The sequence below is a fragment of the Trichoplusia ni genome, chromosome 9 (assembly GCF_003590095.1).
Source record: "Trichoplusia ni isolate ovarian cell line Hi5 chromosome 9, tn1, whole genome shotgun sequence".
Lineage (NCBI taxonomy): Eukaryota > Metazoa > Arthropoda > Insecta > Lepidoptera > Noctuidae > Trichoplusia > Trichoplusia ni.
Window position 1 is genome coordinate 3,122,196 of NC_039486.1, and position 144,179 is coordinate 3,266,374.

The 144,179-nt window shown below is 33.9% G+C and overlaps 1 protein-coding gene across 1 annotated transcript; it reads left to right on the forward strand.

Moving 5' to 3' along the window:
• The first annotated feature begins 58,831 nt into the window (after positions 1–58,831).
• LOC113497338 (kin of IRRE-like protein 1) lies at positions 58,832–111,639 on the forward strand. Its single transcript, XM_026876859.1, has 7 exons — positions 58,832–59,161; positions 90,492–90,590; positions 97,776–97,975; positions 102,929–103,139; positions 104,672–104,799; positions 110,232–110,400; positions 110,632–111,639. Exons 1-7 carry the CDS (start codon positions 59,152–59,154, stop codon positions 110,763–110,765), a joined length of 951 nt encoding a protein of 316 aa, XP_026732660.1. The 5' UTR covers positions 58,832–59,151; the 3' UTR covers positions 110,766–111,639.
• The last annotated feature ends 32,540 nt before the right edge of the window (positions 111,640–144,179 follow it).

Sequence of the window (144,179 nt, forward strand, 5' to 3'; positions counted from 1 at the left end):
ATAATAGTTCAACAGCAATTTGTAGTTGCCACATAACTGTCGATAGTGGGTGCAGTACTGAATATTCCAAAAGTTTCGTTAAAAAACCATTCAAAACGTTTATCCAGGCGTAACTTTTGAATAGGCGAACGATTTGACTGAATTTTTGCATACTATTGGATTCTGCTATTTTTATTTATCAAATTCGACGAGCTATCAATAAAATCCTTTATAACTTCGGAATTTGAAATTTGAAAACCGTTTTAAACAACATTCGCACAAGCTAGCCGTTCAGATTAACTGTTTTTATTGATCTATTTTTGTTTGTGTCTTTAACGAAATAGACTTTTCAGATACTATAATAATATGATATGTAATTATGGTTAAAATATATAAATTGCTCGAATTAAGAATCACCTTCAACACACAATTCTGAACCGAAATAAAATTACATTGGCTCGACACAACCCAAAAGCATACTTCATAAAACAACTAAAAGCAAGACGAAGTAACTAAGAAACCACATAACGAACACAAAGCTACAAGTTGTTCAGTTCCCGAGGCTAAACAAAACACTAACTCGGAATAGCACCTGAGTCCCTAATCAAATATTATTTGATTCAATATTACCTCAGTACCAAAGGGTATGCGGTGAAGAAACAAGTGGCTTGAGCTCCTCACTGAACACTAACACATCTAACGAACCGCATTCAGCGGGAAACCTCTCAAACGCTGATCGATACTTTACGTGCTGCAAGTTTATCAGGTGAGGCTCACACGCGGAGCGGTTCGCGGAGCGGTTCGCGGATTTGACACGGATATCCGAGCGATATAGGACACCACGTGATCGGATTTAACAGTTTGAATAGTTGAGTGCTGTTGGTAATTTCTACTGGAGGCAACGTAAGTGAGGTATGAGTTTGTTAATAACGTGATGATTCATTAGTCAAACCTTAAAGGTTTTGATCAATATGTTGATTGTGCTTTAAATGCCTTCTCATTAATTCTTCTATAAGCTTTGAACTCGATTCTTAAGTAACACGGAATATACTTTTTTTTTGTGTTTCAAACTGAAACAAAATCTACAGTCAGTTAAGGTATTTAATTCGTAATTAGTTCAACGTCGACAGCAACTAAATAAAAATCTTTTCCACTCAGTCCTCTCCCTAATCTTTTGTTGTCGACGTCCTAACACGATTATGAATTATTACCGTCGGGTGAATGAGTAAAATTCGGCTGTTCACCTCCCAAGGTAATTTGCAAGCCGTACGGTAAAAATAAAGTTGCTGGAAAAAATATTTCCTTGGGAGACATTTTAAAATATTCGGTTATATTTTGACGTAAACTTATGAGACGATGATCGATTATTTTTCTTTTCTTTGAGAATTGACCCTCTGTAGTAGAAATAAAGGTTGGTTTTTTTTTTGTAGTGGCATTATGCAACGTGAAATGACATAAAGAAACCTCTTTTGATAAAGCAGCTGGCTGTACATTATTTTTCAGCTCCCGTTTAAATTCAAACCATCTGATGATTGTTTTATATTGAAAGACCATATTTTTTTTTCTGTACCCTGCTATTTTATAACAGTTTCATAATCTTTTTATCAGTACACATCGAATGAATGTTAGAACCTAAAGCGTTTCTTTGTAAGAAGCCTCATAAACGGTCTTACAATTTCGTATTTAGTACGCTTCAGTAATTTAATTAGACAGGTCAAACATTATTTAGATATTAAGTGTATTAGTACATTATATAAAAAAATGAGATTAAACTGATGTTGGAATTTATTACTTCCTGTGAGAAGTTCTTTCAGGTATTTGAATCATAACTATTATTTTACTTCATATAATAGAGTGTCACCACACAACATACCTACCCTGGTTCGATCCATGGGTGGTGACTGGGTGTCTTTGTGCATGTATTTTGAATGTTTGTGAAACCCCGCAACGGAAGGATTAAATTACTTGGAATGGAAGACGTATTGAAAAGATTATTTACGCGTACTCTGTAGAGACTATAAATTTATCAAAATATTTACTTACATGATGTATAAATACACATTTATAATAGTTATCAATGTACACCCCTAGTGCTTAAATAGAATGACATTACAACTTATATCTAGCAAACTATGCAATGACATTGATTTAACTTAGCACAGCTAAGTAAATATTAGCCGACAGAATAAACTCGGGAGCGATAAATCCATGTGACATTTTAGTGCTGTTGTGCACAATTTAATCTAGACATTGCAGGTAGAGCCGTTAAAAATTAATACACAGGGCGATAAAATTTTATACGTCTATCAAGTCCTGAATTTATGACATTATTTAGCGTCCTGCCTGTAATGTTTACGGTTGAATTTGTGAAATAAATACCGAACTGGTATTTGGCATTGACAAACTTCGTTGTATTTGACTATTAGAGGAATAAAATACCAACGATAGTTTTTGGTTTCGGAAAGCTACGAGTATGGGTAAAAATAAAACGATGTGCCGTCTGTCTATCTGCAACTCAGCCGTGTCTCATAAACTGTGATAGCTTACTATTTGCAATATTGACAGACGACTATAATAATACTAGCTGTTGAGCGCGACTTCGTCCCCGTGGGTAGAAGATATAAGTTTTGATTTATACCTGCCCTGTTTTTTCACATTTTCCATTGTATCTTCGCTCCTATTAGTTGCAGCGTGATGGTTTATAGTCTTAAGCCTTCCTCGAAGAATGGTCTATTCAACACAAATTTTTTTTTTCAATTTGGACCAGTAGTTCCTGACATTAGAGCGTTCAAACACACTAACAAAGTCTTCAGCTTTATATATTAGTATAGATTTCACTTGCCGCTATAACAGCAAATAATAAAAATTGAGGTTAGCAAAGGTGGTTAAAACGCTAACGTTAATTTGATAAAAACCTGTTTATTTTAAAATTCGTTTTTCATTAGCTCGCATAAAAGGAACCTTAACAGCTGTGAGTTCGTATCACACTTGACTGACAGTTTTTCGTATAACGCTCTCAAATTATGCTTTTATATTGCCTAAATAACTGAATACCATCTCTTGTGCATGCATTGATTTTAGTAACGTTACCTACATTCAAGCATGTTTTACTTCACTCATAACTTGCTTCAAACTAAATTTCGACGCTCATAAAGGTAAAATACAAGAAACTTTTAAATTAGGGCGCTACCGGAGCTTCCGACTGCATGCAACGTACTTAACTTGCGTGAAATACACTTTAAACTACCCATTGTGGGAGGGAGACGGCAAATGGTGCACTATATTTAGCGTTTTGGCATCTCGCTTCCACGGCTGTGACAGTTCTAGTTTAAAAAGTCGAGAGTACAGGCACTTAACTCGTGTAAAATACTCTTTCACCTGCCCGCTGTAGTTGCGGAAGATAGTTTCGCTTATTTTAACCCACCTCCGGCGGTACTGTCTCGAAAGATATTGTATTTGCAGTTGTGTATGGAAAAAGTTGTCCTGTCTTTTCTTTTATGAAGTGTATACGAGTGTTTTCTTTGAAACAAACATCATTGAAAAATCTGTATTGTGACTTTTTGTTTTTGGGTGAATACAATTTGTCAAAACAACTGTTCAGTCAAATTTTTTGTAAATTCAGTAATAACTTACTAAAAACTGTTTAAAATATCTGCAAACGTCTTTAATAAAATTTATTTTCGTTACATTCCCTACTATACTACCCCATGGTTTGAAAAACTATATTTTTAGAACAAGACCGAATATCTACTTCAAAACTCTCTAATAAAATAAAATTATCAATCGATATCATGCAAGTCTAAACTAAATATCCACACCCTATTAACGCCTCACTCGTTACTGTTATAATCTAAACAGCATCACACTGTAGATCACACAATTTCATGGTTACGTCACTCCGATGCGTACCACCCTATTAGTAGGGCCACCGGGCTGTGTCGCGACATCTGGGTAATTGTGATCCTGTACATGCACTGCAACGCTGTACACTAGACACTTGAACGCCGAGTGTCTGAGGAAAAGGTCGTGGAGATATAACCTCAACGTTCTTTGAAGCGAATTACAGTATTACGTAAGACGACAGTAAAATATGGCAATTAGGAGTCATGGTGTCTTTATCATTGTTAAGTCCAATAAGTATTATAGAATGGCATTTTTTAACACGTCTCCTTCTCCTAATACTATCACCCTTAGGAAAATGCTGTATATTTGTAAAGTCCAATACAAATAGCCTTTTTTACCGACTGAGGGAGTCGGTAAAGAAATTATAATCCTTGTGTCACCGGGGTTTCACAAAAATTCAAATCACATGCACAAAGACACCCAGACTCAGGACAAGCATTTGTGGATCACAAAAATGTTTGTCGCGTGGCACTTCCTGCTCAGTGGGCTTGGCGTAGTGATCTTAACGAGTCGGCTATCCTTGAAGTCAATTTGTCTAACTATAATAATAATAATTTGTGTGATAATAAGTGTCTCTGTGCTAACATAGTTAAGAAATTTCCGACGATTATTCTGTTTTGTAATTAGATTAGTTCGATGTTTATCGATGCTGAATAATTTGAAGTAATTTCAATTAGAATTGGTATTTGAAAAGGTACGCAATTTGGGATGATTTGTGTACAAAGGTTATATTTAAATCGTGGGACGATTTTTGTAATATTGCAGAAAATAATTTAATCAGAGGGAGTTATTTCGTTTCAAAATGTATCAAAATACGTCGAGTTTAGATACAATTATTTACGGTTCCGTGCTAGAAGGGCAAAACAGGAACTCTATTAATAAGGATCCACCGTCTGCTTGTCCGTCCATCTGTCACCAGATTGTACCTTTTGAACCGTGATGGCTATAAAGTCGAAATCTTTAATGATAATGTATTTAAATACATATCTTAAATAAATACTTTACAAATCACATGAAAGAATAAATACCTCTAACTGACGAAGTATATAAATATTCTATGCAATTAGATACAAGATAAAAAAATGTACGAAAACACTAAATTTTCATTCTCATAATCCCACCTTGTAATTTTTTGAGACATGCTCCGATTTTCATAATTCGAAATATAATGTTAAGAACAAGTTCTATTTACTCAGCCTACAACCTTTTCATATTATTTCTAGTCTAATGAAGACGTGTACTAGCTACGTGGCTCATTAAATGTAAAAATCATTTTAGTATTTCAAAATATTTCTACAAAATTTGAGTTTAGATTTCTCCTTTTCTGAAATTATGTAAAGGTAAAGTGAAACAAAGGGGGAAAGGTTTGTGATCGCTTGTTTATATTTTTTAGTTTTGCCATTACAGGTAGTCTTAATGCTAAAAGTAGTCTTATACGTACAACTATAGGATGGACTTTATACAGCAGCATTTTTAAACAGTGCTTATTCAGTTTATATGCTAAATTTACTTTCAAATACGAAACAATACGAACAATACGATGGGCGTGCAACTATGTCCCAACAATAGGTCTTCGTTTTTACCCTTTTGGCATGGAACCCTGAAACTACTGTACTCACCCAAAGTCAATGATTTGCTCTTGTTATATAAGATAATACACGTAAACAAATACTGACTTGGTTAAAATTAAAATAGTTTCGATTGAACAAAGTCTGTTGCTGAGTGTAGCTAAAAAAAAACTATGTCAACATATCCACAGATTAAAAACACTAGCACGTCATTTCATTGTACAAATACTAGGAAAATCTTCCAATTTAGTACACTGCACATTTTTTCGGAAATAAAAAAATGCTTGAATAAAATTCTATTATTATTTCCACACAACGACACGAGATTCAATTTAGGTTTAAAAATATTTCAGGACATATTTCGTTGAATGCTATTCTCCATTGTTCGCATCGCCTATGTACTTAATCCGAAGTGTTGAGCTGTTTCTGACAATTCCAAATGTGGGTAGAAAAGAAATACTTTAAAATATGTTGTTTATTGAGGGTGTACATTTAGCTTAATATTTCATTTAAAACAGTCGTCACTATTAGTTAAATGAACTTTTCTACAAAATCAAAATTATATCAGATATACATATATTTAATTGAAACACGGTATTCTAATTAATCAAAAGAATTTGCGTTAAAACAATGTCAAAACGCATTTCTCCCTATCCTTAACATCACCAAACTTCATCAAAAACTCTAGCTACAACTCCCTACAAACCGTGTACAGACAGGTAACTTGTACCAGACGATGCTTCAGCACCTCATTTCAAAGCTGCCGTAAATTCCTTCACTTCGGAATGTCGTGTCTATAAAGAGCTTTCAGTTTTCCTTTTACGTTGCATCGTGTTGGCCCAAACGGGTTTAGTTAGCGAGCGAAACTGTCTCCGTACTTGAATGTTTTGATGAATGAAGTTTGTGTCGTTTAGATATTTTGAGGTTTGGAGAGACGGAATAGTTTTACTTTTACTTAAATTATGTAAGTTGTGGTGAAGAAAAAAATAAAGTGGATTTTGTGAACTAATGTTTTGAATCATTTAATTCTTATCAAATAAATACCTATTATTTAGATTTAGGTACGTCTTATATAAATCGTGATTAAGTGGTTGGTGGAAATTTATCTTATGTAGGGAGCATAAAAAAGACGTCTAACAATCTTGATCGTATTATTTAGATCAATCTTTCGTTCAGTTCAACCCGCCAAATCAAACGAGCGCCTCCTGACTCTAGATGTCTTGGAATCTGCGACTGAATTTTTTAAAAACCCTCGCGGCACAACGATTTAACCCCTGAAAGGGCGTGTTAAAACAATACTTGATCAGTAATTCAGTATCATAATATTGCTCTTAATTCATTAACGTTTCACTGCCTGGATAAAGTCAACTTAATAATTTCAACTACGATCCACTTTGTCTACTTCTACATATCACAGACATGCATACTGAGGTACGAGTGGAACATTAATTAATCAATGCTCATCAGCAACTAGGAACCACCGTGCATACGTAATGTGTCTGCTTGGACAATGCAATTTATAACGCAGTTAGTTTAACAAGCCGTTAGGTAACGTCAAGCCACTTTCCCTGATTAGACACTGATTTTGAAGTATTAATTTTTTGCTAGCAGTGTATGAGACTGTATTACCTAGAAGAACGAGTTGTGGTCGGAGAGAGAGACTTACTAACCGGTTTCAGAAAACAATGTAAGAGGGAGAAGACAAAGGAATACTCGGCCTTGAATTATGGTGTAATAATTATATACCAAGAATAAAATTTTCTCCTTCACTGCAACATAATAACTGTTGCGGTACTTATTGTGAACGCCATTAGCCAGGATAGAGAATGATAAGACTTAGGAACAGAATTAGGAATACGTTTTGAATGAAGAAATAATTATTATGAGCATGTAAATTTTCCTCTTATTTTTCTTCTGTTATTATTTTTACCAGATCCGTGACAGTCAATCGGTTATTAGATCTGAACTGACCTTAAGGGCTAGGGGTCGTTCTTTTGTTATCATTGTAGATTCTGAATATAATAGGTTAAAAATTACTACCACAAAACTGACAATCCACATAGGCGTAGGCACATTTTTTATTATATTTTAGGATTTATTATAATCCTTTTGGTTTTTCGAAGCACCATGAGATATATTCGTAACACAGTTTTACTCGCGAGCGTACTTTAAAAGCTCGTCTAGTTTAAAACTCTATTCGAACTTTCAATTAGAGGCTTTTACGCAGCTAAGTCGAGACCTTAACTCATATTTTGCAGTTATAATAAAAACTACTCGTACGTTCATATGAAGTTTAATCTTTCCTTCTAAAAATTTCACTACTCTAAAGAATATTTAAATGAAATGAGAGTTTAATTTGCCTAATAAAAGTATACTTACATAGACTCTCGTGGATTTCTGCATCAATGATTTCATTGAAATTACGAGCAACGTTTGGTACGCCAATCAATTTGATAGAAGTATTTTTTTAGTTTATTTCTCAAAACCCTCAGGGTCCGAGTTCACTAGCACTTGACCGGTAGTTTATGACAATATCTGACATAAACTGAAATCCTAACAAAATGCATGAAACTCCTAAAAGTATAAAAATATCTTTTTATAAATCTATCTTACAACAGAAAACATTAGAAACTTTTCCTAATAACGAAATCTAGACGCACGACTCAATAACCAGCTTCAATTTTCAAATACGACAAAAAATAATAAGCCTTAATATGATTCCCGGAAATATGATCTGCCTTTAATGACAGCTTCAGTGCGTACGTAGGAGATTATATGGCAAGCAATATCATATTTTGTCAGATCAAAGGCTTTGGAATTCCAATTTTCAATAATCTTAACAACTTTTTCAGCGGGAACGGTTTCATTATGACGTAACAGTGTAATTTTGTAGAGTTTTCCATACGAATGAACTTAACACTCAGTCAGGTCTATGAATTGTCGAAACATACGGGAATGCAATTTGTACGTTTCCGCCGATAAAGGAACAAAAATAATTCGTCTTTGTTGTTCATTTGTCTACGTTGATTGATATAATTGTCTTGTTTGTCAATTTTTATTTCGCTTATTCATAAAGGCGTTAAGAGAAAGGCTGAAAATATTTTTGGAGTCGCATTCGACGTAATTGGAAATTTCGCAATAAATATAGATTAAATACTCTCACAATTTGTGTCAATTCGGATACAGTTATACTGGCAAAAAAAAAACTAAGAGTTTTATTTTCAGAGAAAAACCATTGTACAACACTTACGAACGAAATCAAGTTTTTTCAATAACAATATTACTATGATCATATAAAATATAATACACTGCATACCTCAATATTCTATTAGAAAAAATACTTAAAATAACTTTACCAAACTTATTCTTTATACGGCATTAGAAGCAGCCTTTTATGTCGAAACTTATTGGCAATAGTTTTATCTTTTGGTTTATCGCAGGGACTTGGTGAAAGTTTAACTAGATTTGGAAGTCAGAAACACGGCCTTTGAATCAAGTTCCAAGATTTACTGACTATCAAATAATCAATAAATTAATGTTTAAACTTGGATTTTAAATTCTCTCAATCTTTGAAAAAATATGCATTTATATTCATATTCGTAATGTGTACCCTCATATAACATAATGTAATATTAACTTATGTTTTGTAATTTAAATACTTCTGTGTACCTTGATCACAGATTTTTTTTCGAGAAGTTATTTTCTTCCTTTATAATTTGTTTTAATGCTGGTCACATGCATTTAAAAAGAATAAAAAATCAGTTTCAAAAATCGATCATTATTTGAATTAGTCATTGAAATCTCCATGCCATTCCATTTTCAGACATCTCCATTTTGCGTTCCCGCTCACATTACAACCACGTAAGGTACACGCCACGATTATCGGCGCAGTGTATTCAGGACGTCGCTCATTCGTTCAGTGGACGTTATCTCGGGCTCACGCGTCCCACGTCACAGGTCCGTTTGTCAGAATGATACTCAGACCGTGACAGTATAATACTGGGCCGTAGGTGCGATTAATCAGGGGAACTTTTGGACGAGATAACAGTTACTATGATTTAGCTATTGTATTTAATGTGGTTTGATTAATACTATGTAGGTGTGTTTATTGGTTAAGTTGGGAGTAGGTTAAACTTGAATCTCCAGTAGTTGATAGATAAATGTAATTGAAATTGAAACTGTTTTGCTTTTAGAACAATTTGAAAAATGAGAGGGAAAGTAATTTTGTCAACAATACTTTTAGGAGGAAGTATATTACTAGATTTTAAAATTCAATTAAGAAGTTTTCTCCTTAACTGAAATCGTATGTAGAATGTCTGGAATAACTCTATTGCTCTTCTAAATATCTAAATGTATAGTATAGTTGAGGATACAAACACATTGCTCCCTCGATTAAGGGTAAGTACCATTACTGGGTCTAATAAGCAAATTCTGTGAAACACGTTGATACAGATACTTGGCATATCAAGGTCTTTCTATCCGAGGTTATTAAAAATTCTACAATTTCTCTTCTAGAACTATTCATCTTTCCAAGAAAAATAAAGGAAAACAAGACGTGCTACTTTGAACTTAGCAATCAAGTTTTTACTTTTGAATTTGCTAAGTAAAGAGGTGCTATGGTCAGTAAGTGTTAAGGACGTAAGCAAGTCTATTAGACTAAATAATAAGGCAGGAATGGACGTAAAAGGCGAAAGGCCGAATACTGTTGAATTTATTGTGCTGGAAAGTATCTTTTTTTAGGACGCATAGAATTTAATTGTGTTTCACAGACATTCAAGTTACATGCAGAAATACACCCAGACTCAGGACAACCATTAGAAGATCACACAAATGCTTGACGGTCGAACCCCTAAGCACTCTGTGGGTTTGGTGTGGTGATCTCTACCATTCGGCCATCCGTACCGTCAGACGAATGATAATATAAGCTACCTTGACTGATTGATTGAATGAAAATTAAAGTCATAAATTATTCTCCGTTTTCAATTTTAATTGCACTTTCCACGTCAACGAATTCTAATTTATGAATGAGCAGCCAACTCGAATGTGAGCACGTATTTTTGGACAAATCATTTATCATTTAATTTCGTGAAATATTAATTACCTAATAATACTATTAGTGAACTAATCAATTAATGACGCCACTGTCAACACGGATAGGCACAACAAATTAACCTGATTGGATTTTAGTGAATTTTATGATGTGACGCTGAAATTGGAAACTCAAACACATTAATTTATTCATGTTGGTTAGTTATATCTATAGTTACGAGTATTATGTTGGATAATGCAATGACAAATTTTCATTGGGAAACCACTGTTTTATTTTTAGTATTGATTTTTATAGCGGCAGCAGAATCGGTGTCGTTTGTGAACATTTAAGCTATCTGATTATCACGGTTAACGAGATACAGCGTGGTGACAGATGGATAGAAATCGGAATATTATTAACACACTACCATTTTACCTTTTGGGTATAAGTATAACCATAAACATCCTATTTAGTATTGAATTCAAATCCAAGAAGAAGTATCCAAGAAAAAAAAACAATCGAATCTTGAAGAATATCTTAAATATTATAAGTCACTATTGAAAATAAGGCTTACCACAAATAAAAACTAAATACTTAGTCCCCAATGATAAGTTTTAGTATTGAAATAAACAATTTGTACCGAAATTGTCCCATTTTACAGACGTCAAGAGCAAAGCAATCGCTATCTGATATACCTACGTTTAGAGAAACATCCCTTCGACGAGTGGAAATACCGCCGAAGGCATTCAGAGACCTTTTCTGTTTTTAGCAACGACTCACAGATATAGTCAATACCTTAGTACGTAGGTGGTTCCGATTTATTTACGTTAAACCAATTTTCTTATTTATTGTTGTAGTAAATTAAATGACATAACGCTGAGCTTTCACAAGTTGATCGATCAGGTCAAGCTATTCGTTATATGGTGGGTCCGTGGTGGGTGACCATTTGCAGCATAACAGCCGTGATCCGGCAATGGAGGGGGAATAGTAATTCTGACTATTCCTCCTAACGGGTTCTGTAAAAATAGGTGAAAGCAATAGTATATCCAAAAAAATTGGCCTTCCCCAAATTAAGAAACAACTATTTTTGTTATTCTTATGTTACAGCGGCAACATCAATAAATCGTCTTTCATTTTCAACTCTCCAGCCAAATCAATTTATGAGTTAGTCTGGTGACAGACATTCAGCAAATAGGCGGAACCCTACTAGACCTTTTTTCTTTGGATATACATAGATCCTTGATTGATTCTTTGATTTGCTATATTACAATACAAGTTCTCCAGAAGTCGTATTTGAACCTACCCAATTTTATTAAAACTGATCCATAAAAACATTCCTAACTTCTCTAGTCAACGATCAATCATAAGTCAATTTGACACAGACTTAAACACTATTAGATAAATCATTTACAAGTTATTTACTTCTGGCGTACGTTATTAATTTTGTAAGTCTATGTTTGAGTTCATTGATAAGTCTACGAAGTTACTATCAAAATAATAAGTAATAAGTACCTACTAATAGTATTAGTATAAATCACTTAAACGTGTAAGTCTTGTCTATTTGATTTACAGTTCTTGATTTCAGTGTCAATTTTTTACGTACTTGTTTACGACTATCTAAAACTAGTATGATGCTTTATTTTGCATAAAACCTTATTTATTTCCGTTATGTTAAAAAAATAGCTGTTAACTAAAAGGGCTACCGCCATTATTCAAAGTTGGTTACTTTTACAGTTGTGGACGCATGTCATCTCAGTACACGTCTCCTTTTCACAACAAAAACAATCTTTATGATTAAGTAAAAACATAACTACGGGCCCTCTGGACTCCATAATAAATTTTAGACCAACATACAAGTATCATCGGAACCCAGTACACATTTCTACCAAAAAATCATTACAAACGAACTTTCTTTAACTGAACCATATTTCCAAATCGAGCTTACGTATATACATACACAGCCAAGTAATTCTACATATAACCGATTTCCACTGTACTACGTGCTCTTTCAACCATGAAAGGGATCATGTTTTGCTCAAATGGGTAACAATCCAACTGGGAACAAAAAAACCTGGCAGACGTTGCGTTTGTCATCTTTTTTCACATTTTATTAAATACTTTTATGCCTCGTACGATTTGGGACACATACTGTAGTTATACGGGTAGGGAATATTAAGTTATTCCATAATTTACGTATGTGTGTAAGTCTATAAGAGTGTATCTTGTAAGTCTATAAGACGACCTCCGTGGTCGAGTGGCGTACGCACCGGTTTCAAGGTGTCGCTAGCTCTGAGGTCCCGGGTTCGATCCCCGGTCGAGTCAATGTATTCACATTTCTACATTGATTCGGGTCTGGGTGTTTGTAGTACCTTCGTTGTATCTGAATTCCATAACACAAGTGCTTTAGCAACTTACTTTGGCTTCAGAACAATGTATGTGATGTTGTCCGAATTTCTTTTTTAAATACTTGTACATACCGATTTCTATAGTCAAATCACATAATTGCATATGAAAAAAAAAACTTTGAAAATAAAACAAAATTATCATAGAACCTCAATAGGTAAAAAAGTCACGTAATTATGCTTGTCGCATAGTATAAATCTTAAAAACATTTTTTGCCTTTTCATCATTTCCAACAATCCTAAAAAAGAAAAAATATAACAATCCATACTAAAACTAAGCCCTTTCACTTTGTCGTATTTGTCATGCATTACAACGCGAATCAAAGAGGTTTCTTTTGAAAACACTCAAAGTCAGCTTGGGGACTCTTTCCATGGAGTTTATGAATACATTTATGTATTAAGGGCCAACCCTCGGTCTCGCATAGATAAATCTTTCATTTTACACTACAGCCTGTTCGCCGTTATATTTTTATTGAAACAGCGGGTCTTTAATCTTATTTGACAAGCGTGAGTATTGAAGGGTTAAGGGCGGAAAGGTTGGGACTAATAAATATGTAGGAATCCGTTTTCTGACGTGAACTTGTATTTTAATTGTGTACCTACCTAACATATGGTTATATAGTTAGTTTGAGAGGGTTACTTTTTATTTAGTTTAGGTTTAGTTTAAGTCAGTAAGAGTGTACTCTTTGCTTCCACCGTTAAGCCTATCCAAAAAATGCATAATCACCTAATTATAATCACAGAACTAAAATCTCTTCTCTTCAACTAGAACAAACTATTGTATTACCAGAGCCAGTTCGACAAGCAACGTTTTCTGCAGATTACGCATATTTATTTTTGCAGTACTAGATTTATTTTATATATCATAAACATAAGTTTGTTGTCAATCGTAGATAAGCTTAATTCCATCTCATCACAAAACTGTCCTTATTGGTGAAAAAGTACTTCAACTATTCGTAACGGCAATAAGGAGACAACACAGTACCGTACAAGAAGCAAGATTTGTACAAGAATAAGAGCCGCCTATAGACAGGTTGTGAATATCACCATAACGCCGAGTTCATACGCAGAATCATAGATGGCGCTACTGTTATGATTTAACGCTTGTTGCTACCAAGTTATTCAAGAAGCATAATATTTAAATTTAGGTTCTTTTTTAAACAGGGAAATGGAATGAACGGTGTATTTTTTAATAATGATTGAAATAATGAATAAATATTTTATTATAGGTAGTATACATACAAATTTGTATTTTCTGAATACATACAAATTACAATAATAATTATTGGAAAATTACAGATAATCATACCCATCACAAGAAAATTTATCCTTCAAGAGAATTGTTATGAAGATAACTAATAACATTTTATTTACAAAATAACAATAACGGCAGCTAAAGTCAGACATTTTGAAATGGCATTCAACTAGAATAAAACTGATAAGTGCACGTTCTTTGAAAGCTTTTCCGGAACAACAATACCGATAAGCGAGCAAGGAATCGAAGAATGCTTCATGTGTCGTCATTTTTACAGTTCGTTTATTCGTAAATGTTTTAAAATAGGCGAATATATTTTATATTGATTACTTATTAAGTATTTAAATGTTTATAAAATTAGTTTTTGCTTTATTCGTCTTATACTGACAATTTTAGTTCCACAATGTTCGTTGCCATACTGTAGCTCCGAAACGGCTTGACATATTCAGTAGGTTTAGGAAACGGTTTATTTTTATTTAATATAATAATAAGGATTTTCCAACTCTAACATTTTTTTTTAATTGGAATGTAATGTTTTTCTCCACCAAAAATTCCCTAGATATAATTGGAATGGCAGAACAACGTCAACTAGTAAGTAACTACTTAATGAAATTGCTAAAAATTAACAGATATTAATTTTCACACGGTTTTTTTTTCTAAAAATCGTAAAAAATTAACAATTGACAATTTCACCGAAAATACGTTTACTCAAACTTACCAAACACAGTCAATATATTTTCAAAGAATTACTCACAAAATATTATAACATGTACTTGCGACGTCACATGCGATGCGAGGCACGACGAAGCACAAACAAAGCCGTATACCTGTACGCTGTCAATCAACTTGACAGCTCTGAAATTTTGCCACACTGTACTCACTTTGCTTTTTGCACCATTTTATTTTGACATATCGTGTCGTTTAACGGTACATAGTCAGTGAAAAGTCTCAGAGATGTGTCACTTTTTGATCGTGATCTCAGTTTGTCATTCGTAGCAGCTGCTTTGTTTTGTAGTTTTTTAGGGGTCCGTACCTAAAGGCTAAAAGGTTGAAACGGAACATTATTCCTAAGAATACTATCTACAGTCTAAAAGTAAGCGGCATTGGATTGTAATATGTTTTAGTATTATTAAGGTTATGTTCCCGAAATTGTTAATTGAATGTTGGACTATAAATAAATCTCAATAGTCTGTCAGGTAGATCACTGAAAAATATAACTTTTATTTATTTTGTTAAGTCTTTCGAATTGCGTACATAAATCACATCATACGTAAAGACCATGTGAAAGTGTTAGCGAAAGACTTGACTTTTTAGTAAAGATCGAACTGATAAGTGACGTCAAACCGGGTTTTAACTAAGTGGATAATCTTACTTTTTTTGATTTACTGGGTTGTATAAAAATAAGTTATCGATATTTTTGAAAATGTAGACAAACTAATTAGATTTTTTGTCAAATATCCAATCTAAAAAAACGTTTGGCTAACTACCGAAATCATTAAGAAGTTTCCTTAAGCACCTGCAGATTGCATGTTAACTAAGGAAGTTAAATGCTAATCAGTAATCAAAGGCATCCAAATTGAGTTCCTGGTTTTCGGTGTTGAGAGAGGTGTTACGAAGCCGTATACACGTGTATTTCATACATAACCTGCTTGGAAGCCAAGTAGGTACTTGCAATACAGTTCAAATTGGCATGATATATTTAATAGCTAAATGCTTCGATGCATCGGAGACATAGTCGATCAGTTATCTGATATTACTTCCTGATACCTTCTTTGGAGAAGGACTTATTTAGAATGTAAACAGCATAAGGGACTTTTATACTCTAAATTAGTGCATCAGTCAACATACTTGCGCTTAAACCGAGGAAATATGGTAAATACGCAAAAAAAAATTGGCATAAAAGTAAAATCAATCTTTTATATTTTTCATTGAAGTCGCACCATATACCATTTTGTTCTCACATAAAAAAAGAATACAAACATACCATTTTTTATTATAACTGTTCTGTAGCTGTCAATATAAAAAGAGAAGAGTTCTAAAATATGTCAATGAAACAAATGATGCTCGCAACTATACTTTAAATATTTATGGTGTACTGTACAGTAAAAAATATTTAGTATACCAGACTCACAATTTTTGGCCTGCGTAGAAATACATCGGCTTTTAAAAAAAAAAACTTTGAAATATTTTTACCTGTGGAGCAAAAAAATATATTTGGCAATGTTATCAATATTACCAGTAAAACTAACAAGCGTTGTCTGAAAATTGGTACTTAAAATAATTTTTAGTCTGACGTCATATTAGAGTGATATTTTAAAACAAGAGATTGTTACATCACTGGATGGCGAAACATTTATGTGGTGTCAGCATTTTCATGGTTGAAAGGTGGGTGTGAAATTTTACAGGTCAAACGTAGTTGGTTTTAAGTTATGGATCGCAAAAATAATTTTGATTTTAACATAAATCGCAATAAGGTTCTAAGGATAAAAATTGAAATTAAAAAAAAATTAGATGTAAAATAGTTTTAGCCAAATAGTTGTATGACTTTTGTGAACAATTGTTTTTAATGTTAATCTTATTTTTGGAGCCGCAATTAATGACAACGTAAGAGAGTACGCTAGAAATCTATTATCCGAACCCTTTCTTAAAATCAAAACGTTCCATTGAACTGAATTATGATTTTCTTGCGGAAACATCAATTATTTCAGCTACCAGCTACCAGGAGCCCATGAAAGGCTATAGCTAACACAGCGCTGTCGTCTCGTGCTGCGCGACAATTTGTCACCTTGCTACCATTTGCCAGTGACTGCAGTAACAATACCCGGAGTTTTGAAAGACTGCATTTTACTACACCAAGTTCCATTAATGTTGTTTTTTGTCCTGAGACGGACTTCTAAATGGTATTTCGGAAGAATTGTTGTTGAGTATTTGTTTGGTGCAGTCACAAGCATACAAAAGTTTTTCCTTTAAAGTGAGATATTAAAAATCAGGAATGTACGTACCATTTCATAAATAATATTCAAAATAATATGAATACAGCAAAAGTGCTTTTTTGGAAGTTATGTTAAATAAGCGGATATACAATATTAATTAATATTTTATTTAAGAAAATGTAAATTGCAAATACAACTATTACCTATTTCATAATCAATTAATTCGATATATTTATTTGTTCTTTAATTACCGTTATAGCAAAATATCGTGATCACATTCAAGTTCCGTCCGTCAACTGCTAAGCAGTTTGGTAACAAATGACTTCTCAATTCTTATCTGGAAATCTTAATAAAGACGTCCCCTATTTTAGGAGGATTGTACGAAAGAAGATATATTTGATTTCGGCAAAAATACATTAGGAATTTTTTCTACGAGGTTTTATAAGGCACTCTGATATTAGTGTATGTTGCTTTTAATTTGTAAGAAGTTGCTTTATTTAATATATCAAAAGTCTTAGAACGTTGAACATAGACTCCTAAACCTTCAAATTCCTTATGCACTAACTTGAATATTTGAGGGTTACAAAAACTGAAGACACACTAGTCACAAGCATAAACAACCAAAAAATCTTAACAAAACCAACGCTTATCTAAATAATAAATTAAATTCTAACGTTGCATTTTACTTCACCGCCTACCTGTTAAAAAATAACGTACAAGGAAAAAACGTGAAATTCCAAATAAATATCACGGAAAAGTAATTTAATTACGTTTAGGGACCTTCTGGGGAAAAAACAAAGAAATGTTGACAGATATGCCTCATTAATTTGAAACTAATTTGATATTTATGAAAGGGTAATTATTTGGAAGAGGTCTTCAAATTGTATTTTTCATGAGTAAAAGGTACAATGGTTGACTGTCATATTTTAACGTGTTCTACAGTTAAATGACGCAAATTAACTTTCTTTTACGTGTAAATTTGGTTTTCTCTATTCTTCAAACTTCATCAGCATCGGAATTTCAGTTACCTGATAGTAAATTATTTCATAAATGAAATTATATTGAGATTTTTAGAAAACAAACATTATAGTACATTAAGGCCAAAACAAGCCAAAAAAAAAACAAAAATATTTTCTCAATGATTTTCATTATTGTATGTTAATTCAAAATTTTGCTACACTTTAAAATAAATAATAACAGCGTGCCATTAAATCAGATGGCAGATTTTTTTTTACAATAAATGCCTACAAGGGTTGCTTGTGTAATGTTAACCACGTATTTAACATATTCCAAACATTATTCTATCAAGTTTGAACGTAGTTCACATATTTGAGTGAAATACGCGGTTGTTGGAAATAGGTGTGGCATTCAAACTATTGAGGACCAAACCGATTTAAAATTTTCGAAAAAAATATATTTTGTTTTCCTTTTCTTTACTAGAAAAGGACAACAAAATATATTTTTTTATTTTTTATTTATTTTATAACTTTTATAATTTATGATGTTCATAGATGGTGGTTGCCATCACCAATAGTATCTATTGGATATTTACGACATGGTCCATGTTGCTTTTAACTATGGCCTGAGCAAGAAATAGGAGTTTAGTCGTCAAAGTGCTACCGATAGAAAATAAAACTTTGTACATGTGACTTAGTAATATGTTTTTGTTTAAATTCAAGATTGAAGACAAAGGAAAATAACGAAGAATAAATAATTAATAAACATTTGTCATATTCATTCTCATGTAACTAAGGTTAGTCCTTAATGATCTTAACGTTTGGTAACCCTTATTGCATGTTACAAAATGTTTGCAAAAACGGTAATAAAATTTCAAAATTGCATAACACCATGTCATAAACTTGTTACCTGTATGAGAATGGCAATTTATTTTTAATGCACCTTAATCAGGCTGTTTTATTACTACAGCTTAAGTTTTTAGCGAAAATAAAGGCGGTTGTATACAGCATGTTACATTTTGTGACATCTAGTTTTCTTTACTGCAAAATGTTTAATTTAGTTTATTGTTCATTATTATATTTTGGAAAGCAATTCCCTTATTCGTTCAAGTAATTCCGTTCAGGGAATGCATGCAGAAATAATTATACAATTTATATATTTCATTATTTGAATGACAAAATGAAAAATACCATGTACCATCAAGCGGTATTGGACAGTTGGGGCTCTCATGTTTATATACTATTAACTCTAAAAAGTTAAAAAGAAAACTTAATTTCAAAACTTATAAAATTTTAAAGACAAAAGTGATTGCCTGGATTATAAAACTTTTCACTCAACTATAAAGGGAATTTGAGTGCTTTTAAACCATCTGCATACTAATAAAGCAACCAAAATGGCTAATTAATTTTCAGTTCATTACAAACAATCTACTGCAGCGTGGTCTTGGCATAAATTAAAATCCGTAAACTAAGTTTATTTAGGTTGTTTAAGAAGGATTTATAATTTACAGAACTTGGTAGCGTTGAACAAAATTTTTGTATAACGTAAAAATGACTCCTGTCTGTTAAACTACGATTTGGTAACATTTTCCGTTTCTTATTAGCTTAGGTATTTGCTGTTAAAGTGGAAGCAGAAATACGTGACATCATCTGTAAGAATTCAACCGTCTAGCTATCACGGTTTATTGAATACAGCGCGGTGACTGACGAACGGACAGATAGAGAGGACAGATGGACAGACAGCGGAGCCTCAGTAATGAGGTTCCGTTTTTACCCTTTGGGTATGGAACCGTAAAAATATACAGTAACCGTAATATTATATGTACCCTAGATAAAATAATTACAAATTAAATTTACCCCAAATAAATAATGAGTTCTATTAGTACATGTGAATAATAAAACCTCTATTTCAAAAAGAATAATACCTACATGAAACAAACCACCTAAATCTTGAAAAAACAAAACAAAATACATCTCGAGAACAATTGAACATCGTATCCAATCAACGGTATTTCCTTTTAAATCTCAAGTGTTTACTCGCAACATGCCTGCATTGAATAGACAAAAGAAACACGTATTCAACGAATAAGAAAAACGATCTTATTTTCTAGCATCATCCTGTTGAAGTAGCATGTGGAAGCGAGACAATGCTCTACACGACGCATAATGGCATCTCTTTTCCACAAATGCAAGTCTTACATTAAGAGGTGGTAGAACCCTTTGTTGTGTATTTTAAATCGTATTAGCTGAACCGCTTACAAGTCGCCCAAAGTAGGCTTATCAAAGTTTGAGGAGAAACATTTGTGTATGGGAATGTTATCAAATATTATCCTAACATAATATTGGTAAATATTTCCCTTATCATATATTTAACGGCGAGTCTGAGCCTTTATTAAAATTATCCATTTCACGTGGGTGATTGGGCAAGGTAATTTAAGAAATAAGCGTCACAGCTCACAATCAGATTATAATTAGTCTTCTACAATTCAAATCACTTAACAATCCGATCCGTCTTGACGTCCAATCGGGGCCGTTGTTCGTTCAAAAGTGACACGAACAATATGGCCGCCCAACGAACTGACGTTTCGTCAGAGTGACAGGTACCCTTCACTCACAAATTACATAATATGTCAGACTATTCTTTCATTTTAGTCAGTGGTTGAGCTGTCAATAACGTCTAAGTGACAGGTACCTCTCACTCTTGCCTATAAAGGTTTCTCTTTCTAAAACTAAGGCGCTACAGTTGCGCCGTCATATTACTCTAAATTAAGTTCTATAAAAAATATTTGCTTATAAACATTTTGAAGTAAGTTTGTGACGTAATTATTTGTGTTCTTTTGCTATTTAAACAGACTAAGGTCGTACTTTTTAACTAAACATTGCTTAATTATTTATCTATAAACAAATGAGTTTTCATTATAATAGCAGTTTGAGAAAATTTCAAAAAAGTGGTTGATCTATTGTAAAGACGTAGTGTGCAATAAATGATATTCTACATAATTTTTAGTTTTTTAGATTTTTATTGCATTTTTGTAGCATGATGTAGAAAAATATCCTTGCATGTCCCACCCCATTACTTTTTACTGAAGTAAAGGTGTGCTGAAGTATTCATAAAGTATGCTTATAATTTGAAGCAATAATTAAATGTGATTAAAATAAAATTGCCTTGCCCCCTTACTAAGAGCCCTAAGAGTTTTTAACAAAAATCATTTACCGTTGTTATAACGAGATGGCGAACTATAGTGTGTGTAGTGCCATCTCGCTTCTGCAATTCTCTCATTCTCTTTAATCCTTATACAGGGACTAATACATGGCTACTGCACTACATTATAAGTATTAACAATGTTTTATAAACGGCATTCAAGTAAATTGTTGCAGTGTTATGTTGGTTTAAGCATTGTTTGTTTTTAATTATATAATTGACTTTGATAAGTCAATTTGGGAGTACTTATTTTTGTTAACAACTTGTTTAAGGTTTGTTTGACACTTTAGATTAAGTTTGGTAAGATATTAATTAACTTAATCAATTTCTTTGCTAAGTCATGTCATATTTGTCTTGTACTGTTACTGTCAAATATTTGATCTCACAGTTGAGACTCACTTCTGAACCTAAATCATCCAGGACGCTACCGAAACGCATACAAAAACAAACATTAAAATCGATTCAGGCGTTTAAGAGGAGTATTGTGGCATACAGACGTATAGTCCAATTTTGTATATTAAAGAGCTAATCGCAACTGTCTTTTTCCAAAGCTACTTTTATAAACGTCAACATGAACAAAAAACTACACGGCAAAATGCCATTGATTAAGCTGTTTTAGTCATCGTCCAATGAAGTACACAGACAGACTTTAAAATATTACTTTGATATATATCGTTATTGCTTCCGCCAGGTCTCTACTTTTCACTTAAGAGAGGCAAAGACTATATACTACTAAAGGGTGATTTTAAATGAATGATGTTTGCGTATACGGCGATCCGATTACTATGATGGATGAAAGATGCAATGGAGCGGCTAACACGTAGTGAGGAAACGTGGTTATCAAGCACCGTTCCTTCCCCGTTAGATTGGATTATTCACCTAGATTAGGCACAAATATTAGCTTCGTAGGAGGACCTGCGAATGTAGAGCAGAGTTATTTGATTTTTAATCAACGTCATTTGCTTTCTGTCTCTGATTAATTTCACCTACATTTTTTTGTGTTATCTGACGTAGGTAGGTTGGTGAATGGATTTACGTAGAGTCTTATGACGACCACAATTTTATTATATACGAGAATAATAATCCTTTAAAAAAAAATTGCGGATTAAATATGGGAGATGCATGATATGTTTCTGTATTTTTTGAATTACTACTTTTCGTTCAGTTTTTAAGAAGCAGTATTTACAGAAAATATTTATGTTATATTTTTTTATACTGAGACTTCGGATTTAAACGTGTCACCGTTATCCGTCTATCAATATGGAAATTAATCGTGGTATCTCCTGACGTGACCTAAAAACATTTTGTAAAATTGCTCGTCATTGTTTTATCAGCCACAATTTATGCTAAATCGTGATGTGGATTTTTTTTCATGTAAAAATTAGTAAACAATGCTGCATATTTTTTCTAATGTATTCTGAAGGAGACTGAAGTCTAATTATTTTTTAATCAACGTAATATCTGTCTGAACGGTTGAAAGTTAATATTTTTTTCTTATTCAAAAGGATACATTCATTTGCAAAAGGACACATTGTTTTATTTAGTTAAAATAAATCACAAAATAACAAATTAATTATCACCACTACATTCCACTTAATCCAGGAACTGTAGAATTCAGCTGCATGCCAAAAGAACTTACATTTTATTTTGATAGGCTGGAGAGAGATCTGTTAAGTTCACAGACATAACTCGTGTGGCAGTGGAGAAATAGACCCATAGTTAAATGTAATAAAAAGAAGATTACCTTACATAAGGACACTAAGTTTGTCTCTTATATAAACAACCGGTTAATTTCGACTTAAGCTGCGTACGATCACGAAATCCTTTTCTCCTTAATAACTTGTATGAAGAAACTTATTACGTAGCGTATACATTTTCCTGTTTGATTAGGTGTCCCTGTTTGAGCAATTTCGTAGGAAAATACTCGGTTACTCATACATTTTATTGATAAACAGCGGTTGTGTCATCTTGTATGATGGGAATTATGAGCGGTGTTTATATTAGGTTTATGAAAAACATACGGCATAATTTGCCCTTTTAAGATGGAAAATAAGCCCAGAATAATATGTATATTAAGTACTCGTATCTACGTAATATTTATGATATGGGAAATGGCAAAATATAAAACCAGTCAATTGCAAGATGACCTCGCGACACTAAGAGTTCGTGGAAACAGGCTTGAGAAAACCCTTGTAAATAGGCAGACGTCCCTCATTAAATTCATAATCTGATGCAGCCTGGGGTCAAACAGACTGGCAGACAGTTAGCGGAGCTTAAATAATAGGGATAAGTCGTCGTTTTTAACCTTTGATTATTTAACTAAAGAAAAACTCACATAGACCTCGTTGAACCACTGAACATATTGTAATAGGAGTAGGATCTAATAGTGTATTTGTTCCTTGATCATATTGGTATCATGATGTACTTTGTACGAAAGCTTTAAAATCAACGTGTCATTGTTTCAACTAAAAGCACAATACCCATGCTTTTTTGCATATGAAGAAGTTTCCAAGAACCTCAGTTCATTTTGCATCAGTTTATGAAGCCAAATCAAATTTTCAAACAAACACACCATAAAATTAAATACGAAATTACATTACACTTGAATATAATGTAAGAAAACACTCCCTTTGTATATGATTAAAACCATAATAACGCTTTTAATGACCTCTCTACGCGTCTTATGAGGATGTATTTTAGGGTTTACCGGTTACGTTAAATCTTGGCGTCAATTTAACGATGTTTGGGAGTGTTTGCTGTCGGTGCAATATTTAAGGCATGGAAGATCTTTTTTTTGAATTCGTGAAAAATGAATGAAGATTGGAGGGATAAGTCTATGTTGAGCGTTTGTGTGTGGTCCACGAATGTTGAGCTTGAGTCTGAGTGTCTAATCCCCCGTAACACTACGTTTCAATTCATATTTTTCTTTCATATTATTCTTTGTGTGGTATTCATATTTTTCTAATTCAAAGTAAACAAAAACATTTATAGTATTTTTTCCAAAACGATTTATTAATTTTCATAAAGATAAGGGCTTAATACTAATTTATGATATTATGAAGATATCGAAAAGAATGAAATATAACTCTTATTTTATTTATTTGTTTTTATTCGTTAAATATACAATTACAATATGTAGTGCTCCACAAAACCGGTTTATCGGTTTGTCTGTGGACGAGTCGCAATAAGAAGTAAGTGTAAGAATGCCTTTTAAGAGAGACGCAGTTGAGTTACGTTTTCAAACCTTTATAAAAAAAAACTCTTTTTTCAAAAAACAATCAGGCGAAATCGAAAATATGCGTTCAAACGAAAAATTCTTTTGATTATGGCCCAAAAATGTTTCGTGAAGGAAATACCTTGAGGCTGTATACGGCCTGAGAGCCCGGGACAAAGGTGTAGTGATACTAACAAAGCCTCTGTTACTTGCGCGCCTACGCTTGCAGCTGAGATACCTACGACAGCGAAGATATTCTTTTTAAATAAGGATACTACTATATACATTGCTTATGGTACTGTGTAGATATTTGTTTCTATTATTATAAAGTTTAATATAGAATCTTTTTGACAGAATTGTTATTGTAGCAGGGTAGCGTGGGGAAACTTGATAGATTAAGATGTTCGCATTCAGTAAAAGACTGATAGTTTCACGTTAAGTATATTTAATCTCAACAAATTGAAGTGACTTTACTTTGACTTTCAAAAAACAACATTTACATTTCAAGGAAGGAAAGCAAAAATACAACTACTCCAATTCTCCAATTCTTAGTGTCACAACCAAAATACGTTGTACTTTAAATGTATAATGAAAGCAAATTGCAGACACCGACATTATTTAAAGCATCACATTTAAAACTAGGAAATCGCAGCAATGTATGGTACGCAAGTAAAGGAGGACATTATACGTCGTGTCCCACATAACTGGTATTCTGTACGTTCACATCAAATACTTCTTGAAACGGGACCGTTGCTGTTGTAAGAAAGAGACAGCCTTATGCGCAGTATAAAGCATTATCTCGCTTCCACAAAACCAAGAGTTTTAAATAAAGACTTTTTAGTACAAACACTGAGAGATAAAGGATTCTGTGATGCAACGTTACGTCTGGCTTGTTAAACGGGCTAACAACTCTGGTACGCTTCTAATTTATTTACTTTTTTTATGTCAGTACTAATTGTGTTGGAGATTTTCGTTTGTTTTGTTTTGCTCTTTGACTAAGCCTCTTATGTTATACGGATATATTATTTTTATGGAATTTATTGTTTTGATTCGTGACCGATCAAAGTGAACAGTTGATATAGTTTTGTATTTTGAAATACCTGCTGAATCGAAACGAAAATGTGTTTTGTGTTTCGATTTCCGGGATTAGCACTAGAAGGTATTTTAAGACAACGGCGTAGCATTTAAGGTAACCATACCTAAAAAAAGATCAATGGCGCGAGCCGCATCGGAAGCCTTCGGTGATTAAAAGACAATAGACTTCATTAGTCATTAGCAATTGAGCTCGGAAAACTGAAAAAATGTTGTTCATCAAACATACAAAAAGAAGATCAAGGTGATTACTTTTTCGTTAAAATTAATTAAAGGGAAGCGTGCGGCTCTACCCCTTTTTAGTTTACAATTGTCCGTTGGAGTTAAAAAAGGCTGTATTCAAATCCCGATACTGAGGGTCCCGTACAAATACACCTACTAATACCATATTAAAGGATGTTACGTATTTAAGGATCTCTAAAAACCAATAATGTCCAAAACGCCTTTCAATTAAACTTTTAACATCAAACACAAAACGAGGATCTCATTACATTACATAGTCCTTGATATCCAAAGATCACGAAAGAAAAACTGTAATTGACAAAATCATGCACAATTTCACATATACTGTAACATTGCACATAAATAACTAGCCATATCGTTTTCTCAGTACTCAATCCGTTTTTACCAGGAAAGGTCGGCTACGATTTGTAAATGATTAATGATTCTGCTCCGTTTTTGTTACACCCTGTGTATCGCAAATGGACTACTTCCCTAGTTATATAAGCGTTTTGGCTGTTGCTGTTGATCATCAACGCCATTATATGGGGTCATGAGGGATGGTGATATATTACTACTTATAGAGGATAAGATTTTCATTATTTGCATTGTTGAGGGATTTGGCTGTATCCGGTAAAAGGATGTGTGGTTTTACCATCGTGTTTATTTTGATAGAGCTGATTGTGGAAATAATGTTTTTATGTCATGTTAACTAAAATATTGGTAGAAGAAGAAGATGTACTAGCTACAGGGAGTATATTTTAAACACAAATATTATATTTTCATTTCCAAAAGTAGACAATATCTGCAATTTAAATATGATTATTTTGAGTAATTTCAAATACTGTGCATCTTGTTATATTTTCAATAGACAGACCTTGTCTGAGGTTTGTATTATTTCATTCTATGTTAATGTGTTTATATTTCATTCATTTCACCGTATAATGTAAATTATACAATGAAATATCTATATGCTAAATTTACAAATATCTACTTTATACATAAATAGATATAGATAATAACTAGCTGTTGCCCGCGATTTCGTCCGCGTGGTTAGAAGATATAAGTTATGATTTATATCTACCCTGTTTTTTTCCACATTTTCCATTGTATCTTCGCTCCTATTAGTCGCAGCGTAATGGTTTATAGCCTAAAACCTTCCTCGATGAATGATCTATTGAACACAAAAAAGAATTTTTCAATTTGAACCAGTAGTTCCTGAGATTAGCGCGTCCAAACAAACAAACAAACAAACTCTTCAGCTTTATATATTAGTATAAATAAATAACAATTCGAACGTAATCCAATTTAAACGTACTCACTAATAACATAAACGCAATCCAATAATCACGTTGTTCAATCACATGGATACTACAGTCAAGTGCAATGAGAACGCAAAACAATTGCGCATCAATTTGCAACCTCATTTAGCGGAGGCGGATCGTACTGAGGTAATTTAATTATATTTAACTTTCAATTAAACTGCTGTTTAAAACTTTAAACAAGTTCTTGTATGACGTGGTAATGGGATGGTGATTTTGTGTTTTGGTGTTGTAGTTTCCATTTTTGGGATCCCAACTGTTATAGAAAGACTGTTGAAATGTTCAGATTATGTATGTATGTTTGTGATTAAACAAAAAGTGCTAACAGCGTATCGCAACATACTTTTTTGTGCAATATAGAATTTACTGAAAATCACATTATTTCTCGAAGAGAGACTATAAATCCGCACTGTTGACAGTTAAAACTAAGAACCCGCCGATCGTTAACGTACTGAACTTTTATTGTCTAAACCACAAACACAAACTTTGAAGAATGTTAGCACTAGTTCACCTATAGCTTCTCTTGGAATACAAAAGAAAAACTTGCTGTTTTCTAGAAAGTTCATCTTTAAAATCTTTTGGGAAAACTGTGTACACTTATCCAGTTCAGAGGACTACCTAAGTTTTGTCTTCGAACCAAAGAGCTTTAAGTATTCTAAGTAGTTTGTGCAAGTTAAGTGTTTATATACTGCTGTGTATTTAAGTTTGCTGCATTGCTAGTTTAATTGTTAAGTTTTGAAGTTTATAAGCTGGGTTAAGTAACGGTTTGCTTCGTATGCTCGTTAAGCTGCAAAATGCCACAAAAAGTCATTACATGTTGTTCAGACTGAAAGAACAACAAAAACTATGAACCTAAATAATCTTGAATTTACTAAAGCTTGTATTGAACGTGAAATTGATTTGAGCATCTAACTTTTCAAGCGACATTGTCAAATGCACGTAAATCTTTTCATACCGACTTAAAATCGTATATTTCAGTTGCAGCAGCAAATTGAGTTCTCCTCCTTTATTTAAATGGCAGTAAAACAGATACGATCAAGCATTCCCGCAGTGATCCTGTTTAACACTAAAATCACGTAGCTTCCTCGAATATTCTATCCACTTACGAAGACGAAGCGAAGGTCATAAAGGCAGGACTTCAAGATTATTAATACGGTCTCATTTTGAACATTCAAATGCAAAGTGCAGTCGTGTTCACACATGTCACACGGCTCTGGTGCTAATGCGCTAAATAAATTCATGCTAGACACGTCACAAGTTCACAGGTGTGTTCCTAGCTTAAGATATTATGGAGATGAGGGGAATAAATTTTATGTAATTCTATGTAATCTTCTGGCTTCTGAAATAATACAAAGGATTAGTTTAGCTGTTGACTTTATAGTTTGTCCTGTTTGCTCCAGCATTCGGATGTAGCTACGCTTATTATTAAAACTAGATAGTAGGTATAGCGAACAGCAATTTGACGCCACACACTCATTCTAAACAGTTTTTACCCAAAGGAAAATAGATAAGATTAGAAATATTCATGAAACGTTACGTGAAAATTCCTGGCAGTGGGTGAATTAAATCTGCATATTTGCATGAATTGATGATTTTTAAAACGGTAATATTGGAAGCTATAAAGAGTTACAGTAAATCATATTCATCGTCATAAAATTTCAAAGCACCGAAAACTAATTGCAAAAAAAAATGTTTTCAAAAACCATCGACAGCGAAAGCCTAAAAAATCCGTATTTTTACAGAAGGCCTTGTAAATAGAAATATCGTGTTGCGGTTCAGATTCTACCGGCAACTCAATTACGCTGAAAAAATAAAAGTTTTAGCTGCGCGGAACGCGAGGTGCGAAATAGTGGTGTGCCCAATTAATACACCTGAAAAGTTTAGTGAGTCCATCTAACATTTGCGTACGTGTGTGTGTACATACCATTACGCCATTGCTGGGAAGGTAAATAGTGGTGCACGCATGTAAATACAGATTCGTATTTAAAGGATCAGCCTAGTGCTATGGTCGGGATGACTGTCCATAGGTATATTGGTTGTCATTTCCCATTTGTTTCATCATATCCTTCATTTGAGTGTAGCAGTGACAATAAAGTGCCTTAAAGAACAAGTACGAGTCGGACTTCAGACACTAAAGGTTCCGTACAAATAGGCCAAAAAAAAACACGATTGGTTGGCCACGATTTTTATTTTCATACATAGCAAGTGAAATAATAACGACACTATTGATGTCATTCTATCTATTCTGTTTTTTCATTTGCAGCAAATAAATTATTCATTTTGTCTCATAACCGGACTAGTAGTCTGTTTGGTCACAAGTCTAAAGAAAAATCATTTTTAACTTAGTCTTATACTAAGGCATTCTTCTCAATAAAACTCAGATGAACTCCTTATTATAATAGCCGCAAAATTCTTTTTCTCACAAAGGTACCTTCATACATATTAACTGCCCTTATGAAATATTGTTCCTGTAATGAACACCAACGTATGTGCATGTAATATGTAGATGTCTCTTGAACTCACTCGCAAAGTAAACATTAAACTGTGTCAAATTTACTTCCATTTGCTTTTCTCTGTTCACGGTCTTAGAATGTTTTAGACAGGAATAGAATTCATGTACTTGATAATTATGTAAACTTAAAAGTGCATTGACTAAATTGAAAAAATGTCAAAAACTAAAATAGGAATAATAACATTGTTTGTACGAATACTCGACGGGTCAAAAAACAAAACAGTCGCGAGTTCACACAATTTTTTGAGTTTTGTATGTCTTTGTGCATATCATATAACTGTTTATTAAACCCGGTGTGACAAATGTAAGTACTAGACGCAGAAATTATTTAAAAAAAACATAAGCAAAACTATTGAACCTAAAGCAAGTATTTTATAGTACATTCTTAATTACACAATTTTCTCCTAGTATTGAGTAATAGCCACTAGATTACGATAGTGCCAAAATAAAAAAAGGAAACTAACAAAAGTGAAGGACTTGTCATTTCTTTGAAACTTAAGACTTGTTTTCTATTCCGTATAACAATCATCTAGACTAAGAATATAGCATCAAAAAAGTACTTACTTAAAAAACGGTAGTTGCTGTAAAAAAATTGAGGTATACAGAAACGTTCTTATCCAAACCTTTAGAATCCAAAAACCTTTCTCAGAATACTATACATTCTGTTGCTTATTTCTCAAGCTATGAATACACAGGGAATTCGCAATTAATCTCCCGATGTTTGCTTTAGGTGTTTCGGGAGTTCCTCTAGTTTGTTCGACTGTTTAAATTCAACAAAAACATTTTAATATTTCTTATACGTTAGACTCTTAAGTTAACAATTACGTTGCTTACGTGTTCAAAGATTAAATAACTTTGGATACGCGTAACTTTGGTACCGCTTTGAGAATATCCGATCAAGTTTTTAGCCGTCACTAATAGAAGTTATAATTGCTCGTTTATCATGGCACGTGAAAGGAAAAGTTTTTTTTTAGTTTTTAATAGTCACGTAGACTCAGTGTCAATGTTGAAGTCGTGTTAAATTATTTTTATATTAAAATTTGTGTGTCGGGATTAATACACCGAAACAATACAACGTAATTAATTACAAATAATGTGATTTCTTTTCATTTTAGCATTTTATTTTCCTGGAAAAATCATTTTTATACATCTAAAAATTTATTCTATTAAATTATTACTAATAAATTTTCGTCAAACACTTGCAGTAAAGTAGTGTGTTCAATAATAAATTGAGAAACATGTTGTAAATAGACACAAAGGTTTAAAAATTTAGTTTTATTTCAGTTAATATTATTATCTTAGAAGCAACTAAATACCTAATCACCCATTCCTTTAGCACTGAAAACATTGTCACCTCAAAGATGATGCCATTGCAATTTTTCATCGGCGCACATCATTCACACACTAACGATATAAAAGGACCGCAGAAGCTGTAAGTGTCAGTGTGTTAGAAAGATGACTTGATACTGTAAGACGAATGCTGATAGGTAAGCTTGATAAACGACATCTGAGTAACCAGTACGTGCTCGCTTCAATGACAGTTTTTTAACTTCACCCCTATAGAATAATAAGTGTTGTGAGCAATGATGGAAAGGACCGTAATTTGACAACATAGGTGATCTTTTGGTACGGAATCGTCCGTAATAATTGCGTGATTTGATTGTGTGCATGGACTTATCCGGCCCTATTATTTTAATTCGTAGTGTAAATAAGTTTAAGATTAATTTTGATTATCACAATTTATTATTCCAATTGTTCATTTACAGTCACATCACGATACACTTTTGTGTCCTTTCTGCATAACAAAATGAGAAACAGAAATGATTTACGTATTTCAAAATAAAATCGCTCGAAGCCAGTGCAGTTGTAACCGCACCGCGAAAATCTCTCGGACAAAACTTTATCAATACAATTCAGTTTGAATTTTTCCGCATTCATTAATTCAGTTACTTTTCGAAAATAAATTGTCCTACGAACGTATTTATTCAATTGTTGAAGCTCAGTGATTGTTTAAACCGTGTCAACTGGTAATCAATTAATCTTTCAACGACTGGGGAAGGGATGGCAGGTGTACAATCAATTATTAAATATTTGCCATCAGGTAATACTGTATTTATTTCAGAGTCAAATTTTTTGTCCTTTCAATTGTAGTTTAATATTAATGAGTTCAAAATTAACAACGATACAAATTATATCAGGTTTAAACATTGCACAATGTTAGGCACTTTTTTTTTACTTAATATTTTATTTTAAGTGCAAAGGGACTTGAAATTATTGACAAGAGTTTTTTTTTTAATACACTACAATAGGGAGTATGCATGTATTTTTTTTTTATTTTTATAATATTTCTTACATTGTTACATAATTGTAAAAAAATATGCAGCGCCAAAAAAAATAAAATTAGAAGGGGAAAAAATCATTAAAATATTAAAAAAATAATGGCACTTTAAAACGCCCGCCACCTTGGTGTGACGTCAAAGTCTATAATAACAAAAAATCACGTGACAGACAGTCTGAGTCTGACACTGACAGTATCTTTCTACTACTATTAAACTGTGCTTTGCATGTGCTTCGTAACTTATATTTTGTTTTTCACGACTATTTTACAATGGATCAACAAAAGAAACCGACTTACAAATATTGTATTGTACCAAAATGTAAAAATACTACGAAGAATGCACCCGATAAAGTGTTTTTTGTTTGTGCCTTCACAAAACCGGTATCAGTCTTTTTCCTACGAGTTTATTCTTACAAAACAATGCAATATAACTCCAAATATGTATAGAAACCACAATAAACTTAATTCGATTACAAAAACACAGCAAATGCTATATCAGTTCACACTGTTATTATAGACTTTTACGTCACATTCGATATGACCAATAGCGTTGCGTTTCAATTACTTTGAATGTCCCGCTCGTTTTTTGTACTTTTAATAATTTATTTTTTTAATTAAAAAGATATTATGCGGATTTTTTTTGGTTGAAGCGTAATTCCAAAGCAATAAAGAATATATAAAAAAATAATTGACCCTTATTTAAATCATACGCATACTCCCTATTGTTTTATAAATTAACCTTATCCTTATTTACGAGTCGAGTACGAGTTATTCAAGTCCCTTGACAACCGATTATCTTAGAGAACGAATATTAATTGCCCCAACTCAATCAAAGAGCAGTAAATCAATCGGTGATCCGTACTCCGAAAGATTTAATGCATTATTTATCAAGAGATAAAGATTTAATAAGATGCCTGTTTATTTCTTTGTTTCATTTTTATTTGTTTGACCTGTTAGTCTTGTGGTTACTGGCCCTGTTTAATATACTGGAGGTTATAGGTTCGATTCGCGACCAGGACAAAAGTTTGTGTTATGAGCACGATCATATTTTCTGTATCTGGGTGTAATTTATCTATGTTATATATGTATTTAGAAATGTAGAATTGTTTAGTAATGATAATACAAGCTTTGCTGTGTTTGACAATAGACGGCGTTGAGTGAAAATTGTGGAATATACCTAATGTAGATACTATTATTAAAAGTGTTTGAATTTCCCGACTGCAAGCATATTATGTGAAATACTTTTAATATCTTTGCTTTCCATTTGAATTTAATAACTCACGGACTAACACCGGACTCTTTTGACGTAATATGTTTAATATCTAGATCTGTATGAAGTATTGTGCATGTGAATTTTAAGTTTCCCTTTGAGCTTTGAAATAGAAAAAGCACCTTGAAGATTTTAAAATCTTTGGCACCATTTTAGCAGAAACAGTTTTATTTTTTTCAGAATTAGTTTTCTCAAGATAGTTTTTTCACCAATTTGCTAATTGGTTAAATTACCGTTCACACTTGCTTGGATTGAAAGAACTAAGTACTCACATGAGAGTTTGGTCAGACAACTCCCGCTCTGAGGAACAATATCATAAATTCGCTCGGTTTCACAAAATATATTCAAGTGCTCAAAGATGCCCAGACTCTAAACAAGCATACGTGGATAACACAAAAGCTGGTCCTACACGGGGATTGAACCCGCGACATATCGCACAGTGTTGGTTTGGCGTGGTGACCTCATTCACTCGGCTATTCATGTCGATAGTTGATAGATACTGACTAAAATCCCTATCACATAACATAATTATATCACAAACTCATACATACTTATAATACAATGCTAACCAAAATCAGTTCAACAAATCACAATAAAATAAATGCATCAATATGATAATTTATGGTTCATATCAACCACTACATATTGACATTGGGATAACAGCCAGCCAATAATTGTATTGGGTAGCGTTTCCACATCCATAACTGTGTTTCATTGTGTGATAAATGTGTATATGTATTGTAGTGGCATATCAAACACAGTGGCCGACACACAGTCCTGTTGGAAAACGTGCCGTTGCAATTGTTTTGACAAGGTTCAGGATTAATTAGGAGATACGATTTGAATTTTACTGACGCAATGACAGTTATTTAAATTAATGTGAGTGTGAATATGTATATTACTATACTTTTAAGTTAAAAACATGCTGTATCTAGAACCACGTTATAAATTAATATTGGGCATAATATGTATTCAGAATAAATACTAACATGTGAATAGTATAAAATGCATTAGTCAACAAGTGATTAGTTAAAAATTTTAACAAAAATTAAGTCAACAGATTTTTTTACTATTTATTCACATTATGTTACACCATTTTTCACTTTATAATGTCTGCTTGTTTTTCATATTTAAAGGCCTGTTTTCTGCTAATGGATTTGGTATTTAAAATTGCGTAATTCATGTTAATTAGTGGTAACATGAATTATATTTAAGGGGACTTGTAAATTAAATAAGATGTCGGTCGTTTATTTTTACGCACCGAGTCTCTTGAGAAAAACCTTTTTGTAAGTTACTATTTTTAGATCTTTATTAGTCCATAAATAGTTGAAAAGATAACGTAATCACTGACAGCTATTTTATCTAATGAACCTAGATTTTTCATTTAAAAAAATTGATGATTATTACTTTGCAAATGAAGATAAATTTTATTCGTTTTCTTCCAAAGGGACTTTACATAAAACAATAAACTAAGAATGAACAATCTATTAAAAACCCGTCAATGGCGAGTCAGGTCCGTAAGAGTTCCGTATAAAAAGTCAAAATTAAAAGAAATTTGCTTGAACTTGATTTTGCTTTCTATTATCTGTTTATATAGCGGCAACAAAAATACACCACCCGTGACTATTTAACTGACTGATTTAGTTTATTGGGTTCAGCCTAGTGACAGACAGACATACCATCAGTGGAGCCTTAGAAACAAGCTTCCATTTTTACCCCTTCTGTACAGTGTTCCAAAAATCAAAACAATGCTTAAAAAATCATGCAATTAAGTAACATACATTAATTAAAGCTACAATTCCAATCCTACATCTGACATCCCGCTCCCTGCACTCGACATCCGTATGTCAGGTCATAAGTACATGTGAAATAGTCAACGGTCGTGCCGTCTGACAAATGACGTCCGAATATGAGGCCAGTGGCGGACAATGATAATGTCTGCAGTAACAAATGGGGGGCTGCAGCGAATAGCGGCGGCGACGTGATTCGAGGATTACGATATATTATTACCCAACGACACTATCGGGGTGGGCCTTGATGACACGCGATGTAGCATGTTCAGACGCCCGAATACCGAGTTTATTGCTGAGAATTGTGAGATTCTGTTTGGTGTTTTCGTATTTGTGTTGTGCTGTGTTTACACTGTGACACAAATTTCCAAGAGGCCTGTTAGCAAGCGTTCAATTCAAACTTGTATTGAATATGAACCTTTTCAGAATGCGTGCTGAATGCACGCATCCTGAGAAGGTTCATCGTGGACGCTGACGTTAATGTGAATTATAAGCTTTTTTCATTAGATCTTGGGCCTCTTGTTCCTCCTGGTTAGGTGTGAACCCTTCTTACACACCTTACTATCCTCCATGGACTGCTTTATTGAAGTCTAATATTATACCTAAACGAATACTGCATATTTTCAACCAACTTAGAAAAGAGGAGATTCTCAATTCGTCTGTACTTTTTTTTTGTTTGTCTAATTAGAACTTCGGACTGGATGAACGGAATTCGTTGATTCTTTTTTAATTTAACGAAAAAAATCGGTTGTAATCTGGTTCCATAAAAAAATTCAAGTTTGCTTTGATTTAAAGTCGGATATATGGTTTTGTTGTTAGAGAAAATAATATTGTTAAGGTTAAGCAGACAATCAAATACGCTAACAAAAAGCAATAATAACAAATAACATAGAAGTATTTTCACTGAACTTGTGAACTACATGCGAGGTCATTATTCGTTTGGTTAGGCAAAGCTCCAAACGTTATCAAGCCTAGATATATTACCCTTGAGGTCGTGTCACGGTGACGTATTGGCCTTTAGGTCCGCCTAGTAATCGTTTTGGACCTTAGAGATGAACAAATAGGGTCTACTGATCCGACTTAAAATTAGTAAATCACTTTAGCCATTATGGAAGGCGGTCATTTTCCTACATTTTAATAACTTGTAAATGATTAAATTATGAAAAACTATTTTGTAAATTATATCTCTAAAAACCAATGCAAAGTGGATAAACATTTTTTTGTATAATCATAACTATCACCAATATTTTGCATGCCACATTTAAATCCTTAGCTTATTTTAATAATTCACATTTCATTTATAAATTAATATTAATTTTCATATATTACACAAAACAGTGCAATCCTATAATATATTATCAGTATTAAATTATATAATAAAACCTAAAATAATAAAAGACCAATAATTTTACACAAAACCGAACAATGGTTTAAACAAACGTAATTTGTTTTGTGCCAAAACATTCGAGTTTTCAATCAACCAATAAAGCCTTTTATGCTCTTTACCCACGTTTCGTAAAGAAAATAATTGAAAGTAAATAAAATGGTTTAACATTTACAAAGAAAACAACTCTTTCGAAATGTTTGATTCAATCAAGATCAAAAGATCTACTCCGATCTGTAAAAGTAGAAAAAAAATGCATTTGTGTAAGAGAGTGAGATCTCAATTTCACAACTGCATAGGTTATTTTTCTAAAAGTTAGAGCAAGACTGTTAAATATCTTAGAAAAAATTAATAGCTTTATTCCTGGGTTGATTAACAACAAAAAGTCAAACAAAAGTCGAATTTAAATCCGGAAGATTTATTTTTTTTAACAATGTCTCCATATTTTCTGACCTCAGTATATAGCTCGTACACAAACATACATAAACTTATTCTCACCTAGTCAGTTATTCTAGTAACAGTCAAGAATACGAAAAAGAAAATTAAAATATACTGAAGTTCATTCAATGAAAAAAATATCAACAAAAACCTTACTACTGATACCACTTTATATGTTCAACAGTTAAAACAGTGAACTATTTGAGATATTTGTCGAAAAGTTTCGAAAGCTTTGGCATCAACCGAAAATAAACTTGTATTGGGCTTTCAAAGAGGCTGCAATGTTTGCTAGGACCGGGAAATGTATTTTAAATAACAGTCCGTTATTTAGTTTATTTTATTTCCAATTCCAGTTCTGCTGAAATAAATTTAATGCTTTTTTAGTAAATTTAAAAATAAAAGTAAATTTAGTGTGTGAATTCGTTATTTGTTTGGTAATATTTGGAATCGTATACAAAAACTTGGTGTGTTTTTTTATAGATCATTAAATATTTTAGTAACTGGTAAAATTAAATACAAATACGAGTTTTAACATATTTATATTGTTTATTTGAAATATATTTTTTTTTAACAAAATAATTCGTAGAAAAATGCAGAAACTAAATTGTTCATAGAACGTCGATCAAAATTTGTAGGTGAGAGCAAAATAGATATGTTATTTTAAAAATACATCAGTGCCTATGAATACAACAGCGTTTATTTTGTTACATCTTAGACTAGCTGACCCGCGGGCTCGTCCAATAAATATCGAAACATTTTACACGGGAACATAAAATCGTTGTTATTGCTAATCAATGTGCTGATCCTGGTTATAAACTATCTCTATGTACCAACTCTTGTCTAAGTAGTTTTTTTAATTTCTTCCTGAACGAGAAAAAAACGTTTAAACATAAAACTTTCGCGATTACAACACTTGATCCAACAAACAATCCAAAAAAATACATTTGCATGAAGTTCTCGAGCAATTTCAGGCACAATAAATCATGGGTATTTGCCTAATTTGTTGGGCAATTCTACTAGCAAGTCAACATGTATCCAGTTAATCTAGTAATATATTCCTACGCAAATAGTATATATACCCGTGTCAAAGGTGCTCTAAATTATTTAAAGCACATTCTCAATGAGGTGGTGACATTGTATGGTACTTGAACTAGGGGTGTAACAATCGATAATTATACTGATATGAAAATGATGAATCCGTTATTCAAAATGATGAAGTCAATTTATATTCTGGCTTTATTTTTTTTTGTTTTGTTTTTGAGTGAATTTAAGAAATGAAATCTTTAAATCTGAGTGTCACTCTTAAATGACATAATTTTAAGGCAAAACAAAATCTTTGATTTCTTCATCTTTCCATGGAACGGGAAATACACGGATATAATAAACATACATTATGATACAGGAAATATATACCGAAATTCCAATCAATATTCATAGATCAAGACATATTTACACGATATGTTTAATATCACTTAATCCTCCTATATCGGTATGATTTTAATAAAACAGCCCTACGAGGTAATATATCAAAGGTGGAAGAAATGACACGGTTCATTAGACCGGGACTAATATCACTAACGCCAAAATAGCTGGGTTTCATTCGTCAAGTCGGTAATCCGTAGTACCGCAAAACGGTACGGTCAACAATAGTAACAATGCAAATTAGCGTGTACAGTTGGCAGAACAAATAAGTTTGTTTTGTGTTCGGTTTTAGAAAATGTTAAAGGGTATACGGAGTAATTGTGCCTTGTGGTGCTATGAATACATAATGCAATCATGTGCATAGAAAACTTAAGTGCTAGTTGAATCCAGGCACCAATGCGATTTCTTCAAAGTTTTTGTGAATATACTCTTAATTATTCTACGACAAGGAAAAAGGTTGCTTGAGTCTATAATTATTCTAAATATTTTTTTGGAATATAACACAGGTTATAAATTAAAAAAAAAAACAACCATTGGAATCTGAATCCGCCAGCTTCCAGTGACCAGTGTTGTGATCAATAATCAAAATTTTTTTCTAAGCAGAAAGAGTGTTTTATTATTTCCATAACATTCCTTATTTATCTAATAGTCAGCTAATACAATATCAATAAACATGAATGTGTGTCAGTCGATACAGTTATACAAGTCGTTTCGTATTTATGGTTCGTTGGCATATTTCCGAGACATGATCTTGGCATGATATCAACATTAATGTCCATAAAACAAATCTCATCAAAAAGGGTCACTAAAGGGGTGAAAGAATTCACACATAATTAACAAGTCCATACATTTCCTTTGAATTGGGACAAAAGGATGGTCCTTCGTCCCAACTTCGCTCTATTGGCCGGAGATATGAAGGAAAAGTACTGGATTGATTATCAGTCCTTTGTAATTTGGGTAAAAGATGGCACCTTTAAGCGAGGGTACTTTGTAAATTAGGTTCGAAGGACCAATGGGATTTTACTGATATTGCTTTTCTTGAAAACTTTTCCTTGTGGATGAATTAAGGGAGTTAATTTATTAGAACCACATGTGCGTCAAAGCTTTTCCAGAATTGGTTTTAACAATAATATTGCTTATTGACAAAATTTGGGACAAAATCATTACTTCTTAAATCTATCTGGAAAATATACATAGCAGTAAGAAAACTTTCAAAAGTTTTAACATAAAATGGTAGAACGTATTTACATACAACTTGCTGAATTTCAATCCGTTAAATCGGAGGTGGGCGTTAAACTCGTGGCGTGTTTCCTGCTTTTAATGAGAAAGTGCCGGCTGCCAAGAGAAGGTAGTCTAACACCTATCATGAAATATGTTATATTGCATTTATTAGCTTTTTGAAAAGAGATGTCATCATTTTAATTCTTTTAAACATGATTGCACCTAAAATAAAACACAAAATGCAAAGGGTGACAAATATAAGTAATTAATCCTTGCATTTTTTTACATACGTATTAGAACTTGTTGGATTAAAAACTAAATCACAATTAATTGAGATTGTCATCTTTATGACTCTAGACTTAGTTGAGAAATAGTAGATTTTATAGAACTAATATCTCCAGCAACCAACTAACCGTCTGTTAATTCCTGAAAAATCTTAACAATTCGATAGAGTTTTCAAGAAAATAAGCCTGTTTTCCTCGAAACCTTGTGGAATCACGTGTTCTTAAACCAGTAATACTTTTTGAAACTGACATATTTCATTATTCTCTGTTCGAAGAAATATTAAGTTCAGGAGATTTTTTATAAGATATTTTTTTTATATTGTGAACAGAACAGTAAGTAAACATCAAATTTTGTTAGTATGATTGCAAAAGATTTTATACCTTAAGATATATTTTTACTTTCTAATGTGTCTACCGAGGGAAGTTTGGTATGTAGGTATTGTAAGAACTTTTGTTTTATTTATTTAAAGAAATGAAGAAAACGGAGCTTAATGTATATTATTATATACGGTTACTGAAGATATACGGACCGAAGATTAAAGGGGCAGAAAAATAAACTTCATCATTTAACTATGAGTCTGACATATCTCACTACAGCTCGCATATTTACAACGAAGTCTAATTCATTATTTATATCTCCAAATAAATTTCCAAAATGTGCTCGTTGACAGTTCAAAATGAAAAAAATATATTTTTGATAAAAAGTAATTCCATTAACCTAAGGACCAAAACGGGAAAGCAGGAAAACCTTCAACACATTTAGATGGTTTTGTTAGCACGGTAAAATATTGTTCGTGGCATTCTTACTTCCCCTTAAATATTAAAAGTATTCTTTTGGTTTAAAAAGCTGTCCCTTTAAATATTGCAATGAGCATTTTTCATCGACATACCAATTTAAAAATAAATTAGCATAAAAACAGCAGATGAGACCAAAATATTTATTTTAACTATAATAAATCATGGTAAACAAAATTAAGCATTGAACACTGTAAAACAACACGATTTTTGTGAATAAACAAAACTATAACATGATGAAAATTATTAAACAACTAACATTCTTAAAAGAAATCCTTCCAAAAACTGTCTTCGAACACCTTGAATTTTCCCACAGTAGACATTAAAAAATTCTAAAGATTTCTATTTTTCGAGATAATAATCATTGTCCGAAAATTGGCGCAAAACAGCATCAAGGGCTTTTGAAAATTCTATCAGGCAAAATTTCGTTTGTAAGTGATATATTGGGTAGTGAGCGCGTCCAATCTAGTTGATTTACCGTGACAATAATCTGCGTCGTCACGTGACACGTCAGGTGTCAGGCGGCGTTGTAGCGTGCCATTGTCACGTTACACAATGGAAACGCACGATGTGAGGCAAGAGTCCAGCCCTTTGTAAAGGCTTTTTATTTTATCATTGTTATCGCCTCGTCTTATTATAGTGAAATGAGGATTTTGATTATATTTTAATTTTTTGCGTTGATCAAGCCCTGGCAGTAGAATGGAGTGAATTGGGAAAAAATCTTGCAAAGACCCAGATATTATCAACACAATGTGAAGCCTCTTTTCACAAACAGGTATTTAAGACCAAACAAGTGAACGAACAAATGTAACACACATCGCAAAAATTGACTAAACCATCGACGGGCATGCATATCAAAACCACCTGTCAATTTCCATACTGCAAGAGAGCAGCAAAAAATGTACGAAAAAGATCGAACAATGAGAGTTTCACGTTCAACGCATGTTTTCTCTTGCTCCAAATCAACTCCTGCATTAAAAAGATGAAATGTATTTCCAAAATGCGAAAGCTATTGTGAAGTTAGGATTAAGAGATCTTTTATAATCTTGGTCGAACATACCATGTTTATTGTCTCCTTATTAAATAAATCGTTCGAATAAGCTACGGGCAAATAAGAAATGAAGTCCCTCGTTTTCTTTTCTTTCGGTTAACAACGAGATATTTTTATTAAGCCTGGTTTTGTTGGGTTAAGAATTGAAACAAATATGGGCTACGGTTTTCTTTGTTGGTGTAATGGTTGAAATCTTTCTTTTTTCCAATAATTAAAGTGTTTTGGTTTTAGGATTCCGTAGAGTTATTGAAATTACTGTTATTTGATTTTTAGGTACATGACATTTTGTTTTAATAAAATTCTAGAGGTGTTTTTTTAACTAACTTATTTCTAATATTTTAGTTTAAATTATACATAACCTGATTTATTAAAAGTAGTAATCAAATAAATAAGGTCAGCCTTCCGCAACAGTTAACGTTAATCTTATTATGACAGAGATGCATAAGATATTTAAGAAATATAATCATAGTTTGTTTAACATAATTTGAGTAGGGCTTACTCGTCAGTAAATAAAATAATAATGGTCTTGACACCTGTGTCTCATAAAGAATCGTAAAACAAGCCTCTACCAAAAAAATCTTTTCTTTAGAAAATCACAAACACTTTTGTTATTACTTAAGTGAAACATTTCGCAAAAGAAAACGAACATCGTCAATGCGTAACCAGCTACATAGTTATTCTCTCCCAAATAACACAGCACTTCATCTTCCATTACGTATTTCAATAAAACTTCTTCGGATAACTTCAAAAAGTATTACGAACGCTTGTAAAATGGGATCGTCTCAATACACGAGCGATGCGATGTAGCGTAAATATTTTACGATGGACTCCCTACCTTTCAAGTGCAATAGATGGAATTTCTATCGAGTTCGGCATCGAGTTGTATATTTAGCTTTGCGTCTTATTTGTTTTCGTTACGCGATTTCCTTTAGTTGGCCGAAGCTTTTTGATAGCATATTCATGTTCTGAAATTTGCTTCGTTATTGTTTTGCTTATACCAAGGCTGGCAAAAATGTATTTAGACTAATTTGTCTGAGGTAAGGTTATATTTTTATAACAAAGGAGATAGTATCAGTGTGAGACTGCAATCATCAAAACAAATCCTTTTGATTCGGCAAATGAAAGTAAACATAATTGGTTGCCAATGGTGGTTATGAAAGCTACGAGTATAAAATGCTACGACGTAGCGTAGCTCGTAGCATTCTTAAAAGCGTAGCTATTCCAAGAGTTACTGTTTTAATTATGTATGTAAAAAGAACAACGAGGAACTTGTGTATAAAACTTTCCTATTTCATTTTGCTTTTGTAGGCATACCTAAGTTCGTGGCCTTGAGTATGGCGTGATAAGAATATACCCAATGGAATTATTTTAGTTTTTTGAGAATGCTACCACGACATTTCCCATGCATGGATTGGTAAGCACGAGCTGTGGGTTCGATCTCAACTCAGGCAAAGTACCAGTGAGACGTTCACAATGTACTTTCGTAATGATTCTATAACACCACTGACAACGGTGAATATTAAAATCGTGAGGAAAAGTCAAATCGCCAAAACGTAGTGAGCTAGCGTGGTCATCTTTTACCGGCCTTATTGATGGGACTACTAGGGCCAACCGCCCACTAAAATAAGTAAATTAGATAACGTTCACTAAGGGAAAACCCCGTGGGGGTTCAGGCTCTACTTGGCATGTTGCTAATTACATTAATTGTAGTAAATTATGGTTGGATCAGGAGCTTAGTGACCTAGGAACGGAAAGAAACAGGATACAAATTTTGACTGTATCTGTTAACTGCCTGTATAGTTTGTAATTGTGATGATGTTTTTGGACCAAACTTTAATTTAATAATACTTTTTGTTAACTCCAAAAGTAGCCATTGAAATTAGTAATAGTAGGTTAGCTAGAAAAATAAGAGTTAAAGGGCGAGATTGATTTCTGCATGGGAAGTACGACAAGCGACGTAATAATAGTAAAAAAATCCTTTAGGAAAGTTAATTTAAATAAAAAGTACTTAAACAGTCACTAGGTCTAATTAAATTTTTCTCATCACACGTAACTTAAAACTCGCTTGGTTAAATCATCAATTCCCTCTTCATTGAGTCCCCACTCGAGATTATTCGCAGACATTCGGTTATTCTTCATCACTTTACATCCTACACCTTTTAAATGGCTCTCCTACTAATCTTATTTAATAACACTAAATAAACATTTAATACAAAAAGAGCTAAATTGAAATCTCGCAATCCGTTTGCGAGATATGATGTCAAAGACAGAAAGATACGACGAACCTATATGCCCTTTTTTGCGTCTGAAGTTAAAAATAGTAACACGCACTACTAATATAAGTTTGCCAAAGCCGGTTAAGCGAATCCATCGCAAGCTCAAAATTTAGTCCCAAAATAATAACTATGATATTACTTCGAATTTCATCTCGCGGTACGTCAAATGTTATTTTAAATTAAGTGAAGTATTTTAAGCCGCCATTTTCGTGGCCGCAATCTAAGTGAAACATCTTTAATATTCATCGCGACGCTTCCTTCGCTATTTATGTCAACGGCTTCGTACCTAATTTGACAGCAAAAGGCATTGCTTTTGAAACAATAATTTTTCTTTGGTATACTGTTTTTAATTGGCAGTGGTATTTCACGCATGATATTCATTGACGGTGTTCTAATTTTAACCTCTTTTTTTACAAATATCGCATTTAAATATAATTCATCAGTAATGTAATTTTGTTTTGGAAATGTTTTATTTTTTTATAATTGTGGTACCTATCCTTATATCGCCAATGGAACATTAACTTTCACAAATACATATACTTGCCGTAATGACAGTCATATAAAAAAAAATACAGTTTTTCTCACTACAAATGCTACTCTTACTCAAGAACAAGCTTAAAATATAACAATTGGTTAACACAAAACTAAATTCAGACTAATTTTGACAAACATTATTTAATTCTAAACTAAATTACTATGGAAATCTTACAAGCCTTACGCCGAACCGTCCAATATTCGAACACCATAAAATTACCTCGATTCGCTATGCATAGTTCACGGGAATCCAAGCATTGTTAAGTTATGCATAAACCCTAAGGTTTATGGAACCATGATACTATGATTCGGGTTATGTAAATTATCATGGTTTGATAAACTTTGTATCAACACAGTGTGAAACGAATTACGACATAATTATAATGGAGGAACGAGTTTTGAGCAATTATGAACATTATTTTTTTAATAACACAAAGTTTAGAATATTTAAAGACTGTTAAATGACACAAAAATTAAATACATTTTATTTGTTATTGCAAAAATGAACGAATCAATTATAGTTTAAAAGAACCGCATATAATTAGAATTTCAATTTAGTTGTCTCGTCGTAAAACGCAGGAAACGCCGCAGAACGGAAAACACCGATTTCATGGGTTACATTATATTATGTGTATTTAATTGCAAAAGTCAATAATTATGAAAAAAAACGGATAACATTTGCAATCAAATACGACCTGAGCGTAAAGTGCGTATTCAAACACGTACAATACAATGGTCGCACTATTATATTGACGAAGACATTTGACAAAACTAGATGATCTATAATATTGTCAGGCCTGATAAAAACCAGAAGCACAAAAACAATACGGAAAACAAAAATAAACCAATTTTATCAGAAAGCAGGACAGGAAAATGGCAAATGATGACAACAAGAAACACACCACTATATTGCGTGCTCAAATACAAGGAATGTTTGAACACGCAAGCTTGTAATGTTTTTCTAATAATTAAGTTATTTTAATGTTGTTTTAAATCAAATGAACTTATTAAGGAACAGGCAGTGTAACCACTTCATTTTTGTTCTGTAAAAATGCAAGTTTTTGTAGAATTTAATGGAATAATGATTGCTTAGTTAATATTACGAATGCATTTTTTAGTTTTCCTCTTGTCATTTTATTTTTATTTTAGATCTTTTGTTTTTGTTTGTGAGACAAAATAAAAATACGTATCCAAAATTTTTGTATTTGCCTGACGGACTGAATACTATTTATTTTTTGTCAAATTAAATAATGACAATATTTGTGTCTATGTTATGCTTTTGATTAAGTTATCTGTTAATGATCACAAAGCAAAATACTTTTTTGGACCCTCGACAAACAAAAAAGTCAATCAAATCAAAAGTTTAAGACCAATTCTTATCAAGTACATTTTTTACTGTCGTACATCGTACCTAACTTAAATGACACTAATCAGGACAATTGCAGAATCTAACGCATATCAAACACTACACACTTAAGTAGCTTGTGTGTGAAACGGATGAATGGAAGGCGATTAACAAAAAGGATTTATGGCCAGAATGTAAGTGAACACGGAGAGGTCATCTCAAGAGGTCGAACATTGACCTTTTGTGGCCACCTAAGGGTCACTAGTTCTGTATTTTAAATGAATGGAATTTAGATTGGGTATTCGGAAAGGAAATTAAATTTTATTTTTAGTGTAGCGTGCTCGCGTAGGAAATGTGTGGAATTAGAATAAGAAAAATATTTTCACGATAAATGTTGAATACATTTTGTACTGTGCGATAAATTTAGCTTGTTTTAAATATCTCGTTCATTTGATTAGTTTAAGGGAGTCGGTATCATCACTCTGTTATCCAATTAAATGTGTTTTGGACATTAGGCAGAGCTCTTGTTGTCAATGATTCATCTTCAACCTAGAGAGAACAGAAATCTTGTGAAAAATAAGACATTTGCTCCATAGGCCTTTCCTAAAAAGCCCCTGAATTTAACAACGTAAGGTACATATTCCGATAGCAAAGCATTAGTTACGTAATCAAAATTATGCCCTAAACGGCAACAGCACATATGAAAGCTAGTCACTTAGGAACAATTTTCATATCATTCTCCATTAATATGGCTAAGGAAATGTAGGTGAATTTCACAGTACGTTCCCTTTATCCCTAATTATCTGCTTCCGCGGTAGGAACCAAGATGTTTTGCCTGGCATCTGACTTAATTAGTCCTGCATCTTACCGCAACAGTTTAGCAGATTAACTAAATTAGATGATAATGCAGCCAGCAGACTCTGTAATATCCAGCAACCGAACATTTCCTTCAGTTATATAGGAGAAAATAAATCCAGCTTAGTACGTAAGTACATAGCTACGGTTCCTACATTCCGTATACTCCTATGTGTTTCGAATAGGAAACGATAATAATAAATGTTAGTAAATGGTAGCTACAGTTGTTGATGCATCATGAAAATAAATGGGTTACAATGGTCACACTTATTATAACAATAAGCTCACGTTTACCCACGCATATAGTCTATGAATATCTATTGTCGAATGTTATGTATACCTGTTATTTCCAAGGTTACTAAAATGCAATAATTCGTAGATGTTGTGTTAACTGAACTTGTGTGTGTTCTGTTGGTGTGCTTATTATAAATAAATAAATAGAAACCAAAGAATCCATTATACTTTTCATTTTTATATTTTTAAATTATGTGTAGCACAGTTCCTCATAAAAGGGTCGATTTTATCTCGCGACCTACGGTATCTCTCTTGGTTTGGGAAATCTTGCGATCTTATCCTCAACTGTTAGTTGACCTTCAAGGTTACAAGAAACTTATTATTCAAGTAAAAACCACCCACAGCTTTCACTTGGATCCTTTTTTTTTCCGGGGTGAAACGCTAATGTCTTCAACCCACGTCGAGGGCACGGCGTGGGGATATGTCGGACTTCCACCGACTAAAAACACCCCGGGCCCCTTCTACTGCTTTAGCCAGAGTCACGGGATCGCTCGCGCATGCTCTGCGCGACTCTGGCTGGCTCTAGTCCTTTGGACTCCTTCTCAAGGGATGGGTGTAAAAAGCCCACCCCTCTGGATCCTGGATCCAAACCTTTTAACATTAAAATTCTATACAATGGTTAGGTATGAAACCTTAGATGACTAGTAAATGCTTGTATACATGAAATATATTGAAACGCGGTGGTAATAGAAAGAAATATTCCTCACTCTTTTCTGGACCGAAAAGATATAAAAATCTTAATATAATAATAAAAAACACAAATTTTACATAATTCATTCAGTGCCAAACTTAGCAAAGTTTTCATTATGAGTTCTAGACAACTGATAATCATATTTCGAAATACATTCATGACCAACATTTGTCCTGGGTGGGAATCGAACCCACTAACTCTAACCACTAGATCAACAGGCCATTAAAATGGATTTAACATGGCATACACAAGTATCTACAACAAATTCTGAAACTCAGGAATACCATCTAGTTCCAACTCAGACATTCGGTTTCTAACGCTATCTGATTCAACTACATGTCAAAGAAACAAAAGCTGTATTGATTGATTTATTTGGACAGGCCAGACAGAGCGTTTTCTATTTCAAACAAAGCCTTTAAAGGTGTAGGCAGAGCTTTGTCTGTATAAAATCTAAATACCCACGCGAGTTTGGACAGCATAAGTACTTACTATGGTAAATAGATATCTAGAGATTGAGCGGCCCACGTAAGTATTAAATACTTATGTCAATCTCATATTGATTTCTAAAATTAGACAGAAACATAATGGAACATGTTACAATTATAAATGATGTTTTAATCCAAATAGAATCGGTTTAATTTTTTTTTTTGTTTTTAGCCTTAAGTACTACGCAGATGAAGTACCAATGTGGATTATTGAAAAACTTGGCAAAATGTGAAGAAGACATCGAGAGCGAAACGGGATTCTAAAAATGGAAATGCTAAACTGCCAACCCTCTTTAAGATAGCGATGCTTAAAACTGTAGCCTATGCCTAGCAATAGGACTACTTAAGCTGGTATAGATATAATTATGGATTTATTGAAAGCACCTTTTAACACAAAAAGAAACTATGAACTTAATCTTTCGAAAAAATCGAACAGGCTACTTACAAGATAAAATAACAATGAAAAAGGCAGGCATTAAACTTAACAGCCCAAAATAAACAATAATGCTTATTTCATAAATGTTTGTTAAAGTTTAGTGACGCAAAGTATTTACAGATTGCGGCTACTTTATTGGACCGTGGACCTTCATAAATAAGACCCTCGTTTGTACGATCCAGAGTACCGATGTTATATTCATTATCTTATAATTTTGTACTCAATTCGAAACAGTTTTTGGGAGAGGAATAAAGTGGAAAAAATGTGAGCAGGAAACAAAAAACATTATTTAAATATCTTTAGCAACTTTTTTTGGTAGCAGCACAATAAAGTAAAGAAATTATAAAAAGATAAATATTCCTTATTTTTAAGGTCACTGAAAGACATGGACTTGCATTTTTTTCAATGATTATACCGCAAAAACTCATATATAAGAAATATAAGACTCGAAAAATTAACGCTCCAACACACCTCTATCAAAACCTTTAATTAAAACTTCACTACTCAAACACGCAAGAAATATTAATGAATTCCCAGAACTAAGGCAACATAAACTACTGTTATACAACCTTCTAGTTTCCTCGACACATTTCTAATCAAAATTCTGTGAACCACAAACGTTAAATACTAGTTACCAATAGTTTATGGTTCAGGGAACCCTCCCTTACAGTCAGACATTAGCAACTGTGGAAACGAGACATCGCTCTACGCAATGTAATGCGCTATCTCGCTCCCACTACAATAACAACCTTAGTTTGTTTTTAAACGACTTCCTTTGAAAATACTTTAATACTTATGTCGCGGGATTTCACAAAAATTCAAGTGGCATGCACAAAGAGAATGAGACTTAGAATAAGCATTTGTAGATCACACCAGTGCTTAGCTTAGAGGGGTTTGGAGTGGTGATCTTTACTACCTGCCTATAGTTAAGTTGAAAGGTAGACTTGAGAAAAGTACCCCTAAGCGTTGTACATTCGGCCTACATTAAATTTAATTCATCATCATCATCATCATCATCTCAGCCTATCGCCGTCCACTGCTGAACGTAGGCCTCCCCCAAAGAGCGCCAACCATCCCGGTCCTGGGCAGCCCGCATCCATCCGCTGCCAGCCACCTAAATTTAATTAGTAAAGCCATATTAAGAACGCATTCCCGTCTCTTCGCTTTACCAAAAACTGAGAGAGAGTCATACTTAAGAGAGAGTTAATTAAGTTTATTTTTCGTAATCGGGTCTTCGTCTGCAAGGCAACGCTGTCAATAACCAACAAACTTTAGTTTCGGAGCGCACAACCGCAGTTCAACCATAGGTGTTCGTATTAAGCGCATGCCTCGTTGCAAAATAACGCTGTCTCGTATTAGAAACTTCCAGTACTTGCAAGTACAGCAATCCATGCCAGGCGTAGAACTGTAAAAAAGTGTATAACTTTAGAAGAAATATACCTTGCCAGTGATGATTCAATATGTGTGACAAAATACTGACCAAATAAAAATTAAGATCATCCCATACATGATACCGTACATATCAGCACGAAATGAAGAAGAAATTTATCCAGCTTTGTGTGTGGAGATCTTCTAGCGGGAATGTCCTAAAAGATTTTTTTTATTGGCTATACGATTAAATTGTTTGGTAAGATTATTTTGCATATTTCTAGATTTTCCTACAGTCTCAATGTTTGTTCATGTGATATTTAAAATACAAAGATAAAGTCGTCAGTACGGGAGTCTGAAAAGATATAAAAGGAAATAAGAGACACTTCACCCAGCGTTGAAAACGAGAATGCTTAAAATAGAGAAATCTCTGTACATTTATTGCCTAGATTTCTTTCCAAGGATATAAAATGTAAGAATAAAAGCAAAAGACGAAATAGCTAAGCAGTCGTGAATAAAGACATCAAAGAATTGTCTTTTTTTGAGTTGCGATTGAAAAGTAGGAAAAAGCCACTTCAATGCGGTTTCCTAAAACTCTAGGAGATAAGTGTATATATTTTAACTTAACTCACCACTAAGAGATTTTTTCCCTATATATATGGTTACTAGCTGTTGCCTGCGACTTCGTCCGCGTGGTTAAAATAGATAAGTTAGGAATTTTTGAACGGAAGCCCTTGAAGATGAATAATTTTCCTTGTTTATTCCTCATTTTTCATTGTATCTTCGCTCCTATTAGACGCAGCTTGATGGTATATAGCTTAAAACTTTTCTCGGTGAATTGTCTATTCTACACAAAAATAATTTTTCAATTTGAACCAGTAGTACCTGAGATAGCGCGTTCAAACAAACAAACTCTTCAGCTTATATATCAGTACTAGCTGTTGCCCGCGACTTCGTCCCCGTGGGTAGAAGATATACGCTTAAAAAGTTTAAATCATAACTTATATCTTCTACCTGCTTGTTTTTTTTTCACATTTTCCATTGTATCTTCGCTCCTATTAGTCGCAGCGTGGTTGTTGATAGCCTAAAACCTTCCTCGATTAATGGTCTATTCAACACAAGAATTTTTCAATTTGAGCCAGTAGTTCCTGAGATTAGCGCGTTCAAACAAACAAACTCTTCAGCTTTATGTATTAGTATAGATATAGATAGTGTAGTAAGGGTTTAAAATAAAAGTATTTTATTAATATTTAAGTACTGCAAATTATGTATTTATCGGGACTGTCGGACTAGTTTCGGAAGCAACTGCCGTCCCTAATAATGAGCTGACGCGACGAGGTCGCGAGTCGAACTGAAAAAGTAAGCAATATTAAAAAAATAAGAATTAAATCAGATCTCATAGGATTTACGGACAATAATAATAGTGAATAACAATGATCTACTCAGTGTCTAATATAGGTTTAGTATGAACGAATTTGACTGGCTAATTAACATTATAATTATTATATTACCATTGTATTAGCTAAACAAGATTTAGTATAATTACTAAACTGTAATAATAATACTGTTAATTCATCTGTATCCACAATTAAAATACCATCATATAATTTAATCGTTTTTGCTATAATTTTTTAAAACTACTGAGTAAAGGGTTATTTTGGACTGGCGACACTTCGTTTTTGTACAAGTATACTTAGGAAATGCAAATGGACAAAAATATTGGTCGTCTATTAAATTTATGGCGTGTAACCGTTGCTTAAACTTGAATTTTAGTTTCACTGTTATCATTATACCGGCAACAGACATACATGCGAAAATTTCAGCGCTGTAACAGTTCGTGAGACATACGCATATATAAGTAGAGAAAGGCGGATAAGAGAGATTTCGTATTAATGTTATTTTCACTCTTTGTTTATGGTTTCCTAAAAACAATTAAAGATTTCTTATGCACACAAACTCTTAAAAAATGTTCTACAGTCTTGTGTGTCTTCACACGACTGAAGAAAAAAAAATCATAGGCAACACCTGTCACTTTAAAATATTCTCAAGTTTTATTCAGCATTAAATAATGTTTATTTGGAACGTTGCTCGCGGACTATCGGTGCCTTTCAAACGATCGGTTGCGCCGTTAAAATCGCACGCCTGGATGTATTTCGTGACAGCGAGACGCTATACCTACCTGAACAATTGAAGATATAAAGAAACTGGATAGGACTAGGTACTTTAAAAATGTGGACTAGAGAAACAAAATAAAAACAACAATGTTATGCCCGTGTAATTTTCTTTGATAAATTAAAACTAATATCTAACGATTAAAATTGTGATCTATTTTTTTTATTTGTTAAAAAAAATCGTAGTTGTCTTTCAAATGAACTGTAAATTCTACTTTGAAATGGTGAAATGTACGTCGTATAATATTGATGTATTCTCGATTCGCGGTTATCCATTATCAGTTTAATGTTGGTGAGACACAATTTTCGGTAACGACTGAATGCACGTAAAACGAATGACCAAGCTTCAATACTGAAAAAAATATCGAGAAATATGTATATTGTCTTTTTTTTTAATGTCCATTCCTGAAAAAATGCCTATTTCCGAACTGTGAAATATTAATGTCACATTTTTTGGGGAAAAGCTTTGCTATAAAAAAACTAGCATTGTCGGTACTTACAGCAGTAAAATTTATAAGTTTTGTCGCATAAAATAATAATAATAATATCCTTTAAGAAAAAATAGAACTCGCTATATTCTTTCACATGAAATTACATATAGACTGTACCGCAACATTGTTACACAGAATACTCTGTAAATTATTTCTAGTAAGCATCTGAAACTCACTGTCAATCCAGGATATCTCTATCCGAAAACCAACCTATCATCATTCTTAAAGAAGGACATCTGCCTCGAAACCTGCAGACGATGGACGCCATTCTACGTCGTGTATTATGCTATCTCGCTTTGACAACTGCATCAGTTCTTACTTCTAGAGACGAACATATTTTGTTAACTATTCGTGAGACTCAATAAATCGAACTATTGATACACGATTATTTGAAACATAGTTTCAGTCATCTCCGTTTCTTAGTATATCTGTGTAAAGCATTTCATATCGGCGACTGGGACGCGTCGGCATTTCCCGAACCTCCGGGGAGGTACGTGACAAGCTTTCACTCCTAACATATTTGTACTATTCATCGCTAGTATTAAAATGTGAGATATTCGGGCTTTTTATCATTTCTCACTTTTAATAATATTTCTTGGCACTTGATTTAAATACTTTGATTTGAAATTTTATTGTTGAACTTTAAAGACTATGTGGACGCAAATCTGACGGTGATAATGAGACGTTTTTGGCTACAACACTCCTAACAGATGTGGTATCCCAAACCATGGTCTTGCGTGACCTATCACACCACCTGCATACGTGTACACCTGTACAACTTGACAGCGCCACTGACGATGTTTATCGTTCGTTGTGTAATATTATCACAATATCACGGGGTATAGCTGTGTTTCCCTTCCACAACTACAATTATATTATTAAAAAAAGACAAAATAAAATCCTCAATATTAACGATCAGAAAACAAAAAAGAAAATTTTCAAAGGGAATATTCTTTATTTTCTTATTGTTTGCATGCAGAAATACGAGCGTATTCTACAGTCTTGTTCAATTACAGAGAATTCTGGCTAAATGCGCATGGTGGAATCGATAGATATGTTAGAAGCTTATTGGTATTAATTATATTAGACGTAAATCTGAACGCATTGCTATTGCTGCCAAGAATACTCAACCCGATAATTCTAAATCTTAATTAATTGGACTTAATCATTCTACTAATATAATAAAATGAATAAACTTTGGAGCGAAAGTATATCAAATACTAAATATTAATTACAAACAAGATACAGAGGTCTGGAAGAGAATGAGGAAGCCCTTTGCCTAGCAGTGGGATCTAAAAAGGTTATAATAATATAAAAAAGTGCAAACAGCCACATTAGTTAAAAATATTGTATTGCAACTTTTAGCGACAAGAAATTTACTGGGAGTTGTGTATAGAATGACAAGATTTTTGATATTTGTCTCCCTTTCTATATTATGTTTGCTGAATGATTTGTAGGTATTTAACTAAGTGTAAATATCTATCGCATTTTAGCCTATCCTTTCACTTAAATCAGTTAAATAATGAATCTAGCTAATTAGGCGAACTTCATTACGCAAGGCGCCACCAAAACTCATATTAGAAAAAATAATTGGAATCGGTCCAGCTGTTTAAGAGGAGTTCAGTTACATACATACGTACAGAAGATGAGAGTAGAATATTTATTTATTTATTTATTTATTTGGGACCAACAAACAGTAACGCATTATATCTGAGCAAACAATAACAAATATATTACATAAATATGAAACTAACACCGCTATCCACAGAATATAGTCAGTAGAGTCCATAGTTTAATTTTATACTATCTATACATATAATAAAATTGTAGAAAAGTGAAAACTGTACATTGAATATTTTAAAAAAAGAATAATTGCAGGGTGGTCTACGAACGATTCCGATGCCGAAAATATGATTTTTAGAATTTTTGTCTGTTTGTCTGTTTGTCTGTTTGTCTGTATGTATGTCCGGAAAGATCTCGGAAAGTACTGGATAGATTTGATTCAAATTTTCAGAGAATATCAACAAGAGGTCCGGTCAACATACTTTTTACTTATTATTTCGCTTTTCGTTACAGGGGGTGAGCAGGAGCCTTTTATATCTATAAACAAATGTCAAATTATCTCATAAACCACTGAATATATTTCGTTCAAATTTTGCATGAACCTTATCGTACACATGATACAACAGATATACAAAAACCATAACGCTACTAAGCAGGGGGCATGAGCAGTAAAGTTTTAAATTTTTGGACTCACCCGTAACATCGTGTAATACAATTATGAGGTGTATTTTCACCCCATTAAGTAGTAAGCAGCACGGTCATCAATTTACACAAAAAACATCACGCTATTTATCTTAAGACTTTTGGCAGAGCAATAATAGGATTTTTCGAAAATAAATACTTTTCACAAAATTAGTCATTTTATTCTCTTTCAAGTCTATATAGGCCTACCGCGACTATTTCACAAGTAAAATAAAAGAAACATAAACCAATACGTTTTTTTATGTAATTGCTACCGTAATCGGTACATTCTTGAAAGAAAGGAACTTAAATTACTTTTATTTTTATTGATGTACTAAAATCACTCAAGTTCAAATGTGGAATGCCGTAATATGATTTTGTATTTATTTACTATAGGTGTATATACCTATGTTTTTACTTCAAGATCAAAACATTCGTAGTGACACTCAACCCTAAGTTGCATGTAGTTCACATTGATCTCATCTATAATTATGCATAACAAAAAAATACTGAACGACACAGTTAATTATTACCTTGGTACATCTGTAACAACTAGAAACAATTTTTTTTTCTTAAATTTGCCACATTACATAGGCCAAAAGTATTTCGGATAAAAAAGCCCAGAAAACTTGCATAAAAACTGCATAATAGGTATGCAATGTGAAAGATCTATAAGACCAAAGCTATCAATGAATAGACATTATGTATCTATTGATAGAATAATGTCTACTGATACCTGGGATTTTTCAATATTTTAACGATTTAATCGGTGTACATCCGCCATTATAGAGACCGCACACGTGGTCCTTCCAAAAATTCCTTTAACAATTTATTGTAAACTCTACTTATTTAAAATTTTCTTCTTTCGTGGCCTGGTAAAAACAGGGGACTGAGATCCCTAAGCCGACGAGGATTAGGAACATATTTTTGGAAATTTCCCCAATAAGGCTGATAATAGAGTGTAGCTATCAGCACTTACATCCGTCATACAATGTCTGGAAAATTCATTTTGGCTGTCGGTATCGACAGCGTAACCTCATAACCAACCTCATGTAGTCTTCATTTAAGTTCCATTTATGCAGTAGGGTTGACGGTATTTTACTTCAATGATCGTCAGGTAGGTTAACGAATAAAATACGTAATTTTTCTTTGTAAATTGGTACAGTAAATAGAAATCATGCGCGTAAAGTCACTTTTATGTTCATATTTTGCTTTGTCGTAACATCACAAATTAAACATATCCTATACTTTAGATTTTTGTCATTGTCAATTTTGAAAAAAGGGGAATCTGATATTTTTTTATTATCACGCTATTTATTTATCAGCAATTTAAAGGCAAATCATGATCAAAACACCAGGGGGCAAGATAACACGTTTACCAACTTTTATTTTGGAAATATTCCAAATGTTTATGAGGAAGATCAGTTTTAATATTAAGAGGACAATCAAACATAACGTGTTTCAGGAAACCGTTTATTTGGGCGCAATTTTGCAAAATCTTATATCTTATGACACTCTGTAACATCCACATTTACCGAGCCCGACTCTCACTTCACCAGCTCCGTCCACAAAAATAATTTGACATCTTCTTTATATCTTCAGAAAACATCGTGTGTTAAAATAACAACTGTCTGGCTATCACTGTTCCTGAGAAGCAGTCCGGTGACAGACAGACAAACGGACTCCGGGGCCTCAGTAATATGGTTCTGGTTAACCTTTTTGGTTTCAGTACAATAATAATTTTGTGATACCTCATAATCACTGTCATAATCCCTTTAGCAATTTCAGGTGTAGGCCGTCCCAAGAACAGACGTGCTCGAAAATCATAACCCATCCAATTAGAAAATGGAAAACCCTCGAAAGTAAAACATTTTTAGCACAAGTGCTAAGACTGAGGTAGACCTTCTGTTATTTTTTACTACTAATCCTCCCCCCCATTTTTAAACGGCTCGATTTGTGAAACATGTCTAAACGAACACTCGCACATAATTCATGTTTAAATTAAAATAGTTCAATTCGTTCGGAAGCTATGATGTCACAGACAAACAGGCAGGCAGATATGTCAAAGTTATAAATCCCTATTTTTGGGATTAAATAAGAAGAAGTCATTAAAACAGCTGTGAAATGTATGACACCAGGATAGTATCGTAAACGATAAAATGTGTTTGATTCAAACATTTGATAGTCTTTGGGCCGCTCAAGATTCATTATAATTTAGAAATATAAAGCAAGCTTAAAATATGAAAAAAAGCGTTTCATTACATTTTTGAGATGATCGTTATTAATAAACTTCATAGTTTTTCACATCTTGAAAATCACGCAGACAAAGTCGCGGGCAACAGCTAGTAAAAAAATAAAATAAAACTACCACTATTAAAAAAATAAGCTTAAAAATCCTTGCGTAAATAAAACACATATTATTATAGTGCCACTTTTTTTATATTTACTTCTTCTTTATTTCACATATGACGGGTTACAAGGCTTGTGTTATGTCAGTCAAATGTTATTACCAAACTGTTCCCCACTAGATTCCCACAGACTTGTGCGTTGAGGTTTTATCAAGACAGGTTATCTTATTTAAATATTATTACGCTGTTACCTTGAAACTGGCAAGGTTTTTTTTTTATATATTTGCCTGAAAATATTGCATGTAAGTTATAAAAACTTTTCTGTGAAACAAGTTTAACCAACTACACCAAATTTTGACGAAATAAAGATCATCATCATAAATTGAATAAAAGTATAACACTCATCAAACCGCAAATGAATAGATTTCAACAAAAAAATGCCATCACCACTATTCGTGGTTTCCAAACTTTTCGTATTATCGAACCATTAACTTTTACTGACTATCACAAAACAGAAAATATTAAAATCTCTGAAAATATTCAACTGCCTAGCTATTACGGTACAGAAAGCGGATCCGGAGTGTATTATTTTATTGGCAAGTACTACAAGGATTTTAAAATTAGATTAATTCATATTTAAAAGTCGATTTTTAATAATTAAAAATGAAAATAATTTTAAGGATGTCAAACATTAAGAAAAAAAAGTTTTATCGGTTTTGTCTTATGCCAACAAAATCAAACTAACTCAAATACTACTACCATGAAAATGTGAATTGAACACGAAATTTTAGTTTTTCAGCTGTCAAAAGCAACCAACCAGCAAGCATGCAGAAATTTTAATTACTCAAATTACTTCTCCATCCTAGGATGGACCAATCTCAAAAAAAGAACATTTCGTTCGTAAATTCAGATGAATAATAAAATGGTCTGCTCAAACTTTGTGGTAAAAGGTTAGAAGCGAGGTTTGTAGCAGTAGAATTTTTAATCTAGATAAAAGGCTGAAAGATTTTTTTGAAAAAAAACCAAGTATTCTTGTTTTACACGAAGCTTGCGAGATAGGAATTAATTGAAACGATTTCCATACACGTGTACCTACAGTTCGTTTCAATTCCTGGAATGAATTAAGTAATTTGTTTTTTATTTCCCTTAATAATGGTTAGCAACAGACTAGGTTTTTACATTCAAAAATATTTTGTTTAAACAAAAATAGTTACGGTGTGCTAAAATAGTTGTCTGTTAGTGAAAATAAATGTAATACTCCAGACGCTGTAAATATTATGCCTGCCCATTTGCTTATAAATAAAATAAGAAATGTCGACACGACCCCATGTTAAAGTATCTGTGTCGCTGTTTCGTACAAAAGCATTTCTTTGAAACCTCCTCCTTTACATAACAAAGTATGATAATTAAAACGAACCAGACTAAAATTTCATTATACCGTGCGTACCTACTTTATGCTAATTCTTTGGCCGATTATAAGATTAAGTTGAGTGTGAATTACTGTCGTTCTTTATAAGAAAAAGGCGGGCTCTTTATCCCGCCTTGTTGTTCTTCGGGTGATTACATTGCGGGAGAATCCCTCGGCGCGTTTCTCGTACCTTCAACGGGCGGTCGGCGGTTTTGCAATTTAGTTGGAACGGGCGATGAGAAAAATTTGCGGTGGAGGGCGTGCGGGGCGCGTGCGCGCGGCAACGCGCGGCGCGGCGGCCGCGGCACGGCAGCCCCGCAGTCAGCGGTGCGGCGCGACGCGATTAGTCTGCGCCGGTACGCTTCTCCACGCCTCGACGGATGCCGCGGCCCGCTCCCCCCGCACGTCAAACTAACTAATTGATTTATACCCTCAAACATTAGTAAGCGAACTTACACCAACTTTATGTGCGACGCAATCGACAGTGCTGTGAACTTTTTGTAATCGAACAACTCAAAAGTTATGACTTTAAAGTGTGTTTAGGACTGTCAAACTTTATTTTCTCCATGTTTTATGTAATGTTCGGGCCAGAAGACCAGCAATATGTCATGGTGAAATGACACTGGATGAATGATGGTAAATATTGCAGCTCTCTTTGTGTTTAGTTTGTGTGTATCACGCTGACTCACGGTGACAAAATGTGCTAATGGATTCTCTTCGCACAAAATAGACACAAATAAAATGTGAATTTTAAAAAGTCTGCATCATTTATTATCACGTCACCAACACAATTTGTATGAATAAATGAATAACTAATCAGTTCATTTATCTTAATACGGTGACTCGGTGTGAAGACGTTGAATTTCTTCGACGAGTGAATTTTAAGTTAAAATTACGCTTATTACCTACGTTTGCCGCGTTTTCATTTACCATTTTTACGAACTTGAATAATTAATGTTTGCAAAATAATTTATTATCTAACTTTCTTTTCATTTTGTTGTTTTAAAAGTTTAATTAAATTCAGGGTTTACAAGAATTCAAAAGTTAGTTTTACTCTTAAAATCTATTTACGAGGAGTAAAGAGGCTTGAAATCGTTAAACGTTCTGAGTTCGCTCTCTCTTCTTTTTATTGGTTAATTGAGCAATCAACAGCTTTGTTAAGATGCTTCCTATTTCCTCCTTCTCACCAACTCAGTGGAGACCTTATTAATTAATCTAATAAAATATCAACACCAATATTCGTTACCTACATTTTTGGTGTTTTTATTTCAATGAGGGTAAAATTTTCAGTGAAATGGATTTTAATTGAGGGGTGATTTGAAATATTCAATATTTTATCTTCCTCTCTCTTCATTTCGTATTATTTTTTGTTTGATTAAGATCTAGACTTATCGGTGATTTCAGTTTTTTTCTGTCCAGTGCTAGATTTTTTTTAAATTAGTGTTGTTCTAGACCTTTTGCACACAGGTAAGCTGTTTACATTTAACGATGATTTATAGATAGTTTCTAGTTTTATCGGCCACTTTTCATTTACATTCTCATCCATTTCGATAAATATTTCTTTACCAACATCACAGGTTGAGTTATGTCAGTACCAGGATATTACTATAAATTGGCTGACCTTCATAACTAATTTTTCGTAACTATGTCTTCGAACAATAGTTTGACCTCTTTTCGATTTCAAATGTATATATTTTCGTTCTTGCCGACCCAAAAATACCTGATTTATTGACCTCATTATCAGAGCGTTCTTTTTTAAATGTAATAAGGTGACTAAGACTGCATGTCGTTTTCAGTTTTTAATTCTGTCTACATTAAATAGAATTTGGCTGTCGGCCAGGACTTTCCTATGCACTGAGACGTATTTTCCCATTTCTTTTACATTCATACTGGTGAAAACGCTTCAGTGAACTGCTTTCTCATTTGTTGGTCTTTTCGTTTGTGATCATGGTTTAATGATAGTTAGATACGGTTAAATTAAGACGGGAGCATCATTTCAACAGGATTCAGGCTGAAATATTAATTATGTAGTCATCTAGTTTTCGTCTTCCATTTTCTTTTCTCAATTTTAAAGGATTTTACGCTGGTTTATATTCTACTTCATGTTGTACCGTCTGTTTACTAGGTTTTTAGGATACGAACGCCATTTAGATATGTTTCCATTGGACTCAATTTTTTGGCCCGAAAATTGAAAACTTTTCTAACATTTACAGATATTTGGGACGGATGCCCATTCACTTTTGTTTTGAAGTATTCTTAACTCAAGGAAGATTTAGTAGAATTCTCCTAAGCGTGGGATATAAGTAGTCTTTATTTATATTTACCACAATACCGCCAGATTACGCAGAAATTCGAGGTTCTCTCCATTACGCAAATTAAACTTAATAAATATTAGCCTTTTGGGTGCGACGATAATTTAATTTACTGCTTATGCCTTTATTAATAAAGTCCATATTTGCCAGCTAATTTAGTTAAACGCCTTTTGTGTTATTTTACGCCACACCCCGCAGCAATATATTAAATTGATAAAATTTTTGTTTCGTTGCAGTATTTGGGTCGTTATTCGGGTATACTTTGCATTAGCTTATGCTACCAAAAATTTTATGTGAATAATATATACTAATGGTAAAATAAACCGCATTGATTAACCTTCAGTTGGATTGTACGAATTTTGGGTCATTTTCAAGTATTGTTTTTTAAAGGCATTATTGCAAGAGAAACAATAATTGAAATACCAATTTGGTTTTGCATGTTCAATTTAATATGCAGTGATCTTTATACTCCAGAGTGTACAATCCACTTGTAAAAGAATGTTCAATAATAAATGATCGAATTATTCCTTTACTCAAATTTAACTTCACTGCTAAACTAATAAATATATGTAGACCCTAAACCCTACCTAGTAATCACATTTTCAGTTCACAAAGTCGAACTACCGAAAACATAAAACTAGCTCTTTGTACAAGAAGTTGATGATAAATAAATTTTGCCACTCCTCAAGTGAAGCCTCATTTTATGTAGAGACTAGGACAACATAGTTAAGAGGAAACAACGTTGGGATGAAACTCAAGTGAATTTAACCCGACCCCTGACGAGAAATATATTTACCGTCTTTCTCAAATTTAATTCCCATTTATGTAGCGCCTTTGATATTAAAAAGTAAACATTTGAAGAACGCCGTTTTAAAATTGAATTTTGTTGCTATGCAGTCTTTTGTGCGTTTAAATTCTAACTGACTCTACTTTATGAAATGTCTACTTCAGGAATAAACTGCGTGGAAATGATTGATTATACCTATAAATAATGAACTGGTAACTCTACGTGAGGTCTGGCCATGCAGATTTTTAATACTAAATAATGTAATTTAATTATAAGTCTCTTAAGTGTAATTTTTTATCATGCGTTTCGATTTTCAAAAGAGTTTCAGTCAAATTCTAAATTAGTTTTTTACTGATTTTGCCACACTATTTGCAGTAGATTTCATTTATAACAAAGCTCTCCGTAGAGAGATCGGAATAGTATCGTCTATACCTTAAACTTATGGCCCTTTAATAAAAACAGAATAACATCAGACAGCTTAAGTTGTTAAGTTTAGACACCATTTGGGGTAAAAGTGCAGATTTTTGATCAGGCGATCACATTTGCATAGTGTCTATAAAATGCAGGCGAACAGGCGACTTGAAATCCTAGCCAAATTGAATCAAACAATAAAATGTTATTCTAGCTTTATGTAAATTTTATTTCGTTCAGACGATATCACTGGAAACGGGTTATCAACCCTTTGTTTCCACTTATGTATTTTTTGCCAGGTTTTGAATAACTTTGTTTGTTTTAGACTTCAACATAATCGAAAAGTTTTATTGCGTCTAAATTTTATAACGAAACGTGTTTGGTAGTCTAGTCAAAACATTGAAGAAGTTTTCTATACAACTTTAATAAAAACATTCAAGGTTTTATTTGTCGGTTTTTTTGAGCTTTAGAATGACAAAATGGTAACGATGTTATCTTTCTCCTAGCATTATAGGCTGTCTGCCTGTCGCGCGTCGTTCTCAAAACAGCAATAAATTGAGACCTGGCTTACTAAGCCATATTATTGTACAGATTTGGAAAATATTGACAAGAGGCTACAACGTTTTATTGAATAGCAGCTGGTAGAGGAGAGAAGAATTGTATGTCTCGCTGAAATATCCATCACTATCCTTAATTAATGTTCATTATCTTAAGAATATTATGTCATATGTGTTAGTTTTTGACTTTTAAGTAATTAAAAGTGTATGATTTCTAGGAAATTGATAATTATCAATGTTATAAATATTCAATTTACATTTTTTTCAAAACCAACACCACATTTTTGTTATGTTGTATACGTTATATTCAACAATTATATTAACTGTATGCATTAGAATGAACTGTCTATTTCATAGAAATGTCGGAAGTTAGCAGGGTCACCTAATTATTCTCCTCTTTAGCCCCAAAATTAAATTTAAATTCCCGCAAAATATTCCCTCATTTGGTTTAATCCGTACCAGAATTAATTAAGCTAGATTCTTGTTCTATACCCTACATATCCTAGACAACATTACGCAAGATATAAGCGCTCATGATTTTTTTTATAAAAACCGGTCAATGAGATTCCGTTCAAATAGGATAAGAAAATAGGCGGTAACCCAGCAAATTTATACTCTACCAATCGAACTTAACTTCGAAGTATATTTTTATTGGGTGTAGAAATAGATCATCAGTCAATATTCCAAGTATTGCAACATCATCATCATCACCAGCCCATATTCGTCCACTGCTGGACATAGGCACGCCATCCAGATCTATCTTCGGCTGCTCGCATCCAGCTCTTGCCAGCCATCTAGCGCAATTCTTTATCTATCATGACTCATTAAGTATACAGCCTTATTACCGACAAATGGATATATAGTGGAGCCTTATAGTAGTGTTTCGAGTTTATCCTTTAGTTACGGAATCCTCAAAAGGAACCCTTGAATATACAATATTATATTAACACAGCACCGTGTAATTTCGGTGCGTACGAGATTTTTTTCTATTATTTACTATTACCGTAAATAAATATGGCTGCTCAATTTTAACAATTTGTTAACAAAAAGCTCTGATAGTTTTAAAATCAGAAAATTCCGACACTAACATTTTAAATTCAACACAAATAAAGCAAAATGACAAAATACTGTGTATTTGTTTTCAGTTATATCGTGAACACGCAAATAAAGTGTTTAAAAAATCACGTCACTTTACTTTTATTCATTAATGGTAGAAATTGAATAATATAAAAAACTAAACTGTAGAAGTTTAGTTTTTTTTTATATTTTAAAAACTTAACTTTTGCGACCAATGTACGTTGTTTTTTTTTAATAAATTATATTAAAAAAATAATGATTGGGTAATATTTTTTGAGACAAACATTTTAAATTATTACAATTGCGTTTTACATCCTTTAAAAGAAGCAAAAGAATATATTTCCAATACATTTTTCTTCATTTCTAATAACTGGAACTGATGTTTATTGAGCGTGAGAAAAACTCTGACAAACTCGTGAGCCTAATCGGTCAACTAAGATAATCGATGCGATTTGTGCCACTAAACGTTGAACAACTTTTTGTCGCAAAGGATTAGAGACTAATACATCAATCAACACACCGGGTCTGGTATCACACGACTGTTCTTAGATATTTATCGAGTGCTTTATAGAAGATAAAGTAAATTGATTAACAATTTATGATGATATCTTACATCATTACTTTCATAAATGGTTACGCAACACTAGCAAGTGACTTTCGAAAGTGTGTATTTATCTCTCGTTAACATAACTCATTATCAAAGTGGTGTATTAACAAAACTTTTTCGTTTCGCATCAAATATTATTGTAAAATGAAAATATAAAATATGTATCGTACCGCTCGCGTGAACACGTTACAGTTATTAGGAATATTGGCTGAACGTCCGCTCGGTAACCAAACGTATTGCGGCTAACTATCCGCCCGCAAACTGCGGTAATTATGAGAATACTCCCCCGTTCTAACACAAGCGAATATCGAGCGAGCGATAATATTACGCGCGGGGGTCGATCCTGCAAATCGATAATGGTTTGAGTGTTTTCTCTTCATCGAAAGCTAATGCTGGAAATATCGTGATCTATTTCCACAAGTTTTTATTTATCGGAGTTTGTAACACTGAATAGAAATGCTTTTGTCGCGCGATTTATAGAGAAGAGTGAATGGATGAGTCGATATAGGTTGTGGGAAAGTTAGTTGTGACTCGGTAAGGCCATTCAGGTTGTGGTTATGTACGGCGTTTAGTATAGAAGTCTGTTGATATTTCTTACTTTTTAGTACGATATAGCAATTTATGAATGTATTGATATTATTATTTTTGTGTTTACTCTATTTACGAACAAAATATTTGCTGTAAACTTAAATACATATTTCCTTAGTTTAACTGTTAATGAAATTACGCTGTATCGCACACGTTCAAATAATGATAGACAATCACATGCATAGTCCCAAAGGACCTTATATTAACAGATCATGCAAACATTTGTCCCGTCCTCAGCGCAGAAGGCTTCCACTAAATCACAGCTAATTGGGTTGTGCTCAACGTAGCCCATTTGTCGCCGTCTCTAACATCTAAAGGGATGATGGAGACGTTTTTGTAGTCAAGACAAGCCCTTTAGGACGTAAATATTGATACAAGTCTTGTTTAAGTTTTTATATTGTTGTAGTTAGAAAGGTAATCACAGAAATATCGTGTAAATTTCATTGCATTACAAAATTCCCTGGCTTAAAGGAAGAAGAAGATTAGCAGGTTAGTGTCCGAAATAATCTAGGCTTCCTAATATTTCACAAAAAAAAACACTGGAATATAACCTGGATAAAGATGAGCCTATAGGATAAACTTAGCGCTGGCAACAACTAGTATTACGACAATGATTGTTAAATAAAATTAAATAATATCCCAAATAGGCGTAGTCCAGCCTATTACAGTCCTGTCTAGTCCTGACTGCATATTTTTCTTAAATAAAAACACTGTATCTAGCCTCCAAAGAAGATTTGAACGTCACCCCTTATATAAATATGATGACGGGGTCTCTAACCTATGAGCGTGATTAATTGCTATGCCACGCACCGACCAATTCCGGGAGATGTTGCGTGGCGGTTGAGATTAAGTCAGAAAGAGACTGACACTAACCATTTCCCTTCCAAAGAGCTGAATTTCTAAAAGCTAATTTTCTAGATTTACTGAGCAAACGAAAGAAGATCTCTACCCTTAAAAGTAATATGATTTGGCTGAATTGTCAACTTCTTTCACATACCTACAACAAGATTTTGAGATAACAAATTCTTCTAGTAAGTAGAAACGGCTTCATAAACAAACCGAAAGCACATAACAACGAAATAACAAGCTTATTATTTCTACATTTACCTTTATATAACGCTATCATAATCAACCCGCACAATACATGTCGGACCTCCTAACAATCTTGATAGACCTATTGATGAGAATTGTCCGTCTAATAACGCATGGCCTCCTGAATACTCCTGATTATAGTAAACTGATACTGGACAAATTAGATGGCTTGTGATGTACTTGTAATGGCTAGTTAATGACAATATTAGAGATGGTATTGCCGGCAATTGTTATTGTAGGGTCAATGATTCGTGTAAGATTTAGGATGATAAAATTTCTTTTGTAAGGATGTGACCAATTTTGGTTTGTTACAAAATGTGATTTAGGTAAGTGTTTTACTTCTCAATCATTTATTGCATTCCATATGTAGCAGAGATGGTAAACAAAAAAAACCAGGTCAAGGATCAATATGGACCCTGTTGGGCACGCGAAAATTTAGAAGAGAGGAAGAGGGCTGAATAGAAATGTAGTCAAATTTTATTAATATTTTTATAAATTATAAACTGTCTTTCATTAGGTATCATTACTATGAATGTGCATACTCGGACCGTACTTACATTGTAAAATGATTTTTTGTAGGTACGAACAAAGATATATAAAATAATTTGATTCCTATTCATTAAGTATTTGAGATTTATTCTAATTACCAATAAAACATCATATAATAAAGAAATTAAATGAAAAAAAGAACTGAGCCCATAAAAGAAACAAATAAAACAATTGTTGACACCTACCTGTTTTAAGTACTTACATTTTAAACACCTTACTACCTACACTTAATTAGTTTTTAAAAGGAATGAAACAAACAAAAAGCCCCTTTATTAAAAAAATACAATGTAAATTACTTTTACAAAATTTAATAATCACATGACTAACAATAATTGGGAGACTCAACGCGGCAATTAACAACTTTAGACTCCAAATTGCTTCTCGATTAGTTAATTAAGTACCAATTGAATTTGAGCGCCAAGACGAACGTTGGTATACATTAAGCAATTTATAACATCAAAGTAACCCGAGTAGCTAAAGATTAAGATGCTAATTTTATTGTGACGTAGGCGAAAATGGGAAAGAACGGTTCTAGAGAGGGTCCACGGGGCGGAAAACTTAAGTGACAGCTTCTAGAGGATGTAGAGCTGACAAGGGTCAAGCAAAGCCTTGGGCCCTAGCCGCCAGAACCTTTCTAAGTGGTGATCCATAAGTTACATCCAACGCTAAACATATTTCAACAAAAACAACGTAAACATTACGGCTTCACGGATCACATACCAAAAATCCTCAAACGGAGATTAGTTTACTTATCACGTCCACCGTATACCTTTAAATAAAAGAAAAACAATAAAACATAATAAAGACGACGCAAAATCCCGCATTATGTCACATCACTAGTGATCTACTCCCCCTGAGATGATTGTATTAATATTCTACCTTCGTAACCTTCTGGGGATAAACGAGAAAGTTTGTTCGAAAAAAACATATTAAAATAAAAAATACGAAGCAACAATATTAATAAATTCGTTTCACGTCCCATACATACGTCCCTAAAGTAGACAACACTAGGGAATTCCAACAAGGTATATTGCATAATGTTGTTAGGGAAGGACCGATTAATAGAAATTCGGATTCCGCTTCCGTATCTTTTAGGTAACACCGGCGCCTTAACGACAAAACCGTGTAGCCAAAAAGGGTTGAGAATTTTAAAGTGATATTCTTCGATATGTAAATGAAGGACGAATCAGTAAAAAGTCCCAAAATCTCACGATAATCCTAAGAATTTAAAGCTTACTGAAAACAAATTTCGGCTGGAATGCGTAATATTCCCAGAAACGTGCCGCTTTGAAACTAAAAAAGAAAGAGTGGAAAACGCTCAAAATATTCGTGGTATAACGAAAAGCCTTCGAAAAAACATCGAACAATTTTCACGTGAAAAAACAAATGCATAACTCTCACCAACGATCTCCGTCGAAAATAACAAAAGTATACGAATACCGCCCTCGCCTAAAACGATAAAAAGGCGAGAGGTTTGACGTTGACCGAAAAATTGCCATAGTCCAGGCTCGAACGGTAACAAACTGTATTACATAACCAGCCTTCAAACATTAAGAAATAGCTCTAGTCCCGATATTCCAAATCATTTTATCCAATGTTTATTTCAATAATATTGTGATAAACTCGTTGCAAAGGCCTTGAGCCTTGGCTTTATTTAATCAAGAAAGAGTTTTTATTACATAAAATGTCAGCTAGGCTTTGCAGAGCAGTAAAGTGGAGAAAATCTGAGAAATTGTTGAGCAGGCTTATTCAGTACTTTAGTGTTCAGTGAAAAGAGATAGTAAATACTCTTAGTGTCGCCCCGAATTTCTTTATTGTCGGCAACAGATTATTATTTATGTAGAATCTACCAGAATAAATGTAGACCGGGAATTGTCTGCAAATAATGAAATATCTCAAGCGTCTGTGAGAATCTTTCTAGACTCAGTTACACGTAAATGGAATATTATGTTAGACTGTTTAATGCTTATGGTCCTGTCTCTGTGGCTTAAATACAATTCACATGTAAATGGAAAATTAGGTGAAGAATGAAATGAGTTTGTGTTCTAAATACGCAAAATTGTAGTAAAACTTCTCTTTATCGAAATTTCATAATAGAGTGCAAAATACTAAAACCAATAGTCAAATACGACGTCATTTGAATATTAAACGAGTCTTTACAAGGCTTTAGAAAAATCCAATAACGAAGACATTTTAAAAATACTTTTAAGACTCGACCGCTGACACCCCTTTTACGAAACAATTTTCTAGACAAAATGGGCTAAATCCTGACCAGACTTAATCTATTTTAAGCTGAGCTGACTTTAGTTCGCTTAAATTCTGTATATAGGGTTATTGTGTAACGTACGCTTCTGGGACTTACATTATGTGATATAAACAATTCATTTTAGAATTGTTACAATGTAGAATATATCTTGTACATTTGACTTTTTTGATAAAACATAATGAAGCTAATCGGCAATAACTTGTGCTCTTACAGTATAATTATATTTAAATAGTACTTGACTGCAAATATATTTTCAAATGTTTCTTAAAACATGAATCAAATAATAACATCAAAGCAAAAAGTATTTGAGAATCAACAGATGCATAAATGACTGATGACTGCACAACTTCAAAGACATCGGGCAAAGTAAATCAGTTTCCAAATACGTTTAATATTTAATTAAACTTTTTTGAACTGATATAAGAAAATTAATGGCCTTAAAATTAAAAAGAAGTCCAGTCATTTGCAAGCAAATCTAAATTTGAATTGTACTCTTCAAATATTTATCCGTCTAAAAATCAGAGTGCTGTAAGGTACTTTGTACCTATCTAGGTACAAAAGTTTCAAGTAATAACTAGAATGTATCGATTTTTCTAACTAAAGGGCTAACGTGTTCAATAATTATTGTTCATATACCGTATATTATTATATATTTTTATTAGTTTACTATCCATCTTAAAGCACCGAAAAACAAAAAGTGAAAACGTGTTTATCTCCTGAAAATAGTTCTAACTTTTTTTGTTATTTTATAGAATCGACGACAGCTTTATTCTTTTGTTTGTTACAATGATATAGCTAGTGGCATACGCAGCTTATTTATTGCATAGCGGTTTAAAAGTTGTGGAATAAAAACCTCACATAATAATAATAAATACGGACAACATCACATACATTGTTCTGAACCCAAAGTAAGTTGCTAAAGCACTTGTGTTATGGAATTCAGATACAACGAAGGTACCACAAACACCCAGACCTGAGACAATGTAGAAATGTTAATTTTTACATTGACCCGACCGGGGATCGAGCCCGGGACCTCAAAGCTAGCGACACCTTGAAACCGGTGCGTACGCCACTCGACCACGGAGGTCGTCATAGGTACGTTAACCCAGAAAATATTCCAAATATAAGTCAGTCATGTAAAAATAAGTCCTAGCATAATGTTGATTGACCTTTTCAGTTCGTAGCAAATACAAAGTTAATAACAAAACTATTTAATAAAGAGGACAAGCAACCTCTTTATTAGTCGGCATCTATTGAATGATGGTCTATTGTTAAATATCCATTCTTTCTGTCAAAGATAAAAGTTAATGACAAAAGTTGGAGCTTTATTAACTTGCCTCTATTTTATTTACGTACCTAGTTCTAGAACAAATGAAAGCTCAGCTAATTTCTTAGACAAACAGTTCAGAAAACGATGCGAAGTAATTATGAAGAAATTAAAGTTGAATTTGTTAGACTTTGATTTGGGAAGGCGTAATTTAATTAATTACTTCTAGAATTAATTCCTTAATTTGAGGGCTGATTAATGCCAATTACAGTAGTAAGTTACTTTTCTTTGTAATTTTGATTGATATTAAAGGAGATTTAGGATTCTTCGTAACTTTTTTGTACATAGTGACAGGAGACGTAGGTATAATCTTTTAATTCACTCAAATTCTTAATATTTCATATTATCCCCAATCATCAATGTAAAAATTTAAAACAGAGCACATTTTACAATAACGACTTGTTGTGGAAACGATTGCAAAGGAAAAGTCATCAATAAAAAAGGCTTCACCAGAAAATATAGTCACCAGATAATCCACGTTTTATGTACAATGGAGCAAAATGGTCTCCCGATAGAATTGACTACAAATGCAACCAAAACTGTACCCAACGAGTTTTGATAGTAAGTCAATAGTAAGACAAGTCACTCAAGACAAGAGTCTTTTAAAAACATTAAAATCTAAAACATTCCATTAAAACAAAACTTAATCTACCAAACGGAACGATTAACACGTGCTAAGTATAACAAACAGCCGACACAGTTACAAGAACAATTAAGTACAACACCTAAATACAAACATTGGTGTTAATCCACTTTGATTGAGTTGATTGATGAGCGATCTGTTCTAAGACGGAATACATTGTTTATCTGAGTTACATGAACAAACTTACGTGTGTATTATTGGTGTTGAGATGTGTATAGTAATTGTTATCGGCTGTTGTGTTTAGAATCTGTTTACAATGACGTTGTTTTAGAAATCGATTATTATGTAGAGTTTATTCTTAGATCATTACACATACATAGGTATTGAATAATTCTGGTAGAACGTAGAAAATTAATATTATGGGAAATTCAATCTTGACTGGTATGTTACTCGTAAAAAACAGATTTTTTTTTCGGGGTTTTTCGGAAATCATCAAATATCTCCTCCCATTTCGGATTAAGCAGAAGGGAGTGTTACATTTTTCTGACTAAAACCCACCCATATATCTTCCTTTGCCCTTTATGTACCGAAATTAGAGTAACTCTTTGAGACTATCTAGTTGGAAGGTTAATTAACAACTTAATTTTTAATATACCCACATAGTCAGAATACTCTTTGAAATAGTTTTTAATCACTTAGGAAAATTTCGAATACATTTTCATATTTTTTACAGTTACAATAACTAACTCATATAATATCAATTCGCTCACACACAAAAGGACGCACCCTGGAAACTCATACACGGAACTATAACATATCACCGAAACTTTTTCTTATATCGTCACAAAAGAGTCCAGGCCCCTCTTATCATTACGAGCCGTAAATTGAATAAAAGGCAAGCCGAGGACATTCCTTGTTAACCCGAAATCGTCTAGCAAATGACTGACAATAGAGTCAATTGTGAGCGAGTGATATGTGAATCACAGCCATCACAGGTGAATCTTACATCGTAAGGTCGATCTTGATCTAACTCTGAGACTTCTTATTTCTGGTAGAGATAAGAAGTTGGAAGAGGTTTTGTTAGAGTTCCCAATCTCAATCTTCAAGCGTTTTTTGTCAAGCGTTATTTATGAGGACGTCAACCACTACTTACGTTTTTTTTTTAAGTTCTACCAAAATCAGTACGGCGATTTTCATTTTTTTTAAGATGACTCCTGCCAAGAATTTAATCTTTGTTTCGCTGGGGATTTCACTAATATTCAAGTCACATACACAAGTCTTAGGATAAGCATTCAGGGTTCACACAAAACGTGTCCTACACGGGGATCTAGCCCAGACCACGTCACGAATGGTAGGTTTGGCATAGTGATCTCAACAACTCAGCTTTCCGTGAAGTCAAAAAATGGAAATAGAAAATGAGAATGATCGATAATCTCGCTAGACATTATAATCAGGAGGGTATTATTATAAAGGTCGGTGAGTCCTTAACAAAACACAAACTTTGTTCCTAACTTCTAATAAATATTCGCACACAAACACCGATATTTAATTTCTGATAAAAAAGTTTTTTACGTAAGGTTTTATTACATACTAGCTGTTGCCCGCGACTTTGTCCTCGTGGGTAGAAGATATAAGTTATGATTTAGGTATACCTGCCCGGTTTTTTTCACACTTTCCATTATATCTTAGCTCCTATTAGTCGCAGCGTGACGGTTTATAGCCTAAAGCCTTCCTCGATGAATGGTCTATTCAACACAAAAAAAATTCAATTTGTACCAGTAGTTCCTGAGATTAGCGCGTTCAAACAAACAAACAAACTCTTCCGCTTTATATATTAGTATATAGATTATTTTTTCACCACTTCGCTTATTTATTCATTATTATGTATTTCAATATTATAATTAGTTGGCGTTTGGATATCGTTGTTACACAATTACTCGTATCCCTATTAACATTCGTTTGTTACTCGTTCAAATACTTTAGTTAATTAGCTACCTGGTCATTTGTTAACATAATCTAATTAATTAATACTAGTCGCCGCACCTGTGACAACGTTCAAAAAATTATTTATCATGAGTTATCGTTTACAGTAATTGTTTTTGTATCATAATAATTAAAGATATTGAAGAATGATTAATAAATAAACTTCATTTTATTAATAAACTTTATCATTTCAACGTTTAAAACCGCTTTTAAAATAAAGAATGATCTAAAATAGAAAAAAAATACCGAACAATTTTCTAAAAAGGAATACTGGCACAACGCATTTATTTAATAAGAATAAGGCTTTCAACTCCAACAAAAGTATAATGTCGTAACATTTTTGTCTCTTTTAGTGGTTTAAAAATGGAATAAACAGGCTCATTGACCGTTTTGTGCCAGTTACAATGTTATTACTTATTATCTTGACATTTGAATTGTTCGGTATTAAGTTGCGTGGTTAATAAAAAAGTGTACGAAAAAGTATTGTATTCTTTTTTCGTTTGTGTTAGTGTCCAGTGAGTTTCTGTTTTTATTTCAAATATTGGTTTTTTCTAAGCTATGTTTTGTGTATATTATGGTAATCATTATATACCTATGTCGTTTATTCTTTACCAAATAACTCATGTATTCATAATCAGCTCTCATTAATTGTTTTTAAATATTTTTTCTAATTAGCTTAATTTCATGGCTTATTTGTCAAATGCATTTATATCTCCATAGAAATATAACAGAACCTGAAATTCGAACAATAAATAGCTTTCAACTTTATCTAAACGAAGCCCTCTAGCCAACAAAATACATTTTGTTGCAACAAATGAAAAAATCTCGGTTACTGGGCATGACTGCAGCACCGATTGTTTGCGGCTGTCGAGGACATAACGTGGTCTGTGTTTATAACTCTGTTAACTGTATAAACTAGGTTTAGTAAACGGACACTGGTTGATACTTTGAAGAATTTTGTGATATGATTTGTTTTTATTCCATTTGTTTGCTTTTTGAATTTTTGGTATTGTGTCTTTTTAATAAAATTGCATGGCTTATTATGAAAATCACGATTAATTAAAATATTGATATGACTTAGCTAAGCAAAATTATGCGAAACATGTTCTAGCTTAGCTAGGTTTCTCGTCAGTAATCTTCTCTTGCATCATATCAAAAAAAAAACAGACCAGACTTCCGACAAACAAGAATGCTTGTGTAAATTTCATTAGTAAAAACGCCAGTCTCAAGATTCGCCATTGAAATAAAATGGTTGGAAAACATTAACTGTAATTACTAATACCTTCTTGGAATACAGAAACAAATGTTTGTATATCGTAGGTACTAAACAATGTAACTAACTACCTGGTTATAAAGAAAATGTAGTCCAATCCTTCACGGTGCGCCATACATGTAAATACTCCTCGCACAAACATATGTTGCTCATTTGAATTGGTTTACTGGTACAAGCAATGTGTGACCCACATTCGCAGGAATAAATTAATGGAGATTTATTAGTACGAAGTCTGCTATAAAGTTACGGTTTAAGACTTGGAGGCGTGTGTACTGTATTGATGTTAGATTGGAAATGTGATTGTGGATGGTTTGTTTGGAATTTTTATATTTTGTTGGTGTTTTTGGAGAAAATTATGTTAATGTTTTCCATATCAGCTGTGGTTTTTCCTTTGGGACTATCTTGTCACACATACCCGTCGCTGCAACTCCTGTAAGCTAGGATCTATGATGAAAGCAACTTAAGTTGGGTAGGTCCCATGGGAATCAATCAACTGCCTTGGAACCCTATCACTGTACATCAGTAGTTGGCAAGGCTGTTGAGTTGATGATTTCATTTTTATAGCAAACGAATATAATTTGAAATTTGTAATTTTGTAAATTTTTAACTCCTGAAGTTCAATATTAATAAAAGAGGTGTCAATGGAGACCAGGTATCGTTTAATATCTACACGACCTGTCAGGTGACTATTTCGATTAAACAAAAGATTGTCTACAGATTGTAATCAAAGTGTAAATATTCAAAAAAGCAATATTCCAATCTGTTTTGAATATAGACTTAAAATTTTGTATTGCTTGAAAAGCAAATACCTATCCATTCTTCAAAGTGAAGTATTCTAAATGGATTCTATCAACACACCCAGCGAAAGATGTCGTTATCCATCAACGAGGTTACTTTAAATAAATATGCACTGTGAAAATATCAGCATTCGATTTAAGATGGAGTGACCAGCTTAATAAAACATTAAGATTGATTTATTTCTCGGTATTAATTTCAACACTATGTCCATTAAAATAGAACTTAAAATGCCTAAATAAACAAGATTAGAAACCGATCAAAGGCAAGAACAAGACCTCGTACTAATGATGAAGTGACAAAGAAAAAAATTATATACACGTCATGTTTTTTTCGACGCTATTTGTTATCATAGCGGCAAATCGGTCGGACTGACAGACAAATAGCGGACCCTTAACAATTGACAAATCAGTCGACAGTTTTTTTCAAAGACTATTGGGCAAGTCAAGTAATGCAAATCCTATAAACCAGATTTAAGCTATGTGTGCCATGAAATGATTGACTATCTTAGAAGGAGCAATGACTTTAACCAGAACTAGTAAATAAGACTGGGAAAAAACTTGACATGGTAATCAATATAATAATATTTATTGAATCAAATTTCTTACAAATTCACGTTATTAGCCGCATACGTACCTACGTAAGCTCCATTCTGTTCATTTTCAATTTTGTGAATATTGATTTTATTCATACAAGAAAAACTCTTATACGTATCGATATACCTAGCATCCATATCCACTTACATCGCATTGTGCGTGCTTCCCCGAAGCGATACGCCTCAACAACGGATAAGGCGAACCGCCCATTGTACTACGCAGGTAAATTAATGGTATTTGTTCTACAAGTACAGTCAGCTACAAAAGCTGCTAACTCTATCTGATGTGCAAAACGCTAAGCCCGGTCAGACGGAGACAGTGTTTGAAGTATTTTTTTATTAACGTCGAGGTACCTATCAGTTATACTTGTGTTGTAGGCGGTTTCGTAAACATTCAATTACCACGCATAGAAACACCTAGACTTAATGCCTACCCGTCGCGGGGATTGAAAAGTTGGTTTGATGTGGCGACCTATCTGTCTATTGTCTCGACATATTTTGGCAGTATCGTACGATTTCTGTGCTCCACACCACAAAGGCTACTTTGAAAGATGATGGCAAAAGTTATTGAGAAACAAAACGGTAGCTCTATCACAAATAGTTACCTACCTTCTTTTCCTTTTTGGTTTTTTGTGGGAATCCTACTTACATGTACCTCCTCGCGGGTGACGACTCCTGCATGGAATTAGTACATGGCAATGTACAGCATAGCAGCAAAGAGATTTATTCTTAATGCACACTACACTTAAAAGTCAACTTGTAAGCATTTTTTTAATTCTAGTTTTGTTCAGATATTTTGTTGCTGGCTGTATTTACTTTTTTGTTAAGGATTTATACTGGGAAAAAATTTACATGAACGCTTGTTTTGCGTAATGGAATAATCGAAATATTCTTTAAAATGTATTGAACATATTTTTGTATACATCAATAACAGTTAAAAGCTTTTTTTTTTAAATCGTTGTTACATTTCTCCGATATTTATTTCATAGTGCTTTGATGATTTTACAATAATACCACTTGCTGTCCGGAGAAAAAGTTTCATTGGGCAAGGTCCTTTGATCTTTTCTCATTTAGCACGTGTATAATTAGGAAAGATTAGTCTTCCTTATTAATATTGGGTACACTAATATTTTTACCCCGAAAAAACATCTATCTTGGAAGTGAATTTCAATTTTCAGAAAATTTTAAATAATGAAAGACTTCGTATAGAAAATTGCCTTTCATTCTATTTCCGAAACATTTCAAAATACTCAGGTAACGGCTCTTACTAACAGCCCAGGGGAGAAATAAAGGGGATTTAATTAGCTACTAAAAGGGTTGAGCTCAATTAAATTCATCCTTTTTCAAAAAAAAAGGTTGAGATCGACAACCGTCTTTACTACTGACAAGGTCGTAACCTAATTTGAATTCGAGATTAATGGTAGTTATAAATCATGTTTTTTGGCTCATCATCTGGTTCTTGAAGTATAATGAGGTAAAGAACCATTGGTCGGCTAGGTTTGGTATTAGAATTATAATAATGAAGCTTGTTATTTAGTGTTATGAATAAACTTCGTTCTACCAAGACGCAAAAAAGAAATAAAATATCTGTTTGTGGGTTTAATAAATATTATTATATTGTCTCTAGATTTCTATTTTCTTATCAGACGAAACTAAACAGAATATATTTCAAGCCGAAAGAGGTTTGCCTTTCAGTGAGATAATAAGTTTATTGTCCATGTCTTATTAAAGTCTTCTTTTCCTTTAAGAGTATTCTGGTAAGTAGTTCGTCTCTGTAAATTATAGAAATTTACAGAGACGAACTACTTACCATAATGGTTGTAATAAGGTCTAACCAACAAAAATAATCTAATATATAAAGTTCCCGTGTCACGATGTTAGTAACCGTACTCCTCGATAAGGTCTTAACCGATTTTTACCAAATTTTATATGCGTATTCAGTAGGCCTGAGAATCGACTAAAATCTATTTTTCATACCTAAGTAATAAGGGTTACTCACACTAAAAAAAATATATTTAATTTTTTGGACGAAATTGTTTGTTTTTATATTTTTTATAATGTAGCATTAAAAATACATACAACTAGAAAAAAAATATTTGGCAAAGAACGTTTGCTGGGTCAGCTAGTTATATATAACGTAAGGCTTAGGTTTTTTTTTTTAATATGAGATAATAGCTAAAACTCATAGAATTTAATGTAGTACAGCATTATTTCTCATCACTTTGGTCACGTGACTAGATTTGAGGGTAACAGTCCGTCCTCTGCTACTTAATACTGTTCAAAATATAAAAAAGTTCTCATACCAAGAATGTACGTGAAAACTAAACACCTTTGTTTAAAACGTGAATATTTCAAGCACCCTATATACCACCCGCTTAAGCAAAGGTTTAGGGGATTAAATTTAAAAATTAAAAAGGTGCGACAATTAAAATTAAAAAGGTATCTCTTAAGCGGGCTTTCTTTCACAGGCTTTAAAGGTATTTAATTTTTCATGAATGCCTGTTTGTCTTATTCAATTTTGTCGAGTTCAATTTTAATGATTTAGTGATATCTGGTAAAGTTATTAGCCGACAGAAGAAAATTGTTGTAATTATAGTACCTACCTATGGGTACTTTGATAATACAGACAATATTAAAGCAAGCTATTGGGAATCTTAAAATGTGTTACTAGCAGTTAAATTATACAATGTCGATATAAAGTGGAAAAGTATTGGAAAGTAATTGTTTATTTAAACTACAACATTTTTGTAGTCTGCTTCCAAGAATTGACCAAAGGTGTAATTGTACCGATATTCTTTTGTCTGGGTGATTTTCCTATTTATCAATTTTCAAATGATGTATCGGTTATCAATGAACAGTGCAAAAAAATAAATTGTTGTTGCTTTAGGGTATTATTTTTTCAAAGCTCTATTTTACGCACTCATTCAGGTGCATTTCCCCTAAACATGAAATAAAAACTGAAGCGCTACTTAACTTTAAATATAAAAACCACATATTCTCATAACTTTGTCTCCCATACATATTCATAAGCAATATTAAAAAAGTTGGGTCAAAAAATAAGGCTATCTAAAAACATGACCCTTTAAAAACATTTTGTTCCCCGAAACAAACAACTCGCCAAATATAATGAGGAAACTTATATCACAGAACAACCGCAAATTCTTACCGAAATTCATATCAGAGACCTATAACATTTCAATTTAAAGGAACAACGGTTACCCAAACGGCAAAAGATACGATGCTACAAAACAAAAAAAGTTACAACAGCAATTATTGCCAGCTGGCGAACACCCGGAAAAGTTAGAAGCATAAACGCTGCATGAGAATTGGTTTGAATAATAAAAACCGGTCATGTGCGAGCTGGACTCGTGTATGAATGATTCTGTAATATTGTTTAGGACGTTTTTGTTGGACTGTGAGCAAAGGACCTCTCAGTTGCATAGAGGTATGCTACTATTTTAGCCAAACGATTAACTTAAAACAACAATATACAGAAATAAATTGGACATAGCATGAAATTATTATCGGCTTGGTCTACCGTAATATGCTAGTAGTTAAACCATTGTTTTCTTGGATAAGGTTGTTCAGTTTTATTCTCAGAAATACTGCAAAATTGATCGTCACTCTATTTACCACGAATCATGAGATACAGCCTCAAAAAAAGAAAAGAAGTACATGTAAATGTGACTTATAACAAGATCCCCTTGAAACAAATCAGGTACGGGACCCAAGTAACGAGTATGGGCTTATACGGGAGTTTTCGCCCCGTTTCCGCATACCAGAATTGATAAAACGGTTGCACGGGATGTCTTTATGACCGTATTTCTACTTACGCAGTGCTAACGCACGATATTACATAGGGACCGAATGGTAAAAAACAAGTATATTTTCAACCAAACGTAATATGAGAAAATGGGTTCAAGTTAGCTTTTTGTGGGATAGAAGTTATGAGTTGATTTAGTTCGCTTTTATATTACGCACACTTGTCTCTTTATGAAAAACCCTACAGTTTTATACGCAGAAAAAAAATACTTATGAAGTTGGATACCTAATTATCTAGAAGGAAAAAGTAAGAACAAAATGTTAAAAATGATATTACTTAACAAGCCACTAGAACCACAATAAAATCGAATATAATGAAGTCAAAAATCAAGTTTCATTGAAGTGCTATAAACTTCTCATTTTACGAGAACATTCTGGAACGCCTGTCATGGCCGACGTAGCACGCAACATCTATGCGTATCGATGGTAATTTTCACACCTTGACAGACATCTATCGCTTGATTTTCCCGCTACATGCGATCAAAATTATAACTCAAGTTTAAATGTAGTCTTTATTAACTTGCTTTTGAAAAATCGAATTGTCAGAGGGTACAACGGAATCCAAAAAAAAAAAACTTGATTAAGAAATATAAATCCCTCTCCGACTGTTAAACAAGAAAACCATAAGTTCGGAAAGAAAATAAAACACAAGAAAAATCTGCCATTTTTACAGTCATTCAATCATGAGCATTGCGACGGCCATCTTTCATTCGTAGCGACAAACATTGGACAATAAAGAACATCATAAATCATGTGGCCTTATCTCGTGAAATCTAGACAGTTTCCCCTTTTCATTTTTGTCTCTCGAGTTCTTTACCTTTATACGTTACAAAGACATCTGATATTTAACGGGTTTTATGTTTATTTTCGATTTCTGTGATGCGATTTGAGAAGGAAGTAATTGGCCCCATGTTGGGCGCCAACTTTTATTTTACTTGCATTGAACCAGTTTTGCTGTAAATGAGTTTATAAAGTAAACTAGTTCACGGTCAGTTTTGCTCATTTAATTTCACTCCTGTTTAAATATGTTAGACTAAAAACTCCACAGGGAAAATATCTCAGCAAGTTCCAAGGCCCAGGTGATACCTAGAAAACTCGCTAGGTAACTACTACTAATCAACTAGGTATTAAGGGGAAGAAAAATACCAACAATGTCAGGCTACACGCATTACAGGAATCTTGAGCTTGGATACCCAAATAAAGAGAATCTCTCAATCGTCTATATTATCTTACACGTCTCATAAATGTCAACAGCCAACACTGTCGGATTTTTTTGATAGTCCATTAACAGTTCGAAAGCACACTTGGAGCGTTTCAATAAAATTTTACGTTACGCCTCCAATACGTCGAACCGACTTAATATTACGACTATTCAGAAAAAACTTTATTTGCAACAACCGAAGAACAAATGGAATTCTCTGTTGGATGTTCCCTTGAGATGACAGAAAATCTAAGTTTCCACGAAGACCGCGGGCGAAATATAATATATTATATGTATGTACACAGTTATATAATAAAACTTTCGCCGTATCTCATGTTTACTTACATAGTCTTGTACTTTGGTACTAAGCGACGCTAGAGATCTTAAAATTGGAGTTAGTTGTTGGAGGCTTTCGGTAAAACACTTAGATTGGGATTTTAAGCAAGTTTGCGAAGTTGTAAATTACTGTAGCATTACCGAGGCCATGTTCTAGGTTTTTCTTTGATTACTTTAGCTTTTAAGGGATAATATAACGTTGCCTTATATTCTTGTAAGAACTTTATCGTTTTGTTCCATGGTTTTTCATTTTTTTCTTACCTGTAGCTTATTTTTGGTTCTCCAAACCGAATTTAACTCACATATTCTATATCACAGCTATTCTATATCACATAGCTTTCCATCTGCTAATTAGATAAATATGTCGTAAATTTTGTTCCAGTTGAAATATCAAGGGACCCATCTAAGTACATAATATATGTAATGATTAAATACATAACTAACAGTTGGACTTGTAATTGGCAATTAGTTGGACTGCGATAATTGCCTATAAACAAGTCCTGTCAATAATCACGACCATATGTATCACATTAACTTCGTGATGAAGACTGCATGGAGGTGGAAAATATATTTGATGTGGCACTTAATATAAAAAATATCTATACATACCTATATAATTTTTTTTCAAATAATTTTTTTTTGCCTAGGGATGGAGGCCTAGGTGAAGATGAGTTTTGAAGGTCAGATTGAAAAGGCGGTCTGACTCGGTGATTTGTATGTTGGGATATTCCTTAGCTTGCCTAAATAAAAGTTAGTCCCCAGAAACCTATGGCATTACCAAAAATTCCTCAATTTATCTATATCTGTATCTGTACAATTTAATATTTGTGAACTTGTGGCAAATTATGATTTTTTCCCTTTTCATTTACTTTCACAACCCATTTTACTAAGTAACACAATATCCTATTTAACTATGGTAATACTAGTATCTATAAAATTAATTAATTATACCGCAGAACAAAGACTTTATCGAAGAAAGAACCAGTATTACTGATTAATATACATTCGATTTTCTTTTGTCTTACAACTTTCCGAGCAGTTTGAGGTGGGCTCTTAGCCTCGTTGGTAACATCTAAATACGGATAATTCTCCTTGAAAATGAAGTCCTTTTTCAAAAAAATAACACTACAAATTTTTACTATATTTATTTGCTAACTATTTTGTTATTCTTATTGTGTTCACTTGTGATTTTAACTGTACCAATTTACAAAAACAAATATGCGTTCCACGTACAGAATAAATGGTTTAGGCTATTTCTGTATCAAAACTCGCGACGTCATTACCATACAACTTTTTATTACAATATTAGAAATAACAAGCAACGCAAAGCAATAATTTAATGAAATTAAGCTGTCGCTTCAAGTTAACGTATTTACATAAAGTTAGGTCTACCAAGAATTATGTTTGGTAGAACAATTTATGGAAATTGTCATTTTATATATAACAAGAGTAATTTTTGTATCTCATTAGGTTGGTGTTCTTAAAGTTGTCTTTTAAATTACCTAATCGAATTTGGTATGAAAATAATATTGCTTACATACATTTTAATGTTGAAAATTGTTCAAATACTTACAATATAAAAAAAAAAACACCACGTTTTCACATACTAAAATATCAATTTCAGTATTTATTTATTGTCTTCAGAAGTCAGTCTATGATATATAAATAAATACAAGATTGAGAAATAAAGAAAAAACAAATGTTTTTTACCGTTACGAATTAATTACATTAAAAGCATATTTTCTAAATATTTGCATAATTACGTCCTCAAATTCCTTACTTACGAATTTAGAATTCCATAAACCCTATATCACAAACATAGACTTGACAGAATTCCGCAATGATCTTGTTCAGCAAAAACCATTTGCGATATAATATTGATGGAGTCTGGACCGAGCTTCAGTAGTTCCACTCACACACAACGAACACGTAACTAAGACTGCCCATAAATATATAGGCGCGTTAATTAAACACCCAATCTGCAAGAAGATTAATAGATCCGACCTCCAATACCTACCTATTCTATTTAGGGTAGGGATTTATGTTTTAGCCCAAATTTCAGGTTAGTATACAACTTATTTAGTAATGCTGGCCGAATTTAGGTCATATTGTGAAATGTTACCTTAGGCTCACGGTGTTAATGTTTAGGCCTAATTGGGATTTCGTGGTTGTTTTTTTTGCTGGTGTATGTATAAATTAATTTTTTACAATAACTTTCTTGAGGATGAATCATTATTAAATATTGCAACGATTTACATAGGTTTTTTTATCGGGACAGCCTCAGGGTTGCTAACGCGTCTGTTCATATAAATTAATATAAGTGTAATTATGAAAGACAGATGCCGCTACACTGTGTAGTGAGTTGTTATGCTTCCGCAATTGAAATAGGTATTTTAAGAGATGACCGTAAGTCTTCAGAACCCGTACACAGGTTACATTCATCCCAGCACACACTGATTTAATCTCTACAATTCATCTACGTAGTATTAATAATTATAATTTTGTCTAGGTCCACCAAAATCCTTAACCGAAGTTACCCTTGATGACTCCTATTACAGAGTTTTAGGCATAACGACATCTAGCGAATTTTAAATGAACTACGTTGTCCAATCAGCGGAACGCACGCAAAGGCCTAATCAGAAAGTTAGTTCTCGCTTACAAAATTTTCGCACGTACCCATAACTATCGGGTTACGAATATCAAATAGCCAATCCCTAGGCTAGGCTGGACGTTATTGTCCATACAACAAAAACCTAGCACTGAAAACAATTACCGGGTTAAATATTTATGCGGGCTGGTAGCCGGTGCTTTGTAGTGGACACAATTTATGTTGATAACTTCAAACTTGTTTTTGTTTCAGTTAGATCATCGATCCTTTGTGATTGGTTGTGGGATGTTGACTCTATATCTAGGTAGTTTAAATTACTTTACTGATATAGATTAGGTACTATTTCTATTTTTATCTAGGGTATCGTATGATACATTTTTTTCATTGAAACTAGAAAGCAAGCTTTTTAGATTGCTTTTTTGCCTTAATATCAAGGTTCTTGTCAATACAAACTTGATGGGACATTGCATTTTCAGGCGATATAAATTTGCAAGAACAATAGAAGATCAAGATACAGGTGAAAGTAAATAAAACCTTGTAAAAAAGACAACTTTATAAAGCAAAGTCTTAATGAGAAAGTAAGTGATAGTTGTTTAAATAGATATCGTTCTTTATTATTAACTATTAACATAGTAAAATAAAAGCCATGCTGAAAACTAACCGACATATTCTGAAAGTAACTCAGTTAAAATTCACTCGTATATCTGTCTGATGAGTGAAGTGAATTTTGAGACAAGTACATTTAAAAACATTATTAAGTAAACTGTCAATATATTTGCATGGCTTATTTGTATTAAGATTCAGTTTTATAAGTAAGAAAAGATCAATTTTCTCAACTTGGAAACTCATAACACTTCGGTGAATCTCTGAACTATAAATACAATGATTGCTTGTGAGTAACGTGAAGTAATCCGTAATATAGCCTGGCAGGCCATAACCGTGTGGCAGATTATCCCTTACTTACCCTTTACGACACCTAAGGGTACGCCTATACCGAAAACCACTGAAAACTTATAGTAAATAGGTTTTGGTAAATCTGGCACAATATACATACACTGGCGAAATTTATTACGTTACTTATTACAGTGAGTTACGTAATTGATTATTTCGTTTTATGAAAATGTCAAAATTGTTGCGAAAAATGTCCTGTCACTGTTTTCTTGAGAAAAGTAAGTATTGGCCTTAGTTTTTGTCGAAATAAATAAGATAAATTGATCAACACTAAAATGCAACGCATATCTATACTAATCTACGAGTATACTAATATATAAAGCTGAAGAATTTATATGTTTGTTTGTTTGTACGCGCTAATCTCAGGAACTACTGGTCCAAATTAAAAAATCTTTTTGTGTTGAATAGACCACTCATCGAAGAAGGCTTTAGGCTATAAACCATCACGCTACGACTAATAGGAGCGAGGATACAATGGAAAATGTAAAAAACACAGGGCAGGTATAAATCATAACTTATATCTTCTACCCACGGTGACAAAGTCGCGGGCAACAGCTAGTTACCTTATATATTATGTCAACTTCTGACTCTATTCGTAGTTGGCATCATAGTAATTGGCGAAGTTCATTGTGGTCAACAACTTTCCAAGCGTAGTTAAAAACAATTGAAATCATGTACTTGCTCATTCTTGCAGCTTGTTCAAAATATTCCGTTAAAAGCAATAACAGTTTACAAGTATTAAAAGTACGTCCTTAAATGTAACAATACTACCAGTTTTCACTTCGCCGGCGACGTCTAAACTTTATAAAAGAAGTTGCTGCACAATTTATTTTCATCCTGGACCATTATGCAACGAGTAAGTACGAAATATAAATTTAAAATCTGCGATGGAAAATGTGATTCTTAAATTCTTATTTTTAACTTGTTATAAATTATATCAATAGAATATACCTGATATTGAGTAATGTCTATAGTTCGTTAAGGTACTAAACTTATTTTGAGATTTTCAGAAAGAGGGCCCAAAAAATAATTGTAAATTCATTTGTACATGATTTTAAAAACCATTGTTTAAAATATATACTTTGAAAAAAAAACAACTGGAACAAAATCTCAAAATGACTGGATAAATATCATTTACATTTAGCATGAAGCTTAACAAAGAGCCAAGAGAACATATTACCAATAAATGTTGCAAAAAATATGAACTCGTTAAACACACAACTCTATCAACGTCAACGTAATTACCGTACGTTTTACCGTGGGGTAAAAAAGGAACGTTCCCTTACTATGAAGTTAGATACGGCCGGTAAGCTCGTTAAGCCAGTCCCAGTTGTCATTACCTATGCCGTTAGACGCCCGAATACTGATCGATGTACTTCGGGATTTCACTCTCCAAGTTGTGATTTTCAGAGGTCAGGTATGGTGCGTTAAATATTCAGGTATACACACAGGTCAGATTGAAAACAAATGAACGGTTCAGTTGGTAACGTATGGAGACTGCGTGAGGTTGTAGGATACATATTATGAAGTAAAGTGTTTCAATTTTGAAGACTGATTAAATTAATTTCATTTTATTTTCTACTTATCAAATATAACAGTTTACCGAGACTGTAGTAGGCTTAGGTGGAGATTGCAGAAATTGAAAAGCCAAAGATTCGAAAAAAATATGCATCGTAAATTTTCAAGTTACTAGTTTTGTTTTTCAATCAATGTTTTTGATTTTTTTTTTGGACAAACGCTTATTCTCTATACATAACATGCTCCAGCCCTTCAATCAATCAATCAATCAGCCAATCATAGTCCACTGCTGGACATAGGCCTCTCCCAATTTACGCCACAACACCCGGTCCTCCGCCTTCCGCATCCAGTCCCCTCCAGCGACCTTTCTCAGGTCATCGGTCCACCTGGCGGGCGGGCGTCCTACCTTACGGTTGCCGAGCCGCGGTCTCCATTCTAGGACTCGTCTGCTCCAACGGCTATCGGTCCTTCGACAGACATGGCCAGCCCATTGCCACTTCAGCAAGCTAATTCTACGAGCTATGTCGGTTACCTTGGTTCTTTGTCGAATGACCTCATTTCGAATTTTATCCTTCAAAGAGACTCCGAGCATAGCTCGCTCCATAGCCCGCTGTGCAACTTTAAATTTGTGGACTAGTCCAACCGTTAATGTCCACGTTTCGGCACCGTAAGTCATAACAGGTAGGACGCACTGGTTGTATGCTTTCGTCTTCAGGCATTGCGGTATAGGCGAAGAAAAGACTCGACGAAGTTTGCTAAACGCTGCCCAGCCCAACTGAATTCTCCGATCAATTTCCCGCTCGAAGTTGTTTCTACCAAGCTTAATGACCTGCCCTAGGTAGATATACTCTTGAACAACTTCGAGCAACGATCCCTCGACATATATCGGTCTCGGCCTGACATGTTCATTGAACATGATCTTGGTTTTATCCAAGTTCATGCCAAGACCGACCAGTCGTGAAGCTTCATTTAGGCCATGCAGCATCTCGCTTAGCTGGTCCAGCGACTCTGCTACTATGACGATGTCATCGGCAAATCGAAGGTGCGAGATGTGCTCACCGTTCACATTTATACCCCGTCCAGTCCAATCCAGAGTTTTGAAGACATCCTCGAGCGCGTTGGTGAACAGCTTTGGGGATATAACATCCCCCTGTCTCACCCCCCGACGCAGCTCGATCGGATTCGTCTTACGGTCATGGAGCTGGACAGTCATGGTGGCGGTGTCATATAAGCATCTCAGCACCTCGATGTAGCGCCAGTCAATACGACATCGTTGCAGGGCATCCAGAACCGCCCAAGTTTCGATGGAGTCGAAGGCTTTCTCGTAGTCCACAAAGGCCAAACACAGCGGCTGATTGTACTCTTTGGTTTTCTGCACAATCTGCCGAACAGTATGGATGTGGTCTACGGTGCTAAAGCCTTTTCGAAACCCAGCTTGTTCTGGTGGCTGGAACTCGTCGAGTCTTGTAGCGAGGCGGTTAGTGACTACTCTCGAGAACAACTTGTAAATGTGGCTCAGGAGTGAGATAGGTCTGTAATTCTTCAGCAAGGTTTTGTCTCCTTTCTTGAAGAACAGAACCACCGCACTCCCACTCCACGCTTGTGGTGTTAAGCCTTGGTGAATGACGGAATTAAAGAGACTCGCTAGCTCTTTCAGGACTGTGGTCCCACCAGCCTTAAGGAGCTCGGTTGTAATTCCGTCATCACCCGGCGCCTTGTTGTTCTTTAGTTGTCTGAGAGCTGCCTCTACCTCGCCCGGGTCGACATCCGGGATGTCCTCGGTGTAATGGCGCGTGAGTGGGGCTCTGTGGTCATCTACGCCTTGTCTCGGTGGTTTAGTCGTCCGTGATGCGTATAGGTGTCTATAGAAACTCTCAATTTCCTCCAGAATCTCGAACTTAGAGGTGACGGTCCTGCCATCCCCGGTCCTCAGTTTCGCCAGATGGGGTCTGCCTAATTGCTGAGCGAAGACTTTGGTGCCTCTATTTCGCTCAATCGCAGCCTCGATCTTACGAGTGCTGCAGCGTCGGAGGTCACGTCGCGTCAGTTTCCTGATTTTCAGGTTTAGGGACCGCCTATCTGACGAAGACATCTGGGCATCTGGCGTTTCTCGTCTTTCCTTCATAAGTTCGAGAGTCTCTGGTGAGAGTTTGGACTCCCTATTACCGCGTTTTCCGGGGAACAACCTTCGAGACACACTCTGTAGCGTTTTGACCACTGTGTCGGTTTTTTCGTCAACATTGTCCGTAGTTTCCAGCAGTGCGAAACGATTTTGGAGTTCCAACTGGAACTTATCGGAACCCAAAGCTATTTGGGGCAGCGTGGGTCGGAGAGTAGGTCTCATCATCCTAACTCTTTCAGCCTTAAGGTTGATATTTAGAGAGCCTCGGACGAGTCTATGATCACTACCGGTATTAAACCTATTGATCACCGAGACGTCTCTAAATATATGCCGCTTGTCCGTGATGATGAAATCTATCTCGTTCCTCGTCACATTATCGGGGCTTCGCCATGTCCACTTTCTGTGAGGCTTCTTCTTAAAGAAGGAATTCATTAAGAAGAGCCCCTGGGACTCTAGAAAGTTTACCAACATTTGGCCCATGTGATTTTGGCGCCCCACGCCGTTAGGTCCGATTATCGTTTCGCCGCGTTCTTGTACTCCCACCTTGGCATTAAAATCTCCCATAACAACGTTGTAGTGAGCCTTCCTGGTACCATGTAGTGCCTTCGCTATGTCTTCGTACATAGTTTCGACTATCTCATCAGAGTATGTCGAGGTCGGCGCATATACCTGCACCACCTTCAGGAACTTCCTGTCGGAGATTTTCAATAAGAGATACGCTACCCTTGTCGACACACTACTGATTTCCACAACGCTGCTTCTGAGACACTTGTTGACCAAGAAAGCGACACCACCCTGGGAGGGCCTATCACCTTCTCGGTAGTAGAACAGGTCACCTGAATCAAGGGTTATCGTGTCCTCCCCCTGTCTTCGGACTTCAGATAACCCCAAAATGTGCCATTTTATGCGACCTAATTCTACTTCGAGTTCGGTGAGGTGTTGGTCCAGCCGTAGACTTCGTCCGTTATACGTCGCCAGGGTCAGTTTTTTGAGGTGGTGGTAGCCTCCCGTAGCCCGGAGATTCTTAGCACCCCCTGTCCCGCCGTTACCGCGACCGCTACCTTGGCCGGGAATAGCGGGACTACCGGGAACTGGGGGCCGTTCTGTGAGGTGTGGCTCCATAAGAGGTTTCGGCCTACTCATGCCACGCTGGCCAGACGGGTTGGCATAGGGTTTGGTCTCGAGTTTTCCTTCTCTAAGCAGTGATTATTGGCTCTGCTCAATTTTCCCTTAGTCGCCTTCTAAGACACCCGCGGGATGAGACGGGGTGGTGACCTTCGTATTCTTTAGGTCCGTCACCACACGGACAATCCCAGCCCTTATCTCTTACTAAAAGCCAAAAGTTTCCTTGTTCATTCTCCTCATGATATTATCAAGGCAATTACCTCAAGAGCGTACCTCACCTTCCCGAGAAAGGTCGCAGATAGGTATCTAAATAAAAAAAATGTTTAATAGCCCCAAACATTTTATTTTATTCATAGTGCGTGGCTCTAAGGCCCCGTTTCGCATGATCATGACACTGAACATTACCCACTTATTTTGTTTACAGCCATCATAAAAGAATGTGTTTTTATCACCACATACCAACATGTAGTATTAACAGTCATGAATACGTGAATATTTGAGTTTTTAAAATGGTTTGTTGCGAGTCTTATTGCGCGGAAGAATGGTTGCGAATGTTGGGATCATTTTATTGATAACATAAATGTATTTAACCGGTTACACACTAAATTATTGAAGGTAATTCTAAAGTTTGTTAAACCTATTTAGCATTTTTGTTTTTTTTATTGCAATGAGCCAGCAAAACGCAAAACGTAAATAAGTCACATTTTAATAATAGATACCGTATCAAACAATTAAAACGACAATCTTAAATTGCTATCACATCAGAAACGCAAATCGAATTAATCCTTAATTTCACAAATTGGAATTCTACTTACTTAAGGCCTTTGTAACCCTTTTAATATGACGGAATCTTTATTAATGCGTTATCTCGGGTATGACGTGTCGCTTTTCATTCAGAATTAATTATCCTGAAGATAGATAGGTATTCCGGAACATTGTGGGGCCTTCCTGAAAGATTTCGGTAAGCGTTCGGTAAATATGGCGGGATAATTATTTTGGTGTTTGGTTAAATATACAGTGAGTTAGATATTATATTGGTGTTTTAGAAGGTGGATAAGATTATATACTCACGTAATATTAGTTATTACGTAAGTACTACGATTAAGGTTAGAAATTAGATATTTATTAGTAGATCACAATGACTCACAAGTATATTTTTTTGTCTACGTGACCTACAATTCTCTAAACTATTGACTGACTTCAAAAATCAAACCATACAACAAAAATTACACGATAACATATGATTTCTAAACAATAATCAATAAAGTTAAATAAGAAGTCAAAGTTTTCGTTTTACAAATTCAATGGTTCTGATATTCACCATAACAAATAAAAACACCACCGTGAGTCAGCGCAAAATAGAACTTTCATTACCACATAAAATACAAAACATAAAAAAGAACACAAAAATTGATCAATCCTTAACATAACGTTACACAAAACTGATCTATATTATTAGTAACAGTTTACGTTTGTTTCAGTAATCTGGCTCCAAGAGGCGGTCGTAATGGGGTACACAGCGAGCGGGGTGAAATCCGCGTTATGGCTATCTCTTCTGCATGGCTTCCTTTTCCTCATCGGTAAGTACCCTTGTGTTGTGTACCGTGTTCTTTTTTGTATTGTCTTTTTTGTATTGTCTTTGAGAATATTGGTTTTTTTAATAATGTTTTTTTGAGGTTTTTTGATTATGAAATTTATAGAAAAAAAAAATATTTTGGGATAGATTTTGCTTTTTGTTTGTAGTTTTTATGCTTTTAATATCTTATAAGGTAATAGTAAATAACATTGTATAGTTTCAACAATCGATACCTATTAGGTACAGAACAGAATCATCAGAAAATCGTGCAGTTAATAATAAAATACCAAACTGTCGAAAAGTTTGTTGGTGATAAAAAAAACGAAAAATCTATTAAATTCTTTATTATTATAGATTAACAACAATATTTCGAACCGACACCTTGAATGTAGAAAACATTGGTCACAAAAGTTGCACCCTGTATAACATTTACGGTCTAGTCGGCATTATGTCATTACTCCTCATAAACTCGCTTTTATTGCTCAACATAATTAATGGCGTAATTAACAATAATACCTTGTAATCATTTGAGTCTTAACAGATCAAATGATCAGTGGTATAATTGATTTTGATACAGCAAAGACAATAAAACGAAATTGTAGTGAATCTTGTTTAATCATCGAATAACTAATTAAAACCGTTTTTATGTTTTACTGAAATGTGAATGAAATGAAGCAGAATTAATGAAGGACACAACAAACAAAAAGTATTTAAGAATTAACCTATTAACTATTCTTAGGATTTATTTTTCATTGAATAATATATTGGAAGTATTGTGTTGCTTGATTGTTAGTCAAACTTACAAGTCACTTTAAATTATATTAAAAGCTTTTTTCTAAAATAACATTTTGATTTCATTCCAATTCCAATTAAATATTCACATGAACTTAAAACACTAACAGCAACTTATTTTTATTTTACAGTTTTAAAAATTAAAATAAGTGCACGTTTCACTTTTTTCAATAACAATAAGTGCTAGAAAATTACTATCAGCAAAAGTGAAATACACTTTTTGAAATAGCCTGCGGTTTTAGTAAATGGTCCCAATAAGACGATTCAGTATTACATAACCAATTTCTGTTTATTTTTTTTTAGAAACATTTCTTTTTCCATCACTTCCCGTTGTTACGCCATGTTAGTCTCAAGACAGCCAAGGTTTAACGACTGGACCGTTTTCAGTTATTTACGTAAATGGTACATCGGTATGACAAAGAGCAGCCTGTCCCCATTTATCAGCTATCTAGCTAAACCCAGCCTGAACATTTTAAGCGGGACTGTCCAATTCGTTATGAATGCTACCATATTTCTATTCGATAGGTCCATAATCGTAAGCTAGTTTTCGAAGTTCTTGTCGTTTGTCTGCTTCGAATTTCAATTCTCAATCACATATACTTTTTTAAAGCGTTGTGATGACTATATTTGAAACGCTTCATTGTAAATAAGAACTATTTTGACTTTGAAGAGATTTTAGCTAAAGATCATCAAAATATCGAGAAATAAATCCTTAAAAGCAATATCACGTTTATCATGCATCTACATTCCATCTGAATACATTCGCACCATTCCAACTAGGTAGGTACATAAAGTGTCAAGTCACTGTAACCGATCAGCCGAGAGCGATCACTCTTAATACAATTCTATTATAATATATTGATCAAAATGTTCGACACAACGTGTTAGTGCACATTACATTGATAGAACATAAAGGAAAACGACTGAGCAGGGAAATAGATAAGAGCAATGTATGTACAACTATTTTACGATCACGGAGTGAGTGCGATCATGTAAAGTGTTTTCTGAATGGCTTATGTGTAGAAGTTTTCTTTTCATTTACGATAGTGCGATGAGTGTGAGATGATTGCTAAAGTATTTGTTTAGCATAGAACGGACTATAGTTATACAATTAATGGCTGTGCCTATGGATAACAAATTAAGGAATATGTATTTTTGTTGTTTGCGCCTAAGAAAATTGAAGTTTAAATTTTGATTTCTTGTGTTAAAATTAAATTTCCATTTCAGTTATTGAGTTTTAACTTACATCCAATAAAAAATTAAGATTCTGTGCCTAAGGGTTTTAAGACTATAATATGCTTTCATCCTTTTCATAAAATATAAAAAAATACATTTAAAACAATATATTGGTTGAAACATTCCGAAACTGCAAAGCAAATGTTGCTGAAAATCGAAATTTCTCTCTATACCGGCTTCAGACATCTGACCACAGCAAACAAATCGCTCGGAGATACTGCCAACCTACGCCTTCCTAAAATTATGCCGGTTGTTAGACTTTATAGCTGCTACCGGATTTCATAGGACGGCGTCTAAAAACCCGATCTAGGTTCATGGCTTTACTGAATGTTTCCTTTAGTTAGTTATTCTGACGTCATCGACTACTAAGAGGGAAATGTACTAAGTAGACAATAATTGACTTATTTAACATGAACTTTAGAGCCTTGTCACCTCCTGAGACAGAACAGGCGCCGTTGAGAAAAGCAAGATGACGTCAAAGATTGTCTTTTGTCTACATTCAACGACCTTCCGCTCGGATACCTCAATAGGTAATTAGCTCTTAGTAGAAGACTGTAGTTCCTTCTTGACACGAGAAAACCCCTTCAAGGGAATTTATACGATGAATGAATTATATAAATGCTTAAAACATGGCGCTCTGTATCTCAATGTTGCATCTAAAGTATTTTTATATAACTAAGTTTCCCTATTCGCATCAAATTCATATTTCTATAGAAGATTTGGACAATAAAAAAGCAGGGATTATTAACTATTAACTGTGAGCAATAAAAGTGGAGGATGTCTTTGCCAAATATCTCTTGATACAAGCCTTGAATGATGTTCCGTCGTAAATCATAGAACGAGATTCTTTTGTAAGGCCTGTTGTGTATTTATTCCCTTTTGGTTGGCTGGCTTTGAATAGAAACTGAATGTTATAGACGAGATATGTAAGTGCTTGCATTTCTGTCTTCCGAGAAACACGAGACAAATGTTTTAAGACCGGGCTTTTATTGTTGGTATTATTTGCCTCAATTTAAATTGTATACATTGAGGAAATAAATTGAACCAAGTATTTCCTTGTAGCTAATTGTAATAAATATTATAACCATCATCCTTGGCCTAGTCTTTTCCCAACTATGTTGGGGTCGGCTACCAGTCTAACCGGTTTCAGCTGAGTACCAGTGTTTTACAAGGAGCGACTGCCTATCTGACCTCCTCAACCCAGTTACCTGGGCAACACGATACTCCTTGGTTAGACTGGTTGTCAGACTTTTCAAGCTTCTGACTACCTGTAACGACTATCAAAGATGTAGGAATAACAGCCGGGACCCACAATTTAACGTGCCTTCTGAAACACGAAGGAAGTCGGTATGACACAGATGGTCACCCATCTACGGACCAACCGCGTCAAGCATAGCTTAACCTGTGAGCGTTTCACTTATGCGGTTATAGCTTAGCCACGAGCTCCTCCTCCTCTTCTAATAAATATTATAACCATTTTACTTTAAGTAGCTATGCAAAATGTGGTTTGTGGAGTGTGGTGGCTTTTAAACATTAACATCAGCTGACATTAAACAAGTTTAACATGATACATAATATTTCCCTATCCGAAAAACAACCCCAAAAACAAAATTCAACACACCCCACAAATTAATTATTAATTAAAAGTTCAACTTTACAGCGCTGTAAAAAAAGATTAACTGGAATAACATAACCAAATTCAAATTGGTCACGAACTTCTGAATTAAATTCGTTAACTGGTTCTGCCATGAATTCCAAGTATAATGTTAGGTGGCTCTAGGGAGTATGACGACAGGGTGGTTTTGACGTTTCCCATAAAACTAATTTAAACTTTCACCACTAGACTATAACAGATAAAACAAACTATGGTTTGACGTTATCGTAAGGGGAGCTCAGGTGAGTTTTGAAGGCGGTTCGAAGTAGGTACCGATGATAAGGTGAATATGAACTTTGCACATGGGTGATTCTTCGGAAAAATACACCAGTTAAGGTCATATCATTATCCTCATCAACTGGTTCACTTCACTGTGATGCTTAAAATGTTTCGACTCTTACTTCATCTAATAATAGCCGTAGTACTTTACAAGCTTAGGTAAAAATAATATTAAATCAAGCAATCTGCAGTATGAAAAGTGTGGTGAGGATAATGATGTTCTCAATTTGTGTTACTTTTTTCCGGAGAATCACCCACATACTTTCATAATGCATGCATGCTGTTCTAGCAGACAAATGTTATATCTACAAGCTAGATAAGGCTAACAAGATAAGTCTCGTTTCTTCGACTTTTAGCTTCCATTAGCATTGTTTATAAAGATGTCACCTGTCTAAAAGGACTGCAGTTTGTTCCTATTTTAAACCTTCAGTAGGCAAAGACATTTTTACACAAGTGTACTTTTTCTAATTCATTGCGTCGCATAAAACACTGTGACCGATTGTTAGGTTTCCGTACCAAAAGGCGTAAAATCGTCCGAATGTTTTTTACCAGGCTGCACCTCATGAACCGCTATAGTCAGATAGTTTATTTTATTTGGTTAGTTTTTCATTGGTTAGTTGGGTAGTTTTTGTATGGAGAAATAAACGAATTATTATTATTTATTTCAGATATCTTATTTCTGTTGCTGCTATTGCTAAACATTTACTAAAAATAACTATTCAGGTTGAGCAACGAATTTTGTTAATTTGTTTTTTATTTTTTCATTTATACGTAGCTCTGAATGTTGCTACTCTGAATTGAACTTGAAATATTTTTCTTATATTAGGGGCAAAAGTTTCCTTAGCAGTAAGAATTATATTAATAAATAATGTAGGAAAAAATATATTTGATTAGCCAAACAAGCTCTTCTTTAATACATTCGCAGCTACAATAATTTATACCTACATATATATATCCCATCCCAACTATATTTAAGATCATGACGGAATTTATGATCAAGGAAAATGATATACCTTTAGCCATTCATCCAGATAAATTATACAACCCAAAAAGCACCTAATTCAGTAATACTAACATAATATTTCACATTTATAAAGGTACCGAATATAATATCAATAAACTAAAATTTAAATTGAAAATTCTACGACTTATATAATACTGGGATAAGATCTTCTCCCAAGAGAATTATAATATGTATTTTCCATTATCGTAATTTATAGATTAAAGTATTAATAAATTAAATCTTAATTACAATTAACAGTTTATTCGGCTTATTAACAAGAGTTTAATACAACCTCACGTAGGATTTTAATGAGCTTATAAATATGTTGTTTTTCATAAGAACAGTAAAGAATAAATTATTGATACGATAAAATTCTGCAAAATGGACGATTCGGTTTCCCCTGCTCGTTGTGAATATCCACTCCAAACGAATATTTATGGAAGAACGAACCCGAGTTTCTCTGGTCCGAGGAAAATATGCTCGATTTTATATTAAAACTCAACAATGGTTTGTCTCAACTAGGAAAGGCTTGGACGAGATAATTGCTCAGTTTAATCCTTTGTTTACGCTTAAGTGGGAGAACAATTATTATATTACGTAACTAACGGAGGAATCTTTTTTTAAACAAAAAATATTCTGTACTAAATGAAATGTTGTTTCTGTTTTTACGTATTTTCTACGCGGCAATACAATATGGATGGAGTACTAAAATTGTGTTTTTGCTTCTGCTGAAATAACTCCATGAAAATTTAGATGTAGTATCAGAGAAAAATAAACAGTTACTTTGACGAATTTACACAAGTTTTAAACAGTTCTAGATGGCTACAGCAAACAAGTTACTTTCTCGACTATTCCCTTAAATCAAAACTACTTTATAAACTAGCTGAAAATCGTTTGTTATCTTTATAAGACTAAAATACGGTAGTTGCTTAATTGCTGCAAGTGCAGCTTTAACTTCGTGCAAATTTAGTCGAAAACAATCTGTAAACAACGTTAAACCATTAACACGAACCCTTGACTAGGAAACGCCGTGTAAAATAAGCAGTTTAGCAAAATAGACTTTATAGAAAATGAAACAAGAGTGATTTTACATAACTCCATAAAAGATTAAACTGCCTTTTTTATATTAAATTTATAAATATCCCGTTTTCATTAGGTGTCCTCCTTGGTTTTCTTTGGCAAATTTGGCTTTTAAAATTTAATCGATCATGAAATAAAAGCAAGTACATAATCGGTTCATCAAGTGAAAAGTTCTGAAGTTACAAATATAATGAAACTGAAAACACACATACAGTTAAGTTTAAAACGGTACCCTATCACCGAGGCAGAGAGCCTCAACTATCCGTTACTGAACCGTGATGCTAGCTATCACGGTTTGAATTTTTCAAGACGATATACTATCATTTCTTCTGCCAAACACACCCTACCACAACGAATAAAGATCAAGGTTAACAACGCTCATAAATATGCCATCCAACTGATTGTTTATTTAAAATCTATTGGTGAGGAACTCTCTTTAGATATTTATCGTTTTTATTTAAATACAAAACTATCTTCAAATTCCTTTCTCTACTTGCCATAACGCTTACTTAATACATTTAATTAAAAGTCAGTTAAAATAAATATTAACTATAAACCGAGCTTTTATAGTATATGTAGATTATTTCACACATTTATTACGCTTTAATGCGTTTTAGTCGTAACGCGTTCTTCGCTGCGCTTATGGCCGAGACTCTTAACTTTGACAATTTAAACGGCGCACCGCAATTACTGTGCGGTGTTATATTTTATGGGCTCAAGATATTAAACAATACTATTTATGTCACCACTTGAATTAAATGTGTTTGTATGGTTTATACTTAGAGAACGATTTATTGAATTTCCTATAATACTCTCGTTCTCAACACAGCATTTTGACATAAAATCTTCATAGCATTATTCAAGTTATAAAATATTCCACATAGCATCTTGTAGTTAGAGCTACAATTAATATTGATAAAAATCAAATAAAAATATTTCTCCTTTAACAAAAATTATTTAACAACATTAAAATTTTGTACACAATTTGGAACAGTTTACATTAATAATAAAATAATTTATTTTTAAGCAAAAGAGACATGTCAAACCTTGACGGGAGACTGTTTAAACAAGAGACACATTTACACGTCTCTATAACAATTTTAACCATAACACCAACATAGTCTGACCTCTTTATCTCTTTGCAGCGGATTCCGGTACCGAATCTCCTCAAGACCACACTACAATGGACATCTCTTCACGTCACTTCAGAGCAGAATTCCTCCAGGAATGGCAGGGATCGCCAGATGCTCCATACTTCGATCCCAGTACACCTAGAAATATAACCGGCCTGGTTGGACACCCTGTGAGACTTCTATGCAGAGTCAAGAACTTGCAAAATAGAACTGTAAGTAGTTGATATAAGTGTGATTTTAGCTTGTCTAAATTATACTTGCGGTTTATCAGTCTGTGTAGAGTCTAATTCTGTGAATAATAAATTAAAGCACATTTTTAATCAAGACGCAAAACGCATTACTTACATTCGCTCGAATATTCTTTCTTTCATGCTAGCTAAAACAAATGTGATTAGAATTTTGGTAATATCTTTCGCGTCCAGTATTACTGCACTCAATATTTTCCATGTTTTCGTATATTTTTTTCTGTAACGACCTATACATATCAATCACCATGTACAACCACAACCACAATCACTTATTATTTTTCAACTCTAACCATAGTCAGGTAAAAATTAGAAATTAAAATGTCAAAAATAAAATACCATTATAAACATTTCCGCAAAAACTAAAGTATACTTGAAAACTCATGATTTATACTTCTAAAGGAAAAAGTTTACTGCAGCGCTGGCTTTTATGGCCAGTTTTGTTCGCTTTAAACTTATGCGATGTCGTCAAAAACACAACAACTCGTATTCACTTGTCGTCAATTTCAAAATTCACTGTAGTCTTGAAAACTCTAAGCAAGAAGAGCGGTGAATATTTTCCATGAAGTTGCCGTTCGAAATACAGAAAGAAGTTAATAGTTGTGACTTTAGTTGTAGATGCGACCGGTACTTTCGTATTTAATGGTCTTATTTCGAAGTCAAAACGTTACACAATATTACAATATGTAGGTTCGTAAAATGTTTTAAACATTATTGTATTTCTGTTCTGAATATTACCTTTGCATACCAAACAATAGTTTTCTTTCTCTTTACTTACTGATAATTACGAAACTATGGGAGTTGTAATATAAGCTTTTGGTAACACGTTGTGGTAATTTAAATACTTGGTATATCGATTCAACTGTACGTTCAACTAGCTAAAATAAACACATACGAAAGTGACAAAAGATCGTTTTGCGTATGACTTCATTTCGAATTTTTATAAAATTTAAATATATTTTATTTTATCTTAACCTCTGCGTTCCATTGATGGGCAAAATCCTCGAAATCCTTCCACGATTCCCCATGCTGAGCCACCTGACACCAGCCAACGTGGTATGCGTTTAAATCAACCACCACAGCTTTTTAGGCCGACCACTAAGTCCTAGCAAAAGATACTATATTTTCTTATTTCCTATAATAACAGCCCAGCAACAAACGATAGCCTCGTCTGGGGCGATCATAAAACTCCTAAGTGCCGTACCGGCAGGCTTCATATTTACTCTTAACTTCGGCTATTCGTTTCACCTCGGAAGTACGCACTTTACCGCCATTGATGACTCCCAGTAAAACGCTTAGACGATCCATTATAAGGAATTCTTAAAAAACACCTCGGGGCTTCAACTGGTATATTTTTCTTTAATACAGTCGTTCGTTCATCGGTTGTTAAAGATAACCTTGGTAGACTTCTTTTAGTGGATTAAAAACTCTTCTCCTAAAGTATAGTTTTAGAACGTTTGTTTTTTTTTAAATTTGGTAGTGATGACTTCTAATATTAGTGTCGAAACAGGTTCGTCTATTTTTGCCACCAAGTTTACTATGAGCTAAAATTGAACCACCGCCGAAGCTACATGACGCCTCACGTAGAATAGTTCGCCGACTTAATTTCGCACCGTCTTTAAGAGCTCCTTATGTGGAGGCTCCATAGGTGCAAGTATAATTGAATGAAGTGTAAATGAACGTGTACTGTTTTGTAAAGAATTAAGAATTGCTTTTATTGTTAATTTCTATTTAATTGTAATCATGACACTATCAAACGTAGTCTGATTTTGATAATTGAAAAATCTTACTTAGAAGAAAAAGTGGAATTGATACGTAAAATCTTGTAAATCCCCTTGAGTTGGAAAATTCACAATTTCAAACTCAATTTTTATCAAGTCTCGAAAGTTGAATAAGAAAACGACTTGAAATCCGCACTAAGGTTTTAAGCCTAAAAGCAATATACATGTAAACAAAACAACATTATTTTATACAAATTTGAGGCGAACTCTTGGCTTTTCTATGAACCATTTCATGGGCATCACACTTACCAAGCAGCTGTTTGTAAACAACATTAAAACATTTTTACAGTATCTTGTACGACACGAACAGGTTGACACTTGGAACTTTTTAATAGAAGATGTCGTTTCACGCTTGGATGACTTTAAGAGGATCGAAGTGTTGTTAAAGAGTAATATTCTTTTTAGTACTGATTACAAATTTAATCGAGTCATTTGTTCTTTATAAGTTTTTCATGGCGATGCTTCAGTAAATCTTGTACCTGTATATTGAGTACTTAAAGCAGGACCTATATCATCCACTGTAGAAACAAAGCAATTCACTAAAATCCTTCTGTCGGTGTCTGCATCTTACTTTAAAAGTTAAAACCCTCTATTTTAGAGTAACTTTATTGACGATTATTCATAACCAAATGATAGATAGTAAGTAGATTACTTAGCGTATTTATCGGGATTTAAGTAGGAGAGTTTCTGTTTCTAGGGTTCCGTAAAATGTTTCTAAGGCACCGCTAGTGGGGCTGTACTTTTCGAACGGTGCGGTGCGGTACCCTCTGTGTCGGAATTTTGTATTCATATACTGATTCAAGCCGTTTTCAAAAATATTTATTTCATTGACATCCGAAAACAAACAAGTATCACATTGTTTATTGTTCTCGAAATCAATACCATCATTAATAATTTTAACTTTGTTTACGCAGAAAACATTATCCATGAGGACTTCCTTTGAAATGTTAACTTCGTTTATTTGTGTTTCGAAATCTTTTGACGCCTTTGTTCCATAAATAACTTCTGGCATTACAAGATCATGGATCAATAATAAGATCAGTTTGTATCTATACGAAGTAAAAGTTAACAGGCGAATTTTTTTTTGAACGACTCCCACATAAAGGCAATCCTTGTGTCGCGAAAATCTCACAAACATACAATTCACATGCACAAGGTCACCCAGACTCAGAAGAAGCATTCGTGGGTCATACAAAACGCTTGTCCTTCGTTCAGTGGGTTTGGCGTGGTGACCTCAACCACTCGGCTATCCGGGTAGTCGTTTAGGAACGATATACAGGTTTGAATAAATCCAAAGCTCCTGGCAAAACTAGATATTCCCTATGTGAAACCGTAGCTAGGTTTAATTTCCACAGCATGCACTGTATCAGTATTTTTTCCTGTGGATACTCTATCACACTTCACGTCGCATCCCTAGACAGAAGTCAAATGGGCATACTGGAAAACCGGCTATAACCACTACGCTGTATTGCATTGTTGTTTATTGGAGGTTGTATTGGAAGGCATTCATAGTTACCTTCGTATTTTAAGGGATATTAGGTTTGGTTAGCCGAAAAGTATATCATTTATTTTTAACACCCATACCAAAAGTCACTTCTCGAAAAAATGCTTCGTATTTGGCTCTACGGAAACAAAAACGGTAAATAATGCCATGAGCAATTTCAAACAGATATTTTTTATGTTAAATTTAACTTAAAATTTCTTTATGTAAACTTATACAAGTAGATCAAGAAATTGCTATTCGCGTGTTCACTCGCTGTCAGTTGTTTTTGCAGTAAATGAAAGAAGTTTTACACAATCTTGCTTACTTAACCAAGTATCAAGAATGCAAATGCAGTTTGTCTATGCTAATGAGCCGAGGAAGCAGTGAGGTAGCAAAATAAATTAAACGTAGAAATCATTCAAGGAATTGTGAGTTTTATATGTATTTTTACAAGAAATGTTTTACTATAAATCATAAACTCTTTTTTTTTCAATATAAATATCATTTTATGCTGGGATTAAAAATATTTGATACGTTTAGTTTTTTTTTTGTTTGTGTTATAAATATTTTGAATGCTCTTCACTGCTCCCTCTCTTTATTTTCCTAAATGTTCATTCTTTATAAGTCATCATGTGCAACACTTTTACTGTGTAACCATAATTTCCGATGATGAGAAAAAATAAAGAATTTTTTATTTTTTTCTTAGCAAAGCATGATTTCTTAGCAAATTTCCTAATATGACGTCTATAATACGGTATTTTTCGAGGAAAATAAAATGTTTATTTTTGTATTTCCACGTTTGGTTCTTGTAAAGCCTTTGAATCGTATCTTTGTATGTCATCAAGCTTTTTCTTTGGAATAAAAGGTATAATAGATAACGAATAAAAGGGTCTTTACGTCTATGTTCCTTTAATTCTTGGGTTTTTTTATACTTTGTTATCTTTCGTGAATCGTAGGTCGGTTAAAAAGTTTGAGGCCTGTCCAAATATCATTATACTTTCATGTATGTTATTGAAGAAAATAAACATGTTTGTTGACTGAACTTTAAATAGAGCGATTTTTAGGAACATAATAAACTGTGGAGTTTCGAATTACTAATCGTAACTTTAAACGATAGCTAGGGATTTTATGATTCGAAATTAATCTTGATTTAATTTCAAATAAATACCTAGACATAATTCATAGAACTACCTTTGATAAAAATTAGAAAGAAGCTAAAATTATTTCATAAATTCATCAATTTAGTATAGTTAATAAATGTCAATACTTTTCACAATGATCGAATAAACTATTTGGGTATCACATTTATGATTGCAAATTCGCAGTAATGGATATACGTCTAAATTATTAATTTACGCTATATTTTATATTGTAAATAAATTATTATTAAATTTTCGCAATGGGACTTAATGACGATAATAAATTAATTAATTGAATGAACACTGAACTCTCATTTTATTACTATAAAATCCATCGCGACATTTCAAATTCTTTTGATAATAAAAATATATTACTTTCTCAATAAACAATTTATTAATATTTTTAACATTTTTATCTGTACAATGGGCTTTAGTACCTGAGACTACCTGTGATGACAGGTGGGTTAAAGAATTTTAAGCTTTATGGAATTGATTTTAAGATTTTTTTTCGATGCAGGTATCATGGGTCCGTCACCGCGACATCCACCTGCTGACGGTAGGGCGCTACACGTACACGTCGGACCAGCGCTTCGAGGCGCAGCACAAGCCGCGCTCCGAGGAGTGGGCGCTGCGCATCCGCAGCCCGCAGCGCCGCGACTCCGGCCAGTACGAGTGCCAGATATCCACCACGCCGCCTATAGGACATGCTGTCTTTCTAAATATTGTAGGTCAGTTAACATCAAACACAGATATCTAGAAAAATCTTCTTCCATAGCATGGATTAAAACATATTGATAGTTACCTCGTGTATGTGTCCCCCGTTAATAAGACATTAAATTTGAGATTTCTGTTTCTTGTTTAAGTTTTAAACCCAGTTTGGCACTTCTTCTAAAAGCTTATATTTAAATCTTTTCAATACAACAACATAAGGGATCAAGCAATTTGTCAAAAAGAAGCTCTTCTTTTTTGTCCATTGCGCAGTATTGGCTTTCCGGTTTCAAATACATTTTTGCTTTTAGTAGCAATACGCCAACAAAACATTTTGCAATAACAGTCGTTTTATCCTAGTACTAATAAAAACCCTTTCGTCAACTAAAACCTGTACAAATTGAGTCGTTAATAAAATTCTACTCAAAGAGCTCGACATAATCTACCCTGCTTTTCTTTAATTAAAACTTGGCTACGAAATAACTTTCTTGACTAAGTCACTTAGTTATTACCGGTGCTGTATGGAGTTTATACCGGCGGGCACGTCGCGGTCAGTGCCTAGCTTGACAATGCCTTTCATATATTTCATCACATTTTTGTGTCAGACATTTTAAAGATTAAAACTTTTTGTTTACGAAGTCAGAACTTGGTGTTGAAGCTATAGCCACTTTGCTCTACAATTTTCCTTTGTTCTGAACAATTGTTATTTGTTGTTCGATGAAACTTGGTAGAACTTTCTTTTCTCTACTTCCTTTAAAACTATTGCAAATTTTAATACATAATAGTTAACACCGCCGTATTTATCGCAAATCGTTTGTTGGTCAATTGTTTTTATCACCCCAATTACCCAGCCGATATTAAAGTAGGTACTAAATACTATTTGAATCATAGCAGTTCGCTGGAATTCGAAAAAAGGTTTTGCCTTTAAATTTGACATCCACGTGTTTAAGGCTCCAGAAATAACTGAACAATAATCTGAAACTCTGAAAATAAAATTTGGTCAAATATCCATTACGCTAACTTGTACGTTGCCATCTCGGCGTACAGATTTGTATTTACATAAAGAGCCTAAACAATCAGAATACAGGTATTTGTTGACTCCAACTCTGATTTCCACGTGTCGCCCTTCGTTTACTTAGGTAAACACACGGGAAACCGAACTGGAAGTGGTCAGTTATTCAAAATTACCCCTTTCCTTATTACTAGCTGCAAATGTGTGAGTGAAAACAGACTTGGTAATAGGTTTAATAAAATTTAAATCTGGATTTAATATTCCAAATTGGCGACTCACTGTGAATAAGAAATTTGATCAAAGTCTGTTCTTCCAGATCCAAAGAGGGATCTTTTGTTTTATATAAAGTATATTATATTTTAAATACGCTTAAATGGGGTTCAGACTTGTTTGTGCTGCCTGAATTGAATTAATTACAAATTATCTTTGGACGCTTACACTAAGGAGAACTAAAATTGTTATTTGAAGAGTATTTATCTATACCCGTTAAAAGAGTATCAGAACATATTTTTAACTTTACTTTCTCTTCGTTTGCTATAGAACCAGAAACCATTATATCCAGTGGGCCAGAACTTTTCCTCCAAGCTGGCTCCACCATCAACTTGACTTGCACTGTACGACACACTCCTGAGCCACCCAGCTCCATCACATGGACTCACGGAGAGCAGGTAATAGTAAAATACACATTTTAAATTATTCTATTTTCCCACGTTTATTATAACCCACTTTCTTGTTTCTATGTTTGTCGTTCCGGTTGGATTTTTCCAACTCAATTTTGAGGTATTTCCCGATAAGCTAGCAAGCTGACATTTTCAGGGTAGTTTCAAATTCGATAACAATGCAATTTACAACTATAAAAACGCCTGGACCGATTTTGATAAAATTTTAATGGAGTGACGTTTAAAAACGTGGGTAATTAGATTCTTAATATCTATTAATTTTTCTGAATGAATTGTAACCTAAATGAATTGAAATAAAATTTAATGCTGCCAGCCACTTTGTCATTGACTAAAAGGATCGAGGACTTAAAAGAAATCATCTTTTTCAAAGTATCTTCAGCGTAAATATTTATGATAATCCTTCGTTTTCACAAAACATAACGGTTTATGAAATGACCGCAATAATAGCCGCACAAATAAATAAAGAGTGCTTTTGATGATGTCAACAAAAAAACCTTGAATAACTTCGCTAATTCGTTTATAACACAATTTGTCGAAAAAATCCTCTTAAGCCAGGATTAAGAGCTTTAAATCTCCGATGTATTCGGAATTGGGGACTCAATTCCGACGCAATCGATTTCATGGTTTGAAAGTGACTGCGTAATGAATGGGTTGTTGAACAAATTCGGCTCGTAATTACGTCAGCACGAGTTAGTTCTCGTTATATACCCTAATTTATTCATACGAGTTATCCAAATTACTGAATGTTTTGAGACATCCGCGATATTCTTATTAAAATATTACCAATAAATAAATGATATCGCAATTCAGATAAATAGCAAATCATTCTAGAACAAAAATGATGATTGGATTTAATTATTGTATGTAACTTTTTTTTTTTTTTTTTTTTTGAGGGTAGTCAAAGCGTACGCAACAAGTTTTTGGGCTCTCATTTAATTAAATTTTTAAAATTATTTACAAAACTAATTTAATAGTGCTATGCACTGAATTAAAACATTATCCTCGGATGCACTCGTTTTGATAATATTCAAGGCACTTACACTCTCAAGTTACTATGGACCTGTACACTAAGTTGTCCAACTGTATGGAGGAACTGTCAGCCACTTTCACATCCCGGATGAACACCTATGAAGAGGAGCTCAAGAATGCCAGTAGCAATGAGGCCCCCCACAGGACAATTGCCAGCTTATCACGGGACTTCATGGAGTTTAAGTGTCTAATGTGGAAGACGATGAGCGCCCTGAAGACACAGGTGGAGTTGCTGACCGTTGGTTTGGACCGCCATGAGATGGCCTCACGCAGACAGGTGCTTCTTCTTCATGGCCTCCCCGAGCAGAAGGGTGAAGACTTCACATCCCGGGCTGTTGCAACTTTACAAGAGAAGTTGAAGTTGAATATCTCAAGAGAGGACATAACTTCTTGTCACCGCCTGGGAGTTGACTCAAGTAAGCCTCGTCCTTTGCTTATCCGATTCCAGAACCATAGTCTGCGCAGCGAGGTTTGGAAAAACAAAACGCTCTTGAAAGGCTGTGGCTTGGTGTTTTCGGAGTTCCTGACGAAGCCCAGGCACGAGGTATTTCTAGCCGCCCGCAAACACTTTGGAGTCAAAGAGTGCTGGACTTCTGAAGGCAAGATTGTGATCCTACTGCCAGACAAGTCTCGTCGGAAAATAGAGTGCTCCGCTGAACTGCAGGAACTTAGGAAGCAATTTCCTACTCCCACTGCTACGTCAAGTGAGGCCCCTTCGGACTCACGGTCACCGAATAACAAGTCTCCTACCGGGAAGAGGCCGCGTAAGCAAGCTAAATGATTTTCCATTTCCATTAGTAATTAGTATTAATTTTATTGTCGGTGTTATGAAATATTTATTGTTTGACATATTGACGTAAAGACCATAGCTACCACAGATGACATTCAATAATCTAATGTAATGATGCTATTTAATTCGTTCGAAAATATTGTTTCTGTGGATACGAGTCTTTTGAGACTTAATCATTGTAAAAACTGGCGAGTGCATCGAGGATGCTTAGTAACAGTTATCTGTTATTGAAATCCCCCTTTATTTATTTGTATATTATTATTTATTTATTTTAAGTAATTTATATATAATTGATTTATTTACTTATTTCTGTCATGGAAGATAACTTGTTTGATGACAGTTTTGTTTCTTGTTCGTCTTCTTCTGCATCTGATAAGAGTTTCACTAGCGCGTTCTGTGATGACTCGGTGTTGCTACGTGACCAGTTGTTGACTACCTTTTCCTCTTTCAGCAAATTCTTCAATTCGGTCCACATAAACGCTCAAAGTATCCCTGCTCATCATGCTGACCTTCTGTCTACTTTTGACTCCAACCTTGTACATGCTATCCTTGTTTCCGAATCATTTCTTAAACCTGCACTTCCTTCCACGCAATACTCCTTACCCGGCTACAAGCTTGTGCGTAATGACAGAACTGGCAAGGGAGGCGGAGGGGTCGCCATTTACCTTCGTGGAGATCTCAGTTACAAAGTTATCGACAAGTCCCCGAGTGATTACTCCAAATTTGCTGAGCACCTTTTTCTTGAAGTTCAATTTAATAATACAAGGTTACTTTTAGGTGTTTATTATAATCCTTCCTGTACTTTTGATTATTTCTCATCTTTTGAGTCGAAACTAGAAAGTTTTACTCCTCTCTATGAACACTCTATTATTCTAGGGGACTTCAACACCTGCCTGATCAAGGATGATGTGCGCAGCCGTAAACTTCGATCCCTTGTCTCTTCTGTCAACATGCACATTCTACAGCTTAACGCTACTCATCATGCTCCTCACAGTAATCCCTCACTTCTTGACCTCATAATTGTGTCCGATCCTAGCAAAGTAGCCACTCATGGACAACTCTCTGCCTCCTTCTCTTATCACGACCTTTTGTTCATTTCTTATAGGATCCGTCCCCCTAAGCGTAAATCAAAATTTATTTTCCTTCGCAGCTTTAAGAACATTGATTTGGAACGTTTGAGGGGGGATGCGGCTGAAATTGACTGGTCTCCTGTTTATGACTGCAATGATGTTGATTCCATGGTGTCCGAATTTAATGGATTGGTGTTAAAACTCTACGATGAACATGCTCCTCTCAAAAAGGTTAGAGTGAAACACCTTCCAGCTCCTTGGTTGTCGGATGACATAAAACAAATGATGTCTAAAAGGGACAAAGCAAAGCGACGCTATAGAAAGAATCCTACGGAGGAGAACTGGTCGTTATACAAAAAGCTTCGGAATCGCTGCAGTCGTCTGTGTAGGGATGCAAAAAGACGCCACATTCACAATTCTATTGAAACTTTCAACACGCGACAAGTATGGCAATTTCTCAAATCATTCGGTATCGGTAAAGTTGCTAATGATAGCGCTGTCGATTTGGACCTGAACACAATTAATGTTCACTTTTCCAAGTCACCACTAACGCTGGATGATGAAGTTAAATCTTCTACTCTCAATTATCTCTCTAATCTTTCTTTGCCAAACTGCACTTCCTTCTCTTTCCACCCGGCTACAGAAGGAGACATCAAACGTGCTATATTGGGCATTTCTTCAAAGGCTGTGGGTAATGACGGACTTCATCTCCACATGCTCCTTCCCATCCTTAATGTGCTCACTCCTGTAATTTTACACCTAGTCAACTGTTCCCTTTTTACTAGCTCCTTTCCCTCAACCTGGAAGAGAGCGTATGTGTTGCCTCTACCTAAAGTATCCAATCCATCCTTAGTCACCCAGTTCCGTCCAATATCCATCCTGCCAATATTATCCAAAGTTCTTGAGAGTGTTGTCAACAATCAACTGTCATATTATCTCTCCTCTAATGGCCTGCTGAGTCCGTACCAGTCGGGTTTCCGTCCTGGGCATAGCACGGTTTCGGCGCTGGTCAAAATAACCGACGACGTAAGACTGGCTATGGAGAACAGGCACTTAACAATATTGGTATTGCTGGACTTTAGCAGTGCTTTTAACTCGGTTGATTTTGACATCCTCTTAGGTATTCTATCCTCACTTAATATGGCTCCTTCTGTAACTGCATGGTTTAATTCTTATCTTCGAGGTCGCTCACAGTCGGTCCACTGTGATGAGAGCTCCTCTGATTGGTGTGACCTTGCTGCGGGTGTTCCTCAGGGTGGTGTTCTCTCTCCTTTACTCTTCTCCATTTTTATTAACACTATCACTAAATCTCTAACTTCACACTACCATCTTTATGCAGACGACTTGCAGATTTACAAACACTTCAAACGTGAAGATATTCGCAGTGCAACTGATGCCATTAATAATGACCTTGACACCATAAATCAATGGGCTAAAAGTTTTGGACTACTAGTCAATCCACTGAAATCACAAGCTCTCATTATTGGTGGCAATTATTTCATAAATTTAATTAACCAACAGTCTCCTCCCCCAGTTTTATTTGATAACGTCACCATAGCATACTCGTCACACGTAAAAAATCTGGGTGTCCTGATGGACTGTAACTTATCGTGGGGCAAACATGTTGCGGAAGTAAGCAGGAGAGTGTTTGGCTCATTTCATTCTCTTAAACGTCTCCAAAAGTTCCTGCCGTTTCAAACTAAAATTACTCTTGCTAAGTCACTTCTTCTTCCCTTATTGGACTACGCCGATGTTTGCTTCCTTGATGCGACTGAGGAACTTCTTGATAAACTCGAACGTCTGCAGAATTTGTGCATCCGCTTCATTTTCGGCCTCCGGAAATTCGATCACGTATCGGAATTTCGGAGCCAATTGGGGTGGTTGCCTATTCGAAAGCGTCGAGATTCTCACATTCTCACTTTTCTCTTCTCTCTTCTTTACAATCCCCTCTCTCCAACCTACCTTCGGGAACGTTTCGAATTCCTAGTCCCCAGAGGCAAACCTTGTCGTTCTTCTTCTTCTCTTCTCTTGCGTGTCCCTCCTCATACTTCGAGTCGTTATGATAGATCGTTCACCGTGCGCGCTGTGAGGCTTTGGAACTCTGTGCCTCACACTATTCGTGAAAGCCCATCGTTGGATGTTTTCAAGAGACGAATCAAGGAATATTTCCTTTCAACATGACCTGTATTTACTTATGTATGTATATATGTATTTATTTATTATAGGTATATATCTTTACATTGTATGTATGTATTTATTATGTCTATGAAATTTTAGTGTAGTTTTAAATTAGTATAATTAATTATAATTATTACATTTTTCTTTTTTTCTTCTTCAAATACTGTTGCGCTGTTTTGATTTCCTTCTTTATCAAATCTCTCTATCACTCTAAGGTTTGCTGTAAGAGAACCCAACTCTGGGTTAAGCTCGCCTTTGTACATGAACTTTCCAAGAACATATTGTCCAAGTGTGTGTATTTATGTGCAATAAAGTAAAGTAAAGTAAGTAACTTACGTATTCTGTCAATTTAGGTGATAAACTTCGATTCTGCTCGAGGTGGTATATCGCTGGTCACTGAAAAGGGTTTGAAGAGTACCAGTCGACTGTTGGTACAGCGAGCGACCGGCTCTGATGCAGGTGTCTACACTTGTGGGCCCAATAACGCTCCCCCGGCAGCCACCAGAGTTCATGTACTATCTGGTAAGGAATAATTAGATTTTAGGACCTAAACTATCAGGATTTTTTATATTTTCGATATTATTATAGTAATGAAGAGGAAATCAAAATATGGTCACCATTTAAATATAATAATTTGCAATAATAACAATGTAAAATGCTTTAGCAAAATCTTTTTGTTATTCAAATACGTTTTTTTTTCGTCATTAAGTTTTAAAACTAATAGTGGTGATAAATTGCATCTTTTTGTTCTAGGTGAACATCCGGCAGCCATGCAGCAAGGATGTGCAAAATCTAAATTAGATATAACAATCTCAATATTATGTTGTTTGATAACACTTTACATACTAAGAAAACCTACGATTAGCAACCTTCAGTTCGGCACTTGAGTGTGCAAACACAATTTTAATCGAATTGATGGAGCAAATCAATATTTCGTATTGTAATTTTATTGGTTGAGAACAAAGCAAGCGTGATTTCATTGGAAAAAGAGACAAGGAAAACCGTACTCTTTGGTGCTTTAAAACAACTTTCTTTAAAAGCTTCAGCGACTTGAGAATAGATAAATTTACTGTTTTCACGGTCTTTAAAATCCTATCTGTTTTTTATCAAGTTGCTGTGTCTATTGGTTTTATTTGGGTGATTTAACTAAATCAATAGAACCCTAACTCATCCAGAGTTTATTATTGCCTTCTTAACGGTTTGAAGATTGAAGTATACAAATACTCAAAATTAAGAATCTGAATGATACTATTTATTTTCTGTCGAATTTGTAAATATTTATGTAAAGCTTTGTACATAATACAATACTGTAATGTTAAATATCATATATCCTGAAAGCTGTTCTGACTGTATCATTACGAGAATATAAATAAAATTGTAATCCAAAAAATGAGGCATCGAGGGACGATGTACAAGAACATAAACATTAACAAAACCTTATTATGTATGATAATGGACAGACAGCAAAACCCTTCTATCTCTATACATATTTAGGTTAGCTCTAGACAATTTAATTGACCAGATAAAATGGCGAATTTAAATTACGATTATTACCACACTCAAGTTTTAAGGGATGATATTTTTACATAAAGATAAGGTTCACATGCGAGCGTATGGCCGGTTTGCTAGTACGTAGTTACCATCCCATAGTGATCCTCGGCTTTAATGGAGGTCACGGATGCTTATGAAGGTTCCTCGGACTATATTGCACACTTTGAGAAAACATCAGACCGGATCGACGGTGAAATGACGTACCCAGAATATACAAGCCAGGATTGAGCGAAAGTGTTCGTAAGGAGCATAGGTCCTTATTAACATAATTTATTTGACATGTTTAGGCAGATCTAGGATACCGAAATGTACTGAACTGTAATAAAGTGGTTGTTATTGATTTATATAAACTAGTTTAAATTATTTATGAAGTCAAAAATTGTTAATGATATGAAAATGTTTTAACTTTTACAGGTAAAGTCTTTTGTAAAACGAAGCCATTTTACTTAAGTTTCTGCCTTCTTGTCACTGAACACATTTATCTCGGCAGTTAATTAGGTGACGTTAAATTGGGGGAGAATAATTAATGTAAATAGTCTGTAAATAAATTAACCCAAATTATTGTCCAATTTTAAATAAATAGATACGAATATAATAATATGAATAATGAACGTCAACGAAATAAAATTTGTTATAAATCACTTACTTTGTTTTATTGCTTAGCTATTTAGAATGCACCCTTTATTTAGTGAGACGCCTCATGGAGACTCCCTCCCTTTGAGAAAGAAGCTAAATTTGTCTGTCTCTTCCTAACTAAACCAGAACCAGTTCACCACCGCAGTCCGCGTTTTAATGTTAGAGCATGACAGTACATTGCAACTATTTTAGCACATTTAGGATAAACCCTGACTTTTTTGACTATAAAAAAAACATTTACCTATTGGTGATTTCAAAATTAACATCCAACTCGAGTTCATAATTGAGGACCAAAAAGAAAGCTCTCAGGAAACTAGCCAATAGCTTTCTACTGCCCCTTTACAAAGAAAAATGTATTTTAAAACCTAACAAGTCAAACTACGTTCTTTGAAAGTTGAGTAAAGTTTGAGCACAACTTGATCTTTCATCGCTTTAATATTAAATTATCCAAGTACTAATTTCTTTGGTAAACAGAAAAATGTTAGCGAGTACCAGAAGTCATTACAATCTTATTAGAAACTACTTGAGAAGTAATTGAAGTTACGAGCATAGAATAAACTGACCGACTTACAGAAATTGACTTACGGTCCATTCTTTAGAAATACGTTCTACTTCCATTCTTAAAGTAATGGCAGAAAGTAATAAAGAAAACTGTTCTGGACTTGAAAATAAATGAAGAGAACAACTAGTAACATTTTTAATTTAAGTTACATTGTTGCAGCAATGTGAGCTTAGAAACAGACCAAGTGGCAACTTTTTAACGCGTGCACTTGTAGATGACATAAAAGTAATTCTTACCACAACTGTAAGAAACAAAAATGGATCAAACATTTGTGTGATTGGCAAACGTTTGTACCAAGTCTGGTAGACCCTATTTTAGTCGAATGACAGTATTTTAACAAAAAGGTTTTGAATAATAATCTCATTATCCTATTAGACAAATTCTCTTGGTATCTAGTATAACTTTTGGGTCCAATTTCAATTCCAAGCAATTACATGATAGGGAAACAGAAAATAAGGGTCATATTTATTCCGAGATGAAGTGTTCGTGCATGAGCGATTTATGCCAGTAACGATGGAAATAATAGTAAGGGAAAACTTCGGAAGGATAATATGAATAAATAAAGAGGAATAATATTATGTTTACTCAAATTCTATATTTCTAAGAAAATCTCGGTTGAATAATATGGCTTATTGAATTCAAGCGTATTCTTGAGATATTAATCATTCTAATGTATTGTATGGGCTAGCCATAACCTAACCTACAAATACTTTTTACGTTCTTCCTTTGACGTCTCTTGCTGTAACGATACTAAGGAACTTGGGAGGCGTATGAATTAGACACAGCATGATTAGATGCATACTTAAAATGAGTTTGCATGGTTTATGTGAGATTTCTTATTATAAATATTACTCTTTTACAAACTAAACATGATTTTACTGTTCTGTTAAAAATATTATCAGCAACTTGAATAGAGCCATCAATGTGTTCGACAAAATAACTACAACAAAATTTCTAACCATTTATTACATGCCTCAAAATCAACATCGTGAGCCATTTCTGTACATTAAATTTGACAAAATTGACAAAATATTATCACATAACATACCGACCGTGTTATGTGAAACGTTCATTCCAAAGTGTTTCGAAAATAGCACCTCAAATAGATTGGAATCGCATTTCCACCCTTTATGGAGTCTCTGGAATGCGCAGTGTCGTTATTTACCACTATCTCATTCATTAATTTCCTGTATTCATCCTTTGTTGATACTAAATCGTGGATTATTCGACGCTTTAGCTTATTTGTATATTCTGAACCGAATCCAAAAATGAAAAGGTATCTTCTGAATTCACTACGTTCGTTTATAAAACAACATTGCCACCAAAAATTGTGAACCGACTTTTACTATTGTTAATTTTAAAATGAAATGATGCATGAAAATTTAATTTTCTTTAACATTAATATTTTTTTGTTTAAATTACTATGTACGAATTCATGATACAGGTAGACACTCTTATGCCATTGCTGAAATATATATTGAAACAAGTTTGGTTTAGAGGTTCCACCAACAAACCAGTATTCTTCTTGACAGGAAAAGTCCTTGAAATTTTGCCAGGAAACCTAAAGCCGACCCTGACATAGCTTGGTAGAAGGCCATATATACCACATAGCTTTATGTAACGTTTACTGTTAAGATCTCAGTTTACGCCTCTTTATTCCAAACTTATAATATGTAGGTATATTGATAAAACCCAGCCTGCACTTAGTCTGTCGCGCCAACGTGACATTGAGCTATTGTGTGCACTGTGATGGAAGGATCTGCTTGTCAGCACGCATTTGAACGGCGTGTGTGAATGGAAAATTAAAGTTTTTTTTGTTTTTTAATAATCAATATGATCACGAGTGTAGGTACAGTTCATTCCTTTATTTCATTCAAGTTGAACACGAATAATAGTGAAGTCAGTGTGTTGGCAGTTGCGTGGCATGAAGACGTCGCTGAACTATCATTAGTCATCCTGTGACCATAATACAGGAAATAATAATAATAATATAATATAAAGTATTTTAGCGAGACTAACGAACATCAATTCATTTTTATATATAAGAGAGAAAAATAGAGCAGATTAAAATTCTCGACCGAAGTAAGATACGAGATGTAAATAAATAAATAATGACCAAAAACATCACAGTTTTGTTTAACGTCAAAGTTTTCCAAACATGTCATATTTAAACCAACGACATTGTACCAAACATTTTATTTGTGAGTAAAAAACGCATTCTGTAAAACAAGACACCTAGGCTCAATCTTAAGTAAGTAGGTCATAAACATAGGTTCTTAAAGAAACAGTATTGTAATTTATGGTGTTGTATAATAGGATGCCAAACTACAAACCTTAAGGGCTTTATTTAAATATTTAAACGTAATTAATTACACTTACTCTTGGGCCCGAAACAGGCTTTAATGAGCTCTTGGAATAATTTATTTTATAAAACGATTTGTTTGTATTAAGTGTACACCGTCTTGTTACGAACAATGGATGTTTATTTACTGTGAAAATATTTGGAATTCTTAGACTCTTAGTTTGGGAAATTAGATTACATTTTTAGACTAAGGATTTCGTTAGCGACACAGTTGTTTATAAACAACAGTGGATCTGTTTACAACAGTTAAAAGCTTTCTTTTTTTAGGTCAGTCTGTAAGTCATGAACTTTGATAGATAGACACTTGAAATTTCCAGTGTAGGTATTCTAGTTTCCGCTAGAACAACAAGAAATACAATTAAGATTAGGTAATTTTAGGTATTTTCATAAGTTTTACGTTTGATATTTTTTTTTTGAAAAGTAGGTTTTCTAGAGAACGACACTGATTTTGTACGACCACATCAGTTTCTCGAGTCTGGACTCCCTTCTATCTGAAGCTTGTATACCTAAGTTTTTTCCTGTTTTACATAATCTTTCAATATTTTATTACGTACCCAGAACCTACGACAAATTCTGTTGCATGGATGGAATATAAACCTGATCACATTCGGTCTACAAGTGAATCCCTTAAAGAGACAAAAAGTGCCTTAAAATATTTCTCGGTAGTTTCAAAAAGTTATCGGTTTAGTCGACGGAGATCTCCCGGTGTAAAACCGTAGGTGAGCTAAAAATCGTAAAATAGCTAAAAACTAAAAAAAATGGGCAAGAAGCACTCAAACTTAAAAATGAGGTTATTTTGTCTAAGTAAAAATATTTTAAACTGTTTACGATGCCTTCAGTCTATTAATAGAATCTTAAATCCCACAACATCACAAGTCTTGATAGCTTACTGGCATACCCTGACTGCCTGAGGCATAATATGAAATTGTAAATCCATATTGGTCTATACATTCTCGAGCTTGTGGTGATGTTAGTCAATAACATGTTCTCGACACGAAAATCTGAACTCTGACCTGAGATTAAGATGTCAGAACCAAAGTTAGATGAAATGCGCTGCAGTGAATTTCTGGCAGTCATGTTTTTATGTTGAAGTGATGATCGTAAAACTCGAAGGTAGCTTTTATATTTGTTTTTTACTTTGGTATCAAAATATCTAGAGTTTTCCAGCTTCACAGTCAATATTGTATGGTCAAGCAATATACATAGTCTGTCCAAGTTTCAGCTCGCTTGTTTAACTTGCAAGATTTGATTTCAGACCAAAAACAGGACAATTGACCGAAATAACAAAAAAATACTAACTTACAAATTCTTAGCTACAGGAAATCCAACATAATGAAGATAGGGAATAAACAAGTACTCGTATAGAACTCCAAACAATTTCAGCAATCGTTCTAAAAGTATGGTAATAATTAATTACTTTTTCTCAAAGGCAAAAGAACAGTCAATTTTAATTACTTATCACACGCCAACAACTAAAAGTTGAAACTCAAAAACGACTACCAAATGGACAAAGAAAGTATGACCACAGAAGAAGCCAGACCAAATAAAAATACCAATCGCTTAATTCTCCGCTTCAAAGAAGTCGGATTACTGAAGTTTCATTTATTTAGGTAACCACTAGACAAGTCCGATCCACCTTCTCAAATCTATAGCTCCTTATTCTATGTCTATGATGTGCCTTTTCAGGGTCCCGATTACTAAGATCACCGCACCTTGTCACCAGATTGTATCTTATGAACCTTGTTGGACAGTTGCTAGTAATTTTTGTCACTTATCTGGTTAAATTTCAAGTTTTGTTATGCGGGGTATTACCTAATTCACATCCGCCTTGGGGGAAAAGCTGGAAATTGTTAGACGCAAACTCACTAAACCTTAACGTGGAACGTCTCTCATATTTGGTTGGTGCGTGCCAATGCATAGCAATTCATCACGCACTGGACCAGTACAAGTTCTACCTAGGTTTCGTCTGATTGTAAGTATAGTTACTATAGTTAAAAAGATACTAAGTAATTATACCTAACTTTGTCCCTTATAACCTAGGTAGGTATTATATACAAACTACTTCGTTAAATCTGTAAATCTCGTTAGTTAATTCAGTAGTTATAACTAATTACATAAAGTATCTAATTTTATTGGATTAAGTTAGTTCATAAATTTGGAGACAAATTGCCTAATTGCTAGGCTAAAATCGTTAGGGCATGCTATTATTGGATTTGTTACTTTTAATTGTAAAACAAGCAATCTTCGTTTTATAGCGTCAAGAATAATCACAGATTTTAATTTTTATGTTTCTTTACATCCTGCCTATATTATAAACGCAATAAAAAAATGAAAGGATCTTTGTCCCTTTTACAGAAAAACCGCACAACGGACTTAGACGAAAGTAGGTACACAGATAGTTTTTAACCAGGATTAACTCATAGGATAGTTTTTATCCCGATTTTATGTTTCCGTGGGATTATTTTCGATTCGTTGCGGGTTAGCCTGCCTATGGGAATTTTGCACCATCATTAGTATTTAAACTAGCCCGCATTCAAATTAAAATTTAGTTTAGTTATTTCTAAATTTTAAAAGTATTACACGTGTTTCATATTTTTATAGGTATTTAACTGAATGCGCCAAAATAGGTTTTTTCTTTTTCATCTACCTACTTAAATATCTTCGAAAATGAAATTATCTGGAAGTAATGTTCTAAATAACATAAATCTATAAAGTCTTAACTGTTTGATTTATATAGGCATAAAACCACGCCATCGGGGTTCAGTAAAGAATAAAATAAAAGGAAATGAAAAAAGGCAAGATAAATGAGTTCCAGCTTTTTCGTTTTAAACAAAAAATAAAATGAGATTCGGAACGCTTTTATATTAAATCTAGAGCATCTAGCCGTATGTTAATACTTTAAGAATAGAATGTTGGCGCATTTATTAAATTAAATTATTGAAAACTGCCTGTGTCCCAATGCAAGGCAAAGGCCTTAATTGTTTCGGTTGCCCCAGTCCAAGGCCATCTGAGGTTAGTATAAAGAAAAGGCGACGGATTGGTCCTACGGAGAATTTATGCTGCGCTCATATTATCGACTTTAAGAAATAAGTTATGGCTAAGAATAATTTTTGGTTCAATAAGGAATTTAATATGTTATGATTCAGTAACGTCGTTTGTTTTTATTGGTTTTCTTAAGAACTGTTTCTAATTTATTTTTCCATATTTGTGTTTATTACGTCTAAGTCAAATAATTTAATAGTTTATCTTTGTTTAATTCTCTACTCACGTCAGGAGAAACATAGAATAGTCTATCTTATTTATCTTCAGTGATAAAAAAGTTTACATCTAAAATAGATTTTCATGACTGAAAATCTTTATTTAAGTATAAAACGTTTCTTAAATCGTTTCACCTTTATTCATCAAATCGCCAATAAGCACCCAATAAAAATAAAACCAAATCGCGAGACACGAAATAAATTGAATCTAGGAGTAGCAATGAAAAGTAATGTCAGGAGCGATAGCCAATCCAGTCAAACTGGTAATAAACCCCTTTTAGAAGTTCCGAACCTCACACTAATTTCGCTAAAAACCTGACTCAAATTAATACCATAAGTAATTCTATTCCGTCTGCTGCAATTTGTCCTGGAACCTTTACAATTTAATTATACTCTTAGGATATTTGAATCTTCGAATTCAAACGAACTTCGAAAGTTCCATCTCTGTGATTTGGCAGAGCAATATAATATAGATTGTGCCAACTAATTGGTAGGACTTAATTGAATTCAATTCAAATTGAGTGGGAGAAAGTAAGATACTTCCGCGAATTCTGTTGAAAATCTATCGACGGAGCAAGACTTTGTTACACGTGAAGTTACGCTTGTACATTTTTATCCTCCGCCCCAAATTGCTGGAGGCAACTAAGAATAAAAGTCAATAACTGAATGTGTATAGAATGATCCCGGAGGGAATTACTGTGAAAATTAACTTGTTCAAATAAAGAGCACTACATTGCGCAAGATATTCGCAATAACGAAGGAGCAGAGAACGAATAATTATTTTTTCCCATTTCTGCGAAAAGGTTCGTTTAAGTCGATGGTCACGTCGGCTCCGAATTCGTTACAAGTTTTTTCTTGGTCAGCTAAAATTAATTCACGTAATCGAAACAGACGAACTTAATTCCGATTTTGTTAAAAGATAAGTTATTTTTATACAAGCTGTAACAGTCAATTCAAAAATTATATCCGTGAAATTAAATTTGGAACAAATTAAAATCAAAGATTAAACTAAAAAAAAACTGCAAAATTTACTTATAAATTAGAAACTTCCTGTTAAAAAATATTATAAAAAATATAAACAGAAAAACAATCATCCTCTAATTTAAAAAATTACTTTGTTAGGCAAATACAACTTTACAAACTTGAAATGAAATTAATTATAGGTTGAAGAACTCAAAACAAATAATCTCAAGTCAACAGAAGTTCCCAAAAACATAATATAATTGGAATTTTAATCTCTGATGGCATTAAACCAAAAGTTTGATACTTTTTCTATTAAGTGGTAAAGGCAGAATGAAACGGAACGATAAAAGTAATCCGACTAACGTTATTCAGATTTACCATTTGCCACTCGTGAAATATTCTTAGAGTAAATTGTAGCTTTCAAGCGGATTAACCTGGAACAAGACAGGCTGGAAGTAACTTTTGCTAAGTCAATTTACGAGCAAAATTTCACGTCTTTCGCCGAACCCGCACGTCGGCCTCAAAAATCTCGTTAAAACTTAACTTTCGAAGTTAACCGATACGTCAGCTGTTGTAACAAAATATTGGCTCTGGCGTTTCAGTTGCTCTGCTCTATGCTGAATGTATCTATTGAAGTATTCCACACGCGATGAGCTGCCAATACCCAAATTGATTTCTCTATTAGCCACGTTGCATGGTACAGATTGTTTGCATACCAGAAGCTGTCCGTGCGTCAGGCTTACCGAGGCCTGATCCTGATATTGATTTACGTTGTGTCGTGTATATGTATGTACAGGCTACAGCCAGGTAAAAATAAAACCCTTTCAAATCTCCTAAAGCGCAGACAATCTCGGTATTACTTTACACAACAGTTTTCATTTACCGTTGAGTCAAAACCTTCGCAATTTACCAAAAAATATAAAAGGTTATCCGCAGCTATTGTTGTAACAAACAAAAATATTCCTCATTATTACTTTTGTGCGAACAGCCGTAAGGAAAGGGAAAGAAGCAGGGATGTACCACACATTTATTATACTTGACTTTTTTATCTGCAATGGCAGCAGTAAGAGCCTCATTTCGTTTCATTAAATATTCTGCTTTCGTATCTTCGCTTATTAGTTGTTCTTTACATGTTATACCATGCGCAAACATGTCCATATCTAAATAATAAGAATCTTTGTAGGGCGAGACATAAAACATATGGGAAGGTGGGGTAAGACGGGGTAGCGAGGTAAGATGGGGACCCTCCAAAAATATATAATACAGTATTAATTGAAAAGTTATTTTGACGCCATCTAGTCGTATTTATCAGTACTTGTTAGAGTCGCAAAAAGTTTGTTCGAAGGAGCGCACGATTCTTCATGGTAAGTACATTTTTAAAATTTGAAGTGGTTTTATCTAATTATTGAAGCATATAAAGTGCATGACTTTTATAATGTATGATAAACATAATGTGTGACATATTTTTTTTGTTAATTTGTATTTATTTTACTATTGTAAACTCATTAATTCATGCCGGTTTCTTTTGATTTATAACCTCTAAAAATTCAATACAACTTTTAAGTCCAGTTTGGGAAAGATGGGACACTTATGTGGGGCAAGACGGGGTAGGTACCCGATCTTATCCGCTGAGTTGTTATTCAGTTTGTATTGAGATTGCATTCAACATTAACTATTTTTTTATAGTACAGTTCCAAAAACAGTAATGTTGTCATTTCCTGATGCTTAAATGGCTACACCGCCGTAAATCATTTAGCAAACTCTCCACCTCCACCAACTGCTTCAACCTCATGTCTCAAGCAGGCAACAGTAAATGATTATATAGATAATGATGCATTCCATCTGGTTAGCCCGAAAAAGTTAATGCCTTATTCGCGATTCGCCGAAAAAAGACCAAGACAAGTTCGAAGAAGGGGAAAAGCAGCTATTATTACTGCTTTTCTATATAAAAAAGAATGAGAGGAAAACTAAAATAGGTAGAAACTAAAACCACATGTAACAAACAAAAAGTAAATGACAAAAATAACAATAAAGAGAACTTGAAAAACCGAAAAAGCGAAAAGGCACAGAAGAAGAAGATACAGAATGTCTATACTGTCGCGGCTTGTATTCCGATTATCATACTTGTATCACTTATCGTACTTGAGGCAAGTGAGCGCATTGTGTCTGTGCAGGAGTGGAAGACAGCGATGACGAAGCTGAACATATCTGCCCGGTTTGTGAAGATGACGGCGCTTAAATAGTCTATACCCCATCTTACCCCAGGGGTATACCCTATCTTACCCTATAGGTGGGGTAAGATGGGGTGATTCAGTTATTTTTTAAAAGTTTATATTTTTATGAGAAGAACTTATTTTTTTTTGTTTTGACTGATTGTTATTAAAAGAAGAAAGACTGATTATTTAATTAATAAAAGTTCCTACGTTGTGCAATTAAAAAAGATGGGTTTTATTTATGAAATACCTTAAGGTCCCCGTCTTACCCCACCTTCCCCTACATATATTTTCTCTGTGAATTATTTCCCTTTAATTAAAGCCTTATCAACGTTCGCAGTCACGTCAAGCTAAATTTTCGAGGGAAAAGGGAATTTCTTGTTTTCATTGCAGAGTTCCGTAATTAGTGAAATAAAAGCCGATTCGTAAACTTAACAACAACTTGATTCGGATGACAGAAAGTTTTGGGCGAAAATTGTTTTTGAATGTGACCTTGAAAATGTTATGAGGACTACTTCATCAAACAGTGTTTTAAATTTGTGAAACGAACGACAAAATTTATGAATAGTTCAGCTTATATTTTTTTGGTTCGATTTCAGAATACTTAGTTGTTTGTCAATAGAATTTATTTTTATGTTGTTTCTATGCCTCGAAAATGGAAAAATACTGAAAACGGCAAACCTGAAACGCAATTAACGGATTAAAATAAGTACAATCTTTTACAGTTTTTGTTTTGCCTAAGCCATCACGGTTTACGTCTGACATTTTAAGAAACTTCTCAGCCAACCAGTTTCCTCAAAATATTTCTTCGAGTTTATTTCGCGACGCGCCGAGAACTTCGGCAACTCAATACCCGTGTTTACTAAAGTTATTTTCACTTGGAGATGTGGGTTTAATCGATATAAAAGCTATTCCACCTATTTTCTTAAATCCAAAATTTTGTTTAAAAGACAAAGTCAAAGTATTTAGTATAATTAGTTGAGTAGATGATGACTTTTATCAGACTTTAAAGCTGCTTGTTCGAAGAATTTTTTTATCTATCGTCTACATTATTGACTAGAGAGGCTTTTTTCGATCAAGATTCAATAATCCATAATGAATTTAAAAAAATACATATAACCAAACCATGCAGCAAATGCATCAAAAAATAATTTGCGTGGGTAACGTACTAGACACATGCTAAAACATAGCCTTCCTACCACAGTAAAAATACATTCATAATAAAAATACACCGTTAAAGTAGTTCAGAGGCAGCCACAAACTAAAACCTATCCACTGACCTCTTTTCAATGAAACAAAGCTGTCAATACAATAGAGATATTTCATATCCACTTCACTTGTTCGACTTCGTAAGCCTTAGGAAACATATTGCAATTAAAACTTCTGACTAGTTTCGATGCAGAAACTACATCACCAAAAAACAAGTATGGTTCGGCAAAAAAACTTAGTAAGTCGTAATTTCTTTCTTTCTTTGTCACGAATTCCTCCAACTAATGATGGGTAGCTCTTTGTACGCCCAAAATGTCTTGAGTCGTATTTCCTTTTACCTTTACTGATGAGTTCAGGTGTAGTAACAAATCTTTGATCCCAACGTGTAAAGACATGAAACCGTGCGTGTGATTGGCCACGGTTTAAAAGGGGAACACATAACGTCCTTCATCTCAAACACAATAAAATGACGTCTCTTTGAGTATTTTCTCTTAGATCATTCCCGTACTTTGTTAAACGCTTAAATCTCGGTAAAGAAGTCGAAGACTTTAGACTTGCTAGCGATTGATAACAGTTACGATTCTGAAAAAATAATAAGTATGTAATACATTTTCTGAAAAGTCTTTCGCTACATTGCTTGAATGGTCTTTAGACATTTAATCATATTTCTATTTAAAGATGTATAAAGTGCACGTAAATCTCTTTAGGACCTTTGCCGAGCAGTGGAATTTCACATAATATTCATGAAATACTTCAATTCATTCAATGTGTTAGCCAGTTCATTACTTCCTAGTAGTTGAAACTTGATTTTCTTCTTGAAGATATTTAAAGAGTAGAGCATTTGTGATACCAACATGCTTAAGACCCCGGGGCCAGTATTTTGTTGTTCGCATGAACAATTCCCATGTGACAATTTAGCATGTCACAATACGCAGCCGGTCAGTCGTGTCTAATGGTCGACGAGAAGGGGATTACGCGTCACTCTGAAATCCGTTTGAGCGGGTCCGCAGTAGCTTAGTTACATGAGGGTGCTATGATTTCGCTGGTTAGTTCGCAAGGATTATCTACAAATACGTATGTGGAATATTTACTAGTTTATTAAGCAAAGTGTTGGTGTTAAATCTGCTTCCTTGTTCGGTTACACCCTTAATTTTTTATTAGCTTTGTTATTTTATAAGCAGAATGTGCTGCGAAATGTATTTTTTGTTATCTTCTACACTTGCTTTTCTAAGTTTAATATTGAAGGCAGTAAAAACTTGTTAAAAATAAAAGAAAAATTAGGTCTCAGATATGTATTGAATCAAGGACTCTACTTTAATCGACTCTACTCTAAAAAATTTGGCTAGTCATGAAAAAAATAAACCTAAAAAAAAGAGAAAATAAAAAAAACTAAATTTACACGTATTTTTAGACTACTCTGACTTCTACTTTCAGATGTCAACGAATTAAAACACTCCTAATTTCCCCGGGTGTCCTCATTTTACGCTACATTCTAATCGTCCATCACTCAATTTGTTAAATACTATCTAACAGCACCCAATCGTTTGTAGAAAAGGGGAGATTGGGGTAAATTCAGCCAGTTCGCAACACGGAGCGGCCAGCCGGATCTAATCGTCGCGCCTCGTATTACGCGACAGACCCTGAAAACCGTTCGAGTGAATCTATCTTCTAACTATCAGTGTAATATGGATTTATGGGACTCCAATTGTCTGCGGCTTGTTTATCTTCACGCACTTTATCTCACGGGATTAGCTGGTTAGTACAGAGCTTAAAAGGTTGAATTCGGACCACGGAACCAGTTTATTACCAACCGTTTTGCGTCTTTAATTCAATTTGATTAATCAGTTAACGGTTCACAGTGAAATGTATAGAGCTGTTTTATAAATTTTGTAGCAAAACCTCAGAGTGTTAAAATTAAGCGTCTATTCAGTGCAGTTTGAACTTTTATTTGTATCTACGGTTTCTGAAAACTGTTTTACTGCAAGCGTTGCAAGTAAAACGATTTATACGGCAAACATATTTGAAAGCAAATAAATGTATTTTTAGGTTTTACTGTCAACGAACTGGTAACAGTATTGTCTCTAAATAAAATGTCAAGTTTATTTAAAGATTGGAATCGCAAAGGTTTTCGAGAGTAAAAAGATAATCTTGGAAAGTAAAAATAGTTTACAATGACGCCTACCTCTAGATCCTTTTATTTTCTTTCATTTAAACACTGCGATTTAATTAATAAGTTAAATAAATAAAACCAGTGCATATACGCAAAATCTGAGGCACGTGACTTATCAAAATATCAGACTTTTTTTCTATACGAACAGCAGGTATACTCCCAAAACTGGCTCGATACTGTTTCTATGGACTGGACTATCGATTCGGTTTTGATCTAGACTCGATTCAATTCTAAAACGGTACTATTGAGACACAACAGGATCAAGTAGCGGTTCAGTGTTATCAACGTCATTAGCTGACGAACGACTGCAGTCCTATTGTTCAGGTCAACAACTCGTACCATTGCAAGATTTGGAGCTAGTATCTGCTTCTATAATACCAACTCTCTCGATATCAAATCGATTAAAATGGAACTCGATTCCGTAAGCAAAAAGCCAGCAGGACAGACAACGGTCGACCAACACACGATACAGTCACCGACAAAACTTCTAAAGCAGTTTCAGCACAGACGCTTAATAAAGTATTACTTTACTTTGCACCCTAAGTGAAGTTTAAATCTGTTTTAGATGATAATAGCTATTAGTAAGTTTTCTCGCTTATATTGATCTGTTCTTTGTTCTAACGGTATTTAGGTCGGGATGAACGCTGCTGTAATCTGGGGAGGACAATCGGCAACAATAGACCTTTTTGTTTAACCGGCTATAAGAAACACAATAAGGTGGAGAAGTAATTGTAAATACGAATGTTTGCGATAAAAGATATTAGAAAAGAGTTATCTTGTATCTAAAGTAAAGAGGGGATATTAAAAGCAAAGTGTGGGAGTAGATAATAGGCCTTCACCTATCTTTGTTTGCTGTTGCTAAGCAGTTACGTGTCCTTGAGATGCTCAAACAGACACAAAGTCTTTCGTTCTTTTCAAATTCAAATTGGCTTAAGTCGAACATTTATTTAGTTTTCTTGAAACTAAATTTTTCACTCTTTTTTTGTCTAATCATCTGCCGACATTTTTAACTCGTACTAAAGTCCATCGCTTGAGTCTGTTTGATCTGGATCTTATAACTATTTTCTAGAATTCCCTAAATTAAATATCAGTTTTTGAGATATTTTCGGGTAATCTTTTTCATTTTTTTTTTCACCATTATTTTGCTTAGAATCAAAATAAAACTGTAAAGTGAAATTTTTGATTATTCCGTAAACTATTTTCCTACATAGTACCGAGAATGCTTATACAATAGATACGTACAAAGTTACCCAGAATAACATAAGTTCAACACTCCACGTACGAAATTCAAACTCCTTGGTAACCCATTATAACAATATTGTTGTCGAATTCCAAATTCAAAACTCAATTAGCCGAAACTAGTCTTACGGTACTTTATCTCATTTAGATCTGGGAGCTAAAACGGTCCTTTTGAAGGATCAGAATTAATTTATAAATTAAGTTTTCGTTCACTCATCAGAATAAAAAAATATCCAGTGAAGATAGCTCATATGTCTAGATTAAAAATGTGTAAAAAAATATTTCAACAAACATAAGAACCAAAAAATTGATACGTTACTTATTGATAGTCGTCAATCAATAATTTTCTTTATTTAGGATTTTGTAAAGGGTATTGTAAAGATAGATGTATTGTTAAAACAAATTCAGATCTGCAATAAATTCATAATGTGATTCAGCAAAACGACCACTTTAGAACTTCCAGTCTCCTTCAATTTCACCCATTCCATTACTTCGAATATTGTTTGGTTACTCAAGAAAACACTTGACCAATAATCAAAGTTATCGAGACCCTAAATTTAATCCTTTGCAACCGCACCAACCTTGAGATACATAAATTGAGTTTGTAACGAACCACGAGTTGATGGGCAAAGGTCATTCGAAACGAACGAGGATAAGATTGTTTTGTACGCTGAAGTTTAAAAGGTAATCTAAAATGTTGTTTGTTTTCTTGTTTTTGTCAATCTTACAGAAAGAGTGTCTTAATGTGACTCTTTCTGGAATCTGAATCTTTTTTTGTGGAATACTTTTGAATGGGTGTACTGATTTTCATATTTTTCTGTATTACACTGCTCTGGTTTTGTAAGTGAATCACAAGTTTTTGAGTATTTCAATAATAGGATTTTAATTTTTTATTGGAAACGTGTAGGTATATTTGGGTATAGAAACCTGATTCAATATTATAATTAATAATTATTTTTACTTTTCACCACTACGGTGACAAGTAAAAAGAATAGAAAAGTCCATGGTCTACCAGGAGGTCGGTATATTATTTTGGACTAAATGTTATTATTGCAGAGTAAGGGTTAACACCATTTCGCAGGGCTAATTTAAATATTTAAATAATCCATTTCGAGCCGTGGACACGGTAATTCAATGTTTAAATGAATACGTTAAATTGTCGTCGCAAATAAATTAAATTTAAAATTAATTAAGCCATATTCAATTGACTTGATGATTGCACAAACCTTCTTCCTTATTTCTGATAGATATGAAAGAAAGACAGACAAGGATAGATGATAAACTTATATTACAAATAGATTACATAACTTTGGAAGTAATAAAATAAAACTTATAAATGTGAATAATACCAAACGATTATTATGTTTTGCCTTTGATTCCAATTTATTTACATACATGCGAACCAATTTCCTTCAAATGAGAAGAATACGAATTAAAATAATATGTTTATTTCTAGGTCACATTACTTCTGTCACTTTCATAGCTTTGACTAAAAGTACAATATTCAAAAGAAAAACCTAGCTCACTTTCCCGTCATACGAGAAAGAATAAGCGCCTTGTCAAATGACGGCTCCCGAAAATGTCCGTTTGACAACATTTCTCAGAGCACAGAAACTCGGTCTATAGCTATATCGCTGTTCCGTCGGTAATTTGTACTGGCGAGGCAGATAAATTGAGCTCTCCCGGTTTGAGGACAACGGTTGTGGAATAAACTACTAAGGATAGGAGCAAAGGTGATTTATTTTCTTCTTGAATTGCCTGAGGGTTGGCCTTTGAGGTGTATGGAGGATGGTGAAGGATTACAGCAATGATTATAGTACGGAGATTGAATTTATTTTCGAATATATGTTACTGACATCACGACCTTGACTTCTAGATTAGTAACAGCTACCATTTTGTTTTTCTTTACTATATATTTTTGTGTTTCGCTTAGATACTCAATCATTATTTTATATCCGACATCCTGTAGAAACCTAGTGATATCGACAGCATGGCGAATTTTCATGCTGCGAGGCGTGTTTTAATTGTTTACGTTCTTAGAATTTGCAATCAGTGATAAGTAATTTGACAGGGATTAGTGGAAAATTAATAGGATAGAGTCAGCAAAATATCCGTGGACTGAAATCACTGGAGGTGGGAATCTAAATTCTGTAATCATACTGTTATATGCATGCAGTTCGACTGCAGGAACCTGTGGTTAAAGGCTCTCTCTCTCTCGTATACACTAAAAATAATTGGTTGAATTTGCTTAATTAGACCTTTATCTTCAGCGTCAGGTATATAGTTTTTTGCGAAATCACATTGATGCCCGAACCCCGATAAATCTCGTGACATCTCATGTCATGTCCTGCCCTGTAACCTTTATCCTTTCAATTCAATCAGAGGCATTTGATAAAATATTGTAGTTAATTTTTTAATGTATTCTATTTGATTGTCTTAAACGTTATTCGTGATTGGCCTTATCAGCTGTCAAGTTAATACTAGCCCGTACTACAGAATGGTCTGAATGCAAAGCTTAGTTCGATCAGAAACTAGCTGCCTGCGTGTAAGGTATTGGATTGATTCCAGTTCACCGGCTAGGAAATTAGGTGGGCTTTTACCTGGCATTATATGAAAACGCTTTGAATGCCTCGTTGGTGGCTAGCTAACGGCGATGTAGATTATCAGGTAATAGAGATTTACTCTCACCTGTACTTTCATTATAACAGAAGAATAGAGCTTTTGTGTAGGCATTGCTGCTGTATCAACGGTTTTGTACACGCGAGATATCAAGTAAAAGAGGTCATCAAAATGTAATGACTCTCTTTATAGGAAAAGGCCAGTTCTTTCCCCATCTGTGGGTGATTGAGGGGTTGGTATATTATAATAGAAAATACTCCAATATGATAACATATCCGCCATGTATATCAATCATATCATGTTCTCAATCCCTAAGTTGAATATTCCATGTAAATCGAAATGTGTCTCACAGACAAAAACTGTTATAAAAAGTACTAGATTTTGACAAGAATACCTACCATCCACATTGTGGGGAAAGGATAAAAAAATCACAACAGTAGATTATTTTTTTTACTATTAATCGTTGTCGAGTATTCTTTTAACTACATATTCTTCTATATTATACAGCTCCAGACACAATGGGCACTTAAAACGATGTCTCGATCGACCTCAAATGTTTCAACAGCACCCATAATAAATTTACAACCCGAAGTAAACCCAAAATACGTGTATGCTCATTAGACTTGTGTCCATATCAAACCGCGACATCGATTTCGCCTGTTTGTCGATTCACAATTCCCAACACTAGTCCGGATTGAACACAACAACTTATCGATAGTGATGCGCAGGTCGGATAGTTTGCTTTAGTTGTTTATAAGGTTTCAGTGCTTTTGATATTTCTTATTTCGTCTCGAGTAAGCTAAATATTGCCTATTATTTCTATTTTATACATTTACAATTTAAAGGTACATTGTAAAGAATGGTAAAATAATTACAGTTAATGTTCGTCTAAAAACCTTCAGCCTTTTTTTTTAGTTTTAAAATTATAACAACGAATGATGAAGATCAAGTTACTAAAAAAAAGTTACTTTTAGCCGACGGCATTCTCCATTCTTCCAAGACAAATGTTTTATAGGGTTCTGACCTTTCCAAAAAGGTGCCGCCTCCTTTCTGTTCGTACTCCTTTTCATAATTCATTAGTCTGGACTTGTCCTTACAACGTTATATAAATTTTATTCTTCGAAATGTTTGATGAACTCAAAAGAACTTTAAGGTATGCTCTAACATGGAGCGGTAATAGTGCGCGCCTTTTTTGCCTTAATGATTGTAAGCATTAATCGCACGCGATGCTTGCCGAACTCATTTTTGTATTTATCTTAATAAGTACTACTTGCGAAACCAGTTACACTAAGGTAATTAATTAAACAAAAACAAACAAAAATGATTTTTCCTTTGAGAAATCACAATATTTTCAATTTAAAGTAAGTATGTGTCACGTTTATTTCACGTGTACAAGTTACGCACGATCGCTTTTCAAACGCCATACAATTCAGATGCTCGCGTATATCGCTCAATTTTTGCATGAATGGAACACGTAACGTCAAACCGCTAAATGCCTTGCGTTAGTGCCTCGCCTTTACACGCACTATGTATGGACTCACCTTTACAAAGCTAATAGACTTTTGGTAAAATGTTTACCTAATATAACTTAAAGTGCACTTTAAAAATTGTTATAGTAATCTCTGTACTTAAAATAACTTAATATTGTTGAGCCAATACGTCGAATCGAGCGTAAATTCGTAAGTCTTGTATAAATCTTATTACCTACGTTTACTTTTCATTCTAAATTTATTAAAAACCTTTGAAAAATAAACACAAAGACTTTTTGAAACGTTTTTCTACGAAATACTAACAGAAAATGAAAAGAATGATGAAAATCAAATTCATGTTCATTTTAATAACAATTTACCACATCAAACACAAAAATTGATTTTAAAAGTCGCTGAACTAAAATGTAATTTGGAATTTTCATAATATAAGTCAAATTCGGTTATAAAACGAGATGAGTAACGAAATTAATATTCAATAACGTTTACAATATTTTCGATGCCATTTTATTTTGTTTTATAGTAAAACCTGATTACATATCATAGTGATATTACCTACTGTTCGATCGCTCTATGATCGTTCTACTGCATTACCAATGGCCGAGAGAGGGAAATGCGATTTGAATTGAATACAAAAACGACCAGTTTCGACAAAGTTACAACTTCTGGAGGCATCCTCTTTATCTGAGAATACATTTTCAGTCGAAAACAGTGTGGCAATTGTCTTTCTGAATACTTTATTCAAAAGATTTCGTTTCTTGAATGTCATCTACAAAGGCAAAGGTGATTCATTATCATTGTCAAAATGATATGGTTCTATATAATTTCTTTTCCCTCTTGAAGATACGCATTCCTCATTTGGTTATCCGCAGTTAGGTATATTCATACATCCGCAGGTATATTGAATAATTATTTTCTTCTACCAACAATTGAGTCAATAGATCCGATATCAGCGACTTCTATGCGTCTAGCTAGGGATACCGCCAAAATCCGTTTGAATTATTTCGCCGAAAAAAATCTTGGGCTTGGATGATAAGGCGAACTTATTACACAGCTTACAACCTATCTTTTTTATTTGGTAGATAGTTTGCTAACAGCATAATTTTATTTTTATCACAAATACTTTTGCATCAAGGTTTCCATCAAAATAAACTTATTCACAAAGAAGAGTTGAAAAGAACCTCTTTAGATATCTTTATAACACATATACCGCGGAACTTCGGTCCCTACAGTTTGACACAAATAAATGTCCGATCCATTGCTTCTTTTGGAATAACATTATCCTTAAACCGTACGCCTCAAATTCAAATCGTTAGCGCATTCTTTGACGACCTACATAAAGTTTTGAATGGGAAATGAATTGTATTGTAAATTGAAATAATTTTTCAAAGCACTTTTACTTCATATTGGTGGACTGTACAGCTAGCTCCATATACTATTTTCATAATTTTCGTGTAGTTTAGTGGTAAATTTGTTTGTCTGCCTTCACATACATACAATTTTAAATATAAGCCATTGTTAACGAAACCTCCTTCATGATCCTTAGTGAAACCTCTTTCGAACCTGGGATTTGACAAGCAGTCCGCTATAAAAGACGGAGCGCCCTTAGCAGCGCTCTCTCCGGTGTCAGCTGGCTTCGCTGGAACATCTCCGTGACCTTCGTTGTTTTATTCAGCATAGCAGCCATATTGTTATTTCGATAATTGCCATTCATATTCCTTTGCAGTAATTAGAGTTTGATGTATTAACTTTAAGTTATCATTGTAATGATTTGGTTAAATTGTTTGTGACGTAACCGTTCTTTCTTTTTAAAAACCTGTCCTCACTTCTGGTTTCTAAGACCATATATTTCTAGGATAACATTAAGAATTTTGTTTATTCAAATTTGCTGTCTCACGACTCACTCTTTTAACAACAGGATAGTAACCACCTTTAGCTATATCATTTGCTAAAACAGAATACTATGAGCAATTTCTACAAGGTCCGATATTCTGTTGAAATTGTTCGATTTTGTTTATTGGTGGTTATCCTCTTCATACTTCCACCAGCTACCAACACAGCAGTATTCAAAAGCGCTTTTTTGAAGTTGACCTACGGCTGAAATAACCTATTGCAGCTTTGGCTGAAAAGCGTGAATTAAGGAACAACCACGGAAGGACTTGCTCAGAATGCAATACATGTTATTATGGTCTCTTTAATCTACCCTTAATAAGAAAGCGAGTGATTAGTCAACTGGTCCACTGGTAACAGGTTGGTGTCTAAAAGTTTGAGGTGTGTCGACATTGTCTCAGGACTGGTGATTGAAAGATTCACATTTATGGCAGCGTTCACAATTGCCCAAACTTTTTTATTGTCTTTTGAACGATTGTGTTCGTTTCATCTTGTTTTGATGGGTATCACTTTCACTTCATGTTTCTCGTGTTGTTGAACGATTTTATTGAGATAAGCTTCGATTACCTATATCTGCAATGACAATATCAGCACTTTCTTTGGCAAACTGTGCCACGATCTCAGCGACGCAGCTTAACAAAAAAAAATCCAAAGCAGCATTATAAATCGTAACATATTTTCGTACCGAATGCTATATACTTTTCGGTTTTTTTTTATTTTTATTCTTACTTCTTACTTGAAATATAGTATTTATTTGTATTTTAACGGTAACGTTAGTTTTTTATATCAACACGTAGAAGCTCAAAGAATTTTAACTTATACATCAGAATTTGCAAATAAAAATAGTTTTCAGAACGACTAAACAAAGTATTAATAATCAAATAAAATACTAACCAATTGAATGGCTATTAATACTAAAATACCTCTTTTACTTCGTTCTTGCACTTACTTCAAATTGATTTATCATAAATTTCATGAATAGCTTTAATGTTATTAAATAATTAAGTATAATAACAATCAAAGTATAAATCAATTCGATAGAAGCCATATTTGTTGTGATGTCCAATTACTAACGGAACAATAATAAACAGCGCTTTCGGAATAGGTTTTGGCTTCGAGTATTAAAATATGTCTGGCTTTGCCAAAATAGGTTGTATAAATGTTAATTTCGGATTCTAGTTTAAATATTTTTGCACTTTTACAACAAGTAACAAATTAAGTGAAATTAGTTCACAATAGATTTCCCTTGTCAAAATGCAATTGTTGACAAACCAACCTAATTTGAGCATACAAAATTCTGACAAAAAGCCAGTGCTAACGAACCACGATTGTTACAATAATACAGACCTACCCACACATTCATTTTTAACATAAGTAAATACTGAAAACTCTATTCAGTAAAATGCTTTGATTTAATTGTCCGTGGAAGCAAAAAAAGGCAATTTAAAAGGGGATTCACTGGAAGCGTTACAGGCAAACTCCGTTAGGCTTTGAAAAATTTATTGCGATCACAAATAATCTTTTGTTCAGTCTCCTCTTACATTCTTTTAAATGTCTTACAAGACAAGTTAGTAAGGACAATGAATGTTCTATGCATGTTCGAAAGAGGCATAAATTACAATTAATTAGCCATTAACCTAAATAAAACTGGGATACTTGCAAAGTCTTTACTACATTTGTCACTTGTAATGTACATACTTAAACGCAATAAAACTTAAAATGAACTATAAAATCGGAAAATAGAATCATTTAATGTCGAAGAATAGGAAAATTATACTTTTAGAATAATACGATCGGATGTACAAAATGGTCTTGTTATAACGTTTAAATTAAGGAGATTTAACGGAGCGAAGATGGTGAAACTTATGAAAGTGGTAGTAAAGTCACTAGACCGTACAAGGTGTCCTGATAACAGCTGACGTCACACGAGATTTCAACGTAACGTACTTACTAATACAACGTAATTACTAATTCATAGATTTATATTTTTTAATTCAAATACTCAGTTGCTTTTGTTTGATATTATAATACTTGTCTCAATGTTGTAAAATCGTGGTCCTTCATTAATATTGCAAAACGTTGCAATAAATACTTCAAATGTCACATTTTTTTGTGCCGAAAGATGTTCTCCTCAATATATTCATGTAACATCCTCTTAGTAAGCAGTAAAGCTGAATGTTTCATACATACTCAAGCATAGCATCACATCCATCAATAAACTGGAATTGAAACCCTTCGAAGCTATCCATCGCTGATATTATGTGCAAGAATTGAACGATTTTTTCATCGGCCCCAAAGAAAATGTATTCAACAAGCATATACTCGGCGACATGATAAATTATGTAATTTGCAACAGACTCCTGCCCGAGGCAGCCGCAAAAACGTGGTCTTAAATTGACTGCCAACTGAACACCGCACCGGAAAAATATCGGTGAATGTACGTGTATCGTTTTTTCTTTTATCTTTTATGGAAGATGATACTTTGGAGTGGCGAGGATATATTTTCGATTCAATTACGTTGCGGCACCTTGGTGGGAGGTTTGAATTAAGTGGTGTTGGTATATATTGTTAAAGTGGTGTTTAAATAAAAATATGACCTGTTGGTAAAAAAATAAAAAGGAATAGTTTTTTCCTTAGGACAAAATTTTACACAATGTCTTTAGATCCTCCTGAACAAATATTGAGCTTGATGATGATGATGATGAACAAATTGCTAAATAAAACACACACGTACTTGTTAAACGTGAACATATAGGGGTATTAAAATCACAGCTGAACTTCAAAAAGGATCAAAACATTTTGGATGAAGAGGAAAACAGAAATACGAGGAAAACATTTACCCACTTACATAAAAAGCTCCTAACTTACCCTCCTTTACAAGACCTAAGGCCTGACCTAAAAAGGTCAACTAGCGACAAAAAAATGGTGCCGAGAAAACGAATAGTCTGCCGAATATCCAAGCTTTACGTCCTACATTTTCTTGACAATCAGTAACCCCAATAGCAAGGAGGAAAGCAACAAATCAAACACATGTAAAGCCATTTACACCATATGAAGCTGATGGATTCGAAACAAATAAAGTTTTACGATTTAACGTAGGTATACTATTTGTCGCTATCTGAACTAAATGTCCCTTATGGGGGATGGATGGAAGATAAATAAGCTGCATGCGACAATATTATTACGTTTTAGGTTCGAGGATGCGTTTATGTTAAGGTAACCCAAGATATTGACGGAGATAAAATTTTACGGGTCTTCGTATGAAACGATTGTCGCAAAGTTTTAACAATAGGGCCTTCCTTATCCGGGCCCAGAGGACTCGTAACCGCCGGCCTCTGAGGAAATTATCAGTGTGTTGTGTTTAGGAGCGGCGCTCAAGTGAAAAGTGAACAGAATATTTTATTTTAATTATCTCTTGGCTGTGACATTATAAAATGTGTATCAAAAGAAATTATTACATTGTAAAAGAAAGATATTATCATTGTTGAGTTGAAAATGTCTGGGGAAATTTGAGGAAGAAAAACTTTTTTTTCTGTTTAAACTGAACGAAACCGGTTTAATTTGATTCTTTGCCATTAGCAACAAAGCCAGCTATTTATAATTCTATGTACCTACTTCTAAATCAATTAATAAACTTAATGTTCAATCATAATTTCAAGTAAGCCCGTTGATAAAATAATTGAACATCTTTAAGCAATACTGTCACGTGCAACTTTCCGTTTAAGTAATTCTCGGCTACGCTGGCTAGACTCCGGCTAGCTGTAAAGGAAATGGTTTTGCCCTCAATAGCAAGCAACAATAAATTCTGACTAGTCGATTGGCGCAGTGGCTGGCCGTTTAACTTCCTGTATACACTCCATAGCTGTACACCAACACGAATATTACAAGCACTTTCAATTGAAATCATTCCGGAGAACGGGAATATGGTACGGAACGTGTATGTTGGACTTTAGAGAGATTATTTATAATTGTAGGCTTCAATTCTTCTAGAAATTAAAAAGTAGCACACCTTAAAAAGCCCAGTTTTTTGGAATACTTTAAAAAAGTAAAGAGTTGCGTTCTTACATTTTGATCTATGCTTCAGAACAAGCTTTTCTAATTATGAGACAGATTTGCCTTGTTTAGACAAAATCTTGACTCAAGATAAATTATTAAAAAGTATCATTATTATCCTTGATTACATAAAATGCAACCAAAGCAGTAGTATACAAACAACAACAAAGGCGAGAGGCCTTTGTCCAGCTATATACTACGATAAACTGAGTTTATGAATTACCGCAACAGCCGAAATATTATCCCTGAAAAATTTAACAGTCTAGCTATCACTTCTTGAGGTGCAGCCTGATGATATGTGGACGTACAGACCTCTTCTTACCTCTAGATACAAAATCTTAAAAAACTAACCAAATTGTGGTTCTCAACCATTTAACTAGAAAGAACAAGTATAATACAATTTTACACGCTGCGTATCTGATTAGGTTTTGATAGCACTTAGGAGTGTCTGAGTTTTTTTCCTTTGAACATAAAGCGCGCATGACGTATTGAAAAATAAAGCTTAGTTCATCGAGAGCGCGCTGTTTGAGATAAGACACGTTTGCTGGTTAGGTTTCCCGTTTAATTTGAGTTTTGACATGTAAGCAAGAATCACGGCATTGGCAAAGACTTAATATAGTCGCAAATAGGTGAACTGAAATTTAACGGTCGATAACGTGGTAAAATATTGCTAACCTAAAGTTAATAAGCTAACTAAGAAGTAATTAATCGACCGTTTAGATCTGTGTCTGTCTATAGCCGTTTGAGATCTGTTCGGCGCCTGTTCTTTCCCGATATTTTGTGGTCTTGGATAATACTTTTCGTTTTTTAATAAGTTACTCTATAGAGTACTTACTACCCCACTGGCTGCAGTTTTACCTTGAATCATAGAAAAATAAAACAATTCTTAAGACAGATTGAACAGAAATAAATTCAAGTCTCCATTTCAAAGTAAAGTTATTTCTGAACAGATCAAAGCATATTGTCTGCATTTAGGTACTGAATTGTTAAGCGTGTAGCTTCCAAATGGGCGCTTTAATACGTAATTAAAACCTGCGAGGCTTTTCAATATAAACTGGACCTCGGTCGGTTGAGTTAGGGTTGAAATTCGACCCGAAGTAATTGGGTGGATAAAAATATAGGGTTTGCTGGCGTCCCGAACCGTTTACCTGTTTGCCCCTCGTGAACTTACAGTTGGAGCTAAGTAGACCGAGCTGGGTTAGTCGAGATATTTTATGTAGACTTTTTACTTACTCTTCTTTAGGATTTAAATTATGTGAAGCCTACACTAACTGATGTCATTGTAACTATCATAATGACAGTAAACGTTCTAATATGTCAACGAAAAAATGAATAAAAGCAAACAGTTAGGTAGGATTTTACAGTCTTCATGGCAAATGTAAAAACTTTAGTTTTTTTTTTAATTAAATGTATATTTAGGTATAACTACAACATTATTAACCTACTTAACTAAATAACTAAAAATATAAGACTAAAATAAAATAATCCAACGTGACATAGACCTTCTTCCAATTCATCTAAACGATTTGCTCAAATATGTCAGACATAGCTGTACTGATTAATTGACAAGAACAATGTCACTCCCAATCATTTCAATTTCCCCAATTTGCCACGTAAACGGTTCAATTAATGACGAGGTGCTCCTTAATCCGACAACCCGCATTATCACGATTTTTAACACCCGGCTTTCATTTGTCAATTCAAAGCCGCTCGCATTCAGAAATTAGGCTTTTATATTCCCCTTAAATGGGTGAAATCCGCTCCTCGTTGGGGTTAACAATAGGGTTTTCGATTTATAAAATAATAAGGTTAAGTAGACATAATTTATTATTATTATTTTATAAACGGATGCTAAATATTTAATTAGAAATAAAATGTTATTCATCAAACCTTCACAATTTTGAGGCATTGACTAATATTATTACAGTATAAAGTTTTTTTTTTAGAATTCTCTGTTTCTGCTCCTTTAGAGTCCACTTTGTTTCAGCAAAATAATTCTGCAATCTCAATATTGTCCGTTAGCAAAGCAAGTATCCAGTAATTCATAAACCCGGATATCATTGATTTGGTATGTTCGGTTCTTCTAGAACCCTTAACATACCTTTTCATACGATGTAAGCGGGTAATACTGAGTAGTTCATAGACGTCTAACACGCAGATTTGGATATTAAGAACGTTATGGACGCACAATTCTATATAAGTACTCGTACATTCGTTAAGGTTTCATGGAGAACTAGATTTTTCCTGTGAAATCACCCGCGTAAAATACCCTTTACTTAACTCCAAACAATTTTTTTACAAATTTTCGTAATTTTTCAAACCGTTTGTTCGGGAATAGGTAATAAACGTAAACAGTCACAAACTTTTGCCTCTATAATGTTTGTGTTTTTTGGTTCAAAAAGTAGCTGTAAATATATTTTAAGCGTATTATTTTTAAACTTCACAACCGCATATACATGCTTTATAACGTGAAAATGCATTTCATTTCATTTCGTGTCGACACTCAATCCCGTGGTTTAATACCGTTTAACAGTTAATACGCACATACAGCATTTAATTACTAAATATAATTACTCATTTACATCCCGAGTTTATGTCACTTGCTAAATTAAACTGCAACTTTATGGCTTCTGGCAAATTTACAATTTAAATAAGACATACTTTCACATAAATGTGAAGTTAATGAGGTATTTCATTGTTCCAAATCGCGTTGTATCCAATTGGGAAAAACAACTGAGTATATTTTGCAGGCAACCCTAACAAACATTTCTAATTACCATAAGTCCGAAAAAACCTTTCCTAAAATTCTCGGCGGCAACTAAATGAAACTCAACATATTTTTTTTTCTACAAAAAGGACTACAGTTCACTACACACGGTTGTTTATCTGACGGAGCGAAGTGTTCCGAGTGCCATCATCATCAGTCAGCTGGGGCTGCGGTAATTACTTGTACAGCCCTATAGCACTCCGGGACGTGCTTGTGGCAGCCCTGATCTACGAGTAGGGTTGGCGAAGGACTAAACCTCCTAAACTACAGTTGGTCCTCTGCACATAATTTTAAAACCGCGAAATAAATTGTCAAAGCAAAAAAATAGCGTGTTTTAAAAATAGCGCGATCCGTTGGCTTGTTACGTAATAAAAAGATTTGTTATTTAAATTTTATCACACTGCCCCGCGTATGAAATTGAGTGTGAAATAAAAATTTATGTGAAACTTGAAACCGAAATATAAACTGTATTCGAGTACCTTTTTAAGGTTCCGTACCTTAAAAACCTACCCTAAAATAAAGATGAGTTTAAGAAATGTTTTGAAACGGTCTTAAACTATTGGGTGCTAAATAAATTTGTGGGTATTGGCTACTCAACCAAGTTATTTTTCTTTAGCTTATTTGTACGGAACCTTATTTATAGAGGAGCTCGTGGCTAAGCTATAACCGCATAAGTGATTCGATCACAGGTTAAGCTATGCTTGACGTGGTTGGTCCGTAGATGGCTGACCATCTTTGTCATAGCGAGTTCCTCCGTGTTTCGGTAGGCACGTTAAATTGTGGGTCCCGGCTGTTATTCCTACATCTTTGACAGTTGTTACAGGTAGTCGGAAGCTTGAAAAGTCTGACAGCCAGTCTAACCAAGGAGTGTCGTCTTGCCCAGGTAACTGGGTTGAGGAGGTCAGATAGGCAGTCGCTCCTTGTAAAACACTGGTACTTAGCTTAATCCGGCTTTACTGGTAGCCGACCCCAAAATGGTTGGGAAAAGGCTAGGCCGATGATTTGTACGGAACCTTCATTGTTGAGAGTAGGACTCGCACTTGACCAGACGTATTGTACAATTGATACAAATCGCTAAAGTAACAATACTAAAGTTCTCCAATATTCGCCGAAACCTAACTTCAAGAAAAGGGATTAGGATAGAACATGTGTCAATTCAAATCCTTTATCAATAGATATTCAAGCCTTCGAATGTGAATGTAACGATAAAAGGGTAGAATCTTAATTCCACCAAAGTTTGCGGACTACTCTCGTCGGTACTCTATTCAGGAGCATGAAGCTTAGACATTAAATCATTCGTTTTACAAATGCGACCCATTTTTTCACGCTCAGAGCTGACATTGAAAGTTGTCGAATACAAAATTGAGTTCGAAGTGGTTCTGTATTTTAAGCAGATGGCGTGTTGTTTGTTTCGTGTCTTTGTAAGAAAATGCTCGCCTTGATAGACTCGTAGCACTTTGTTTTAGATTGTTTCGCAGAGATATACGGAACTCATTCGGTCTTAGAATGCTGTTCTTTCTTTATATGTTCTGTTTTATTCTTTAAGTTTTTAAATAACTTTATGTTGTGTACTTGAAAACGTTTTGACGACTAAGAGGTAACCCCTGCTATTTCGATTTTTTATCTTATTTAAACTTATATGTTTTTTCTTAGGCTTCGGTGTCTGTTTAAATTTTTGACATATTAAGTATTCCTGTTGCCAGTATAGAACAAATAAGAAAATGGATTGATGTCTAGCAACGGTTCAGTCATAAATTTGACGAAGGACTCTTAAATATTTGAGTTTCTTAGACCAACTAGGCAGAATCCTGGGACTCGCGAGCTCAACGCGCACTTGAATGAGTTTTTGTCTCTAAGTGAATACCGCCATACGAACTACTGTGTTCCGTGCACAGGCTCGGATTGTTGGATTAAGAATTTGTTTGGTAGTAGTCGCTTGACACAAAATGCATCGGATATCGGCAGCTTGTGTCGTTGCGTATGCGAATGCTCTTAATTTTAGTTTTTGAGTATTATTTGAAAAGAGGTCTTATAGTTTCTTCGAAATTGATCCTAATGCCCAACATTATTGTATATCATAATAACAAAATTAGGTACATTGGGTTAGGTTAAGTCATTTGATAGCGTAGGATTCTTGAAATAATTTGCGATATTAGGTAATTTGATTCTGTTGCTGGAAATTTGCTAATTGATAAAAGGATAAAAATATACATATGAAATTCCTCGAATAAACATTTATAAAATACGAGGTTCTAAAAGATTTTTGAACTTTATTCCTGAAATTAATTACGGCTAAAATTGAATTTTAATTCTATGAATTCACATTTTATGTCACAGATTTTTGCAAAAATATTTTAGTGGTTCCGTTCCTAAAGGATAAAAACGGCTGTTTTTACTAAAGCGTGGCTGACTTTCCGCATATCCGACTTCTGTCCCCATGTTACCAAGCTGTATCTGATGAACCGTGGTACCCAGACAGTTGAAATTTAAGACATACTAAAAATAATGATCTAGTTTAAGCAAAGATTGTCAGATGCATAAGGCTTTGCTCAAATAAATTTGACATCTAAACGGTTTGTTTTTCTTAAGCCTATGCATATGTACCAAAGCCTGAGTGTCCCGAGCCCTTGACTCAAACTTGGCCAGTTTTTTACTTTTACATTTAACAATTTTGTTGTCCAAAATTCGGTGTAAAATAACATCAAACGAAACGTATGTCCATTACAATAATTATTTTTCCAATGCTGTTATTTCCAATTAACGAAAAGGAAAATAAAAACACGCAAGTACAGTCGCGCACATACCTTTTAAATCGAAAACGGGCGAGGTCGTTAAATATTTTCGTTTCCTTTCCAGTTTTTTCTTACTTACTCATTAAATTCTTATTTCTTTACTTTGGGAGAGTAAATAATAAAATATTGGTTTGAGATTAAAAGTAAAACAGTTCGTTTCGTTTTGCAGGCATGCGTTTTAACCTTATGTAAATATTTGTTACGCATGTATCGGTAATAAGCCTTTTTTGACATGAATACTGAAACTGCGACTTAAATTATAGGCCTGGTCGCCGGTAACCAACAAATACAAACAGAGTTCTTTATTATTCAGCTTACTAGGCAAGATGTCCATAGTACATCCGGGTCACATTATTTTATAATTATGATGTCACTAGATCCGTTAATTAAAATCATCATATCCTCCAATGCCTATAAATTATAAAACGGTAATTAGTTTATCCTGATTTACAGACAATTACTATTTGTGGTTGATAATTATAAGGCTATGACATTATCCACTTACTGCTTTGTCCTTCAGATTATCATCGGCCTCGTATTTGTCCTAGGTGGGAAACGAATTCACAACCCGCGATATAGCAGTCAGAGCCACTAAACCAACAGGCCAGTCGAAATTTGAATATTACTGCGGAATAATTATTATTCTATCGCGGTTACTGAAAGACTAAGTGTCGGCAAACCAAAAATAAGATCTTTTAGCATTTATTTAACTCTAGACTATTATAGAAAATATGATTGTATATTCCAATATTCACTTAATATTTATTACTTACTGCTGAAGAGGGCCCTGAAAATCGATGCCAATACAATTAATAGCTTAACCATTATCAAGTTAATGCTATTAATAGGAGATAATTAATTGCTACTTTGCATTATTGTTTCGTATTATTATAATCGATTAATCAAAATTATTGTTATGGCATTCAATAATAACTAATGGTATGATGATGGTAAGAATGAATGTGTTTCTATTCCGATGTGTTACGATACAGAAATGATTTTCCTTTAGTTTGGAGCAATCATATCTACATTTAGATTTTTTTTTCATATTAACACCCAAAAACTAATAAAACATTTAAACTAATAAAACAATAAACTTTAATTTGAACTTAAAAGAACACAATATGATGATAAATGTCGAAATTTAAACCGTTTCGCACACGACTGTATTAATACAACCAATTTGCTTTTCCATTAAATAACATTGCTGTTAATTTGAAAGGTGCATTTACTTCTAATGGAGGACGAAAACATATTTGTGAAATGGAAAAATTTAATTCGTTTCATGCTGGTTGTACGATTCCCTGACACAATTTTACTATAACTAGCTGTTGCCCGCGACTTCGTCCCCGTGGGTAGAAGATATAAGTAATGATTTATAACTGCCCTGATTTATTACACATTTTCCATTGTATCTTCGCTCCTATTAGTCGTAGCGTGATGGTTTATAGCCTAAAGCCTTCCTCGATGAATGGTCTATTCAAAACAAAAATTTTGAATTGAATTTTTCAATTTGGACCAGTAGTTCCTGAGATTAGCGCGTTTAAACAAACAAACTCTTCAGCTTTATATATTAGTATAGATTTAAAAAAAAGTATAAGTCAACTAAGCTGATAGCAAATGCTAGTTGGATTCATAACACTAGTGACTTCACAAAAAAAAGATAGAGGAAAAATATGCCTAACCTCGATTTAATTCTCTAACGGCAAGTGTGAAAATTTAGAGTGTCTACCAGGGTTCATGAAATACTTATAGCCTGGTGGCAGACAGACGGACAGATGGACAGGCAGCGGAGCTATTTTAATTGGGATGCTTAAAACATATAAGTTTAGTTATTCGTAAGTTTAAAATTATAGATTACTTTGTTACAAGTAGAATAAAGTTTTCTTCCATTTCACAAAATAACTAGCCAACAATCAAATTTAAGTCCTGGCCGATTGAGATTTTTTTACAAAACAACAATTTTTCTCTTACGTACTCTATGTTTACAAAAAATCTTGCTTCTTCTACTTTTATATCGATTGAATTGATTGCCAATTATTTCCTACGGGTCACATGACTTTGACTTGTCAGCCAATAGTCATTATACTGAGCGATTTGATTAGGAATCTTACCACTTGTTAGATCAGATGCCTTTTTTTTACAGTTCAAGAATTCCCATCATAAGCCAAAAACATATTCTTATTAAATCAAGCCCGAAAACATCAGATTACAGTATGATACTCGGATTCCACAACCAAATATAAATTTACGTACTTTGAAAACAAAACACGACCTAAAATAAAATACAATTTTACATGTCCAAACAATTTGTGTTGTCCTTAACCTTTTTGGAAGAAATATTTACAAAACAATCTGAATATATTATAATTTATAATAATACAATTTGAATAGAATATATAATTGCTGAAACGACCAAAATCTAATTCGAGACTCATAACATTTGCAAATGCTAAACGTTACGACTCCGAAACTGCGTGTCACAAAGTTTTGAACTTTCAATTATTTTATATTTGAGAACTAAACTCAGC

What these genes read in the sequence shown, in the direction of transcription:
- LOC113497338 (XM_026876859.1), top strand. An exon ending in AGAACTTGCAAAATAGAACT is followed by an intron (nt 97,976 to 102,928) that starts GTAAGTAGTTGA and finishes TTTTCGATGCAG; the next exon opens with GTATCATGGGTCCGTCACCG. An exon ending in CAGAGTTCATGTACTATCTG is followed by an intron (nt 110,401 to 110,631) that starts GTAAGGAATAAT and finishes TTTTTGTTCTAG; the next exon opens with GTGAACATCCGGCAGCCATG.